The sequence below is a fragment of the Salvelinus namaycush genome, chromosome 6, assembly GCF_016432855.1.
Source record: "Salvelinus namaycush isolate Seneca chromosome 6, SaNama_1.0, whole genome shotgun sequence".
Taxonomy (NCBI): domain Eukaryota; kingdom Metazoa; phylum Chordata; class Actinopteri; order Salmoniformes; family Salmonidae; genus Salvelinus; species Salvelinus namaycush.
In genome coordinates, this window is record NC_052312.1 from 37,468,225 (window position 1) to 37,570,836 (window position 102,612).

The following is a 102,612-nucleotide window of genomic DNA, read 5'->3' on the forward strand; positions in this document are numbered from 1 at the left end:
TTGTCATTTCAAAGACACTGACTTAAATAATTTTCTTTCCTTCCCTGTAGGAGGAGTTCCATACACAGTATGGCTCCAAGTATGACGCAGCACTGCAGGCCCTTGTGGGAGGCTTGGTCCTCAGACTGGAACGACTGCTATCTGTGCCAGATCTCTCCCAGGTAATGAACTGTTACACAACAAGTCTATAACTAACAATTCGCCAATCATATCTAATGTTGACATTGTTAGACAACTGTATACATGCCAACACATGCCATAATGTTGTTTATCCTGCGCATTCTAAGAAACCCCCTGGTTGCTGATCTTAGCTTCTAACTCTTCTCAGATAGCGTCCATTATCAGTGCTGCCCCCTCTGACCTGGAGGAGTGTGGAAAGTCTGTGTCTGACCCTGAGCACCTGAAGATTCTCCTCCAGCACCAGAACCTGCTAAATAAGATTCAGTTTGGTAGGCTTACTTCAATCATATCTTCTCCTTCCTGTTAATGTTAAGTAGAATTATCAACAGATAAACAAAGAACAATGTAGTTTTCCCTTTTTGTCATGGATCACTTTGAACTAGCTGTATTTACAGGAATGTGAAATAGTTTTTCAATGTTATTAATGTCAACATGCTTATTCCTAGGCTTTCACATTCAACCAATCAGAATGTCATTTTTCTATATTTGTCCCTTTCTCTCAGTACCTGTCACTTCTTCTGTGGGTGACTGTGTGCTGTCCTCGCTGTCCTTCCGCCTCGCGTGTGGAATGCCATCAATGGAGCCAGATTTTGACGAGCCATCAGAATCATTAGATGCCGCTCTAAGTGTCATGAACCCTGCCTCCTTCAGTAACTTGGAGGATCTGGGAATGATGTCAGATGACTCTGACCATGCTGGAGAAGATAGTACTGTGGAGAGAGAAGACGATGTACTGCCAGAGAGCGCCGTGGTCTGCTCTAGTCCTCAAGGTGTTAGCGGGCTGGTGGGAGGTGCACCATCAAAAGGGGCACCAACAGTAAGGAGTATGTTGCAAACAATGAGACAGCAACAACTTGTATCACTGATGAGTACTTCCATCACTGAAGCCTCTCCTTCACAGATAGTCCTCCCTGCCACGGATAACCAGCCGGTCGAGCTAACGAGTGTCGACCAGTGGGTCTCCCATATTGCCAGTTACACTTTATCGCTCCATTCCTTGCCACCCCTTCCACAAAACGATCATTTGGACAAGGAGATGGAGTCGGCCGACACAGGTCTCGGAAGCAGTGTGGTGATCGGGGGTCAGGAAACAGAGGTCGATCTCTTTGAGAGTTCCATTATCCAAAGGAAGAGGGTGCAAAAGCCACTACGAGTAGCTTGCTCGAAAAAGAGAAACCCTGCAACCAACTCCTGCCAAGAGTGTGGGAAGCGTTTTCTGTCTCGGGGACGGCTGGAGGATCACCTCCGCATACACACCGGAGAGAAACCTTTCAAGTGCACCGATTGTAGCAGGTTCTTCAGGACGTTGGCACTCCTGACCAACCATATGAAAATTCACTCTGACGTGCGGCCCTTTAGCTGCGATGAGTGCGGCAAGTGCTTTCGGAGAAAGGTTGGCCTTCAGAATCACCATCGTGTCCACACGGATGCTAGACCATACAAATGCACCATATGTGGCAAGGGTTTCACGCAGGTACAGTACTGCAAACGACACATGGATTGTCATACAAGTGAGAATACCTATTTTTGCACTCATTGTCCGAAGAGTTTCCCAACCCAATTCCAGCTGTCTGCCCACCAGCGCTGGCACACCATGGACCGCCCGTACGCCTGTGAGCAGTGTGGGTTGCGTTTCTTTATGCCAAGCTTGTTAAAGAGACACATGGGCTACCACATTGGGAACCGCCAGTTCCTGTGTGCCCAGTGCGGAAGGACCTTTGTTTATGAGTTTGACCTAAAGAGACACCAAAAAGACCATGACCCCAGTCCCAAGCTCCCCTGCCCCGTCTGCCAGAAGATGTTTGGCAACAACAGCCTACTCCAGGCCCACATACGCAGGCACTCTTCAGAGAAACCTTACAGATGCGACATATGCGACAAGACCTTTAAAGACAGCGGGGGCCTCCGCATACACAAGCGGGGGCTGCACTCGAACGAACGCCCTTACAGCTGCGACGAGTGTGGGAAGACCTACAAACTACACACGCACCTGAGGGAGCACAAGTTTAAACACACAGGGGAGGGCCACAGCTGTGGCCAGTGTGGAAAGGCCTTCAGGTACCTGCGTCTCCTGAAGGCGCACGAGCGGTCGCACTCCGAGCCATCTGAGCTCACACGGCGAAACAGTCACACCAGCCGTCGCAGGAGACATTCCTCCAAAAGGAGTTGATTTTCTCACATTTTCACACCTTTCACTGTGGCTACAGTAATATACAACAGTATTCAACTTTGTCACAATTCCATGTCATTGGCTGTACGGTCGTTATGTAGGGCAGCCCAGGGTTCCTCTGTGTTGTCTTAAGAATGCTGCATTATCCCACCATTCTGTCATATCTCTGTGGTGCAGAGGGGCGACATGATGGGGGATGGTGAGATATTTGACTTGAACGGAGAAGAGGGTCTCTGCTGTTCAGGACTGCTGCTCACTGTGTTTAGCTTCCTCCCTCTATGATCCTCCCTTCCTCTGATCAGACATACGGGGACTATACAAACCCTTATTACATGATACACAGCATATCAAGTACAGGGTCTAAAGTCTTTTCAAATCATGGAATGTCATACATGGTCTATTTTGGGAGGTACCAGCATTGCAGTCCTAACAGCCATGCATACAAGCCGGTTGTGACTGAAGGCTCCCAGAAAATCTGTGGACCGGAAATTCATAAAGTGAATCTGTGGAACTATGTTCAGTGAGGTGTGTTAGGTAAACCAGTGAAACATCCTCCACTGTCAGGTACAGTATGCTCTCAAGAGAACATGGTTTTAATCTGTTGACTTGGATCAGGATTGGGGGTCAATTACTTTTTAATTCAGGATCTTTCTAATAGAAAATAATTTCAGTTACTCCAACCCTGATTTGGATAGTCTCATGGCTTCTCCCGCAGTATAATCACCAGAGTGATTCAGATTTAGTATTTAATAGTCACATGTACAGGGTTGCAGGTATAATTGCGGATACAGTGAAAATCTTAGGGTCCAAACTCCAACAGAGTGTAGTTCTTCAATTTGTGCTTCTTGTTCTATCGCAATGTTCTTGTTGAATTAAAAAGCTTATAGGCTACATTAATTTGTGTTGTTTATTTTGGACTTAAAACGGTCTCTGAAGAAGTATGTGCCACACATTTCCTGTTCTGCAACATTTATTTCCTGTAGCTGCCTTTTAAACCTTACATTTTTTCCCAGATGCAGCATTACCCTTCTTGGAGGCACATCAGAAATTTGTGAACATAGGTGTTATGGCTATGCTGGAGTTGTCATTGATATATTTTTTTAATGAATCATGGCATTTTATCAGGTGAATGTCAGTTTGCCTCATCAGTCTTTTGATATCAACAACATTTTGTGGTAAGCAATACACTAAGTTAATATTGTTTTAATAATAATAGCTAACAAGATTGCAACAGATGTCTAATTTTTCTGTGTGAAATGTTGGATCACTCCAAATGATGAACTACTGACATCTGTTTTTGAATGTATTTCACACATTTCTCTGGCAAACAAAAGTCAACAAAACTACACTTGCAGTCAACAAAACTAAGAACCTGTGCACACACAAATGTGTTATTCTGGAAACTGTAAGCATCTACCTGTGAGGGAAATCTAATAGGCTAGGTCATACATTCTTTAGTTGTGCATGGCGAAAAAGAGCTACAGTACCCTACTGTTCTGCAATGCAGGTCCGACTGAATTCCAGCCGTCTTTTGTGAAAATTTAACAGATTACATTTTGATCTTGTTGAATGTTGTTCTCCCAATCCCACACTCCATCTTTTTGTTTAATCTCATGTCATTCCTCATGCCTTGTGGTCCTAAGAGGAAGAGCAGTGAGTCTGATAGTCATTTATTTTGAAATCATAAAAAAGTATGAATTAGTAATAAATAACACTTACACATGACTTAAATGGTTATAACCACTATGAATGCAATCGCATTCATTCCTCATACGAACAAAAGGTCAGGATAGAAATTAAATCAACAGTAGGCTTAAGCCATGTTCGCCAACAAATGCACAGCCTTTCTTTGCTTTTGTTTAGGCTGTGTCAGAGTTGGAAGAGCTGTCATAGGTGAGCGGCTGCTCTTGTGGTCATTGTCAGTAAACCACACCTGCGCTTATCCCACCAATGTTAGACTTTCTCAACAAGAAAGTGAAGGCTATATAAAAAATAATGACACTCAAATTTAAAATCTATATTTTAAGTGATAGGGATTTATATCAACTTAATCAAGGTGTATATTGTGCCCAACATCACACATTCCAGTGATTAAGCCAAGTTTAGATCTGTAACCTATTGTAAACTAGTTTTTTTCTTCATTTGATTGTTTACTCTTACGGCTGACAAAACAGAAGTCCTCAAGACCAGGTTGAACTTCATTCCACAAAGGCACCTCAAACATGTACCAGACCATGTCCCAGTTCTAAAAATAAAAAACATCAGTCTTGAAAATACAGTATTGATTAAAAAGTAAATCAGAAACTGTATGTGAAAAATATGTTTGTCATGTTAACTGTGGTTCATATCGATCTCAGAGCTCCATTCTATAATAGTCTCAGAGTCTGGTGATCGACCACAGTTTGAACAGACAACTGTGTTTGATGGAGTCGTCATATCGCGCTGTGACAGTGTGACTAGGAAAGAAAAGCTCAGACAGAACTGGGTCAATCAGAGCCCACAATGGAGGGAGAGGACCCTCGATTGTTCAGAGCCACACAGAACATGAAGTGGTTCTCTGGCAGATACGTCATATGATCAGCAATAGTACAGTTGGTGAGTACTCTCTGTCTTTGTGTGGATGATCTTGTATGCAGTATTTACAATTATTGCATATTTAATATCAAAATGGGTTTAAGCATGAGGGTAGTCAGCAATTATATGCTCACTGAAAACAATTTTCGGTGATATTGTAAGATGATCAAAAATGGAAACGAACTTGATGAGCAACACTTTTTTTTGTTGCAAAATACAACCTTGTGTTCAAAGTGTATTCAGTTCATTCCTGAAATATCTGATATGCAGTTTAGTTACGTTTCATATTACATGTATGTTTGTTTTTAAGCATCTTTGAGATTATGTGTATAATTAAAGGCACTATATAAAATATGATTATTATACTCACAAAACAATGTTTACTGAGTGAAACAAAAATGTAACTGTTGTTCAGCAGTTATCAAGTTGTTTTTGGGATTTTCATATAACCTGAAATCCGGATTTGATTGAACAAGTCCAGTCAACTCATTCATTCTTACACCATCTTTTCTAGATGTTCTTCAGAGGCGGCGTGGCTGCACTTACATCACGAATGAATCTTCCACTGGGTTTGACCAATGGGGTCTCAATGGTGAGAACTTCCTGACCTTTGACCCTACCTCTCATACATGGATGTCAGAGTCTCCACAGGCAAACCCCATAGAACCGAGTTGGAACTCAAACAAAGTGAGGAGTCACATGTTTAAGGAGTTTCTCCAGCATGACTGTTGCGCTTCACTCACCAATATCATGAAGACGAGAGGGAGCTGGCGCAGTAGAACAGAAGACGGGTGAGATGAACAGATACAGTCGAGCGACTATGCAATAACAAAGACCTGCGAATGAATGTGCACAATAACAGGATTTGGGGTTGTGAAGTTAAGAGTGCATGTGAATCGATTTGCCTTCCCTGTTTGTTACATCAGTCAACATTGTTTTATTCTATGATTTTCATATTTGCCAAGCCCATACCTCACAAAGAGGATGTGTCCTTAAGATGTCATGGGACAAGCACTGACCTATCAGGACTTAAGGTCCACTTGACCCGAGATAGGGTTGTGATGACAGATCGGGTCAGAGTCATTGGGCCTCTACCCAATGTTGACGGATCAGTCCTGCTGAGACTGAGTGTTGAGATCCCCACTGGCCACACGAAAACATAGCGTTACCGCTGTAAAGTACAAACAAGCACAAGCAACACCGCTGCTTTGTGGAGTGAGACATTTTCAGATAGATAGCTAAATTAATTTATGCATGTGGTTTGGATGAAAAAAAGTATTCATACTCCTTGGAATTCGTCACATTTTATTCTGTGACAAAGTGGGATTAAAATGGATTTAATTGCAATTGTCAACAATCTACACAAAACACTGTAATGTCAACGTGGAAGAGTATTTTAATAAAAATATGAAATATTAAAGAAATTAAATAACTAAAATATAGTTGTTGCATAAGTATTCAGCTCCCTGAGTCAACACATGTCAGAATCACCGTTGGCAGCGATTACAGCTGCCAAAGGTCTTCTTGGGTAAGTCTATAAGAGCACCTGGATTGTCAAATAATTAGCCCATTATTCTTTTCATAATTCTTCAAGCTCTTTCAAGATGGTTGGGATGATGGCTATTTTCAAGACTTGCCATAGATTTTCAAGCAGATTTAAATCAAAACTGTGACTTGGCCACTAAGGAACATTTACTGTCTTTTTGGTAAGCAAATCCAGTGTAGATATCATCACCATGCTTGAAAATAAGGAGGCAGTTACTCAGCTTTGCATTTAGGCCAAAAAATGTATTCCTTTGCCATGTTTTTCTTTTGCAGTATTACTTTAGTGCCTTGTTGCATAAAATAGGCATGTTTTGGAATGTTTTTACTCTGTATTTTATTCTTCTTTTCACTCATCTGGGTCATTATTGTAGTCACTACAATGTTGTTAATCCATCCTCAGTTTCTCCCATCACAGCCATTAAACTCTGTATTATAATCACCAATGGCATCATGGGAACATCCCTGAGCACTTTCCTTTCTGTCCTGCAGCTCAGTTCAGAAGGATGACTGTACCTTTGATGTTTCTGGGTGGTTTAATACATAATCAACAGCATAATTATGAACCTGACCATGCTTAAAGAGATACTCAATGTCTGATTTGATATTGTTACCCATCTACCAATCACTGCCCTTCTTTATGAGGCTTTCAAAAAGCTCCCTAGTCTTTGAAGTTGAATTTGTGCTTGAAATCCAACGCCTGACTGAGGGACCTAGATATTGTATGCATGGGGGACAGACATTAAAAAAAACATGTCCATTTTTATTTTTTCGCACAGTGATTCCATTTAACTTATGTGATTTGTTAAGCCAAATTTTACTCCTGAACTAATTTAGGCTTGCCTGAACAAAGGGGCTTCATACATATGCAACGACTGTATTTTAGTTATCAAACTTGTATTGATCTTTAATGTTTAGAATGTGGCATTACAGAGTATTTTGAGTAGATTGTTGACAAAAAAATGACAATTAAATATATATTTTTTGTAACTTTGTAACAATAAAATGTGAAGAAATCCAAGGGGTATGAATACTTTTGGAAGGTATTGAAGATGTTTAACTGATTAAATTCTTGATTGCTGTTTCTCATGAGTAGCTCTTTTTACAGATGGCTTCACAGTTGATGGAAAGGACATACACTCATCAACAAATACATTGTGGCAGAACCCTTCAAAATATTCAACATTGATGATCCCTTTTGTTATTTTGGGGAGTTTAGTTAACATTCATTATAGTCATCAAATGTTATGGTAAGATTTTAAATACGTTTTTAACTCAATCAAAATGTCTCTAGAAAATTTTTTCTAGAGTATTTTGAGCATGCATGACTTTCTTTTTTAAAAATGTAAATCACCAGAGGTTTGAACTTACTCGAAAACAAATCAGAGCAAAGCAATCCTAGCTAAAATAAATCAGAGCTTAGATCAAAATGCTTTATTGTGGAGTTGTTACCATGCAAATAGCTATACCGTACCTATCTAAAAATGCAGACCTTACAGACCAGAAAAAGCCCAAACATGCAGTTGTGGATCCCAAAGTAAAATGCTGGTTTCTTCAAGTCATTAAGGAAACAATGCATCCTGTTTTGAGGATCGTTCTTTGAACCATGGCATTTGGTACAGACTTTCCAGAGGCCTACAGAAACATCCATGAGGAGTGGGTGGAGGCCGGGACAAGGACATTGGATGATGAGTATGACATGGAGTACTGTGTCCCATCTGGGAAATATGCAAAGTTAAAGATTGTAGTGTAGATAACACATACTATTGAGACATCATTTTTACTAACGTGGTTTAAAGGGATAATTCAAGATTTTGGCAACTAAACCCTTTTAAAAGTTAAAAGTTGAAGGTAGCGCGCTACCTGCTCCCTGTAGACTTTCAGTAATTGCGCTAACGCTAGTTAGCAATGGCTCCAGAAAATAATGGACTTTTAACTTCCTTCAAACTGCACACAGATGTAAAAATTGTATCCATGAGTTCCTCTGACTCTGGGTAAGTAGACAAAAGGGCTTAAATGCAACAATCCAAAACTATCCCTTTAAAAGTTATGCAAGTCTTTGAGCTACAATACAGACACGATCGGTTGCTCATGCCAGAACCAACAGGTGGACTGTCTTGATATCTAGGCCTTCTGCCTAGAAGGCCAGCATCCCGGAGTCGCCTCTTCACTGTTGACGTTGAGACTGGTGTTTTGCGGGTACTATTTAATGAAGCTGCCAGTTGAGGACTTGTGAGGCATCTGTTTCTCAAACTATGTACTTGTCCTCTTGTTCAGTTGTGCACCGGGGCCTCCCACTCCTCTTTCTATTCTGGTTAGAGCCAGTTTGCGCTGTTCTGTGAAGGGAGTAAAACACAGAGTTGTACGAGATCTTCAGTTTCTTGGCAATTTCATGCATGGAATAGCCTTCGTTTCTCAGAACAAGAATAGACTGACGAGTTTCAGAAGAAAGGTCTTTGTTTCTGGCCATTTTGAGCCTGTAATCGAACCCACAAATGCTGATGCTCCAGATACTCAACTAGTCTAAAGAAGGCCAGTTTTATTGCTTCTTTAATCAGAATCACAGTTTTCAGCTGTGCTAGCATAATTGCAAAATAGTTTTCTAATGATCAATTAGCCTTTTAAAATGATAAACTTGGATTAGCTAACACACCGTGCCTTTGGAACACAGGAGTAATGGTTGCTAATAATGGGCCTATGTTGATATTCCATAAAAAATCAGCCGTTTCCCACTACAATTGTCATTTACAACCTTAACAATGTCTACACTGTATTTCTGATCAATTTGATGTTATTTTAATGGACAAAAAAAATAGCTTTTCTTTCAAAAACAAGGACAATTCTAAGTGACCCCAAACTTTTGAACGGTAGTGTACGTTGCTGCTTTTAGGCTTAATCTCATTTGCCTTTCTCTTTCTCACAAAATGCCCTCTAAACTTTTCTATTCTATGGGATGCATTACATTTTCCAATTTGCAAAAATAAATTATTTTCAGGCAATTGCTGATTTGTCCATGTGCATGTTGAACTTCATTTATTTGTATTGGTCCAGTTACAGGAGGGCATGCAAGGTTTGTGGCAATTGAGTTTGCAATTTGGATTATGGAAGAGTGGTCATCACAGACAGAAAGTGTGTCTATGACTGGAATGTACTGCTGCGGTCTTCTATACGTACGCGTCAAGTTTCAACATTGTGCAGACATTGTATTAGCCTACTGTAATGTTTATTTTTTCAGTGTGTCTGTCCTTAGTTCCCCGTAACCCATTTGATGACAGTGCAAAGAGAGCAGTCCAATTCATTGTGGGAGAAATCAGGTCAGAACTCCACAGACACCAGGGGAAATTAGCTGCTTCCAAAAGTGAGTTGATGAAAGGCAGTCGTGCGTCCCAGACAGAGGCGTGTGAAGGGAGTCCTTATTATCCAATGTCCTGCATCAATGCTTCGTTGAGAAACATTATTATACATCTCCCTTTGCCTGGCCACTAGATTATGTCTTAAACACTTTTTAAATACTCTATTTTCATAGAATTAGGATGTAGCCCTTTACCAACTAGGTAGCCCCCCCCCCACACACACACACACACACACATACGTATAAACACACACTGCTGCATAGTAGCAGTGAGAAAAGCCCAGAAAGAAAACCTGAAGGAGTAATGTTGCATAAGGAAATGACTCTTAGTCATTGAACAGAGATGTTAATGTGTAATGAAAAACAGCCACAACATCTATTTATTTGGGTTGTTGACGCACATACCTTGTTGATCTGATACAGGGCATCCTGTCAAATCTGAGCAATACAGATGAGGCACACTAAACGTTGACGCACAAGTCAAAATAAACAAAGAGAAAGACAACTTGCTTGGGTTAGAACAGTGTAAATCTTTTTGAACCATGGTCGTATCAGTGTCTATTTTTCAAATGCACTGATAACGTCAAGTCTCAAACGATAAAATGATTCACCTCATCCACTGCTCTAAAGCTCTGCTCAACAGCATCCTCAGGTGGAATATAAAGGTAAAAACACAATTAAGCAGCGACGTCAACGTTCAGACTGACAATTGACAAAGATGAAAATGATCAACCAATTAGCATATTCAACCTTTGACATTCTAAAATCGTACTTTTATAATGAGAGAAAAACACATCTAAATCGCAAACTCAGTGCAGTTACACAAAGTGATGTGTTCCCAAGCAGCTGAATTTGGCCTGAAGGTCAGTGGCGTGTCTTTGGCATCATTAAAAGTGAAGACTGTTATTTTATCAAATCAATTCTCTGTAATTATTATTACGTGATTAAACTAATCATGTAAATGCAAATAACTAGGAAGTCGGGGCACCAAGGAAAATCTTCAGATTACAAAGTTATAATTTTCCAAATATAACTCTTCAGATATTTTAATATCTGATCAATTAGTCTTCTTATTAATGAATTATTTACCTCACGTCAGTCTCATTCCAAACATCGTAAATTGTTGGTTATCTACACGAACCCAGCCTTTACTATGACTCATCCATACACCAATTGGCTTAATCATTTATTTACCAATTAACTAAATAATCGAAGAAATGCAAGAACAAGCAAACAGTAGATATGGTTACATGGAAATGATAGTGGAGGTTCCCTAGTGGGCTAAGCCGATATGACGGCTTGATGGACAAAGGGAAGTGGGTGTGGACTGAGAACAGGCGGGAATTATAAAAGAGTCACTACACAGTTGATAATTATATTAATTGAAATTCTAATCCTTTGCACACGAACGCTCACTCATTCAGGAATAATTGCAATTAATAGATATTTACGCCCAGTGTGTCGTCAGGATCTCAGTTGGACTTGTCAGTCCGTCTGTTGGAGAGTTCACCCGAGTCTCTCTCTCTGCTTCCCTGAAGATCAAAGTCTTTCGTGGTTAGAATGTATACTTCAGAGTACCATTCAGAAATGTTCTCATAGAATAGATGTTTTGGTGGTGGTTGGTATTCACAATCCCAGGTTTACATAATTTATAGCTGCAGACTAGTAATTAGTATCTAGGGATCGATAGTCTCAGAGTTGAACCATTTCCAGCTGTGTAGCCAATGCTCCACGTGGTATGGTTAGGAATTCAATAACTATTCGTAATCCCAGCTCACACTGTGGGTTTGCTTAGTCTAAACTCAAACCTGTGCCCCCTCAGTCTCCAACGAGGTGTGCGTGGTCTGAAGAGGATTTCCTCAGGAGGGGTTTTTATTCGTAACAATAGAAAAGGTGGTTCTATGATGCCAGATTATGTCTGTGCTCACGGGGGCAGGCCAATGACTTAGTTAAACTTTAAAGGGAAACCTTACATCATTTCACAAATAGTTTAATCTTTACTCATTAATGTTATACAAGAATTATATGCAAACCTCATAATTGAGAAATGTACACATTCAGAGATATAGTTATGTGTTTCCTGTCCTCTCTGAGGTCACCAAATGAAACACACTCAACATAACTGTCCCTTAAGTGTCCATGGACCATTCCCACCTTCTCACAAGTGGACATTTTGTTTCAAATTCCCTTTTTGGTTATTTAGGAGTTTGTCATGTGAAATCCTTTGTTCTTTCTGTGTCTCTCTTTCTGCATGGCCAGGGGGAGAGAGTCTCTGCCAGGAATTTACGACCTGAGATAACAGAACCTGGGTGTAGGAGAGAGTGGGAAGCTATAGTCTAGTCTATACCCAGAAAGGGCCACGTCTTGACATCAGTGCTGACCACAGAGAGCCACATGACTCAGTGGTGCCGAGGAGCTTTGGGCCTGGGGTCTGATGGGAATGGGCCAGCTGTTCACATGGGATAGAGGAAGTGGGGAGCCTCTTTGAAATCAAGTGTCCGACCTTCCGACCTGCAGTGTATTGGTTGAGTCTGTGGTTGTTTGCTTTCCCATGATTTATCGTGGCATTGTAGTTGACAGAGCAGCATGTCAATGGAAATAAACAGTCAGAGTGGTTTTATAGGATTTGTTCATCTGTGTTCTCTGCTACTGACACCAGAAGCATTTATTGTGTGAAGACTCACAGCCTGCGTTTACACAGGCAGCCCAATAAATAAAAACAAACCCCAATAATTGATCTGTTGACTAATCACATCAGCTCTGAAAAAAATATCTGATATGATTGGTCAAATGACCAATTAGTGGAAAAAGATATCAGAAATGGGCTGCCCGTGTAAACGCAGTGACTTTGGGCCTGGGCACTTTGTTTACCACGCTGTTGTATGCATTAGAACAGAGCACATGACAAGGCAGAATGGAAGGTTACAATACACAGAGCAGTGGAACAGCCTATATGAATGACAACTCTGTCTGTCTGGAACTAGAGAGAAGAGAGGAAAGTAGAGTCTGCGTCTTGTCATACTCTTACCCTTAAAGGAGGGAAGCGGTCAGGCCATACCCGGGGCAGGGGAGGGCTGAAGATAAATAGCATCTTGGGAATCTGTATACAGTGGCATGAGTCATGCGAGCACCGTGGAGCGCCTATCTATGCCTGACATTTACAGCAGGGAGAGTGGTGTTTACAATGCCGGGCGCGGGTGAACAGGCACCTGGCTTCTTTTATTGTCAGGGAGAAGTCCCACTTCTCCGCTCCAATGACCCAGTGCAGTGTGGATGTGTAGTGATAGTAATGATGGTCTCTGATGTTCCCCTCACTTCTCCTAAACTAACCTCCACTTCGGGTCCTCTTCAACCTGGCTTTGGCTACCCTACTGAAAATTTTACACAAGATGAATAAATTATATTTGCCATTCCAATGTGTTAATATATTTGTAATATATGTGGTGAAAAACATACAAACTAAAAATGCATTTCAAACCATATTTGTTTGTGTTTGCTTACAATAAATACATTTTCAACACATTTCGATGGGTACATTTCCTGTAGGGTTGGCATAGCTGTGCCAGGCATGCCAGCTAATGCCCTCACCAGTTTCCAGTCTAATCATAGCACCACCCTCCCATTCAGGCACACAGGCCAAGGGGGCACATATGCAGACATTTTGAAATGGCGTTTTTTTTCTCCTCTGAGTTGGGATACGGTCCACTTTTAAATCCAGGGGCCTGCTATTCTCATGCAGTGTGTTGGAGTTGGATGAGAGGATTGAAAAGAGGCCCTCTGTGTTTTAGAGTGACAGTTAAAGGGAATGAGGACGTACAGTATGTGTTTGACTTCTGGGTTATTATGTGATGGACTCAGTTTCACAGTCAACACTGTATGTGGTGTGTGAGATGTCTTAAGCAGGTAGGTCTGATTCAGAACCCCGCTCACTGCGGCTCACTGTGCTCTTTCCATCAGGGCTGCAGCCATGGTTCATGCGTGACAAACCCATAGAGTAATCAGCCTACAGATAACTCAGAGGGATGTTCCTCCACCATGTAAGCGTGCCAATGTCTACACCCCAGTGTCAGACAGAGGAAATGCTGTGCGAGGAGAGGACCCAGGCTGGACATCAAGCAGGACAGAAAGACCTGTGTGGTCATGTTGAGGGTTGCTGGGGCCCCCCTCGCGGTCTGCATAGGAAACACGTTAGGGCCACAGAATCGTCCTCGATTTCCTGCTTCGCTCAGCGGCCCGCTAAAGCCCACAATCCCTTTGTGTTCACAACTGTCAAGTTCTCCTTACATTGTCCAGGCCACTCCGCGATCTCAAGTTAAACGCTCTCAGATTACTGCTTTGGGTATGGTATTTCAAGCACAGTATTTGTAGGGTACCGGGGGCCTGCACAATCACCTCAGCACTGCTTCATAACAGGTTAAAGAATGGCATTTTTCATACGTAAAGAGTGTTGGAGTTGGTTAACTAAAACCTGCATTGTTAAAAGAGTTAGCTGAGTCTCTACTGTACTGTCAGAACAGAAGTGCAGGACTCTGGGAGAGAAGAGTCTGTAGCCAGTCACCCAGTAAAGCCAGGGAACAGGCATTAAATAAAGACAATACCATATATGTGCATTCCCTCACCACGGCCTTATGGAAACACATCACCTGGAGGCACGACCCCGTGACCTTATCTTGTCACAGCACCCCGAGCATGAGACAATGGCTCGCAGATTTACAGCAAAGGAGCAGGCTTTTCGGGTCGATGTTATACTCTCATTTGACCATAATAGGTTGAGGCGAGGTAGAAAAAGTGTTGCTGGCAATTGAAGTTTCCCTGAGCAGAGGGAGAGAGGGCTGCCAAGCCCTGGGGGCGGGGGGTGAGGGGGCGAGAGGGATGCTTTGGAGTTTTGTGAGGAATACAGTAGTACGGTTGCCATGGAGACATGGAAGCACTCTTCAGGGCTTGCTTATGAAGAAGAAAAGCGACGTCGCAGCGAGGGCAGTGAATACAGCGCCTGCCTGCCTGCCTGCCTGCCTGCCTGTCTGCCTGCCTGCCTGCCTGTCTGCCAAGGGAAATAACGATTAGAGCCACAGGTCTTACCTTTCATATCTCTGTCTGTGGGTCCATGAATAGGCCCTGTCGTTCCCACTCTTCACCCTACATGCTGCTCTTTAAAGAAGTCACAGGCATCAACTTTCCCAGTTTCATCATAATGACTTGATCCACTGCGTAAGGGCAGGCCATCCAAGGTTAGGTTGTGGTTAGTCAGACAAAAGAGGATAATGACATTTGATGTATCAGCGACATGACCAGGCCACCCTCTGCTAGCTTTGGGCATGTTGGCTTGTTTAGTTGACGCACACAGCTATCCAAACCATATATATTCCCATAATGCCTAACCTTAAAACTTTACTCCAATGCCCTTAACCCCGTTAGGTCTAAGCCCTTAGAGCACAATACCTACTAAGCTAATATATGGAATTGTTTTACGGACCCCTGTAGGTATAAACAAAATATACCTCTATTTGATGAAACATTGAATTTGGCCTTTACTGCTATAGCCCATAGAAACGCATTGAATAACACATTTGTACTTGGCAAAATAGACAGTGTCTGTCCTATTTCTGAGAAATATAAGAACTTTGTGAGAGTCTCCCCTTTCTATATTGGTGACATATTATTTTGTAGCTCCAATGGTTCAGTCTGGACAATTGGTTCTGTGAGAAGATCTCTTCGAAAAGAGGATGTCCGCGACAGAGAGTTCAGATGTAAAGCTTGTGGATGTGTTATTTTTCGATGGTGGTGACATTCATTTGTAACTCAAACGGTTCGGGTTTTGCACATGATTTTGTGATGAGTTTCTTGTCTGAATTCTCTCATGCATAGATAAAGACCGCTTTCACAAACCCACGTTATAGAATAGGCTCAAACTCTATATCGGTGGAAAGAAGGGATTGAGCTGCAGCCACAACAAGAGTAAGTCTTTAGCATAAACACACGGGGAGCAATTCAATATTCAAAATGACATCACTGTGTGAAGCACAGGTGTGTCAATGTGACATAATAGTAGTTACTTATAGGCTACTGTATGCATCCACATTTTTTAAGTGGAATCATATTGCTACATAATCTAAACATTTTTCCTGCTTGTCCATATGTAACAGTACAGCTTCCGTCCCTCTCCTCGCCCCAACCTGGGCTCGAACCAGGGACCCTCTGCACACATCAACCACAGTCACTCACGAAGCATCGTTACCCATCGCGCCACAAAAGCCACGGCCCTTGCAGAGCAAGGGGAACAACTACTTCTAGGTCTCAGAGCGAGTGACGTCACCGAATGAAACACTATTAGCGCACACCACCGCTAACTAGCTAGCCATTTCACATCGGCCACACTCACCCCCCTTTTGACCGGCTCCGTTTCCGCAGCAACCAGTGATCTGGGTCAGTATAGCTTGACGTCACCGATTGAAACACTATTAGCGCGCACCACCGCTAACTAGCTAGCCATTTCACATCGGCCACACTCACCCCCCTTTTGACCGGCTCCGTTTCCGCAGCAACCAGTGATCTGGGTCAGTATAGCTTGACGTCACCGATTGAAACACTATTAGCGCGCACCACCGCTAACTAGCTAGCCATTTCACATCGGCCACACTCACCCGCCTTTTGACCTCCTCCTTTTCCGCAGCAACCAGTGATCCGGGTCAACAGCATCAATGTAACAGTATAGCTTCCGTCCCTCTCCTCGCTCCAAAATGGGCTCGAACCAGGGATCCTCTGCCCACATCAACAACTGCCTCCCACAAAGCATCGTTACCCATCGCTCCACAAAAGCCACGGCCCTTGCAGAGCAAGGGGAACAACTACTTCAAGGCCTCAGAGCGAGTGATGTCACCGATTGAAACACTATTAGCACGCACCACCGCTAACTAATTAGCCATTTCACATCGGTTACTCATAGAAACATTGCTCGAGCTTCTCAGTGTCAGTTGTGTACATGCTGATAGGCTATCACATGTTACACAACATCCCAGGGACTAACACATCTCTGAGTGACAGTTATTTACAGTATGTTTGGCAGCCTCCAGCCTCTTTCTTAGAAGCACCAGCCCCAGGGGTGCATAGCGGTGGGCCGTTGAAGGGGGGATTTCCTCAGCCTTTACCACAGCATAAAGGTACCCTGGAGGGCCACCAAAATGGCCACCACTCCATCTCCACCTCTTACCGTTGTGCCATGGCAGCGGTAAATATTGATGTCTGCTGCTGTGTGTGACAGCTCAGGCCGGTAAAATCTGTCCTGGTATTAAACCCTCATTTGGACTTGAGCCTCTTCCATTAATTTGGCTATTTTAGCAGGCATCGGCTGCATAGTGGCGGGCCTTGCAGACAGCTGTCCTCTGGCCCACTGGGGTGGGAGGCATTGTCCCCTGGCCTGTACACAGGACCTGATGCTCATCATTAGACACAGCACTAGGTTCCAGGAAGAGACAGAGACTCACACACACTGCTTTCACACACTGCTTTTTCAGCAGAGAGAGAGAGTGTGTATGTGTGTGTATGCGTGGTTAATGTCACCACTGTCGTTCACTGCCTGTGAATCGGATGGGCTTTTTAGCTTTCTAATTTCGGGAAATTGCATCCAAGACCAAAATCTTAAAGAGGATGTTATGGTTATTTAACAGAGTAATGTTTAACTGCCATTTGTCAACATCTAGATGTTTGAGAAAAGGCACGTAGGGGAGAGTGGGGTAAGTTGAGCCAAAGAGGTAAGTTGAGACACACTTGTTTCTAGGAAACCTTACACAAAATGAATAATTTGACCAAATAGTTAGGAAGTCATCATTCCATGGAGTCTGTGAAGGAAGAAACCACAAGGAAAAAGTGGCAAGCAAGTTATGTACAAAAAAAACGATTTTCACAAAGTCAAACAAATGTATTGTGTTAGAGGTTTCATGATGCTTGTATCTAAACCAAAGTAGATACTTTGAAGATTGTTCTATACATCAGTTGGGGTCTCAATAAACTTCAATAGGAGGTCCTAAACCTAGCATGAAAGTGCATCCTTGTAGCTCTGTGGGCTAATATAGTCAAAATGTTTGCCTTGGGGTAAGTTGAGACAATGGCCACCATACCCCATACAAATGTTTAATTTATTTTTAATTTCACCTTTATTTAACCAGGTAGGCTTGTTGAGAACAAGTTCTCATTTACAACTGCGACCTGGCCAAGATAAAGCAAAGCAGTGCGACACAAACAACAACACATGGAATAAACAAACATACAGTCAATAATACAGTAGAAAAAGTCTATATACAGTGTGTGCAAATGAGGTAGGATAAGGGAGGTAAGGTAATAAATAGGCCATAGTGGCGAAATAATTACAGTATCGCAATTAAACACTGGAGTGATAGATATGCAGAAGATGAGTGTGGAAGTAGAGATACTGGGGTGCAAAGGAGCAAAATAAATAAATAACAGTCTGGGGATGAGGTAGTTGGATGGGCTATTTACAGATGGGCTATGTACAGGTGCAGTGATCTGTGAGCTGCTCTGACAGCTGGTGCTTAAAGTTAGTGAGGGAGATATGAGTCTCCAGCTTCAGTGATTTTTGCAGTTATTATACCATTTTGTCAGTTTAATGCATAATATGCATAATATTTTGCAATGTGTCATGCATATGAACTCAAGATAGTACATTTTCATTGTTGAGCAAATTGAAACGTTTTCTTCCCAGGCGTAATATAAGGCATTATCACTGTAATATGAGATAACAACATGGTCTGTAATATTGAGTTAAAAGCTAGCGAGATGTAACGGCCATGACATTAAGGTGATATCCAATGTGTTCTGTTCACATAAACTAAATTTCTTTATCACACTTTCTCGTAAAGCGTCATTATGTATTTTAGAGTGGGTTATTGTCTATAGAGTGGCTGAATCATTCAAAGGTTCTGTCTAAAGCTATACTTGAAACATTGAGAACATTGAGTTGACCTGGCAATAGAGCAAAGCATGATGGGAAAGTAACTAAACTTACCAACGCAGTAGTCATTCCCTCACTGTCTCCCTCACATTCACACTCTTTCTCCTCCTCTCTCTCAGCCTTTCACTTTCTTTTTTCCATCTCTCTCTCTCTCTCTCTCTCTCTCTCTCTCTCTCTGTCAAATATTCACACATACACTTCTCCTCCCACACTCTCTCTCTCTCCCTCGCTCTCTCTCTCTCCCTCCCACTCCTTTGTCCTCCTTTTGTGGTTCTGGTATGGGTTCATGCAAGAGGCAGAGTGTGGAGGGTGAATGGGGGCCATGCAGGGTCTGGCTGACATCAGCAGCGCTCGGTTCATGGCAGGGAGGGCCACCACAGCACAGTCCCTCTCCAGTCCGTCTCTGTCTATCTGATGGGCTCTGGGACAGTGGCTGCAGCCTGGACAACATCTGCTGGGCCTGGGAGGAAATACAATGATGAATACTGCTGCCAGAACTATGGAGGTTCTTTCCCCCACCACCACCACACTCTGAACATGGCCTTGCTGATGAACACCAGTTTGCCAGACTCTGAATCACACAGTGATAGCGGTAGTGTTATTGCTCTACCTCAGTTACATAATGGACCACCATTATAAATCAATTATTGAATGAGGTGTGTTTTGATTGAATAGATGCATGGAAATACATTTTGGTCTATGTCTCATTTTTTGGGGTCTTTGAGTTTTTCTGTTAGTGTCTGTCTGTGTAGTATGGCTGCATGTATATGCACAGTGTGATTTACTTGTGTTTATAGTGAGGTGCATGTCTGCGTGTCTATAGGATAGGTGACTGATCCACGAGGCCTGCAATGTATGCCATTTTCTGTCCTCACCATAGCTAATCAATGACATCAATGACATCATCAACGATATAGTTCCCAAACCAAAAAGAACTCCAACAGGACTGAGGCCCTTTAGGACTGGGGTTGTACACCCCTGACATAAGCAGCCTGACGGAGTGCCTCTGTGTAACCATACAGCATGTCTTTGTATCGTCACTGTGTGTGTCTGTGTCTCAGTATAGTCAGTGGCTGTGCTCCTGGCTCCCCAGGAGAAGAGAGGACGGGGCTGGGAAGCTGTGTGCTGCTGCTGCTGGGAAAGTGGGCCAGCACAGCGCTCACAAGGCCTCCGCAGGAGCACTCCTTAAAAGGCCAGGATGAATGATGTCGTCGTGGACTCTCTTCTTTTCATTTTTTTCTTTCCTTCTTAAAGAGGAGAGAAGCCTAGCAGCAGGCTTTGTGGCTTTGTGAAACTCGTCGTGCACATCAGATACACACACAACATCGATGACTTCAGAGGCCTCGTCCATCAGATTCTGACTGGTGCACACAGAGGCCATGGGTTTATTGGACAGATTGCTGCAGCATGTGTAGTCGTTCAATGGGGCAATGATTATATTTGTCTCTATTAGATATTGGAAAAGTAGAATAAATTCCTGAACAGTATAAAACTGTTAGTTCCAGCAATGCAATCTAATTGTCTCCTCCTTTTCCTCACAGTCAAAGTTACGTGGTTCTCCATGATAGGGCTTGTTTAAAGGAGAGAGTGAAGAAGAGAGAGGAAGAGAGGGCTGTCCACTTTGATAGAATGTGACATGACCATGGTTGACAACACGATGCGCCGAGGCAGGGTTCTCTAGCGTTCCGGACCATTTACAGTCTGCTGAAGCCTCTGGAGAAGGGTGTCATTAATTGAACTGTCATCTGTGTGACACCCCTGTTAATGTGAGTGGTTCAGTCTTGAGGCCACTGAAGATGGAGAGAAAAACAAGATCATGGAGTGCGCCAATAAATATATGGGAACCATAGCTGGTTCCCCTTCTACGAAACTACCATTTATGTGTTCATCTAGGTCTACAATACAAATATCAGCAAGATGTATCAAGTGATAATTTCCATGCTATGAAATTCTCATGCAGTTACCAGGAAGGCTTTTTAGCTACATCTTGACCCTAACAACTAATTTAAAAACACAGAGCATGTTCAGTAGCGGATGCCTTCTTCAGACAACAGCTGTTGGCCTCTCAGTTTCAGGGAGTCCAACTTTTTCCACCAGGACCTCACTGATAGGGGTCAAGGACTTCTTCATGTACACAATGCTACAGCATGGCCGAACCCAGGGTCCCTCTTAAACCCCTGTTTGCCTCCACACAGGACAATTTGGGAGCCCCGTCTCCACTCTTCGCTTTCTCCGCGGTGAACCGCCGCACCAAAGGGCCTGCGATGCCTTGTTTGAAGCGTGTGTGGGCTGTTCGTCCTCTCACCGCGACGCCCAAATCTGTGAGCCATCTGCTGTTATCTGAAGAATGTGCTGCACACTTTATGGACATATATGTACCAGCGCTTTGACGTCTTCCCTATTTTTAGACACCGGCCCTGCTGCTGGAGGTTGTTATTATGATGTCACACAGGCTCTGAAAATTAATCAGTTTGTTTGTCTTAGGTTGCACCTCCCGCCTGCTTTCCATGTCAAGTCTGTTTGTATTTACATGTCCGTTAAACTGCATTTTTTGATGGCTACCATGCAGGCTGGTCACAGTTCCAAGGACATTTCCTTGAACGATTTCCAAATGCGGAGTTGATCGGAGGATAATGTGGTGTGTGGATTGGAACCATTTTCAGAGCTGAGAACCTGAAAATGGTTCCTTTTGCTGTGTCTTTTCCAATGAAAATGTGGAAGTCTAGCTCAAGGATTGCGTAGATCTCGATTGGAGTCAGCTGATATTCAGTTCCCTGGAGGTGATGCATGAAATTCATATGTAAAACTGTAACCAGAAAATATGCCAAGCATTAATGGGCTGGATGATTTCCATGTCATATGAATTGGATGATAATTACTTCCCTGCTTTAGTTTAATTGTCACTTTCTCCATCGGTAGATATGTCATATTATTGTACCCCTATTTTGAATAGATAACAAGTCCATTATGTAATGATCACATCCTGAAAACAGCATGCCATGAGAGATGTATATGCTCTCCTGTGAGTGAGTGTGAGATTACATGCACACGTGCGTGTGCGTGTGCGCGCGCGCGTGTGTGTGTGTGTGTGTGTGTGTGTGTGTGTGTGTGTGTGTGTGTGTGTGTGTGTGTGTGTGTGTGTGTGTGTGTGTGTGTGTGTGTGTGTGTGTGTGTGTGTGTGTGTGTGTGTGTGTGTGTGTGTGGAGAGGCATCGAACCTTGCAGGGTGAGTTGATCTGGGGTGACAGGTAAATGTGTTTGACTAAGTCTGATTTAGGGAAGCTCTGACATGAGGAACCCCCAGGGGTGTCTGGGAGGTACACAGACTGGCTACACAAGCTGCATGTCACCCCTCCCTCTCCCTCTCTGACACATACACACAAACATACCTTATATCCTCCACCCTCCATCCTCCACCACACCCTTAGTAAGGGTGGAGAGGAAGAAGTGAAGCGAGAGATTTTACTCTGCCCAAAATCTGTCCACGAAAATAATCCCACAACGTGAGGAATTTTAGCATGGAGGTCAATGAGAGACTGTCGAATAGCTTATTTGCTATGTGAGGTTTATTTGATTGAATAGAAGTTTTGTAATAGTTAGGTTGTTACGAATGCACTGATGTAAGTGAATGCACGTGGTACTTCGGCAACTTTATATCGAAGCTGTGCCTGTTGTCATAGAGATAGATAAAGGACTCATCATGGATTTAACCCGTTTTAGCATGGACATTGCCATTGAGAGCTTCCACCATCTTAAAGTAGTCAACTGGGTGGGATTCCTATGAGTTAGGAGATATCAGCCAATGAAGAAAAAGAAAATGGACTATGTTAAAATGGAGATAGCCTCAAAGGCGTTGCCCATGCTGTCACAGATGCTATAATGGCACAGATACAAAGATGAGTCATCTTTCTATCTCTATCACCTGTCTTCCACCTAAGTATCTGCCCTCTTATGGGCTAGAATGGTCTAACATAATCTCGCCTCCTCCCGCCTGCCTTTCATCTTTGAGGACATGTATTACCATTGTTAGAGCGGTCACTTGACTATCTTGTCAATATATTAGACAGTCTTTGGTACATGTAATGCATGAGCACGGATCAGGACTTGTCACGGGGCTGTTGTCAATTTCCACGTGATGAACAGCGTCAGTCGTTGGCTTGTCTTCTCTGACACTGCACACCTCGCCGTCCGGCCCAATAGCTCAGATATAACACTGACATTACCTTATCATCAGGTGAGAATACCCATTCAGACTGGCTTGTTTTATTCTACACTATACAACTCAACACTTTGTAATGTATACCTGCAAAATACGCTATACCTTTTCCATTTTACCTCAACAGATTGTATATTGGCAGCCATTTCGTTTTTATCTCGATCTATCTATCTCTGGGCCTAGGATGGAGATGGTGGGCTGCAGTGGGACCAGGGATGGAGGCTGTTATTGTGACTTTGGACATTCAGTCGACCTTGACCTAATTTGTTACTCTAAATTTAAAGCGCATCCCAGAAAGCTGTAGTGGTAGCTCGCCGCTCGGTGACATAACCACCATAGTCTAGTTCCATGGTCAAAATCATTGGCCATTAGCAGCTATGCTGAAACGGTTACTGTGGGGTGTAGATTGGCCTTGGAGTCTGTCAGAGGGCAGACGTACGACACAGTTGTCTGGTCATGAAGGGCAAGGCGAGAGAGGGACTCTGGCTGTGTTTGGAATAGGATTACAACGAGCTTGATGAGCTATTTCACTTGTTTAATGAGAGAATGTCTGTCTGTGATAAGTCAACACAGCTGAGTCATTCTACTCCTGCTAGAAATGCAGGTCTCAGCAAAGCTTCCCTGGATGCTGAATATTCATATTCACACCTGTGACACCACGCCCTCATCTCACTGAAGCAGAATCACGCTCATTGAATTATTATTGCATTTGATGATAATACTGTAATGCATTAATCCTGCTATGTTAATGCCAATGCCATCTCCTTCTACCTGTGTATATTGTATACTTCAGGTCACCTCTGTTAACTGATAAACCAACTGTATTGTGTGCTAAAATAATAATTTTGATTCAGCTCAGGAGCATGATTCTTATCTCCTCCACTGGTCTTCTGATTCGGGTGAGAGGAGAGCTACAACATAAACGCTAATAATGAGTGTCTCCAGTGTAAAGAGAGGGGGAAGAGCTGAATCTAAGTAAGCAGAAGAACATAGCTCTATTTATAACTCTGGTTGGAAGGTCTGATCTGTTTGCTTCATCTTGCAGACACTCACCACTGCTGCTCCAGGGCTTCCTGTGTAAAATGGAGGGTCTCTCACTGTACATGTGCAAACTCTCCACAGTGGCAACGATGGTGGACTAGGTTTAAGGAAGATTATGTGTGCCTCATTTTTGGACAGGGCTCTTATTCACTCTGTAGTTTGTCAACTAACACTGGCTACAATGTTGTGGATGGATAATACTAATTTCCTGTAACTAGTTGTTTTGCTCTGGAACTCTGGGGTCATGGGAGATATGAGGCTGATGGGAAACAAGATATATGACACCTGTTAATTGAAACGTGAACCTGTCTGCATGCGGATTTGACTGCCTTGAAGTTCTGTCCATGACAAATGGGCTGGTCTGGTGAACTTTGAACCCTGAGAGAGAGAGATGTCTCCACTGGGCTCCCATCCACTGATCATCAAAAGGTTGGGGTTCAGTTCCAACTGAGGGTTGAAGACCCGACAGTCCTCAGGTTGAGTGATCGATCACGTGGCTGCCCTTTTTATCACATGGCTGTCATGAAGGTAGGCTAAATGGAAACAGTCTGGTTAGGAAATATAACCAATAGTAACTCTAAAGGGGAAAGCCCCAGTGGCTTTGTCCCAGAGATATATTTAACTCTTTGAAGTCAAGAGGTTTTCTGATATATTCTCCATTATCAGCCACTCATTAATGTTAACCACTGATATGTCTACTGTCATGGAGAAATGGAGGAAATTAGAGACAGACAGACAGACAGACAGACAGACAGACAGACAGACAGACAGACAGACAGACAGACAGACAGACAGACAGACAGACAGACAGACAGACAGACAGACAGACAGACAGACAGACAGACAGACAGACAGACAGACAGACAGACAGACAGACAGACAGACAGACAGACAGACAGACAGACAGACAGACAGACAATGAGGAAGTGACAAGAAAAATAAGGAACAGCAAATCCTCCCGTTGCCGATAAGCCAATAGACACAAATGGAGAGTAGACAGCTGAGAGTGCCTCTCATCCACTGGGCTCTTGATGAAGCTGCCAGTGCCAACATTGCCATGGTAATAATTAGGAGCCCATAGGAGTGGACAGGTCAGCTGTTTGGTAGAGAGACGAAACACACTCCATCACCTTAATGCACTGCCTCACCAATGGCATGTATGTTGTTAACCTTTTATGACAATAAACGATGGATAGGCAGGCGTCTTTTTCCATGGTTTGCTCTGTCGGAGTGACTCATTTGAGCTTTTAGCTCTAACCCATTACCGGTCGCTGCACAGCTCCAGATTCATACTATTATTAGACTCTTGATATGAAACAAGGTCAGTCCAATAGCCTTGTCTTATTAGGCTGTCACTACTAATTTTGCCTTAAAGAGACATGTATCCCTGCACCGGTAGAGTAATGTGCATAGTATACATCCATTCATTACAGTAAACCATAGCCATACCATAGGAAGTATAACCCCACACTGAGGGGTATCTTAATAGTTGAACGTTCCTTTGATGGACTACAGTATCTGTGAATGTGAAGCCTTTAGACTCATAGAGAGAATGGAGTGACGCTACAGTAGTAAGAGCTGCTAAGTGAGGGACCTGCCCTGTATCTGGCTGAGGCAGGAGCTCAGCTGTTGTCCATGACAAGATCAGCTCATAATCACTCCTCCTCGGGGGTGGATTTTGGCGAGGGACGCTATCGCTGAGATATATCACATGTTGAACACAGGGGCGCACCAGCAAGATTTGCCAGGTGGCATGCATTTGACAGACTGGCTGGTATTCTCAAAGAACTGCCTGCCCGCTTACAATGGAGCAATACTGCTCCTTAAGTCGAAGAAGCCACATGCTCAGTGGTGTAAATATCCTAAGAGTGTGAATTCAAAGTGACAAGCTCCCCGAGACTACAGAGAAAAGCTTTTCCAGACACCCCCCATAAGGAGGCTCAGAGCAGCACAGTGAAAAAGGGGGCCCTGGGACAGCTGCGAGGAGGGGGGGGGGGGGGGGGGAGCAGCTCCATCACAGATCTGTCTAACCTCTGACCCCTGGCTGCAAGAGTCAAATCCCTGAATCTCTCTACCTCAGTGTCTCTGCTATGCTGCTGTTTGCTGGGCGCCACAATTATACCGTGCACTGAGAGTTTAGCCACAGCTTGTTCTTTCCTCTATTGCATTTCTGCTATCTATTTAGAGAAGATGTGTTACCATAGTTAGGTTGTTGATTGTTTTGGGTCTTCTGTGAACCTCAAATTGATTGGACTCATCAACATCTGACATGGGCAATGAACTTCACTTCAACACTTGAGAAGCTTTTCTCACAGAAGCATGAAGTGTGTCACCCGCAATGACAAACCTAAAACCACAGTCTTACATACCATTCCTGCCAACAAGACGTGACAGGCTGTGTGAGCATACAGACATTTTATTAATTTACTTGAGGAAACTGCTCAACTGATTTCTATAGAAATTATACAAACATGTGTACAGATATGCACACACCCACCCACACACCCACGCCCACACACACACACACACATACACACATACACACATACACACAACAACATCAACAGACTTCACAGCATGTGACTGGCTGCTGCGGAGATCAGCTTGCTACTATTACTCTACTCAATGAGGAGGGTCTGACAGAATCTAACCACTCTGCCTCAGCCAACTCAGCTCAACTCATGGTGGTTCAAAGTTCCACACGTATCATACTTTGAATATATAGAGGCGTAGACCTATTTGTCAATGACAGGCGTGGATGAGCACAGATGTATAGGAAGGGTTGCATTGGCCCTGCTGCCCATTTAAGCGTCATGCTGTGCATATGTGATGATATGTATTTTGCCCATTGCAAAACAGCAGGCCCGAGAGCGACACTGTCTGCAGACCTGCTAACTCTCACCTAATACCAGGGGCTGGAGTAGAGCTTTAAAATCTGACAGTGACTAATTGAAGAGGCTAAGGTCTGAGCCGGCACTATCTATGCATTTCTTGCCATCGCCTTTTGCATCGCAGATAACATCAAAGCAGGACTATTTCTATCAGTGTGATGATAGCACTGCAGTCTGGGGTTTCTGCTCTGGGAGGAGTTGAGTGTATGTCACAGGCGCCAACGTCGCCGCGGCAGCAGGCAGTGGGCGACAGGAAGTGGGCGTCTGGCTTCACTCAGATGGTGCTCACTCGTCAACACTCACGAGTCACCCAGCTCTGAGTGGCTGCTGCCTCAGTTACCTTCAGGGACATGTTACTGTAGTTAGTGAATATGTCTGAAGAGACCGTTTTACTGTCAATGGTAGTCAGTTATTTATTGGAAGGATTCTAACTAAACTGTATTTCATCTTCAGTGCAATATCTGATCATTTAACCCTGTCCAATATATTAACAGTTTCACTCCCACTCACAACCACAGGCAATAGCAATCATCCCACTCACAACAGTCCACAATATTGTATAGTCCTCCACCCTGGGCCTTAGTCAGCTGTCTCTTCTGCATGATCTTAGACTGCACACCTCATCTGGTTTTATAAACCACATCAGGGAACAGTTGCTTCAGAAAACACTAAATTACAATAGTAAACACCAGCTTCCCCTGAGGAATCAGTCTTAGGTGTAACCGTTCTGACACGAGATCACACAGCAGCACACACACACGACAAGCCCCTGGGATAAGTCTTTATGACTTGTTTTTAATAAGCCTCAGTCACTAACATGTCAATGGACAATGCCAAAAAGAGATTGTTGGTGGTTTGTGGTATTGATACACTTAATTTGTCTTCCTCCCAAACTTTTGTTTGATCTCTGCGAGGAACAGGAACAACAGCAAACAGTCCTCTGGCATCAAAGTGAAAGGTAATGAGGGACAGAGTTCGTCTGGATTACCTTCCCTCCCGGTGACACATGATGACTGGACTGGCCTGCATGCAGATGAGGCAGCCACTAATGGCCCACGTGAGCATTGTGGTAAACACAACTGTTTAATGTGTAAGGAAAAGACACCTAAACATTTACTATACCTTCAAGAGGTAGGTTAGTCCACATGGGAAAAGCCAAACAGAGCGCACACAGTCATATGACTGATGTGGTTGGATGATGGATCACATGGTTGCCTCAGGGAGCGAATGACCACTGTTAGACAAGCAGAGGGGTTGTGGTGGTTGTGGCGACTGACTACAGACAGGACTTGGCAGGTTGGGAAGTATAGGCCAGAAGGAGGGGCGGTGGCGAGTGGATTTTAATTCACCTTGGGGGCCGTTTGATCTACTGTTTCTCTGCTGAGGCGTCCAATCAGAAGCCTGTAACAAATTAGCACCCTGATGTCTCAGAAGGCCTTGGCTGTAAGATAGACAGAGCTTGGCACTGCATTTCATCCACAGATGGTTTCTTGGTGGTACTCCTGCCTCGTGGAGAGACAATTCACTGCCATGCTTGGCTCTGCCTGTATCACAGATTTTGTCTTCTATATTCCGCTCAAGCTACCAATGATCCCTGCAAAACAAGCAAATGGATTTACAAAACAAGCAAAAAAAACAAGCAAATGGATTTACTGTGTTTGATGTGACATCATCCTTACATAATGAATGGTTGGTTCTTTATAATCTAACCCGTGGGAAAGGTGTAGCTGTTCAGTCTCACATACAGTATGGTGCTGTATGTTATGTATAGTAAGCATAAACTGATGACGGTAAGGTGTTTAGGTAGGAGAGGGGCCCTGCTTTAAGGTTAATATACAGTTTCTCTACTATTGGCTTGACAATCTACGTTTGAAAGCAGAAGCAGGAACTTTTGAAGGTGATTTTAACACACATTTGACACATTTTCTTGTGTGTGTTTATTCGGTAGGATGATTTCATTGAGTTGAGCACCACCACGAACACATTGAGAAGAACAATACGCAGACGCTGACAGATTGTCAGTGTTCCAATACAAACACTACAGATATCAACGCCGTCCAACACACGTACCTTGAGCTCACTCACACTGTCTATCACATCACTGGGAGGCCTGTTCCTTGCCCTGCCCAGCAGCAGCTTACACATCACTTTCCACTACTAGCTCTCCTGATATCAGCACATAAAACTATTTTAGCCATCATCCTGACACCACAGACATTTGGCGTGCTCCACCTCCCATGTGACTAAACACAAAAGACCTCCCTCCAGGATCTCCTGACGGCCGTTCGCACCGTAGACTTTGGTTCGAGGGGTGGCCAGTAAATCAAGATGAACTGGGCCTGATCCTTCTCTGTATATCTTGGCCTCCCACCGGTTCTCCTGGCCTGGAGATCCTCCACGCCTCAGCGTCGGTCCTGCCAGGAGGCTGATTCATGTGCCGAGTCTGCAGAAATCAATTACTGTTAAGTCTGTCCTCATTATTATTAAAAAAGACAGATGGCAAATATAAATATCTAATCTATCTAATAAACTGGAGGCCTCTTACACTTCAATAGCAGCTGCCTCAGAGAGTTTTGAATTGTCAAGAGGAGTAAAACAAGGTTGTCCGCTGTCACCATATCTATTCGTTATGGCCATTGAAATGCTAGCTTTTAAAATCCGATTAAATAACAATGTTAGAGGATTTGAAATCCAAGGCTTAAAAACAAAGGTATCCATGTATGCCGATAACTTACGTTTTATATCAAGTCCGCAAGCTAGATCCCTGCATTGTCTCATTGAAGATCTAGATAACTTTTCTGGACTCTCTGGACTTAAACCTAATTATATGTACAATATTTGTAACGGCTTTCTTCCTGGGATGAAGGAGTGGACCAAAATGCAGCGCAGTTAGTGTTCAACATGTTTAATATAACGAACTGTGAACACTTACAACAATACAAAACAACAAACGTGAAAACCGAGACAGTCCTATCTGGTGCAGAACACAAACACAGAGACAGGAAACAACCACCCACAATCCCCAACACAAAACAAGCCACCTATATATGATTCTCAATCAGGGACAACGATTGACAGCTGCCTCTGATTGAGAACCATATTAGGCTGAACACAGAAACAGACAAACTAGACACACAACATAGAATGCCCACCCCAACTCACGCCCTGACCATACTAAACAAATACAAAAACAAGGGAAAACAGGTCAGGAACGTGACAATATTACGTATTTACATTACCCTGCAGTTTACCTATAAAATGGGCTGACAGTGAAGTAGACATACTTGATATTCACATCACAAAATATATAAATTATCTTTCCACAATGAATTTTCGATAGAAAACTAGTAAAAATAGACAAGATCCTGCAACCATGGAGACGTAAATACTTGTCTATTTATGGGAAAATTGCACTGATTAATAACTCCTTAGTCATATCTCAATTTACTCACTTACTTATGGCGCTGCTTTCTCCTGATGATTCATTTTTAAATCATATGAGCAAGAAATATTTTGCTAAACCAGACAAGATAAAGCGTGCCTATCTATATAATGAATATGAACTGGGTGGATTGAGATTATTAAATATAAAAGCACTAAACCTCTCTCTAAAAGCTTCACTTATACAAAAGTTTTACTTGAACCCTAAATGGTTCTCCAGTAGATTACTAAGAAAAGCTTTTCCATTGTTTAAAAATGGCCTTTTTGCCTTTGTGCAGATTGCCATGTCTCATTTTCAATTCATTGAAAATTAAACCTTTTTCAGAGTATCTCTCTTTTTCAAACAAGCATGGAATTATTGTTCTTTTTTTCCCGTCGCGGGGCGGGGGGACTGTGTGGGGGGGGGTCTCGGGTGGTTGAGGGGCAGCTCTCGGGGAACTGTGTGTGTGTGTGTGTGTGTGGGGGGGGTTCTTGGCAGGCTGGTGGCCTGGTGGTTGGGAGCTTGGGCCGGTGGCTGATTTGGGTCTCCATTTTTAACTTTGTGGGAGATCAGTCGATGTGCCCTTGAGCAGGGCATTGACCCTGATTGCTTCTGTGGGTCGCTCTGGATGGAGTCTGTTAGATGATTGAATGCAATGTAATTGTTGAGCGGCTTCACTGCAAGTAGATTGTATGTTTTAATATTCAATTTAAAAAACGAACAAAAATGTAATTTAATTAAAAAGTCTGTCCTCGACAGTGTACTTAAGTAAAAATACTTTAAAGTACTACTTAAGTAGTTTTTGGGGGGTATCTTTACTTTACTATTTATATTTTTGACAACTTTTACTTTTATTTCACTACATTCCTAAAGAAAATTTTGTATTTTTTACTCCATACATTTTCACAGACAACCCAAAGTACTAATTACATTTTGAATGCTTAGCAGGACAGGAAAATTGGGAAAATCACCGACTTATCAAGAGAAGACGTGGTCATCCCTACTGCCTATGGTCTGGCGAACTCACTAAACACAAATGTATCTTTTGTAAATAATGTCTGAGTGTTGGAGTGTCCCCCTGGCTATCTATACATTTTAAAAACAAGAAAATTGTGCTGTCGGCTTAATAAATTATAAGGAATTTGAAATTATTTATACTTTTACTTCTATTTTTGATGCTAGTATATTTTAGTAATTACATTTACTTTTGATACGTAAGTATATTTAAAACCAAAAACTTTTATACTTTTACTCAAGTAGTATTTTATTGTGTGACTTTCACTTTTACTTGAGTAACTTTCTATTAAGGTATCTATACTTTTACTCATTAAGGTATCTATACTTTTACTCATTAAGGTATCTATACTTTTACTCATTAAGGTATCTATACTTTTACTGACAATTGTGTACTTTTTCCACCACTGGTCCTCGCTGGACGTCCACTGGGTCTGATGGAAGGACCAGGGTAGGGAAAAGAAGTGGCAGCCGATTGGATCTACAGAGGAGATCTCTCTCTCTCTCTCTTGTCACCCCCTCTGTCCTCACAGTGGTCGGTCTGTCTTGAGGTTTAACTCATGTGGGTGGAGCTGTGTAAATGTTTTGGATAATTTCTTTGCTTGGATGGCTTTTTGGCTCAGGTTGTCAGATTTTGTCACATTGTCCAAAGTCAGGCGGTTAATCGCACAACAACATTTCTGGTGCTGCTGACAGATACTAGAGGGTTCCATTCACAAATGAAGCCGTGTCAAGCAACGTTACAGAAGATTAACTAAAGCAGCCTATAATGGGCAACCAACTTAAGAAACATGTATCTGTATCACTATTATCCCCACTTGTTTTATACACAGGGATGTTCTCGATTTCATGTAGGAAATAAACTATTTTGAGATCCAGGAGCCGTTCCCACCAGAATTAGCAGGACAATTAGACCAACAATTATTGTACTCAAACCCATAAACACTATCATTATGAACATGACAGTAAACGGCACTTCCATTTAAATAGTGTTGTGGCATGCTCCATGACGACTGCCTAGGAGCTGGCCTCTAGAAACAACTCCACAACCAGCATACAAGGAAGCAAAACCACACCCCTGCGGCGTACACATGGGCGTCTGCCAATAATAACGCTCGGTGGTGCCAAAATAAAAACCACTCTTCGCCGGTCCACCTTGCATTCAGTCAGGGCTAAGTCTGGACCACCCCAGAGGCTGAGTCCACTAGACATTCCTTTCACTTCAAGTGCTCCCATCAAATCATTGCAGGTACTGGTTTGTGGTAAAGGTGCTTTATATTGCTCTTTGGTGTGCATTGTGTCTGTTATGAAAAGGAACACAAATGGGACACAAATACACAGACTATGTCTACCACAGGTGGCTGGTGGCATCTTAACTGGGGAGGATGGGCTCATAGTAATGGCTGGAAAGGAATGAATGGAATGGTATCAAACACATGTGTTTGATACCATTCCATTCACTCCATTCCAGCCATTGTTATGAGCTGTCTTCCCTTCAACAGCCTCCTGTTATGTCTACAGTAATTAGCCACGTATGTCCTTATGGGTGACATGTTGGAGGGGCAAAAAAACAGGCAAAAAAATGCAGATTGAATATTTGTGTTTGAGTCCTGCCACAAAGCTTATCCATAGCCACTTGAGACAGTTATGTTTGTCTTATCAGAGCCACATTTGCTATGCAAGGTGCTTCGAGGGCCCTAAACATACTTTGCTTCAGCAATATTGTGGCAATGGTGAGAATCACCATCTGTTTATACCACAGGAGGTTCGTGACACCTTAATTGGGGAGGACATGCTCGTGGTAATGGCTAGAGTGCAATCAGTGAAATGGTATTAGATACATCAAATGCCATTCCATTTACCCCTCAGAAGCCTCCACTGGTTTATACCTGATATAACCATCCAACACAAAAAATTAAGTGGATTTCTCTTGTAAAGGTATTTTTCCCCGACAAAACACACACACAAACACTACTGAGAGACAAAGCAGTCCATACCATGGCTTACACCCTTGGGTTTCCAATCCAATTTGAGGCCAAGGAGGAAGTCAATAGTTTCCTCTAGATAAGTTGTTGTTGCACACTGGTCACTAAACGTTTTCCTATTGACCCAAAGTGCTTCAAAGCACCTATGGAAAAATAATTATACTTGTCTCTCTCATATCTAATGTAATTATCTCCATGGACCAGCCAGCTAATGTTTCATGGACAATAGTCTCCCTTTCCATAATGGCTCCTCTGAAGGAGTGGCACAGCTGACACAGATGGGCACAAACAAAGTAAACATACTAATATCCTGCTACTACAGTGATATTTAAGTAGAAAATAGAGACATATTTGTTCAACTAGTGGTAGTTTTGTAAACAAGCTATTGAAAATTGAAAGTCTGATGAAGTGACCACGGTCACATTTCATTTAAAGGCCCAGTTGAAAATGATTTGGGATGTCATTTGATCTGGCATTTTAATCAATGGTGATATGATTTTGAGTTTTTTTAGGGCCTCACGAATAACTCTAAATATAAAAACAATGTAATAGCACCTCATCCTTGATGAATAAAAGGCTCCAAAAATCATTCCGATGAGACATGCATTTAACTGGTCTGTGTTGTACAGTATGTGGCCTGCCTGTCGGCTGATATTGGCTCTGCAACATCGATTTCAAGTTCAAGCTTTTGGGGATTGTGTACTTTTACACCATTTTACCACTGTTGGTAAAAGATAAACTCCCTTGCTATTTCTATTGCCAATGTTCTTTAATTTTTATTGTCTTCCTCTGGTAATTTCATATGGATAGGGATGATGTTCTTTGAATATTATTAATAAACAGCTGAAAAAAAAGAATGAAAGAGCTATGTTTATCAATTGCCTATCTCTGGTCTAAGAAATAAAATACATATTTTCTCAAATGTTTTGACTTAGTTTGACCAGTCATCATAAAAACCGAATGAATAAAATCGACATTGAATATAATCGACATTATGCTGGTCTCAGTGTTCTTATTTATCATAATAAATGATAACACTCTTAACTCTGTCAAGGAATGTACAACCTCCTCCTTTTCCTTTCATCTGCTGATGATGACGTTATACTGCAGATCCTGAGGTGACGTTGCTTTGTCTCGCGAGCTTATGGAAAACAATCCAGACGCTCTCTCAGGCCCCCCTTCCCACGCCCAGTGCGCTGTGGGATAGTGGCACTATAAAGTATATCCTCTCTCGGAGAAAGATAAGAAGCCCGAGACGGGAGGGGATGAAGATGGCGGACGCCAAGCAAAAAAGGAACGAACAGTTGAAACGGTGGTTAGGGTCGGAGACAGACATCGAGCCTCCTATTCTGAAAAAGAAGAAGACGAAGGTGAAGTTCGACGATGGCGCCGTGTTTTTGGCTGCCTGCTCAAGCGGCGATACTGAGGAGGTGCTCCGAATGATTGACCGGGGTGCTGACATCAACTACGCCAATGTAGACGGTCTGACTGCCCTCCACCAGGTTTGTCATTTACAGCTATAAGCCTAGACACTGCTCATACAATAGCACGACAACCATATGTCTTGCCAAAGATCGTAGCTAACGTTACCTCCTGCCACAGTAATGGAGAATGGAGTAATTCCTGCTGAAGCTCAGTCTGTTTACCTAGCACGCCCGTCTTTTTTAGACGAGACAGGGCCATTTCATTTGTTGGGCTGTTGATTGAATTGGATCAGAAGCGAAGGGGTGGATAAACTCAAAATACCTGATTGGTAGCTATCCTGTTTGAGCTAGCTAGGTATGTTAAATGTATTCGTAGGTTAGTTAATGTTGAACATATGGATAGTTAGTTATTTGGTCTTTGTTTATCAGCAACTGATTCAAACATCCAATAGTCAGGAAGAATGCCGTTGACTGGCTTGCTAACATCTAACCAGCCACTTGGGTGGTGCAGTTAGCATAGCTAGTTAACGTCAGCCAGTTACTGTAGCTAGCTAGGCAAACCATTATTGGAACTGATATGTCGTCCTGCTCTGGCTAACCTGTGTAAGCTATGAAATATAGTTTAACTCAATATTGTTGGTTTGTTGTTTAACATACTCAATTATTACAGTCGTTGGCGAAGTTAACTGCTGCCGATTGTGTTTTATATCGAAGTTAATAGGAAGTACAGAAAATGTACTTGTTTGTTGATGGCAAGCTAGTTTGCTACAAGTGGCTAGCTAACGTTAGCTAACCTGTGCAAATGGTGGAAAGAACGTTTAGCTATCCAGTGGCACTGTTCGTTACCAAGCATAAGCTTGACTGCAGTCGGACGGCAGTAAAACTCCAAATTAAATGAATCAGATGTCAGCTTGGATCACGTCGAAGCTATAACATGCAACAATATTTTACAATATGTTCAGTCTCTAGGCTGAAGGGCAGGACGACTGTACTGAAACTAGCTACAGTCATGACACTTATATTTTCAAGAAATATTATCTGTGGTTAACAGCATATGTAACTATCTTAGGCTAGCTAAATGATCATACAACAGCACACTAACGTGTTACTAGCAAACGTTAGCCTCAGGAGCAACGTCTTTTGACATTCTGTAGCAAACATCACTCCTATAATTTCGATTATACTATTGTAGCAGATAACGATACAATTTATATCCACATTTTGTAATTGCAATTTGAGGCTTCCTTGAATTCAAATCAGTTTTTTGTAGTGTAATCTGTAGTGTAATATATATCACATCACACATTACATGTATCACAATGCATTTGGCCTTTTTCTGTTGCTGCTCTGGTAAGGTGGACACAGCCCAGTTATTTTGATATAATCACAGGATATAACTATGCATAGATCTGTGCAATTGTATTATAAGCTATCTGCATGGATTGGCAAACATCAAAGCTTGTGGTGTTTCAAAGTAGTTATGATAGCTAGGCTATTTGAAAAGTATACTAACTAACATTCTTAGCATAACACTAAGTAAATGCTCAGAATTAGAATCATACGCTCATTTTTATAAAGGTTGTTACACTTTGGAATTGGCTATTGGCTCTAAATTAGGCTAGCTTGCCTATATCCTGCCGGTGTGTTCGGATTGCAATGTTGCATTACTGACGTGTTTTGCTGCACAGTAGACTGTTCTGCAATCGGATAACAGCTGACACATTCTCTCTGGGAGGTGTGAGGTTTACATGTCAATACCTGTCGCTTTCAGCTGTGTGAAAGAAGCCAATCCTAGGTTTCTGGGCTGTTAATGTTATTAGTCAACACTTTAGCTTACGTTATGGCAGGTGGAGCACCAGCCTGTTACCTTGAATACTGACAACCAAAACAGAGTGCCCGTGGAAGCCACAACTTCTCTAATTCAGTTGAAAGTTTTGTTCTTCAAACGGATACTGCACATAAACATTTTAAGTCATGCTATTGTTTTGTCATTGTAGCCATAGAATAACATGTTAACTGTTCATCAAAGGTTTTCACACAGGTGTAAATGCAAAATTGAGAAAGTGTGGGCCTGTCTCCTCAAATGCATTTTTAGTAAAGTCAGAATGAAACATTGTTTATTGAAGTCTTGCATGTTCAAACTGTCTTGCACCTTACATCTACAATGATCTCATCACTCAGATGTCCTGTTTGCTAAGTGATGCATCACCCACTCTTTCTCTTAAGTAGTGTGATGTCTGCACCTTTCATAAACTGTTATTGCCGGGCAAGGCTATATCCCCGAAGGCCGATCTCAGGGTGTAGAAGTGGTGCCTTGTCTCTAGAATAGATGCTGCTGTATCTCTAGTTGATTTTGGGGGGGGGGGGGGTGAGGAATTCACACAAATTACTTTGTCTTATCTGACATTAGATATGCACTACTAGTCAGGGACTGTTTCTTAATCAGCCTTTCTTTAGGGTTACTGAGTTTGTCTTCCTTTCAACTGGAATTAGTCAGCCTCCTGCACTGCGCAGGCTCACTGGGTGAAAATATAGCTTTTTTGGGGGACCGGAGTCCACTCCAGGGACAAGCAGAGGTGAGGAAAGCATTTGCGACGCAGTGCTTGAGACCTAACCATGTCTGGAGAGACTTGGAGCAGCTTTGTTTGTGTTCCAGCATGTGATCCCTGGCTTCAGGGTCTTGGAAAAGAGTTGAAGGTGATATAGGGATTGGCGTTTAGCTTGCTAATCCTAGGATTTCAGGAAGGTCTGGCTGATGTTGGTTTGCTCAAACCAACAGAGATTTTGTTTAGGGATGTGCACGGTTATTTGAATATCTGAACGGACGTTAGTATTCAAATTCTTTTGAGTATTAATTTTAGCATCCAGGCATTTTCTAAATTTAAAATATCCATGTTACATGCAAGAATATACCATGACATTTCAAATTATACATTTAATAAAAACGAACCTTTCATTGTAGTTTTTATGACGTTCTCCCCATAAAAAAGACTGGTAGCGTTGGCCAATCAACGTGGCTCAATGGATAGTGAGCACAAAATGTGGCCTCAATTAGCCTAGCTAGCTATAGTTGGCTAGCTTAGCTTCTCTGGGCTACTCCAGTCAAGATTGGCACTGTTATATGGGATGATAAATAACGTTGTGGCTTCTACAAGCTAGGTAGTCTTGGCTGTAGACGAGTAGCGTCACTATCTGCCTTAGTCTGCTCATTCCAATCTCACCGGCCCCTCCACAGCTCCCTCGTGCAGCAGTGCTCAAGTTAAAAACGTATCCGGATATCTGACAATTCAAATTGTATTGGACACATGCACCGGCTACAACTTTCTCAACAACGCAGAAAAAAAAGTAGAAACATATTTGCTATTAAAAATATCTTGATACTATTTTAAGTGACCTTTTTGCTAACCCCCATCAAATGTGGCTCAGTCTGGGTTGCCACGTTAATTGTCCCTGATGGCTTTGCTAATCATTATCCATGTTGGGAATCTCTGCCTTCAAGGAGTAGGGCCAGTTGGCTTAGAGAATCAAAGTTGTCAGAATGAATGGTTAATGACTCTCCCAAAGTGGGATGGACTCCCCTCCTATTAGCAGGAGGCCAGTAGTGGTAATGCACCCTAGTCCTGGTCTTGAATGGAACTAAACCAAACAGTCTAGTAAGGATTAGTTGTTGTCTGCCTGCGTTTGACTAGCCTTTTTATTTGAGTCAAACATGGTGCCACGATTCACCACTACTGTAATAATTGGCTTAGTAGTGAGACTACGGTGGCTTTAACATGACTCTAATGCTGCTACCACGCAGGTACCTGAGTGACCACTGACCAGCCAGGCAGTGTAGGCTTATTGACATGGTACAGTGGCAAGTCTCCTTTCAGTTGCAGCTGTAGATCTGTTATTTTATCTGCGACAATTGTTTATGGGGGTTGTCGTGTGCTGATGACATGCCCTGAACCATTTCCCTTCCTGGTGACAAGGCAGTGACCTCTCGCTTTGGTTGTAACAATGCTCTGTTTTTACACGGAGGGTCACTCACTCCTCCCTGGGTGCAGTGACTGCACTGCACTCCTGCCACTTCTGAGTGCCATGTTATAAATACCACCTGCACCAGTTCTTCTCAGTATAGCTTGGTTTGAGGAGATTATTCTAAGTTTGGGTATGAGTCATTGCCACACTCTGGACTGCTTAGCTTTGTACTGGAGGCCTGGCATGCATTGGAGGTTGTGGACAGTCTGGCTTGAAAGGGTTTGTCTATGTGAAACAGAGATCACCTACGAGTCACTGAACAATGGCCTCTGATGTTCACCTTTGTTGTGAATGACCACCACTGTTCTTAACTATGGACCTGGAGGACATTTGTCCCAGCCTTTCACAAAAAACTAGGCCTATTTGACTGATTTGAGACGTTATTAATCTGAATCGGGAGTGTTAAGGCTTCTGCGTGCTTCCAGTTCGGAAGAGTTTGCATGTATTATCCCAACATTTTGTGATGTTTTGGACTTCAGTGAGGTTTTTTTGGGCTGGTTGGGCACACTTTTATTTTTTTCTGGATGCAAGTTGAAGCCGAAGTCTACGCCTTTTCGTCGCTGATTGGTCAACAGTAGGGATTCTTCAATAAATTCTTTGTCATTCAATGGGAGACGACTTGTTTTTTTAATGCACATTTTTTCCCCCTTGAGAAATACTGAATCAAACATCTTAGAAGTAAAATTGTGCGACTAAGATCACCTTGGCAAAAACAGCAATTTTATGACCGATTTCTTGAGTTTTCTTAGAATAATTCTGACTGACTATGGCGTCTTCCTGGACAAACGGTAATATTGCATAAAAAAAAAAAACTCTTTAAGGGAGTATGCGAGCACACTCGTTCAGCTACCTGAGTTTGACGAGGCACCAACCGAACTGAAGCATGCTGACATCTTTACTGCTGGGGCACAAGCCTTCACACCCTGCAGCCCTCTAGGACCACTGAGGAAATGTGGGAAGGAAAGACCTATAATGGTGCTACTGTAAACCAGAATTGTAAAGCTTTCCACACAGTTGTGTGGTGAGGGGTGAAGAGGAGGTACAGGGAGTTGTGAATGAGGGAGCAGGACTGGAGAGAGATGTTTGTAGATATGTGCTGGATGGGTAGCATTCCGTCCCTGTCCTCCTGGCCCGTGCATTCCTCACATGACAGTCGGTGGAAACCATGGCAAAGGGAGAGCAGAGCAAGCATTCCTCAGCTGTCACCTAACCCCCCCACCCCCCACACACAGTCTTACCCTCTTTCTGGCCTGCCAGCCTCTCCCCAGGCAATGCCAGGACCCAGCTGACTGCCACCTACTGTGCCGTATCAAGGCAGGGCCTGCACAGTGAAACAACAGGCGTATTCACCCATATCTGGCCTTTCTCTTGAGTCATTCATATTGTCTATCATTGGTAATGTACTTATATATATATACTGGCTCGTCAAAGTAGCTTTTTGTAAGTTGTGGTTTTAACGTCATGGTGAAGGTTTTACGACATCATTGGGATAGGCTCGATAAAATGCCAACTGTTCACTTTTTTTTTTTTTTTTTTACCTTAGCAACAGTTTACGTTCCACACCCTCACTATCAGTGTGTGAATGTCAAGTTGCTAGTGGCTTGTCTGCCGATTTGTGTACATACAGAGTTACATAACCACTGACTGAGCAGAGTAGCCAGCAGCAGTTTAGAATCACATGGACTGCATGAATCTTGAAATGGAACCTATGCAGACAGCAGTGCATGGGTCCCTCACTGCAGTTCCATCCAAAACAGCACCAGTTACATTAATATATTACATAATTGCTCCAACCCTGAGATTCTCAGCTGTGACAGAGGCTCCCAGTTGGCCAATGATAGCCTTGGGGGGGCTGTCTCATGGTAGGAAGCACAGATTCTGACTTTCAGTAGAGGTGTTGAGATTTTTGTTGTTGCTTGAATTAAACCTCTTGATTCAATTTGTAAAATGTACTTGTTGACCTGATATTTTGAAGGTCTGGCCTTGTAAAGTGTTGTCTTCACACAGATCCTATTGCTGAACTATTATGTTCTGGAACATTGCTTCCACCAGTCATGCGGCGTTCTGATTAAAATTTTTTTGTTCTTAAGGCTGTAAACTCACTTACCCTGGAGGGAAGCAGAGAGCGTTTTGGGTTACCACGGATCACCTGATCCGTAGTGAGAGTTGGTGTGTGTCAGGACCTGAAAGCTCTGCCCAATTAGGGCTAGATTAAGTTGATTTGGGTTGAATCGAGCTGTGTGACTTTTGATGACGGGAGCACCATGTTCCTCTCATTACTAGGGACATTTGTCATTGCTCACCATGGAAGATAATCAAAGGAACACAAAACAAGACTGAATACTATGTCAGTTCTTTTCCCCATACCAAGGCCCAGAAGATAAAGAAACTGCATTTGTATTTTTCTTTTAGACATCATTCTCTACCTGATACCTTTTCCTGTAGATGTCACTCAAACAATGTCACTCTGAGCCGGTTTGCTCATTGAGGGTGTCTATTCCTAGCCCTTAATCAAAGTTGGAGGTGGCCTGTTTGGCAGTGGACTGGGTATGGAGGTGCAGTGTGAACATGGCACTGTTTGGTTTGTGGAGGGGACTCTTATAGTGACATGCCCCACTTCCTTTGAAACCATTCTGCGGAATGGTCTGAAACGGAATATTTGGTCGTTTTTGGATGGCTTTTTAAGATCCACATTTCATTGGTGGTTGAGGGGACTTTAGCCGTTACTATGTAAAGCTCTTGCAGTACCTCTCGTAGAAAGGCATTATAGAAATCTATTAGAAAAATATTTGAACCACCCCTTTTGTTGTAGCTTAAATTTAGCTTTTCTAATTTACCTGCCCAAAGGCAGCGATTCATGCGTTTTAATAATGCACATAGCAGCATGACAATTGAGAATACATTAAAATGTTCCGCAGATATTTATAGTATGGAATTAAGGCAATCTGAATCGTGTTACTCTTTGTCTATGCGTTCAGTCTGTCTTGTAGAAAGGTTAATGGCTAATATAGTTGGATGTTTTCATAACCGTAGCAGTCGATTGCTTGTCAGTTTTTATGGACACGAGTGCATTAATAACATATTATTATAATTCAAGCGTTACGGGTCACCCAACCCAATGTTGATTCAACGTTGCCTCTGAATCATCAGCGTAACCATCACGGGCCTCTAGCCTGTGACAACTGTAATATTAGAAAAGCTCACGGAACTTGCACATTCTACCTGTTTATAATTGGTAGGTCTTGCTCTGTCAGGCGGGCCCCGTCTAAGGTTTCATTGAAGTGTTTCCACAACCTATAATCAAGTGCAGGAAGTCCTTGTGTCGTTGCTCTCGACTGCTTCACAACATGTCAGGTAGTCTGCTGATCATGACACGTCGGCATGGCTTCCTTACGCAATGTGTCGCACACACCTTCCATGCCTGTTCAACACCAGATTTTCTTGGGTAGTTTTTTCCAATGTTACCTCAAATAAAACATATATATTTAAAAAAATAAATGCATAAACACTCACATTTTCTTGAGACTTATTGATACCCAATTTCTTGACGCTTTAATTATGAAAGGGCTCGAGTGGTAGGAACTGCCTGAAGTATTTAAGACAAGCGTCACCGCAGGTTGAAACTGGTTCACCTGGGGTTGTAGGTAGAATTCCTCAGCAGGGGTGTAAACTCGACCTTCTTTTGCCACGTATGTGCTCAGACAGACATGACAGCCAAGCAGGCTGTGGATGGACTTGACCTGTCACACACTAGCAACCGATAGGCTAGGTGCTCCGCGGATATCGGCCATGATCAAAACGAGACAATAAAGCTGGTGACTCGGCTATCAATTTCATTTTTGAAACCACAAGCTGCCATTCATCCACACCTGTGTACCACCTTCTCCCACAAGTACATTTGATGTCACTGTGCTTTCCTGTACATGCAAACTATTTCTCACCCGAGCGAGAAGCTATAGATCTCTCACTATGTCGCCAGGGCTCCTCGGCTCGCTGAGAAATAGTCCCGGCACATAGACCTGTTGACAACATCTGTGTAAGGTAAACTGGGATGAGAAGCTGCCAAGAGCTCTCTTTCTCTCCTCGCCCGCCGCCCCACATCTCCGGCCACACTTGGGCTTTAGCATAGTATTGAGCTGCTGCAAAATTAGAGTGGGATGACTTCAGCAGCGTGTCTGTTTTTATTCACCCTGTGACAGTCTCCTCTGCTCTAGATTGGTCTTTAAACCATCCCAGGGTTCTTTGCGTTCCAGCAGTCATATGCCTCACTGAGTGTGGGCTTATAAGGTGTTTTTGAACCGAAAACACCTGGAAGCTGTATGCAGCGAGGAGGACAATTAAGCCCAGTCTATTTTGTTGTTGTCCTGGGAGGGAGAAGTTACATTCTTTCAATTCATCTCAAAATGGCCTCATCTTTCCAGCCAGTGAAATTGGTGCACCAGAAACTGTACTGACAGGTACAGGTGTCACATTAAAACAGAATTCTGCGTTTTTCATGCAAAAAAGAACGTATATGAAATACATTGCTGCATTTTGTAAACCCATATCTAAAATGCTTATTATTGTAATTTCAGCCTGGATTCAGACTAATTTAGTGCTTCAGTTGCACTTCTCCACTCAAATGCCTGTTTCTGAGTTCTCATCAATCAGCAGACAGCACTCTGTGTAGATACTTTTCTCTGGAAAAATGCAAGATTAAATTCCAGAAAATCATTAGGAAATGTAACTGGCTACGTTCTTTCTATGATAAACATTAGAAATATGATGTTTTTTTTATATTGTAAGCAACATAAAACGCAAGTGTAATTGTTTCAAATCAGATTCTTTGATGGTCTGTATTTGGAAAATGCAAACATCTGAACTCGAACGTGATCCCTGAGGTAAAGCCCTAATTACAGCCTAGGTGAAGGACCATAAGATGTAGGCCTAGACCACCCTAGAGTATGAGTGAAGGACCTACAGCCTACTAGACATGACGGGCATCACACCCTTATGTGGTTACGAAGTGGGCTACTTGCCTTGCCTTTAGTCAACCCAGTACACAACAAAGTCTTTAGCAACCTTTGTACAGGCTAACCAGTCTGCCTCTTCCCCTCAGCCTGTGATGGATCTAGTTTTGTACTGAGCCACCACCAGCCTTGTGACTGTGCCAGTGAAACTACTGCGTGCTGTTGTGCAGACAGGGGCTTTTTAATTATAGTCTGTGGTGTGTGTGTGTTGTGCATGTGTATTTGACTGCAGAGTAGAAGCAGTGTCAGTGAATCGAGCTGGGTGTCAGTGTGTTTGGCTTGTGAGTTTTGATGGCTGTAGGAATTGGACATCATTCAATACCACTGATTTATTTAGTATCTCCAGGTACAGTAATTTAGTGGTGCCATTAACACCACTGAACAGACCAGAGTAGGACACTATTCAGAGCAGGAATATACTAGAAGGTAAATGTACTTTTATTTTCACCCTTGTGCCTTTAAAAAAATAAAAATAGGATTGGACATTTTGCGTCTATCGTCGTTTGCATATTTTTCACTGTTCGTTTCCTAATAGTGTAGACTTGATTGACATTTTGTAGATCGTGAATATTGTCTGGTCGTTAAGTCTAATTGAGCTCCTATCCCAGATGTTGTTAGCCTGCCAAATGAATAATTAACTGAACCAAAAATAAGCAGAATGCCCTACCTGTACATGTTCCTGTCTGGGGGAAAGAGGCTACAGTTGGAAGCACAGCAACGTCAATCAAGAAGTACAACCTTTTCAACCCAAATAAGTGAACTCTTTCTTTCACGAGCAATGAGCCGTTTAGCATACATTTACAAAATAAATAAAGCTTTTGGGGTACCAGTAATTTTGGTCCAATTTAGTCTCCTCGGACCACACTGGAGATTCATGTGAGCCTTCCAATGTAGTTGACATTTTCTGAGGCTCAGGGAGATTAGGTGTGCCTTTGGAAATCCCAACGCCCTAGTCTCTACCAGAGCTTTTGTCTCTGCTCAGGACTCCTCATGTGGATTTTCATTGGCTAATTAAAGGTGTGCCCTGCTGTCGTTGTCTGTTTTGAGAGGGCAGGAGGACTGACAGGAATGTTTATCCTCTTCCTAAATGAGGGGAATAGGATGTAGTGGGGGATGGGGGTGTTGGGGAGATTTTCAGGCAGAGGAACAGGAAGTATTTGTTTATTTTTCTCATTTCCTCGTTGAGGCTCCACAAGTGAGCACGGCTTCATCTACCAACTCCTACTTCATCTAACCCCCCCCCCCCCTATTACCCAGCAATCGCCCCACCATCACAGAACACAAAGCCCAGTCTGCCCTATATGCCCCTCTTACATTGGCGAGCCAAGACAACCCTCCTAATTGTGTAAACTGTTTCCTCATCGAGTACTGTGTGGCTTAGCTCTTGAAGGAAATCACACTCTGATGCTTATCTGTGTCTTGACTTGTTTCTTCCCAAGAGTAGCCTTTTGGTAATATCATGAACGAAAGAGATCATGTCTTGTGAGCTAGGCCTAAGAAAGACAATATAATGTGCACGGTCCTATGTGAGACATTGAGTTCAGATCACGTGTGGAGGTGTTGACGGTGGCACAGGGCAGGGGACAACGGCTGGAGCCTTTACTCCAACGGCTATGGAGGTAATCCATATTTTTCAACCGTAATGGCTATGGATTGTTTGAATGCCTAGTGGGGCAGACACAAGCATACACGCTGTCCCTTTAACCTCTGGAGTCCAGGCAGTGCTTGCCTGGAGAATGACATGAACAACAGGCTTCATCAGCATTTTCTGCTCATGGATGTAGGTTAACCCACATAATGCACGGTATTAAGGGAGATTGTGCTACACACACACTCGTGTTACCTTGGCTGTCTGACCTCGTTGTCCCCTCATGCCCCTCTCCTTGGACCACTGACACTAACAGCTCATGGAAACAATCTTGGCTCTCAAGCAGGGCTATTGTTTTGGCTGCAGAGCGTAAACCGGAATGTATAGTTACAATCTCCCTGGACTTTTTCCCCTTCTGCTTCAATCCTGGCCTTTTTCCATGGGAATCCCAGAGCCATATATGGTCGTCCTCAGCAGCAGTGGAGGCAGAGTTCTCTGTGCAGACGGGTTACGGCTCCCAACAGGGCTCATCTAGTGGAGGAACCCAGCTGGCCGCCCCGCAGCGCTTTCCCCCCCTGGCCTCTGCAGTAGCTTTGTGCTTTTAAACCACACACATTCGCTCACTTGCTCCCTCTTCATCTCTCTCTCTCTCTCCCTCACACACACACACACACACACACACACACACACACACACACACAGGCGGTAAGAAGGAATTCCTTTTGTGGAAGTGGCTGCGTGCCTCTGAGCCGGTGACATAGCCCAGTAGGTGTGGCCAGAGCGTCACTCCTTGAAGCCCTGAGCCCCGGAGTATTACTTATCTGGGAGGTTCTCCACTGCTATGCTAGACTGTGGCTTGGCTGCAGCTATGCTAGGTGGCTGCAGAAAGGAAGCAAGGTTGTGAGGGAGAGAAAGGGGCCAGTGTTGGTCTCCAGGAGAAGCTGCTTTGTCTCCATACTGTTGCTTTATAAGGGAGTAAATGGGTCTTTTCCAAAAAGAAAACAAGAGCTCCACAGTGGAGCTCTATCTCCTGTTAATCCATTTAGTTGCTGACTCAAAAAGCCAGCAGGCATATTTAGTTTGTACATGTGATATTTTAAAGCCAGGCCCTTGGATGTTTTGCTTTTTCTGACAGCTACTCAAATGTTGCACTGCCTTCCTCTCTCTCGGCTCTGAAATTAGATTACCAGTTTTGTTTTCTCAAAAGGCCAGTGAGGCTTATCTGAAACACATGAGCAGACGGTTGACAAAATTATAGAATGGTGATAGTTGCTACAGAAAAAATACAACTAATACTTTTTTATGGTGTTGATATTGTGACCAATAATGCTGTCATTTAGATTTTATGAATTCATGTTTTCAAAGAGCTCCAAGTTCTTGGTGGCTGTGCTGGTGCTTTGATCCCACTGGAGAGTGACTCAGGCATCTCTCAGTTGTTATTGGTTTAAACAGCTGCTCCGTGACCACACTGTTCTCCACTCATGGCACACAGTGTTTTTGTTTATGATTGTCATCTGTTCAGAGCTGGTTCCTGTGCTAAAACAAAAGTTTCTAAAGCCAGCACTGGCTGTGCCATATTTGAACACCATTACCTAGGGCCCTGGATGTTTCCTGATCAGGAGCCCACAATATAACCTACAGCTAGGGCCCAGATATGATCCTGGTAATGTTACATTTGCTTTGTAGTCATTTAGCAGATGCTCTTATCCATAGTGACTTAAAGTAGTGAGTGCATACATTTTTGTACTGGTGAACCCACAACCTTATCGTTGCAAGTGCAATGCTCTACCAACTGACCCACACTGGTTCAAATCATGTTGGGAATTACCCAGGGTCCTAGCCATGGCTACTAGTGGTTGGAATGACCTGTTGGAGACCCGTCTGCTTGGTGGGTTTGAGACCAGGGTTTCCGTTAGCTGGGAATAGCCGGCCATTGTCCGATTTTTATTGAAATAAACTTGAAAAGCCGACGTTAAATACAATTTTTGCCGGCCAATTGTCTGTGCGAAGGAGTCCCACTGCAAAATAATCACTTTTAGCCTATTCATTGATGGAAATACCAGTCTATGTAAATACATTTTGACTGGTCATGCTTACCGGTCTGTAGGTTAATTTAGCATTATTTAGTGGAATTATCACATGCGTTCAGCATACAAAGCCTTTGAGTGGAAAATCTGTCAGACCAGCAGCATCTTTTGGGCTTTCAAGACAACTGGGAACTCTGGAAAAATGAGGTCAAATCATGTCAGTGATCTTCAGGTGGGAGAGTCGGAGCGCTACAAAGAGGCCTGAGATTCCGAGTTGGATATCTGATCAAAAATATTTCTCCCAGTCGCAGCTATCCCCCCCCCCCCCCCCCCCCCCCAGTTGTCTTGAACGCACTGAAGTCAGATTTCATAGTTCCCAGTTGTTTTGAACGCTTCATCAGAACATCACACACCACTTTGCAGTGAGCTGGTGGCCATATGCATTTTGAAAACCTATACTAAATTGTTTTAAAACTGAATGTTTTAATATATATGAGGCAACTTGCTTCAAAGTAACCAATTTAGATCTCCTCTTTCTAAATATCTTTACAGATATTTTCATCTGTCACATGAATCCGCTCGCATGCGCAGTGCCCTTTTGACAAGTTTTCCAACTAATTGCAATATGGAATGAACATTCGCACGTAGCCTACTGAATTGTGTACATTGCTGCGTCTATAATGTAAAGAAATAAGTTCATCAACATTTTGAATCTAAACGTTCAGATCTGTTGCATCAGACTCGTTGCTTTAACTTTATTTTATTTTTTATCTAGTCTAGGCCTACTGGTTGTGTTAATTTGGGATTTGTCTTACAACTGTTCCAGAGTAGGTTTGGAACAGGCTATTTCTTTTAGTTGCCCATCGGAGGGCCCTGCCAGAGGAAGTGGTGGGAGGGGTCCTCAAGTGTCTTCTCCTTGATGTGGAGTGCTGCTAAAGTTAGCATGGAGCGCTCTGCACAATGACCCCCAACTGTAGCAGTAGGAAGTACAGTGCCTTTTAAAGTATGGAAAAAGCCCTCTGTCCTTTTTCTGAACTGTACTGTGGGTGGGAGATAGGGTTTGGAAGCTGTCACAGGTTCATTATGTTGCATGAAACGGTTTTGTATTGTGACTTCATTGTAATAGATAGGAGAACCTGTATACACGGGCTAGGATACTTTGTGTACAGGCATGATCTTTTTGGGTAAATACTCTTGGTTGGCGCATAATGGCTAATCACATTTTAATCAGGTGGAAGTCTTTTGATGTTCCCTTTGACTTGACAGTAAAAGCCTATCTAAAATGGATTGTGGTCATACAGCAAAGTCTTCTGACTAATGCAACGTCTGCCTCAAGTCTGGCTATATGGAAGACACACGCCATTAGCAAGAAGTTGTATTTTGAGGGGGGGTGGTTTGTGTGTTTTTCCACAAATGGCTACAAGGATAGCCACCCTGAAGTTTGGGTTCTCTTAATGTAGGCTGTCACCATTCTATTTGTTGTATCCATTTAAGCTAACCTATTATGGTTAATGGTGACCTATGCTTTCAACCTGTCCAATAATATACTCTGCGTTTCTGGAGATGAGCACTGGTACCTTGCTGAGAGGTCTAGCAACAGAGAACGGTGTTTCTATCCTTTGACCATAACCGGTCATGAGAACAGCGGTGGGGTGACCAAAAACTTGGAACGTCCAAAAAGAGAAAGAACCCTTCTCTCCCCCTGTTCTCAAGATTAGCTTTTGATCTTGTACTTGCGAGGTTTGCTCCGTGCGCTGCCTTGGGGGCTCTCTGAGCAACCCCAGTGTGCTTTAAATTAACTATTTTCTCTCTTTATTTATGTTTCTTACAAAGGCCCGACAAGACTGAACTCTCGTCCTCTTTTGGCTTGGTTGCCATGGCAATGGCCCGGGCTCTCTTGGGGCGGTTAGGACGTCATTGGTGCATTTTTGGTTGTGCTCTGAGAACGGCTTTGCCCGTCTCCGCCCGCTAGCCAGGGCTCTTGAAAGCCTCTGTATTATTTTAGCATTAGGCTGGCGCGTATGGACACTGTATTCTTTCTGCTCATAATGTTTCCATATTTATCCCTGCTGCTCGTGGTGGGTTGATTTAAGTTAATCTATAGATAGTGCCCTGTAATCAGCCCCATATGGGTGCCCTAAATTGAAGAGAATGTGTGAGGCGCAAAGGGCACTGCTTCATTGCCTTGCGGTTGGAGAAAGTCTCGACTGCTGGGGGACAGTCGCTCCTTGTAGCCTGAGCTTGTGAACACAGTCAGCATGGAGGCTACTTCCAAGCGTCTCTTCCAGCAGACGAGGTTGGTTCTGTCATGTGTATCAAACATTCTACTGGTTGGTTCCCTCTTCACTTCCAACTGTCTTCTCCATTAAACCACGATTGACAAGGCCAGGACAGATGCCCGCTGATTTGATTTCCTGCAGTCAGCACATGGACGGCTAGCTAGCAGGACCATGATGTGGAGGCATTTGGCTGTGCTAACATTGTGGTTTACAGTGTGAACCCAGTGTGTTTTCTATGGGTCAGGTTTCACTGGGGTGCTTGGCTCTGCTCTCAGACTACAGGAGACAGACTCTACCTCCCACCCTCGGTGCTCTTTTGTGAAGTGTGCACTCATAGCCACAGTCACTTCCTGGCACATGCCGGCTGACGCTCCACTGATGGGAATGGATAATCGCATGTGTACACACACACACACACACACACACCCAATAAACACGCGCAGGTTTGATTTAGGAGTACTTTTCAGTGTTTGTAAAGAGCATCAGTTACAACAGTCCAGTGTTGTAGTGTTAGCATCTTATTTTCACTGGAGGGAACTTTAAACACTAAGTGTTCTGTCACTTAGCAGCACTGCGATTGAGGTTTAACTAGCCTCCACTGAGGTAAATTCCCAGAGTTTCTCTAATCACAAGCAGGCCTGGTAAGTGTTGATCCACTATTATAAACTATTCCAGTAGCTGCCTTAACTTTTTATTCAAATGTAGAGATTCATAAGAACGTTAAAGCTGTGTATCTTATAGAAATGCAAAAAATATTGCAACTGGTAAGGATGACTACATCTTGATTTACTTAATTAAACAAACCGCGAGGATCACTTGCTAGTTGTTCAGTAATGCAGAAAGAGCATCATTACCTGACCGAGTGCTTCAAGCAGACCACCATTGTCCCTGTGCCCAAGAACACAAAGGCAACCTGCCTAAATGACTACAGACCCGTAGCACTCACGTCCGTAGCCAAGAAGTGCTTTGAATTTGCATACCACACCAACAGATCCACAGATGATGCAATCTCTATTGTACTCCACAATGCCCTTTCCCACCTGGACAAAAGGAACACCTATGTGAGAATGCTGTTAATTGACTACAGCTCAGCGTTCAACACCATAGTACCCTCAAAGCTCATCACCAAGCTAAGGAACCTGGGACTAAACACCTCCTTCTGCAACTGGATCCTGGACTTCCTGACGGGCCGCCCCCAGGTGGTGAGGGTAGGTAGCAACACATCTGCCACGCTGATCCTCAACACTGGAGCTCCCCAGGGGTGCGTGCTCAGTCCCCTCCTGTACTCCCTGTTCACCCACGACTGCATGGCTAGGCACGACTCCAATACCATCAAGTTTGCTGACGACACAACCGTGATCACCGACAACGACGAGACAGCCTATAGGGAGGTCAGAGACCTGGCCGGGTGGTGCCAGAATAACAACCTATCCCTCAACGTAACCAAGACAAAGGAGATTGTGGACTACAGGAAAAGGAGCACCGAGCACGTCCCCACGTTCTCATCGACTGGGCTGTAGTGGAGCAGGTTGAGAGCTTCAAATTCCTTGGTGTCCACATAAACAACAAACTAGATTGGTCCAAACACACCAAGACAGTTGTGAAAAGGGCACGACAAAGCCTATTCCCCCTCAGGAAACTGAAAAGATTTGGCGTGGGTCCTGAGATCCTCAAAAGGTTCTACAGCTGCAACATCGAGAGCATCCTGACCGGTTGCATCACTGCCTGGTACGGCAATTGCTCTGCCTCCGACCGCAAGGACCTCTACACCAGGCGGTGTCAGAGGAAGGCCCTAAAAATTGTCCAAGACCCCAGCCACGCCAGTCATAGACTGTTCTCTCTACTACCGCATGGCAAGCGGTACCGGAGTGCCAAGTCTAGGACAAAAAGGCTTCTCAACAGTTTTTACCCCCAAGCCATAAGACTCCTGAACAGGTAACCAAATGGTTACCCGGACTATTCACTTTAACTATACATTCATGTACATACTACCTAAATTGGCCCGACCAACCAGTGCTCCCGCACATTGGCTAACCGGGCTATCTGCATTGTGTCCCACCACCCGCCAACCCCTCTTTCTGCTTCTGATACTCTCTGTTCATCATATATGCATAGTCACTTTAACGATACCTACATGTACATACTACCTCAATAAGCCTGACTAACAGGTGTCTGTATATAGCCTTGCTACTCTTTTTTTCAGATGTCTTTTTACTGTTTTATTTCTTTACTTACCTAACACACACACACACACACACACCTTTTTTCCCCCGCACCATTGGTTAGAGCCTGTAAGTAAGCATTTCACTGTCTGCACCTGTTGTATTCGGCGCACGTGACAAATAAACTTTGATTTGAGTGGTGGTTGTCTTGAGATGACAACTACTTTGCTATTCTCCATGGTTGAACCATTTTAATGGATAAACAGGTTGTTTTCAGAGGGAAAGGCACGTACATTTAAAGCTGCGATATGTAACCTTTGGGCAAACTGACCAAATTCACAGAAATGTGGGTTATAGATCTGTCATTCTCATTTGAATGCAAGTCAAAGAAGCAGTAGATCTATTTTGTGCTATTTCTATGCTTCAAACAGCTGGAAATAAAATATTTTGGGGGGGTTATGGAAAATATATTTCACAGCGGTTTAGATTAGAGGTTGACCGATTATGATTTTTCAACGCCGATACCGATTATTGAAGGACCAAAAAAGCCGATTTCAATTTGGTTTAAATAATGCAAAAACAAAGTGTTGGAGAAGAAAGTAAAAGTGCAATATGTGTCATGTAAGAGAGCCAACGTTTAAGTTCCTTGCTCAGAACATGAACATATGAAAGCTTGTGGTTCCTTTTTAACATGTTTGAATGAATGCTTACGAGCCTGCTGGTGCCTACCATCGCTCAGTCAGACTGCTCTATCAAATCATAGACTTAATTATAACATAATAACACACAGAAATACGACCCTTAGGTCATTAATATGGTCGAATCCGGAAACTATCATTTCGAAAAAAACAAAACGTTTATTCTTTCAGTGAAATACGGAACCGTTACGTATTTTATCTAAAGGGTGGCATCCATAAGTCTAAATATTGCTGTTACATTGCACAACCTTCAATGTTATGTCATAATTACGTAACATTCTGGCAAATTAGTTCGCAATGAGCCAGGCGGCACAAACTGTTGCATATACCCTGACTCTGCGTGCAATGAACGCAAGAGTGCAATGAACGCAAGTGACTCAATTTCACCTTGTTAATATTGCCTGCTAACCTGGATTTCTTTTAGCTAAATATGCAGGTTTAAAAATATATACTTCTGTGTATCGATTTTAAGAAAGGCATTGATGTTTATGGTTAGGTACACGTTGGAGCAACGACAGTCCTTTTTCGCGAATGCGCACTGCATCGATTTATATGCAACGCAGGACACGCTAGATAAACTAGTAATATCATCAACCATGTGTAATTTATAACTAGTGATTATGATTGATTAAGTTTAATGCTAGCTAGCAACTTACCGTGGCTTCTTACTGCATTCGCGTAACAGGCGGGCTCCTGGTGAGGCAGGTGGTTAGAGCATTGCACTAGTTAACCGTAAGGTTGCAAGATTGAATCCCTGAGCTGACAAGGTAAAAATCTGTTCTGCCCCTGAACAAGGCAGTTAACCCACCGTTCCGAGGCCGTCATTGAAAATAAGAATGTGTTTTTAACTGACTTGCCTAGTTAAATAAAGGTGTAAAAGAAATCGGCGTCCAAAATTACCGATTTCCGATTGATTAGGGCCGATTTCAAGTTTTCATAACAATCTGCCATTCCGATTAATCGGTCGACCTCTAGTTTAGATGGTTCAAAGAGCATCTTTAACTCTATTGACCAATGAAGTGGGGAATCCTGTCCTACTGTGATTCATTTACTAAAGCTCTGTCAGTGTTTACTTCCCAGAACCCATCTCTTTCTCCATTAGAGAAGGGCATTCCCAGAAAGGCCACCTTGCCTGCAGGCTAAAGCACCTGCTATGGTGGGGGGGCAGCTGCGGCTGTGTACCCCACTCTTCTCTCTCGTGTGTGTGTGGGAGACATTTCACCTGGGCCGGAGGGGGATGTGCCAAGGTGCAGTTTGCCGAGATGGGATGCCATTTTACCCGGCGCGTGCTGCTTGCCAGGCCTTGCCCTGACTTTGGAGTTCTCATCTGCAGTGATGGCTGGGGGAGGGAGACAGCCCTGGTTTCAGGCCTAGGGGTGATCCATCACTTATAGTTAGCCTCACAATGTAAAACAATTTGACACAACCGGTGCGTTCATCAGTTTTATTGACATGTAAAAAAAAAAAAGAAAAGGAAAGGAAAATAAAGTTGCCACAGCAAATCCGAGAAATTAATTTTATATGAATGCTGTAAGTACAGAAATTGTTTGCTCAGTAGGAAATGAATGTCCAACTATGTGAGCTAAAGACACTGTCCTGGGATTTCCTATGATCTATGTAGAAGAACCCCTTACCTTCAATAGCTTGTGAGCGTCATGGAGCAGAACATGTTACGTGCGTGTTTGATATAGTTTGTAGCGCAAACCATTCAGACGCTTCAGACTTAAAGACCTGGTCCCCAGGCCCTTTGGGGATCGGCTCTTGTCTCATAAACATCGTTAATCACACAGACTAATGGTTGGTGTCTTCGGATTCAGAATAAATAGATGAATCCGATGGTACAGCCCAGGAATATTTTAAAAGGGGTTTGAAGTCCAAAACGCGCCGGCCTTAGTGGGACTCATTGGTTTAATAACATCTTGGAAGGGAAATGGAGAAGTAGCCTCCGCTGATATACTCCGCTGCTGTCTTCATGTTATGTCTGTGTTAATAATACTGAAGAGGGTTGTGCTATCGACGACATCGCTCTGTGTGGTTGAGGAACACTGGACTTGAACTGCGAGTCATGATGGCTTTCGGTCAAACATTACGATGATGCTACATTTATTGTGTGATTTCGAGACACAGCATTGCCCTCTCCTTCCTGCCTCTCCCCCCTCTCTCTCCCTGTCTGCTGTGTTATGCAGACTGCTACATGTGACAAGGCCTACCGGTACTCTCTAGCTAGAACACTGGTCAAACAGGTTTGCATGGCGACATGTATGTTTCCTATGGAGTGTCAGTATACATGTCTGCAGTGTTTCCCCTATATTCTACTCTTGACATCACTGCTGAAAAGGTTTCCCCTAGTATTGTCTTTGTGAGTGCAGAACAGGCCTGTCTGTCGGGTCAGCTGGGTGTGAGGTGGGCTTTACTCACAACGTCTCCTGTTATTACCTACATTAATAGTCAGATTAGCTCCCTCTCTCTCCCCATAGTGTGTTTAGCCATCAAATAGAGGAGGCTTTGTCTGCCTTGTTCGCTTTAACCACCGAATCGCTGCTGAAATCCCCATCAGTAAAAAGCTGGTTCAACCCATTCCCGGTATTGCTCCCGTTGCATTTCTCAGCGGCTCCTCTATTGGTCAAGGAATGCCCCCCACACACACTTCAAACAGTGGTAGTGTCCCTCCTGCGTCAGTGGGTGTCTCTCGCAGGCCACTGAGCGATGCCTGGCTGCCCCACTCTGTCTCTGAGCGGTGACAGTGGGGCAGACCAGGTATGCCAGTTTCCCCACAGCTCTGCCAAAGGATGACACTCACCATCTTTTTTTCTTCTGTGTTCTTCCTCGTCCTGTCCCCCTGGCTGTCCTCGTCCTGTCCCCCTGGCTGCCATGCTGCTGCCATGCTACTCGTCCCTGCTATGTTGGCAGTAACTCTGGCACCTGTCAGCTACAAACAATTACAGCCATTAAGGGATTACATTGTTGGGCTCCTGCAGCCGGTGGGCTGGACCTCCTGTAGGGGATGAAGCGGAGGAGAGGGGAGCAGCAGGAACCGGCAGTGAGTTCTCCTTAAGGGGTATGGGAGCAGTCAGACACGACAGAGGGGGAAATGGTGGAGAGTTGTACACAAATCAACTGACCTAAATCGTTACTACCTTAGATGCCTATATTATCAGTCACCTGCAGGTATGAATCTTCAGACAGTGCAGAATACCGGTCTAGCTGTTTGTATACCATCTACATTTAGCTACATTATTTTGTTTTCAGCATTTAGCAGTCACTCTCTTATCAAGAATGACTACAATGTGTGTGTATCTAAGGGATGTTGACAGAGGGGTGACTGAACTCTTGACAGACGGACATAACGTCATCTTGTCACTCAGCCAGAGTGTGGTTGTGAGCAGCTGTGTGGATTGCGCTCAGTGGAGCGCCGTCTGTCTCTCTGTCCGCCCTGCAGCCAAGTTAGATGAGCCCAGCCAGCCAGTGAGTGAAAGGTGGATACGCACCTGGATACACTCTTCTTAGCAGCTGCCTGAACAGCTTCTATCCTACGGCCACGTCTTACACACACGTGGGAAACGTCCCCATGAGGGAGACTTGAGGATTTCAGGTACCCATGAGGATAGTAATACACACACGCCCACTCAGACTCTTCTCCAGCTCTGGCCATGTACGATGCTGTAAACGGCCCAAATTTGGACAAGGATTCCAGCCAGATAGCTGTGACCCAAACGTGAGTCCGGTGTGTTAAAAAAAAACACGTTTTTTCTTTCTTTTTTTTTCTTTTTCTTCCCTCACCGCTTTTGCCGTCATAGCAGCCTGAGAGAGTGCGAAACATTACAGGCAGCTTTTAGGAAGGGGGAAGCCTCAAGGTCTGAAAGTTATCAAGAGATCAAGGTTATTGAATGCAAAGCAGGGATTTCAACTCCAAGTACTGGGTCCGAAAAGGGATCCCAGAGTAACGTTTAGCAGTAGTACTCTCATTCAGTCTAAATGAGAGTAGGGGGGCCTTTCGGGCATTCCTGATTTGTGAAATCCACTTACTGATATCTGAAACTGTTGCTGTCAGAAGTGAAATGTTATTTAACTCATTTTGTCCAGTATTAATCCTGTCATTCCTGTGTACAATGTTTTGCCCAGTCTGGCTTTGTTTCTTTGACAGTCACCTTGTTATCTGGCTGGCTTTGAAGCGAGTGACATTTTAACCCCTAGGTCGTCACTCTGGAGCTGGACCAGCAGCCCCTAGTCCTCTGAACAGTCTGAGCTCCCTACAGTGCTCTCACTCTACTTTCTCTCTGTCTCTCTACTACAGATAGCTGGCCTTTGTCATCCCTTTTGCCTCTAGGCAGGGAACGCCCCAGCTAGTATATGCACACAGTTGCTGGCTCACTCCCACATGTCATTTATTGTGCTGTTATGGTTTGTCTTTGGATGCAACCTAAAATTAGCAGATTAGTCTTTACAGCCATTTTGTAGTGTCGTCGCTTAGGTCTAATGTTTTTCCCTTCCTCAGGTTTGTGCTCCTTGCCTCTATCAAGTCCTGGCATGTGTATTTGAAGGAAAAGAAAGCTCCTTTTGAATTTCTGACTTACCGGTTTCTTGTTCCTAGAATGCAACGGATTAGCCTATTCCCGAGGACTAAATACTACTGAGTCGAGGGTATAATGGCGAGTGTGTTTTGGGTAACTCAATGGTCTTTTCTGTCTAACCACATTTGACTGGAGTGAAATATCGGTCATGCTCGGTCATGCAAAAGAGGGAGTGAAAATTCAACGAATTTGCATATGAGCTGTCAGAGAACACCTGATTTTCCCCCATCCCAACAGCAATAGTACGCACTGAGGTATTCCAAACACCTCGGCTATGTCCTGGCATTTTGGCCATGTTACCCTCGCCAACATTCCCCAACAATTTTCTGGAGAAATGATGCGCCTCTTTTTTTAAAACGGGACGTGAGCCAGCTCCTACTGACACCACCCACTACTTGTCGGCGGGGTCAACTGGGTGTACACACACACACACAGGTGCTGGTTCCTGAGAATCTGAGGAAGGTATCACACACGAACATAAGCCTACCTGCATGTCTCTGAAAGCTCGTGATTTATCTCCTTTCGGGGGTCGTCGCACTGAAGTTTCTTAGTGTTAAATGTTGTACTTTTCTAACGTACTTACTATTTCTCTCTCCCTCCCTCCTTCAGGCGTGCATAGATGACAACGTGGACATGGTGACGTTCCTGGTGGAGCATGGGGCTGCCATCAACCAGCCCGACAATGAGGGCTGGATCCCCCTCCACGCCGCAGCCTCCTGTGGATACATGGACATAGCAGAGTAAGTACAGCTGCTGGGCCAGAGAGCTGTCATGGTTGATGTGGCGAGGGTCCAGCTGGAGGCTGTTATGGACCTCTAGGGCAATGGCTGGTCTCTAGCCCCCCTCACCCACACACACACATTACTGCATTGGGATAACCCCATTATGTACCAGCCCTTTCACAATGCCTGACGACTCACCCTGAATTAAATTCTGCTGCTCTGATCGCTACATACATGATCGTATACATTCATTGTGGAGAAGAAACATCAGTTTGGCCGCAGCGACGTTGAGCCAACCCGTTTTTTGCAATGGATGCAATGACTCACAGGCACATCAAGAATCAATGGTCAGTTTTTGTTTTTTATTTAACAAGTGTTTATTTTGCATCGCCAAGTGTTACCAGGCTATTCCCTGAGGTTTATGGCTGGCTGAACACGTAATTGTGCGAATGTCTTTACGTTTGGAGAACATCCATTACCCCTGTATAGATCATTTTGGTTATCAATTAACCCTTTCTGTTCAGTTATCTTAGACTGAAATGCAATGCTAATCAATTCATTCCTAATAGCTACTTTTTATGGAGCAGACCAGCCTAAACTTGTCAGGGGTCACAGTTTTTTCAATGGTCTGTTTCTCCAAGGTGCATGATTACATGTTGATGGGGGCAACCGCCTGTCAGATGGCCCCCCCCAACAACCTCGCACAAGTTCCTTGTGATGTAATCAATATAGAGAAATCGGGGGGTAACCACCGGCATCGGTCATTACTCCAGTTGCTTCCAGTCTTTCCTTTTCATTGTCCTTTTGAGTTAAGGAGGCTGTTTAAAGGGACAGAAACCGGGCCGGCAAGGGGGGAAATATTATCAGTAGACATTTTAGGCTGAGAGCTGAAGGAGCTCACTTGCACTCATTGTGCTGTGACCGGTTTTACTTCTCTGTATTATGTTACAGGAGCCTGGCATGAGCGTTATCACACCCTGTGCAGTCCTGCTGCCCAAGTTAGAGTAGAAGTATCCTACTATACTACCAAGGTTATTCATTGACAGAAATGTTGCCTTTTATGGTGTTTCATCAGCTGCAATTGGTTATTGTAATTCAAAGAGCTGCCTTGTAGATGTCCTTTAGACTTCCCTCTCACCCCTATGACAAATTAGTTATTAAAAATAAGTTAAAGCGTTCAAATTAAGTTTAATCATTTTCATACAGTGGGGAGTAACTTATTGTCCCTCTCCTGATCCCGTAGAGGTTAAAGTAATGGACTGTCGTTTCATTTTGATCATTTGAACTGTTTTTGCCATAATATGGAGTTGGTATTTTACCAAATAGGGCTATTTTCTGTATACCACCCCGACCTTGTCACAACACAACTGGTTGGAAATTCCACAAATTAACTTAACAAGGCACACCTGTTAATTGAAATGCATTCCAGGTGACTACCTCATGAATCTTGTTGAGAGAATGCCAAGAGTGTGCAAAGCTGTCATCAAGGCAAAAGGTGGCTACTTTGAAGAATCTAAAAAAATATGTTTTAGATTTTGTTTGGCTACTACTGTACATGATTCCATATGTTATTTCATAGTTTTGATGTCGCTATTCTACAATGTAAAAATAAATAACCTCTGGAAATGAGTAGGTGTCTCAACTTTTGACTGGTACTTTACTGATATGCTATTTTGACCATATCTCTGACCTAATAAGCTGTGCAGCCACCACCATCTTGGGACTTTTAATTGTATTATTCTGTTACATCATTCAACCCCCATAATGTATAGTGCATTTAATGGCAAAATAATCTTTCAAAGTCAAAAACCGTGATTTATTTTTGTCAAACCCAACTGACCTAAAAAGCACATCGCCCGGCACTAGATGGCAAGGTGAACTCCTAACCACAAGGCCAAACCACAACTTGTAAAACCCAGCTAAAATGGGTCGAAAGTGAATTCAAAGACAATGTGGAACTCTAAAATGTATCGGCGGTCGCTGAATCTCCATTACGAGGGAAGTTACCGGAATGTGTGTTCTAATGAGGGGTCTGCGTTTTTCCACGGCTGTAATTGGTAGCAGCAGGAGTCAAGATCTCCTGCTGTTCCAAGAGCCTCTTGAATCAGCCAGCGTAGGGTGCAAAATGGGTGAGGAAAGATAATTGGAGAATGATTAATCAAAAAAGGGTGAATCACTAGGCTAATTATGCAGTGAATGTGTGAACTAGTTGTCTGATTAGCGGCAGGGTACTAGAATGACAGCATGAACCCTCTCGGGTGGTTAGGTCAGTGGAGGGGTACACCAGGAAATCCCTCAGGTGAATATGGTGTAATGGCAGACTGCAATTCATAGTGTTTCTTGATATGGGTGTTCTGATATCAGCAAACTCCAATTGATACCTGCCATTGGTCAGTTCCGGTGTTATGAGACTGATGGTTTCTCGATACAGATTTGTTTACCCAGCAGGTTAGGATAACTAACATGGCAGGTTAGGTGAGTTAGCGTGGCAGGTTAGGAAAAGGGTTAGGCTTAGCTACAATGCTACAGTTGTTAACCAATCAATTTTTTTTGTCACATGCGCTGAATAAAACAGGTGTAGACTTTACTGTGAAATACTGACTTACAAGCCCTTAACCAACAGTGCCGTTCAAGAAACAGAGTTAAGAAAATATTTACTAAATAACTAAAGTAAAATAAAACAATGACTTGGCTATATACAGGTGTTACCAAGTTAGTGTGGTGGTACAGGTTAGTTGAGGTAATTTGTACATGTATGTAGGGGTAAAGTGACTATGCATAGAGGGGGGGGAGCAGCAATGTAAATAGTCCAGGTGGCCGTTTGATTAATTGTTCAGCAGTCTTATGCCTTGGCGGTTGGGTAGAAGCTTTAAAGGAGCCTTTTGGACCTAGACTTGGTGCTCTGGTACCGCTTGCCGTTTGGTAGCAGAGAGAACAGTCTATGACTTGGTTGACTGGAGTCTTTGACACTTTTTTGGGGCCTTCCTCTGACACCGCCTAATGTATATGTCCTGGATGGCAGGAAGCGTGGCCCCAGTAATGTACTGGGCCGTACGCACTACCCTCTGTAACGCCTTACGGTCGGATGCCGAGCAGTTGCCATACCAGGCAGTGATGCAACTGGTCAGGATGATCTGGGGACCCATGCCAAACCTTTTCAGTCTCCTGATTGGAAAAGGTCTTGTCGTGCCCTCTTCACGAATGTCTTGGTGTGTTTGGACCGTGGTAGTTTGTTGGTAATGTGGACACCAAGGAACTTGACACTCCCGACCAGCTCCACTACAGCCCCGTCAATGTGAACCACTTGTCCTGAACGAGGAAAAACGGCCACGCATCAATGGGGGTAACTTGATATCAAGAAATGCCTATATCAGAAAACACCCTTAATTGCGCTCTAGAATTTCACCTTTCTCCCTTAGGTGGAAAGGTCAGCGGAGGGATGCAGCATGAAACCCATAGAGTGGATCAGTACAGCATTAAACTCAGGTGGTTAGGTTAGTGGAGGGATATGTACCTAGCCTTCCCCAAGGTCTGGGATTTCTGCTACCAGTGGGTTGTGACCAGGGTTTCCATTGGTCGATAATAGCTGGCTTTCGGACAATTTTTAAATGCAAGTAATTAAATGAATAAGCCGATGAATAAAATTGCGAAATAATGCTTTTTTGCCTTCATTGATGGAAAATCTGTCTGGCAGCGCAAGATCAGCTGCTACAGCATCTCAAACAGCAAATGCATAGGCAACAGAGGCAAGCTTCATCAGCATGTCACACCACTTTGCAACGATCTGGAGGCAGTATGCATTTTGAGAACATATACTTAATTGTTTGAAACCTGAACATTTTACTTCAAAGTAGCCTAGCCAAACTCAGACCATATCCGTGGAGGCAGTTATTTAATGAACTTTCTTTTGTCAAGTAGCCAAAGGAACAGTCCTAGTCATATTAGCAACCCATGCTAGTTGTTGCATATTAACTCTCCCCTCTTTCTAAATGTTTAACTGATATTTTCATCTCACATTTAGGGCTGACTCCATTTAGTCTGCTGGTCGATAGGCTGTTGGTCGACAGATTTTAGTCGAGCAGTAGCTAATAATAAATAAATAATGGTGTACAAGACACCTGTCTGATTTGCACCTGTCTGAGTTGACTGATCCATTGTGGAAGCCTTGGATGGCGCAGTCCATCAGACTGATGTGCTACTGAAATTGTATATGGTTACAGCACAATACACACTGATGTTCTGTGGTGGTCGTTGCAGCAGGGACGACGAGCCAGGCTCGGCACGATCAAATCAATTGCGGTCCGACTCCCTCTAGTCATTGGTCCTCGACTTGTATGTTCTGTTAATATGAATTTCCATCATCTACATGGGATTTCTGTCATTTTGAGCACCGTCCGGTAAATTTAAACTCTGCTGGTCAAATGTCCGACACCACATTTTCCTAATGGAATCCCTGGTTATGACGTACAGGTTTTCATAATACAGTATATTCACTTGACTGTTTCCCTGCAATCCTCATAAATGTGACTTGCTAGAATTTGGCCCATTTTTTTGTTTTCAAACTTTTTATAGGCCTACAGCAGTAGCTTATATAGGCCTAATACATTGGAATACATAGAATGAGATGGACATGATTTCCTAGGCATTTTGATTGAACCTGTATTCACCTGGGTTAAATAAGAGACTTGATCCATACATATTGATTCAGTGAAAAATTTAATTTACTACTACTGAATGTTACTAATACTACTTGGACTACTACTTACCTGTCCTAAGTACGTGTGTGTGTTTGTGCAGGTATCTGATTGGCCAGGGAGCCAGTGTGGGGGTGGTGAACAGTGAGGGGGAGACACCACTGGACATCGCTGAGGAGGAGGCCATGGAGGAGCTCCTGAAGAATGAGATCAACCGACAAGGTACAGATAGACCGCAGCACTGACTCACTGTCTGCCCCACACTGACCTGCTAGTCAACAACAACTTTCACTTCTGCTTTCAGTTGGACCATTGCCAGTCAAACATTGTTCACCAAGCATATCATTAATGGGGCTTTTTACATCGATATGTAATTGGAAGTGCCTAAAACGACATAATGGGAATGTTTTTCATTAAGTTTTCAAAATGGATGACTTAAAAAAAAATATATATATAAAATTTTTATCCCCCTTTCTCCCCAATTTTCGTGGTATCCAATCGCTAGTAATTACTATCTTGTCTCATCGCTACAACTCCCGTACGGGCTCGGGAGAGACGAAGGTCGAAAGCCATGCGTCCTCCGAAGCACAACCCAACCAAGCCGCACTGCTTCTTAACACAGCGCGCCTCCAACCCGGAAGCCAGCCGCACCAATGTGTCGGCGGAAACACCGTGCACCTGGCCCCCTTGGTTAGCGCGCACTGCGCCCGGCCCGCCACAGGAGTCGCTGGAGCGCGATGAGACAAAAATATCCCTACCGGCCAAACCCTCCCTAACCCGGACGACGCTAGGCCAATTGTGCGTCGCCCCACGGACCTCCCGGTCGCGGCCGGCTGCGACAGAGCCTGGGCGCGAACAGTGCGATGCAGTGCCCTAGACCACTGCGCCACCCGGGAGGCCCCCCTAGATGACTTTTTAATGACAAATGAGTGCTGCTACTTTGATAGCATCATTGTGTTTGCTATAGACTAGGCAGTTATGCACTGCCTCTCCAAATAGACAGTTAAGGGAGGAGAGTTGGTGTGTGTGCAATGGATCGTGGCACATGCATCTAGGCAGCTGTGGCCTCCGGTCATATCAGGCAGGTCTTGGCAGGCCTCCAGTGGCGTGCACTCAGCTTGGTTCAATAGCACTGCAGCCTCCACGGCCAACAAGCTCACTGTTCTGGTCTAACTCCCCCTTCACTACTTCACCCAGTACCATGTTTACGTACATGATGTCCAGGTATAACATGCGTGTACTGTGTCAAGGAATTTATGAAATAAAGTGAGACCCAGTCCTGGCAGCTGCGACGCTTTGTCTCGGAGAAGTTGCATAATGGAGATTAATGCGATCCACTTAAACTCTGGGTTTCTCTTTGTGATGGTTCTAAACGGGATGGAAGGGGTTTTCTATTTTTGACCCTGGGTGTTCTTGATATGATGACGTGTACCCGTCCCCTCTTGTGGGAGGCCTTGTTCAGACATGCTAATGGCCCCGGGGACGAACCGCTCTTCTGCTCATGATGCCGCTACGTTGTCGGCAGATTGTGGCGCTCTCCTTCACCTAGTAGCCATTCCAAATGCAGCTCTCATCAAATCCACTAAGTGTGGCTGGACACCTTTGCACTGTTTACATTGTTAGCCACCAGCCATAATTAGAAGTTAGGTAGCAGCTTAGCTTGTCAGACACCCCCTCTTAGGTTGCTCCCTACACGTCTGATGTGTAGACGAGTAGAACTAGGGCTGGGCGATATGCCAAAATATCACATCACTGTCATTTTTTTATGTTGACGTTATGTTTTTGAATTAAAGTTCTACATTTGCTTTATGGGTAGTGTGTGACCCTACAGTGGCAACACATACATTCTAAGTGATTTCAATGGGTCTTTCTCCATTCTGTTTTATACTGTTCTTCAACCTAAAATAAATCCTACACTTTCACCAATTTCTGCATTTCCTGCTCTCATTTGAGAATTTCCCCACTGCCACGTAAGGGCTGCATGATATGGGCAAAAAAACTAGGCCTTATTTTTGTAATCAAATGTTGCAACTGCGATTTGACTTGCGATTTAGATCAAAACACTTCGGTAAACTGTTGGAATCCTGGAAATATAATAATTATTCTAATTCTATAGTTAGAATATAAATAATATTGGGCATTTTGAAGTGTGTTTGACATGACAATGAATGGCGTTGACAGGGTAGGAACCAAAGTGATGGTCAGTGTTTCCTAGGGGACCCTATAATCTTTGGCTACATTAAATGTTCATGTAACCAACATTCATGCCTCGCCTATACCTCTGATTTAGAAGATACTGTTGCACAAACAACATGCTGATTTAGGCCTACACCAGCACTGATATCCGGCTGTATTAACTAGCTATGTTTGCTCTGACCCAGTACATTTTATTAGCAAGCTAGCTAGCTAGTGATTAGCATTAGCGGTAAACATGCTTTAGCTAAAATGTGAAAAGACAAACTAGCTGTTTGCAAATGTAAGAAACACAAACTAATTATTTAACGCTTGTGGATTTATATTAAAAAGCGAAGTAGAAACATCGTTGTCGTCAACATTGTTGCATGTGCTGCATTGACCATGCAGACTTAACTTTAAGGGTGTGTTTGTAAATTCACTCGAGTGCTCAGTGCGCTCTGGGCGTTCGTAAATTCCCAGCGTTGTCAGGTTTGTCCATTTCGTAAATTCAGAGCGTTTCGAGCGCACACTGGATGCTCTGGCGGAGGAGTAGGGTTGATCTGAGCGTTCTGACCTCACAACGGCAGTCAAGCACCTAAGCTAACTGGCTAACGTTAGCTAGCTTGCAAGTTAATTCCAGACATGAGAGAACACCTCACTCATCCATTTTACATGCCCTAGTAGAGCTGGTTAAGCTGTTTTCATGTTATCCAGAGTGTTGGTGACTAACAATTTAATTACGCTTTTTCCCAATGTTTACTGACGCCGGACATATTCAACGGGTATTGAGCGTTCGTAAATTAATCAGTTATTCTGAACTTTGGCACATCGGAGTAGATGGGGCGCGTTCGTAAATTCACTCTGGCTATGTGTCTCATGGTCAAGCAACAACAAAGTGCTCGAGTGACAGTGGGCTGGGCTAGGTCTGTGTGGAAAGTGGCATGGAGAGAGAGGAGGGGGATGACTCAAGTAGCGTATAAACTATAAAAATGTCAGTTACACACAGCATATCACATTTTAACAAACCAAACATTCAAATACCCTTATAGTAGGTAAAGGACAAACCCAAACCGGTCCATTCTGCAATAATGGCATATAGTAAAATATGCTATACAGCCCCGCCTTAAGTAGAACCAGACTAGCCCCAGTAACATGATCCAGGTCTGGGTATGAGGTGAAGGCAGCAGTGGAGGGACCTGGAGCAGGGCTTGGCTGAGGTGGTCAGAGCCCTATCCTTTTAACACTCCAGTCCTAAGGGCTGAATGTGCAGAATTCATTCAGCAGTTATGACCTCTCCTGCTGTTGGTTAGCATCCTACGCTACTTAAGAGTATTATATAACGGAGGCGGCGGCTTATCCCGCGGGAGCCCCGCGCGTCACGGCCAACTGCAGCTTTCAGCCTTCGTTTTCCGGGCTTGATGGATACGCAGTCTGCGGCTTTGAAGCGGGGCGTCAGTACGCCAGCTCCCAAGATCCCTTACTGACAGACACACAAACCCCTGCCTGCAGAACCACAATGTTGCACACCACTGCATTTACCATCAGTCATATGACAGACATCAGACCACCGGGCCTTTTTTAATATGCAAAGCGTTTCTCCCTCCTTGCTGTATCTGATCAGTGATGCCACATTTTTTGGGTCGATGGGCAGTTACACTGGCAATTAGTTTGCAGCGGAGTTGCAGCATGAGTGGAATGCTCAGGCTGTTAGATGTAACCCCACGTAGGGAATGAATTCATGCGCATTGTTCTTGACCTTACCACAATAATGGCTAGAGCAGCTCTCCGTTCTCCGTGTTCACTAAGGTACAGTTATGTAACCGTGTTGTGCAGCTCCCTCTGTATGTTTAATGTGATTTTTCTCCTCCTGTCTCATGGTCTCCTCTCTCTAAAGAGATACCTTAGTCATGGGGTTAAACTCGTTAAGGAGCCACCACCATTCCCCCGCAGCTGGCTCCACCTTCAGATCCCCTCTCTGCCTCCCAGACATTAGGTGACTGGGCCCCCACCCACTACCTCTATAACTGCCCATAAGGGCTGTCTCTGATGCCGCCCCCCCCACACACACAGTTTCCCTGCTCAATTTCTTGGGGTAATTTAGTTTTGGCTAGTCAGCAGGTTTTCCCTCGGCTGAATTTAGTCCTGTGTTATCTCATCCTCAGAGGTCCAGGCGACTTTCCTCAGAGGATTCTCATGTTTGCGCCAGGTCAGATTCTTTGGGATATTTTCAATTTTGGCTTTACCAGACCATATGTAGGCCTAGCTTTGAGAGAGGGGGAGGGAGAGTGATTCCGTCCTCATCCAGTCAGTTTTCTGGTCTACTGTCTTTTCTCTATTTATTTTCTCAGCGTCCCGGTCGAAGGTGCAATTTTCTCTTGAAAAAGCAGCTTTGAATGTGTCCAGTTCCTCCACCAGGCTGCTGTTTTGTAGTCCTACTTAGGATCTATTAGTCTCCCTGACTTTTTATAGAACCAGTACAGGCTACTCCTTAAATTCCCTGCTCTCTAGTAAGCGATGGGCCCTATTGTAACAGATGCAATAAACATTTATACAGGCCAATTACTGCAGGGCTAGTAATGTTGATAATGCCTTGACTAATAGAGTTCCCCTGCCTTGCTGGTGCATTTGTAAAACATGCAGCTGTGAGGTTGTGGACATCTCACCTTTTGTACCACAGTCCACCCGTTCCACAGGCTGTATGCGCGGCAGCCCAGCAGAATAAAGGACTAATTGAGATCCATTATGACAGCAGTGCATTGTGTATTACACTGTAATGGAATCACATGGACTGGACTAAAGGGCAAAGCATTACTGAACACTGCAGCCATGGTGCCATCTGCCCCCAAGACCAGCCTGAACCCATTGATTCACTTCTGTATTGGAAAAATCTGTTTCCTTGGCCCATTCATTTGTGCAGTGAGTGAGGAATTTGACTCGTGGAGCCACACCCATCCTCCTTTCAAATGGAGCTTGTTTATTCCATGCAGCCAGACGTCATTGTGACCCAAGGTATCGTTGATGAAAGGGATGGGGAAACTCAATGCAAAGGCTTATAGTTTAGCTATAAGTATTTTTGTCATAACCATTAACTCTTACTGCACAATGTGAAAGTAAAACCAAACTAGATGGACTGTGCAGCAGGATTGGTTCTTGGGCAGCCAGGAGTCAGTTTCAGACCTTCTCTGAGTCGTCTTAATTTCTTCCCACGATTGAAACGCAGCATGCAGACAAGCGGCGCTCTGTCAGTGAATTTGTGCAGGAATTTTTGCCAAGGTCCCCTAGCTGACAGATCTACGTCCCTTGTTCTCCTCCGCTGGCGCCAGGCCAGAACTTCTGGCTGGAGTAAACTGCTCCCTGTCCATCCAGCCTAACACACTGTCAGACAGTTGGAATCTTCTTTTGTCCTTTTAATTAGTCACGCTTCAACTCGGTAATCTCATCAACAATGACAGGTAGTGTTAACAAGGCACTTAACCAGCGCTGATTTAACTAATGTCGATCTGTTTCTGAATAAAATCAACTATTCCTAGACCTTCTATTCGATCTTAGTCAATCTTTGTTTTTTAATGCTGCTTGACTTTCCTTGGCCTTCTCATGAATGGAAAAATAAAGTAATTTCATGAATGGATTGAAAAAGAAAGTCCAGCCGTTTTTGCAGGAGCTGAGGGATGATGGTGCATCATACGAGAAACCCGAAACCTATAGGATCAGCTGAAGTGTTGTTGGCTTCCACCTCAGAGCACTTAGTGCTCAACTACATAAACAATGAGCATATCAACTCACAGCTGAGTAGTCAGACACGCCTTCACCAGTCGCTCCAAATTTCAGCCGTCTCGTGTTCCAGTCGAGTGTCAGCAAGATAGTACACGCCTGTTCCTGCAACAGCCTGTATCCTGTATAATGCCGGCCTATACCTTAGACATACTGACCCACATGGAAAACGTACTCTGTTTGCTCTCAGTCCCAGAGCAGTGATAACATGGACAAAATATTGAAATAAGCAATTTGTCATAGGCCTCTAGTCTATGGAAAAGAGTGCTAGCTTTGCTCCCACTCACTTTGCACAACCACAAGTGGATTATTTGCTTAAACTACATGCCTACATGGCTTGGATTTTGACACCTCGCCATACAAACTATGTCAAATGTCCATAGCTCGCTTACAACACTGTGTAAACCATAGGGACATTTAGCCTGTTGTGTAATATTCCAGGTCAGATTTCTGCTGTGTAAAGGGTATCAGACTCATTGACTTTTCATCCATTGTTAGTTTCAAATGAAACTCTGGACTGTAGTTCCCCATTTGAGTGTGAGCCTTCAACTCATTCACTTAAGGCCATGTGTGGCAAGCATGTGTATGTGGTGTGTCCATTTTCAGCTAATTTCAGGGTTCCATTTTTGTCTTTGAATCACTTCTGTAATATTGTGATGTTAGTTCCCTGGGGTTGAATGGCAGACAGGCAGCATTTATTTCCTGACAGTTTCTGCCTTCTACTGCTCTTTTGTAGCCTAGATAATCTCCAGTGTTTATAGGGACGTGCCTCTTAAGTAGCAGTTAATCCACTGAGGCCAGACTAACAGTGGTCACCGTTACACTCCGCCCTCACCAGGCGTGGACATCGAGGCGGCCAGGAAGGAGGAGGAGCGGATCATGCTGAGGGATGCCCGGCAGTGGCTCAACAGCGGAACCATAAACGACGTCCGACACGCCAAGTCCGGGGGGACTGCCCTCCACGTCGCTGCCGCCAAGGGATACGCTGAGGTTTTAAAGTAAGTCCAGACTCCTTACTTCACCTTTTACCTCTAACAAACTGTAGCCCATCTTTGGATTCCTTTTTATTATAGACTTATCGCCTTTATTAATGCTGATTTTAAAAGAGATTTCCACTTACATGTTATCGTTAGGTATTTGTTGTTAGGTGGATTCTGCTTATAGCTATGTCCCTTGTGGGATTTTACTTCATTACTGTGTCAGTGGTTATCAAGAGCCAATCTCTGGCCTGTCAGTACAGACACTGCCTAAGGGAGGGACTGCAGCACCCTGTCCATCTGCTCCTGGGAATGCAGCCAACGAAGTCTCCCACACACTCCACTGCCATAGTTGGCTAACACTAACATCTACCATGTTGAGTACCAGATACTCAGAGGTCAACATTTTTCCTGTCCTGCAAGACGTTTATTGACTGATATAGGGTTCTTAAACATTTGCACGAATGTATTTGCACTTATGCAAATAGTTGATGGAATACTTTTTGGTTTATTTGTGTCTTTGGGTTCTGTTTTTGCCTAACTAATACGAAATTCAGCCATAATGCTGGCACAGTAACAAAAGCCTGGACACTGGCAATGACTGATAAGATTAGGTTGCAGCACCAAATCCAAAAGAACAAGATTAGCTAAATCTCATAAACACTATTTTTGTTCCCCCCCCCCCCCTGCGCCCCCCAGGCTTTTAATCCAAGCAGGGTATGATGTAAATATTAAAGACTTTGACGGCTGGACCCCGCTCCACGCTGCTTCACATTGGGGCAAAGAGGAGGCCTGCAAGATACTGGTGGAGAACCTGTGTGACATGGACCTTATCAATAAAGTGGTGAGTAGTACTTCAATGGCATCTCCATCCTCTATCCATACCCTCTAAGGTTCAGTTGAATATGGAGCATGTAATGTTACGTACTGTACTGCACATATGTGCTCTTCTCATAACACTAGTTCTGAGAATTGTGTGTTTCCTCCTCAGGGTCAGACGGCTTTTGATGTTGCAGATGAAGATGTCCTTGGCTACTTAGAGGAATTACAGAAAAAGCAGAATCTGGTAAGCCAGTGTGGCTAATGCTTACATAAGAGCTTTCATTTGAGCCTGGATGAACTGCATAACCTGCTATTGAAGCTTTCAAAAGTGAAACAGAGTCACTGGTATATGCCTTGCAGGTGTAAGCGTAGCAGAGGCCCTTGATCATAGACTTTTTTTTCCTTTTCTTTTTTTTAAGACTGAAAGTTAGGGTGCCAACTGCCTTCAATCATTTAATGTTTTTCTCCCGTTGCAGCTCAATAGTGAAAAGAAGGATGTTAAGAAGTCTCCCTTGATAGAAACGACGACCACTGGGGACAACAATCAAAATCTAATATCCATTAAGAGGTAAATGTCCTGGTTGGGGGGGAAATGGGGTGACATTAGGTAGTCACTCAGTGAAATACAGTCATGTAATGGATTGTCTGTCTTTTATGCATTAACCCCAGGGTAGGTCGCCCACCCCCTCTTTTACACTGCTGGTACACTCTGTTATCTATGCATAGTCACTTTAATAACTCTACCTACATGTACATATTACCTCGACTACCCGGTGCCCACTGCACATCGACTCTGTACCGGTTAAGTATTCAGTACATTGAAAGTATCTCTAAGTCATTGAGGCACCCTGATAATATGGAGGTTTATGGGTGTTGCTCTGAAATGGTGCACACGTGTCTTTGTAGTCTAATAATAATGAATCCATGCAGACTGAAAGTACCAAACATTGTGTGTTCCAGCAAAGAGACCCTCTTGGAGCCCGAGAAGCCCGCCCCGCGCATCGAGACCCTGGAACCGGAGAAGGTGGACGAGGAAGAGGAGGGCAAGAAGGACCAGGAGTCCAGCTGCTCCAGCGAGGAGGAAGAGGAGGAAGACTCGGAGTCTGAGACTGAAGCTGGTACGTTCAACCTACTGTAATGGTACAATGGCAGGCAGGGTGTTTCTAAACCTTGACCTGATTTCTGAAGAAGACCTTAGACCCTGTCTACATTAGTTGAACTGATTTGTAAATGTTGTAGTGTGTCGTAGATGTACTCTTTTGAACACTGTCTGTACATACTTGTTGCAACGACATTATAAACACTGTTGTCTGTGACATCACCTATGGTCGTGCATCTTTATGAAAAAGTATAAACACAAAAATGACAGTCTGCATGACAACAAAATATAAAAAGCATACCTGCTCTATTTTAACACCAACAAACCCATCCATTAAAAAATTATTTTAGTACTAAAAAGACATGTCTAAAGGGGGGTTTGGTGCTAGCACTTTAGCTAGCTAGCTAATCAGACCATATCTTACAAACAAGTTGCATTGACGGTCTGCAGATAGTCTACCTGAGTATCGTTTTTATTTTATTTTTGCCAAGAAACGCTTGATGCATTTTAATGGTCTACAGACATGTGGTTAGATGAAGTATAAACCAGTTTTTATGCATCAGTAACTCATACTAGCCCCTCTCTTCCTCCCCTCCAGACAAGAGCAAGACGCCTGTCCCTGTGAGCAACAGTAACGGCACTACTGTGGTGCCAACGCCGACCAGCGTTACGGTGTCCACCTCCCCAACCAGCCCCACTAACCAGGTGACTCTCACCTCGCCTGTCAAGAAGGTACGGCCTGGTGGATAGGTCCACTGAAGTCCTCCACTAGTCCTCGTCAGCCTCTTCTGCAGAGAGTTTATCACGCCTTTACAGCTCCCACTACTGAAGAACTCTTTCTGGAGTCACATGACTGACCAAGTGGTTCCGTGTCCCATAAGTTTGTTAGTTATAGAACCTAAAAGGAAGGTTTAACCTCTGATGCGTTAGGAAGTAACCTGTAAACCGGGATACATAGTGACACCTGAGCTCAGTTTATGAATGCAGCTTTCACGCGAGGCCCTGAAGTGAGCCATCTCAACGCCTCACCGGTATACAGATCAATATAATTCAATGTCTGTTTAGTTAAAGCTTTAACACAAACCCGTGCTTCACGCTTGGCTCAAGTTACACGGGGTTTATATAAAGGGGGTTACCTGGGATTTGTTGCCGGTCACATGAATAGTACAACACTTGGGTAGGTGTTGTCGCCGCCTGCGGTACACTGTGAACAGAAACAAATGTCAGAGGCCCAGGGAGCGTGAGTTACGATTAGTTGAAGAACAGGAGCCCTGGTCTTCAAATCAAACTTTATTTGCCACATGCGCCGAATACGACAAGTGTAGACTTTACCGCGACACGTGTAGACTTTACCGCGACACGTGTAGACTTTACCGCGACACGTGTAGACTTTACCGCGACACGTGTAGACTTTACCGCGACACGTGTAGACTTTACCGCGACACGTGTAGACTTTACCGCGACACGTGTAGACTTTACCGCGACACGTGTAGACTTTACCGCGACACGTGTAGACTTTACCGCGACACGTGTAGACTTTACCGCGACACGTGTAGACTTTACCGCGACACGTGTAGACTTTACCGCGACACGTGTAGACTTTACCGCGACACGTGTAGACTTTACCGCGACAAGTGTAGACTTTACCGCGACAAGTGTAGACTTTACCGAGGGGGTGGCGATTTTTATGAATTGTTCAGCAGTCTAATGGCTTGAGGGTAGAAGCTGTTGAGGAGCCTTTTGGTACCAGACTTTGCGCTCCGGTACCGCTTGCCGTGCGGTAGAGAAAACAGTTTATAACTTGGGTGACTGGAGTCTCTGACAATTTTATGGGCTTTCCTCTGGCACCGCTTATTATAAAGGTTCTGGATGGCAGGAAGCTTGGCCCCAGTGATGTACAGGGCTGTTTGCACTACCCTCTGTAGCGCCTTATGGTCAGATGCTGAGCAGTTTCCATACCAGGCAGGATGCTCTCCATGGTGCAGCTGTAGAACCTTTTGAGGATCTGAGGACCCATGCCAAATCTTTTCAGTCTCCTGAGGGGAAAAGGTTTTGTCGTGCCCTCTTCATGACTGTGTTGGTATGTTTGGACCATGATAGTTTGTTGGTGATGTGGACACCAAGGAACTTGAAACTCTCGACCCGCTCCACTACAGCCCCGTCGATGTTAATGGGGGCTTGTTTGGCCCACCTCTTCCTGTGGTCCACGATCAGCTCCTTTGTCTTGCTCACATTGACTGAGAGGTTGTTGTCCTGGCACCACACTGCCAGTTCTCTGACCTCTCTGACCTATAGGCCGTCTCATCGTTGTCGGTGATCAGGCCTACCACTTGTGTCGTCAGCAAACTTAATGAAAGTGTTGGAGTTGTTTGGCCATGGAGTCGTGGGTGAACAGAGAATACAGGAGGGTACTAAGTACCCCTGAGGGGCCCCAGTGTTAAGGATCAGTGTGGCAGACGTGTTGTTGCCTACTCCTACCACCTGGGGGTGGCCCGTCAGGAAGTCCAGGATCCAGTTGCAGAGGGAGGTGTTTAGTCCCAGGGTCCTTAGCTTAGTGATGAGCTTCGTGGGCACTATGGTGTTGAATGCTGAGCTGTAGTCGATGAACAGCATTCTCACATAGGTGTTCCTTTTTTCTAGGTGAGGAAGGGTGGTGTGGAGTGCGATTTGAGTTTGCGTCATCTGTGGATCTGTTGGGGCGGTATGCGAATTGGAGTGGGTCTAGGGTGTCTGGGAGGATGCTGTTGATGTGAGCCATGACCAACCTTTCAAAGCACTTCATGGCTACCAACGTGAGTGCCACGGGGCGATTATCATTTAGGCAGGTTACCTTCGCTTCCTTGGGCACAGGGACTATGGTGGTCTGCTTGAAACGTGTACACGTCCGGGTAATCTGTCTGGCCCAGCGGCTTTGTGAATGTTGACCTGTTTTTGTTCACATCGGCTACCGAGAGCGTTATCACAGTCATCCAGAACAGCTGGTACTCTCGGGCATGCTTCAGTGTTGCTTGCCTCGACGCGAGCAGAAAAGGCATTTAGGTCTTCTGGTATGCTCACGTCACTGGGCAGCTCACATCTGGGTTTCCCTTTGTAGTCTGTAATAGTTTTCAAGCCCTGCCACATCCGATGAGCATCAGAGCCGGTGTAGTAGGATTCAATCTTAATCCTGTATTAACACTTTGCTTGTTTGATGGGTTGTCTGAGGGCATAGCAGTGGTTGTACATGGGGGTGGGTAGCCTTGCTCGACATTGTAATGGTACACTGTTGACCCCTGGAAGGATACAGGTAAGGTCATCAGTCAAATATTTTAGCAGTGTTGATTATTACAAGACACCATGAGGATGGGAATTTATCGTTCAAAAATGGCCCCCAGTTTCCCTTTGTCTGCTGCCCTCTGCAGTGCAGATGTGGCGTTGCAGCTGACAATGTACTCAGTGACCTCCATCCATATACTGTCTCTCAGTGCAGGCCTGTTACTCTTTAGAGGGCACTTCTGCTTTATTCCCTCATAAGAACTGAGGCAATGGACTTACGCAACATTATCCTAATGATACTACAAATTACTATTACTTTAAATGTATTGTCTTTCCTTCAACACTACTGGTTCAGTATCATTAAACTAGAAACATTCCTGCTACAAACAATACCCGGTCTATACTACTTCTGTTTTTACGTTTCGTTGAAGTACAATATTTTGAAACGGTCACGTTTTCCCTTTAAGTTGATGTTAGGTGCCCAAGGAAATTTCTCCCGTTGGATGTATCCTCCCATCTGATTGCATTTTCTTTGTGGAGGACTCTGCATTCAAGCTGAAGTCCAGACTATGAAATATACCCATCACTATCCCAGTTATCCATATTTCCTCTTATCTCTGTTGTAGAAATGCTCTTATTCCCCTCCTACTTTAATGCCTAGCACACACACAACACAATGTCTTCTGTCTAACAAGAGTGACCAAAACAATTAACAATGTCCGCTTTGAGACTAGCATTGTCTTGTCTTTTCAAAATGCCTCTCGTGTCCTGCGAGAGCTGTCACTCACTCAACCAATAGAAACGATTGACCCCCTTGTCAGACATTGTTTGGTGTGATCAGGCCTTAAAATATATCTTTGTCTCTCTGTGCTAGGAACTGTATCTTTGCTGCTTCTCTCTCTACTCTGTTTCTCTCTCTCCCACTCCATTTGTCTCTTTCTCTCTGTCCGCCCCTCTCTCATCATGGCTCTTGTCTTGGTTGGCTTTAGTCTGATTATATTACTGCCCTCATGCCTGTGGCGGAGCCAAGCTGTCCTGCATTGTGGCGTCAAGGCTTGCGCAAAACTGGCATTTCTCTTGTGCCCAAAAAACCCATGGTGAGGCATTGGTGTGTTCCAGAGTTATTAGTTACCCTGCCCTTGTTACCGCCGCACCAAACGACAACTTGCCTAATCACCTGACTTCAATAGCCCATCCAGTCAACACTCTTGCTAACCTAGTGACAGCCCCCCCCCCCCCAAAACATTTATTTTCTGCATGGGTCTTCAAACACACTGTCCTATAATGCTTTCTCTGTGTGTCTGTGGCTCATGTGCGCCAACTATTGTGGTCTATTTGATGTTTCTGTAGCCATTATGTGTGCAGTGTAACCGTGTGCCCAAGGCTTGTGTGAGGATTTTATCACTAACTGGAGTTTCAGTGAACAGTGTTTGTTCTCTTTAGTGTCTGATTGTAGGCCTGCCACTGCTGCTAAGAGTAAGGAGTTGGTACTCTGTTGCTCAGTCAAAAGTCTAGTACCAGAGTTTATTTATTAATTTTACATTTATTTTAGCAGTGAGTCCCATTGAGACCAAAGTCTCTTTTTCAAGGGAGCCGTCGACCTAGATGTGGTTATATTATTTATAGGGGTGCAAGTCACTTGTTGTGTCTCGAGCATGTCTAAAGAACTCCGGTTCCCCTCCCAACATGCGCCCCTACTCAAACATCCCCCTTAAATTTGTTGTCAATCCATGACACGTTATCAAGCGCTGCCAGAGATCAGACAGTAGCCTCTGCAGATTCATTCCACACAAACTCCTTTGCTTTTTGACCTCTTGATTAACCTCTGTGGACTGCTCTGTGTTCTTCACCCAAGGAAAACTAAACCCCGGACTGCTGCCTTCGTCTGCTCTCTGTATAAACCCCCTTTATTAACGTGTCTTTGCTAACGGCTAACCACTAACCCCTCTCCTCTCTCTCTCCCCCAGGTCTCCCAGCAGGTGTCCTCTGCCGGTAAGGTCTCCCCTAAAGAGGTCTCCCCTAAAGAGGTCTCCCCTAAAGAGGTCTCCCCTAAAGAGGTCTCCCCTAAAGATAAACAGGAGGATGACAAGACTAAGAAATCGGACGAGTCCCCGGCGTCATGGCGCCTGGGCCTGAGGAAGACGGGCAGCTACGGGGCGCTGGCGGAGATCACTGCCACTAAGGAGGCTCAGAAGGAGAAGGACACGGCCGGGGTGATGCGCTCGGCCTCCAGCCCCCGCCTTTCCTCCTCCCTGGACAACAAGGACAAAGAGAAGGTCAGTAGCTAACTAACACCACGCTGTCTGACCCAGGCATCAGTGCCATCATAATGTGTTCCGATCTAAGCTTGTCATTAGTGCTGACCCAATACCATATACTTACTGTATGCCCCTATAGGACCCCACTCAGTGCCCCTACAATAACAATGTGTCCCTGTCTAGCCTAGTCAATAGTGCTGATATTTGATGACATCTGTTTCAAATCATGTTATATGTCCAGCTGCTTTGAACACATTGAAGTGTGTGTGTATATTAAGATGAAGTTGATGGTTCACCGTTCCAGACTGTCTTGAAAAGTTGCGTTGCTGGATTGAAGTTGAAATCCACTGTCGACGGAGACGGGTTTGTTGGCTGGGGGACAATGTATGAAGAATGTTAGTAGATGTAGCATGTGTTTGTGTTTTGAGCCATTTGCTTGAGATCCTAATGTTTCATGTGCAGGAAAAAGACAAAGGAGCCAGACTTGCCTACGTTGCCCCCACCATCCCCAGGAGACTGGCCAGTACATCAGACATTGACGAGAAGGAGAACAGGTGAAGCGCCAGCGTGGTCCCTCTGAAGGGAAAAGTGCATTGACAGGAGCACCACCTGCTGTTCACTGCTGTGTGTTACAGGCCCAAAAGCAGCACTGCATGTTGTCTTTATGTAGCTGTTCTGCTGCCTCTGAGTACTTCAGTTTACAATGAAAAATCTATAGATTTAAAAAGTGGCCTCATACATATTTCTATGACGTGTAGGAATTAGGTACTGGAAAATAATATTCTCACTGTTCACATTTGACCAGCATCAATCAGATTGACAATATCTCAAATATGTTACAAATATCGGTCATTGATACTTTGTTAGTCATTACTGATTTTACATTTAGACACATTTTAGGATTTATCCAGTATTGACCTGTTGTAGCACAAGGCTGCTGGTCCTTGTCTGTATATTGTGGAGCCCTGGGTGATATTGTAGTGTGTGTGGTTCCAATCCCAGGGACTCTGCTGCTAGTCTGGTACGTAGTGGCTCCTACACCAGGAGACGCTGGGACGATGAGCTGAAGAACAGTGAAGGAAGCGCTTCCACCAACCGAACAACACCCAGCTATCAGCGCAGGTTTGCCACGCTTCACTATATGCTACCCCTCAGTCCTCACCCTGACCGACTCACTACACCAGATCAGCGCATCCATTCATTCAGTTCTAGTTATGGACTTACTAATAATGTCGTGGACATATCCAGTTACACTTTTTAGTTGACTCATTGCTAATGTCGATTATGATTTCGGAGTCCCATTTGAAAGCAGTGCATGTACATACAAACATCTACTGAGAAAAGCTGTGCAAGTCAGTCCGACGCCTCTGTCACAAACGCCACAGTCTCCTGCATGACCGTACTAGTCCAGTCAGGTTTCTGTGCCTTTAGTTTCTCTATACTACACATCAGGTTATACATTACAATCTGCCATTGTCACGCTCTTACAGCCTGCAAGGTTCCAAAACTACATTATCCAGAATCCATCACTATGGCTCAAGAAACCAAGACATGGACCAAGTGTATCAGAGCTTAGTTTTTATACGTTATGTGTGTGTATGTTATATAAATGTGTGTGGTGTGCCCCCTTGCTAACATGCCTATATTCGCTCCCCCCACCTCCACACACTGCCAGCACGTCCCACACGCTAACGCTAGGGCGGAGCGGCAGCACGCGGGACGTGCCAGCCAAGTCCTCGTCTGCCTCCAGCTTGGACCCTATCACCTGTAACACTAAACCCTGGCAGTCACCCACCTCCCACTACCAGTCTTGCAGCATTTACCGCAGGTATACCACCAGCCCCCACTGAACAACAGCCTCTATCCACCTCCACTGTCTGTCTGTCACCTGTCTGTCCGTCTGTTTGTCTCCGCTACATAAGTGTTGTGTAGTTCCATATGACTATGGTGTTCTCGTGACCCTCCCATTAACTAAAGAGATCAACCCCATTTTGGAATACTGGGTAACTGCTAATGGGAGAGGAATTCATCTTCAAAGGCCACAGTGTTAACTGTTTTGGATCGCCTAGTTTTCATAGCGTGTCATTCCTGGTATGGGTAATGGGTCCTCTCCTTTCCAGCCTATCTTTCACTCTCCTTCCCTCTTTCCTGTTCTCTCGTTCCTTCTGACTGTTGTTCCACTGATATCCACAGTGGTTCCTTTGGCAGGAGGCACGAGGACCTGGGTTCGACCACCTCTTCCTCCACTAGCACTACCACCACCACCTCGTCTGTTACCTCGCCCACCGGCCACCGTGACCGCAGCCTGATCTCCAGCCTGGGCTCCTCCACCCGCACCGGATCCTCCAGCCTCACCAGCAGGTACGCGCACACGTAACACATGCATGTGACACACAGGGATCTCCCCCAAATAATGTAAGAGGAGCACTGCACCACTATGTAAAATAAGTACATTTTATTTTATTTGTTATCATATAAGGCTTTTTTTAATCTAGATTGCCGGGAATGGCAGTTACAGGTGTTAAAAAAATCCTGGGAGGACCCTACACACATGAATGTAAAAAATGTTTGTCCTATTTTGAAGTCCTGTGTGTACAATTGTGTGGATCAGGTACTGGGCAGAGGAGAGTGCGGAGAGGGAAAAGGAGCGGGAGAAGGAGTCTGCGGCAGTCATCCCTACGATTAACACTGGTTCTACCACCACCACCACGTCCACTACTGGCACTATCATTGGCTCTGACGGCAGGGAGAGACGCAGGTCCGACACGCGCACGTACGCGCACCCCCTGTCTACACACACACACACACACACACTCTGAAATGGAAAAACAAGGATGTCACTGATGCACACCTTGTCTATTATTTTACACACAGCTCATGTTTCTTCACTTCTTTATGCAACTACAAACAATGTAATAACTGCCGTCTCAAGTGGAATGTCTTGTAGCTAGCAGGATCCTGTGCTGTTTGAGATTGCATTGCCTCTATTTGAGAATTGGGTGTGATCTCCTACAGTGTGTACACACTGGAGGAGGAGCGGGAGTCTGTTAAAATGAATGGGGTTAAGAGCACGTCTTCCTGTGAAGTCACTGCTGCTGAAAGAAGCCACCTGTTCTGGGAGGGGTCTAGAACTCCGACTGCTTCCGAAAGTTCTCCTTATAAGGATGAAGGGTTTCTCAAGGCCTAGCCAAGGCTCACAAGTGATTGAGTTCATATTTTTGAATGTGGTGAAGGAACACATTCCCTCTTCAAAGAAAGCATTACAATTACCTGTCTTGTTGTTCCCTCAGTATTTGCAATATTTTGAGACTAACGCTAAATTAAAGGTGAAGGGAGATAGTACAATACAAATATGGAGGTGAGCAGAAAAAACACTGTTAGATTTGCCATTTTAGATTAGGCTATTTACCTGAACAGTTGTCAGTCTCATAACTAACATGTCTATCATCCTCATCCTGACATGGCTTTAGCTTGTTTTTGTTCAAGGTCGTACCTCATGCCTGTCCCTGTTTGTGTTGCAGATCGTACCTCACGCCTGTCCGGGATGAAGAGTCGGAGTCCCAGAGGAAAGCCCGCTCCAGACATGCTAGACAGTCCAGACGGTCTACCCAGGTTAGTGAAGACGTCTGTCCTAACTCTGCTTCTGAACTGGCCATAAATGGCCAACCAAATACTTGTCGATAAATGCAGTGTCAACTGAGTCACTACTTATTGGACTTTGTAATGGTTGGTTAGTCCATTTCTCTACTATAAAAGTCATAAGAAAAAGTAATATACATGTTATCAAGTATTCTGCCATAATGTGGCTTGGGGTAATATAGCTGAACTGATTGTTGTTAAAAAAAAATAAAAAGAATGTATTGCCAGTTATTATTGCGGAAACATAAACATTGTGTAAAGTGGCACATATTTCTAAGCATGGCGAGTTTTAATGATATTGTTTACAAGCTGTAGGAAACTGGGCTGGTCCTTCTCCACGCTGTCACTAATACTATCTGAAATAACTGCATATGGTTCAGCTTAAAATGCCAGAGTAAATTGTCTACTTTCTATAACCACAATAATGTTCACAGTGCAGTAAGTGAATGCCTGAAATTAGTTGTACAGTTTCATCTTCCAAAATGCAGATTACTGCCATCTTGTAGTTTTTCCCTCCATGAGGAAATCAAAATAGCCAAATAACAAACATTTGCTCCTGTAACCCTTTTCGGCAGAGAATCACTAAATTCTCTCCATTTCCTCTCAGGGTGTGACTCTGACTGACCTCCAAGAGGCAGAGAAGACAATCGGCAGGAGCCGCCCCACACGGACCTGGGAGGAGGAGAAGGAAGAGAAGGAGAAACAAGACAAGGAGAAGCAAGAGGAGAAGGAGACTGGTGAGACCAAGGAGGACGACTACCGGTCGAGGTACCGCAGCTTCGAAGAGGTATGTGATGGCTTCTCCAAGAGTTATTTACAATGCTCTAGTATCCATCTGGAAATACAACATGAGTTTACTGTTGATGTGTAAACTGACAATCACTTTTGAGGTTTCAAAATAAATTGGATACATTTTTTGGCAGTTTTCCTCAAGCCCTGGTTGTTTGATCTGATGACGGTAACCATTCCAGACTTCCAATTTTTTCTCCTCTCCAGACTTACCAGCGCTTCCGTCCCTCCACCACCTCGACCACCTCCACCCTGAGCACGGCCTCCACCCCGTCCTCCACCACCTCCAGCTCCCTCAACAGGCCCAACAGCCTGAGCGGCATCACTTCCTCCTCCAGCTCCCTCAACAGGCCCAACAGCCTGACGGGCATCACCTCTTCCTACAGCCGCTCCTCCAGGGACACTGAGAAAGGTCAGCCATGAGTGCAGAGCTACGGGTTCAGATCTCTAAATGCTATGCATTGTAATTGTATTAAACCTCATATGTTGCTGCCATTCGGTGTATCAGTATGATAAATCTATGTACTCTCATAACAAACTGTGAGCATTCTGGACACTGTCAGCAGTGCGTTGATTGTGACTGAGTAGACGCACATGCACGCACAAATATTATACTGAGATACTCCTGCTTTCAACAGCAGACCTATCCGTTGAAAAAAAGAAGCTTCAGTTCTACTGATGTAGAATATATTCCCATATTGAGGTATGGCTGGAGTATGTAACATAATTAGATATACAGTGCCTTCAGAAAGTATTAATTCTTGACTTCTACATTTTGTTGTTACAGCCTGAATTCAAAATGGGTTAAATAGATTTTCTCACCCATCTACACACAATATCCCATAATTAGTGAAAACATGTTTCAGAGATTTTTGCAATTTATTGAAGATGAAATACAGATCATTTATACTGAACAAAAATATGAACACAACATGCAACAATTACAATGATTTTACTGAGTTACAGTTCATATAAGGAAATCAGTCAATTGAAAAATTCATTAGGCCCTAATCTATGGATTTCACATGACTGTGCAGTGACGCAGCCACGTGTGGGCCTGGCTTCCAAGTGGGTGGGCCTATGCCCTCCCAGGCCCACACGTGGCTGCGTGTGGGCCTGGGAGGGCATAGCCAATCAGAGTGAGTTTTTCCCACAAAAGGGCTTTATTATTGACAGAAATACTCCTCAGTTTAATCAGCTATCTGGGAGGCTGGTCTCAGATGATCTCGCAGGCGAAGAAGCCGGATGTGGAAGTTTTGGGCTGGTGTGGTTGTGGTCTGCGCTTGTGAGACCGGTTGGACGTACTGCCAAATTCTCTAAAATTACGTTGGAGGTGGCTTATTGTAGAGAAATTAAAATGTATTTCTCTGGGCAACCGCTCTGGTGGTTATTCCTGCAGTCAGCATGCCAATTGCAAGCTCTATCAAAACTTTAGAAATCTGTGGCGTTGTGTGACAACACAATTTAGTATTTTTATTGTCCGCAGCACAAGGTGCACCTGTGTAATGGCCATGCTGTTTAATCAGCTTCTTGATATGCCACACCTGTCAGGTAGATGGATTATCTTTGCAAAGGAATGCTCACTAACAGGGATGGTAACAAATTTGTGCACCAACATTTTATAGAAATAAGCTTTTTGTGGGTATGGACATTTCTGGGATCTTTTATTTCCGCTTATGAAACGTGGGACCAACACTTTACATGTTCCGTTTTATATTTTCTGTTCAGTGTGTATATAAGTATTCACATCCCTTTGCTATGACACTCCAAATAGTGCTCAGTTGCATGTAATTTCCTTTGATAATCCTTGATGTTACTACAGCTTGATTGGAGTCCACCTGTGTTCAATTGTTTGGACATTATTTTTTTAGAAAGAAACATGTCTATATAAGGTCCCACAGTGCATGTGGGCTGTCATTGTAAATAAGTTCATAACTGACTTGCCTAGTTAAATGAAGGTTAAGTCAAATAAATGTCAGAGCAGAAACTATACCATGAAGTCCAAGGAACTGTCGGTAGTGCTCCAAGATAATTATGATGAGGCATGTATCTGGGGAAGGGTTTAAAACAATTTCTATTGTTTTGAATGTTTCCAAGCGCACAGTGGTCTTCATTGGGAAATAAATCAATAAAATAATATGGAACTCTGCCTAGAGCTGGCCAGCCGACCAAACTGAGCAACCGGGCAAGAAGGACCTTGGTCAGGGAGGTGACCAAGAAGCGAATGACCACTGACAGAACTACGTAGTTCCTTGGCTGAGATGGGAGAACCTGCCAGAAGGACAATAGCCTGGCCACTCTCCCACAAAGCCCAGATTGGTAAAGTGCTGTAGAGCCTGAGGCCACTCCTGAGAAAAATGCACATGACAGCATGCCTGGAGTTTGCAAAAAAGGCACGTGAAAAACATAAAAGCATAAGGCAAAAGATTGTGGTCTGATGAGACAAAAATGTAAGTCTTTGGCCTGAATACAAAGGGCTATGTCTGGAGAGAACCAGGCACAGCTCATCACCCGTATAACACCATTCCTACCGTGAAGCGTGGTGGCAGCAGCATGCTATGGGGATGCTTTTCAGCAGCAGGGACTGGGAGACTGGTAAGGATAGAGGGACCAATGAATGGAGACATGCAGGCAATTTCTTGACGAGAACCTGCTTCAGAGCGCAAAGGACCTTAGACTGAGGGCGAAGATTTACATTCCAACAGCAGAATGACCCCAAGCATACAGCCAAAGCAATGCTGAAATGGCTTCAGAAAAAGAATGTAAAAGTACTTAATCTGTGGAAAGACTTGAAGATTGCTGTTCACTGCCACTCCCCATTTTAATTTAAGAGCTTGAGAAAATCTGCAAGCAAGAATGGGAGAAAATCCTAAAATCCAGAGGTTTAAAGCTGTATTGCTGCCAAGGTGCTTCTGCAAAGAATTGACTCAGGGGAATACTTATGTAAATTAGATTTCTTTATTACATTTTCAATAAATCTAAAAACATGTTTTCACTGTCATTATGGGATAATTTGTGTAGATGGTTTAACAAATTATCAATTTAATCCATTTTGAATTCAGGCTGTAACAGAACAAAATGTAGAACAAGTCAAGGTGTATGAATACTTTTTGAAGGCACTGTATCTAATAGCCATGTGAGCATAGACTGGTTAACCTGAATTCCACCCAGGCAGGGAGAGGATTGGGTTGCCTTAAATGAAATGCCTTAAATGAAACATGACCCTGCCAAGCCACACTGCTTCTTGACTCACTGCTTGCTTAACCCGGAAGGCAGCCGCACCAATGTGTCGGAGGAAACACCGTCCAACTGACGACCGAAGTCAGCTTGCAGTCGGCTGGCCCGCCACAAGTAGTCGCTAGAGCACGATGAGACAAGGAAATCCCAGCCGGCCAAACCCTCCCCTATCCCGGATGACGCTGGGCCAATTGTGCCCCGCCCCATGGTTCTCCCGGTCACGTCCGGCTGTGACACAGCCTGGGATCGAACCCAAGGCTGTAGTAGTGCCTCAGCACTGCGATGCTGTGCCTTAGACCTCTGCGCCACTTGGGAGGCGCAAACTAAAGATTTAACTTAAGGTTTACCGAACTACGCTTTGATGGAATAAAACTTTGATGTCGGCACACTGACTATAATGAACACTATTGATGAAGGACATGCTCATTTATTGGGTGACTAATAGTTTGTCACCAGTTAGGCTCCTCAGTAAAGTCAAATGCATTTCCAAAATTAGATTTTGATTTGACAATGTAAACCTGAAGAATTTGAATTGACCCCAAATGTACTAGGTCCAGTGCATGTGGCTCACTCAATCTCTCTGTAATTGACAGAATCCGACAAGAAGCAGCAGGAGGAGGAAAAGGAGGGAGAGGATAAGTCCCAGCCCCGCTCCATACGTGATCGCCGGCGGCCCCGTGAGAAGAGACGCTCCACCGGGGTGTCTTTCTGGACCCAAGATGGGGTTTGTGACATACACACTGACACTTTAATGTGGATATGCCTCAAGTGTAATGATCAGAGCCCACTTGACCCACCCTTAACCTCTCTGGGATATGTTGGACGGTAGCGTCCAAACTGGCCAACATCCAGTGAAAATGCAGAGCGCCAAATTCAAATAAATTACTATAAAAATTAAACTTTCATAAAATCACACATTCAATATACCAAATTAAAGCTACACTTGTTGTGAATCCAGCCAACTAGTCAGATTTCAAATATGCTTTACGGCGAAAGCAAACAATGCTATTATCTGAGGATAGCACCCCAGCTAACAATCAGACTATCATATTTCAACCCTCACTGCGTGACACAAAACGCAGAAATAAAGATATAATTCATGCCTTACCTTTGACAAGCTTCTTCTGTTGGCACTCCAATATGTCCCATAAACATCACAAATGGTCCTTTTGTTCGATTACTTCCGTCGATATATATCCAAAATGTCAATTTATTTGGCGAGTTTGATCCAGAAAAACACTGGTTCCAACTTGCACAACGTGACTACAAAATATCTCAAAAGTTACCTGTAAGCTTTGTCCAAACTTTTCAAACTACTTTTGTAATACAACTTTAGGTATTTTAATGTAAATAATCGATATAATTGAAGACTGGATGATCTGTGTTCAATCCCGGAGGAAAACAATGTGTAGCATGCTTTCTGGTCACACGCCTCTAACAAACAGTACACTTCACTGGAGCCTCATTCTGAACATGGCTACCTCTTCATTTCTCAAAGGAAAAACCTCAACTAATTTCTAAAGACTGTTGACATCCAGTGGAAGCGATAGGAACTGCAGGAAGGTCCCTTAGAAATCTGGATTCCCAATGAAAACACATTGAAAAGAGTGACCTAAAAGAAATCTGAATGGTTTGTCCTCGGGGTTTTGCCTGCCAAATAAGTTCTGTTATAGTCACAGACATGATTCAAACAGTTTTAGAAACTTCAGAGTGTTTTCTATCCAATAATAATATGCATATATTAACATCTGGGACTGAGTAGGAGGCAGTTTACTCTGGGCACGCTTTTCATCCAAACGCGAAAATGCTGCCCCCTATCCACAAGAAGTGAAGGTAATAAGGATACATGTCAGTTTGAGGTAAAAAGCCATTTTATAGATTTAGCAGTACAACTACTCTCGAGGTACAACACTGAAGTGCACTTCATGAAACATCTGGATGTAGCTGATTGGGGTTTTTCAGCCAGACTTTGGGTTTATTCTGAGAATAACTGTCCCGGGGCTGTTCCTGACCTCCTGTCCCTCCTTGCATTCCAGAGTGATGACAATGACCCAGACCAATCGGCGGACTCGGAGGAAGGCAGCATCAAGGGTGAACCTCAGGTAACCTCAGTCCACACAACCATGCAGAAATAAACCCGCAATAGATGCAGTAAAGAGGTCATTGGAACGCAGGATGCTGTGACGCCCTCATTTGCGCAAATTCAACAAATCTGATCGAACTAAGTGGATATTTGTGAAATCCGTAATGATTTTTGTATTAATTTGAAACGTGTTCAAGGTGGTTACTAAAGTCCGATTTGGGTATTTTGGGCTGTTTTCACTGCATAATGTTTTAAAGTTGTCCACTTTTCACGCTTTGAAGAAGTGACTGCTAAATGCTAACTCAAGTTTGTATGAGATGGTAGCATAGCTAGCATACAGAGATTGGTTATGGAAGGCAGTCGTTTTTAACTGAAAGGCATGTCCACATTCAAGTTTCAGTGTGTGTGTCACGAACCCCATTGATTGGTGACTATGACATGAACATGTAAATTGACATGTATTGGGGTTGACATCCATACAAGCGTTATGCTCAGATTTATACCTCAACATATTGTGAAATATCCGTAATGAACAATAGCCTATAGGCTGTTTTTGCTAGGGGGCATTGAGGAAATGAGGGGGCACTCGTTTCCATGGCATTTCCATTGTTTTGATTGAGTTCCATTGACCTCTTTACCGCAACTGTCTGTGGTCCAACCTCCAGCCTGAGACCCAAACTAAAGGATAGACTGTTTTGATTAAACACTTAGTGGCCATTTTTTTGGTGAAGTTCAACCACCCCAATCAACTTTTTTTGCTCTTTTGTCTATAGTCACGGCCAAGCAAGTGCCTCTGCTTTTCCTTTATTTGGCCTATTTTGGCCAGCTTTGGTACTGTAAAGACTCCCTCTTCTGCTTACTTTGGATTTCATGGTTCCTCCTTTCCTGTGATTGTCCTGTCGCTAAGGTGACCTCAAACGCAAAGCACTCTCCACCATAGTTCAGTAAGTTCCAAAACAAGCCACCACACAAAGAAAATGTTCTTGTCCATGTCGAAGGTTGAACGTACAGGCAGTTTTCACTATTAGGAAAATGTAAATGGAAGGAATTAAAACATTCTGGGCTAGTTACTTTTTTGGACTAGATATTGACAATTACTTTTTTAAAGATTTTTATTTTTTCACATGCAGTCAAAAATGTCCAGCATTCTGCAATCCGAGAGGACTTATTTTTAGTGGACACGACATACACCCTGTAATCATAGCTAAAGAACCCCCAACGGAGTTCCTTTTGTACCTTTGGGAGGGAGATGAGAAGGTCGGTATGACTAACAAAAAATGGGTCGGGCCTCAGGATGTAAAGAGAGAGCAGAATTTTGTTTATCTACAAAGGACTCATGAAGAAACTTCCTATCTCTATTGTATCATTAATTCAATTTAGAGTTACAAATGACCAAACCCAGTCTCAGGCTTGGATACTACTGGAGGCCCCTTTGGTCTCCACAGTTGGGTTGGGATATTTTTTTTTTTGCGACCTTCATGTGGAACAACTTCCAGAGCTCTCTGAAATTAGATCTTCTCATCCTCTTTGGTCAGTTCAGAGTAATGATCAGTGACCTCTCTTGATATATCTGTTAATACTTTTTGTTATGTTGTATATTATATCTGTTTGTATTTATGCAGAGCTCATCTGTAAGAGACCCTAGTCTTGTTATGACTTCCCTGTCAAATAAAGGTTAAATAAGATGGAGTCTCCCTGGCTAAGTCTTCCTGTTTTGGAAGGGGTGTGTCCTATGCAGTGCTGCGGAGCGGACAGTGATGTGGCCAGGCGCTTGGCTGCAGATCAGACGCACACAGTGGGAGGAGGAGGGCTGGTGGACGGCGCAACCAGCCAGAAAGCCAGCATATCTCTTTGTTGTTGAAGGCTGCACGTTGGGGTGGGGCCTTAACGGAACACCAAATAGGAAATGGTCTATTATGTCTGCATGGATAGGAAAGCATTCAGGAAGAGCTGCTCCCTCCTGCCAGAGTTGATTTGGGTTTCTCCCTGAGCTTGGAATTGCCAGGGACCTCACGATACAATGTTAGGATACTTAGGGGCCGATACAAGATGTGTATTGCGATTTGATGTTTCAAACTATTGATCACTACATGTCTGCTACAGAGAGACGAGAGCGCATGAGAAAATGACTTTTGATCAGTCATGGAAATAAAAGGGCTGAAAACAACATGTTGGCTCACTATTTAAGAAGATGGAGAACAAGCTATATGATGAACAATACAGGAGTTTTGTTGCAGGTACAGTCAACTAACGTTACCTGGTAATTAGGGTTGAATAGTTTCCTGGTATTTTACAAATGTTCCAACCTGAAAATAAGTCACTTTTCTCCCGTGTAACCCGGTACTTCCCATCAAAACCGGAAGTGTTATTCAAAAGCATTATAAAGCATATAAATAGGCCTATGTCTGTATCTGATTAGAGCTTTGTTTGAAAATTCAAGCCTGATGCAACCTGAGCCTGATTAAATACATATTATGAGCCCTACATTAATGACAATGCGTCGAAGGCCAAATGATTGGGACGTTATCCAATACATAGGCTATATGATATATAAGCTACTGCACATTATGCACGGCAGAAAAACATAAAAGCGCATAGCTACATCTATGGGTAAGTAAATGAAACAAGTGGCAGTAGTCTTTTTTCAGTGTGAACTGCATTATATGGACTGGAATTACACACCTTGTTCAGACCATGATAAAGCAGGTGCAGCACATGCGGCCTGCAAAGTTACAAGTATAGGCTAGCAAATTTGATGGACATTTTTCGAGATATTTCCTGTTATTAGCCTACCTCCTTTCTCTCTCTAGTGTTGCTCCATTCCTTCCTCGCTTTCAACAGTTAAATGAAATAAGTTGTTTGTCCATCATTCTAATGACATGCTTGAATAATGTAAGACTAGAATGAGATGTGGAAGGTGTTCACTTCTCCATGACGATTGAATGGTTAATGGGTCTGAATAAATGACTACTATAGTCTAGCGCATTCGCTCTTTCACACTACCTGTGAGTTCTATTGGCTGTTGCGTTTAACATTCGGACGCACAACTCTTGTTTGCTCTCTTCAAATAGTCTATTGGTATAAGAAATGCAAAGAAAATGTCCAGCAAGGTTTTCTAGTCTAGCTTTTCCTGCATGGGACTCCAAGAGCTAAGGAGCCTTTTTTAGAGGCCAGCCACCGGAGCACAGGTGTGCGTATTGTGCAAGAGACGGAGGCAATAAATTAGAAGCTTATTATGCATAATCTCTCTCTTCAATCTTGAACAGGATTGTCTATTTTGGATGCAAATGGAATTGATGGCAAGCGAGAGTGATCGCCCGTGCATTGATTTAAAGCAATGATATAGGATTTTTAAAACGCTGCAATTAAAAAATAAATAAAATCATCTGTACAATTGGAGAAAAACATAAGGTGACCCCCGAAAGCCAGCTGGAGATGTGTAAATTTGACTGCAAGTATCAATTTGTACTGAATGCAGGTCTAAGTATCAATATAGTATTGTGATATGTAACTAGTTTCACCCCTCCAGTTCTGCCCACTTGATTTTAGGTGGTAAACATAGCTGGCCTTTGGTGGTGAAAGTCAAGGATAACTGGAGTTAATGAAGAATGTCCCTGCATTTATCAATTACTTGCAGTGTGAAGTGAAGCATGTTTTTTTTCTTGACTTGAGGGAGATTTGAATTTGTCAAGATCTTCAAAATATATCACAACCTGAGCGAAGTAGGTTAAAACATGCTTTGGTGTTTTTGTTAAGCAGTATATTTTTCTGACACCTGTAGTACAACTGGTTGTACATGTCAGTTTTCTTCCCCCTCACCACTAATCTCTGTAACTAAGGTCTTAAAGATATGCTGACACAAGTGCTTTTCCTGGCGATCGGGCTCCTTCAGCTTCAGGAAGCCAACAGCAATTTGAACACTGCTGTAGGCTTGGCCCTCTGACCCACATCCCGCCTGCTCTGAGGCACTCTGCTGGAGCAGCGGGAGCTAGGAGAGACTGGGATCAGGGGCAGGCCTTTAAGGCACTGGCAGGCTTGGCAGCCATTCAGGAATGTGTGTGTGGGGGGGGCTGTTGCAGTGCAGAGGGGTCAGGTGCTATGAGAAGGGAGAGAGGCTCAGAGCTGAGAGGGGCTGGACACTAATTTGTCCAACATCTAGCTTTGTCAACTCTTTGCAAGTCAATGAGGCAGACCTTTTGAAGCCAAGGAAATGAATAACCTAGCAGTATATCTAATTCCGTATTTACAAAAAGATGTGCTAGGAGAATAGAATGCACCTTAAAGATCCTGTGTTCATTGTGATGCTCCAAACATTCCCCAGCAGAACAATAAAACCCTCAAATGCACTCTAATTGATCATCTACATTCCTGACACTGCGCTCGTCTAGACAACAGGAAAACTGCTTTGAATCGGTCATGTGGATTTGCTTGTATTAACATCGGGTAAAGACATTAAATCACTGCTGTTTTTCTTTTCACAGAGCGACCGACTGTCCAGGTACGTGCCAAATTCAGTATATTCTTCAGGTCTGTCCAAATGGCACATTATTCCCTATATAGTGCACAACTTTTGACCAGGGCCCATAGGGCACCCATAGTGCACTACTTTTGACCAGAGCCCTATGTAGAGAATAGGGTGCCATTTGGGAATGCTTCCTTCCTGTCTTTTTACCCTTCACTTGGAGGGTTTGTGCCACTTTGGACCAAATAAACCATTGACAACCTGGTATATGGCTGTGTTAATATTAGACATGGTCAATAAGATACTGTAGAGCTAAGTGTCCATGTTTTTATTCTCCTCTTCAGGAATGAGAGCAGCACTTCCTCTTCCGACCGCTATGACCATCTGGGTGTCTACGGCGAGGGTCGCAGGTCATTCTCAAGCAGGCTGGACCGAGACGATAGCACTGACTACAAGAAGGTACAGGAGCTCCCAGACACTCACCTTCTACCTTAGTTAAAATCACACCAGACTCAATAACAACACCATAGAAATAGTAATTCTTCCCTGTGAAGTTACTTTTTCCTGACTGTTGTTTCTCCTCTCTCAGCTTTATGAGCAGATCCTAGCTGAGAATGAGAAGCTGAAGTCCCAGTTACGTGACACAGACCTGCAGCTGAATGACTTGAAGCTACAGCTGGAGAAGGCCACACAGGTGAGGCACTGGGGCCAGGCTGCACTGTACAGTTGGGAAATTAGTATGTAGCATTAGGATCACTCATTGTGAATAAATAGGACTTCCTCGCTAACTGTGGGTTATCGACGTTGCTTGTATTACAGAGGCAGGAGCGCTTTGCTGACCGGTCGCAGCTTGAGATGGAGAAAAGGGTAATGATTTTTTTTTGTGTTTTAATGTTTTTAACTTAATCATTTTACCCAACAAATGAATGAACTTACAAAAATGAGATGTATGAATGAAAGCCACTTACAAATACAATTATTATTATTATTGGTTTGAACTGAATTGGTAATGGTATTGGTTAACAGCGTGGTAATCAATGCCAACTGGTTTATGTCTGAAGGTTACAAGCAGGCCCCAATTTCAGCTGGGTGGTATGGTCTTATAAACCTGACTACTTTCTCCAGTCTACTGCCTCTCCTGCTGGCTGGCTCACCATGCCCGTATAGTTGGCTGGGGGGCGTGCAACCCTACCCAAGCACGAGCTACCTACCTTCTCTCACGTGTTTTTGTACATTTTTAGCCAGTGTGTGGTCACTTTTTCTCCAGGGTTGTTCTTTTTGCCTAGTGTGTGATAGCGAGTATACGTGATGGATTGTTTCAATGTAAATGTGTTATCTTACGCATGTGCTTTTTGCCATTCTTTTTGGAAAGTGTTCACTCATCACCTTCACAACTGACACATGTATGGGGTCAATTTCAAGCCATATGTATTGAATTAAAATAAATCATGAACATGAAAAATAAAGTTAAATGTAAACAGATTTGAGGACGGGTGAAATAATGGATGTTGAAATCAAAAACCAAACAATTGAAGGCAAAATATATATATATAGATATAGTCGTGGGCAAAAGTTTTGAGAATGACACATATGAATTTCCTCAGTTTGCTGCTTCAGTGTCTTTAGATAATTTTGTCAGATGTTACTATGAAATACTGAAGTATAATTACAAGCGTTTCATAAGTGTCAAAGGCTTTTATTGACAATTACATGAAGTTGATGCAAAGAGTCAATATTTGCAGTGTTGACCCTTCTTTTTCAAGACCTTTGCAATCTATGATGGCAATTAACTTCTGGGCCACATCCTGACTGATGGCAGCCCATTCTTGCATAATCAATGCTTGGAGTTTGTCAGAATTTGTGGGTTTTTGTTTGTCCACCTGCCTCTTGAGGATTGACGACAAGTTCTCAATGGGATTAAGGTCTGGGGAGTTTCCTGGCCATGGACCCAAAATATTGATGTTTTGTTCCCCGAGCCACTTAGTTATCACTTTTGCCTTATCATGCTGGAAAAGGCATTGTTCATCACCAAACTGTTCCTGGATGGTTGGGAGAAGTTGCTCTCGGAGGGTGTGTTAGTACCATTCTTTATTCATGGCTGTGTTCTTAGGCAAAATTGTGAGTGAGCCCACTCCCTTGGCTGAGAAGCAACCCCACGGATGGTAGCACTCACATTGTCTTCTCCGGACAAGCTTTTTTTCCGGATGCCCCAAACAATCGGAAAGGGGATTCATCAGAGAAAATGACTTTACCCCAGTCCCCAGCAGTCCAATCCCTGTACCTTCTGCAGAATATCAGTCTGTCCCTGATGTTTTTCCTGGAGAGAAGTGGCTTCTTTGCTGCCCTTCTTGACACCAGGCCATCCTCAAAGTCTTTGCCTCACTGTGCGTGCAGATGCACTCACACCTGCCTGCTGCCATTCCTGAGCAAGCTCTGTACTGGTGGTGCCCCGATCCCGCAGCTGAATCAACTTTAGGAGACGGTCCTGGCGCTTGCTGGACTTTCTTGGGCGCCCTGAAGCCTTCTTCACAACAATTGAACCGCTCTCCTTGAAGTTCTTGATGATCCGATAAATGGTTGATTTAGGTGCAATCTTACTGGCAGCAATATCCTTGCCTGTGAAACCCTTTTTGTGCAAAGCAATGATGACAGCACGTGTTTCCTTGCAGGTAACCATGATTGACAGAGGAAGAACAATGATTCCTAGCACCACCCTCCTTTTGAAGCTTCAAGTCTGTTATTCGAACTCAATCAGCATGACAAAGTGATCTCCAGCCTTGTCCTCGTCAACACTCACACGTGTTAACGAGAGAATCACTGACATGATGTCAGCTGGTCCTTTTTTTTGGCAGGGCTGCAATGCAGTGGAAATGTCTTGGGGGATTCAGTTCATTTGCATGGCAAATAGGGACTTTGCTATTCATCTGAACACTCTTCATAACATTCTGGAGTATATGCAAATTGCCATCATAGAAACTGAGGCAGCAGACTTTGTGAAAATTAATATTTGTGTCATTCTCAACTTTTGGCCACGACTGTAGAATTGTAAACAAAAATAATACATCAAAAGCAAAAACCCCAAAACTTGTAAGAAAATAATTTTTTAAAGCGAGAGCATAAAATATTTTATCTCACTACTTAGGTAAACATACGAATTACCTGTTGCACAATGTTCGGCGCAGGTGTATGGCGAACCATTTGCCAACACCTGCACTGAACTTTGTGTGACAGATGGTTTGCCATTAAATGTATTAGATAGACATGCTTCTAATATCCGTACATTATTGACCCGTGACTGACAGTTTGAAGTACGTTGGCTAAAACCCTAAAACGAGGACATCAGACTGTACTTAAGTAGGCAATAGGAAAAAAAGCCTGTATCATGTTCATTGATTGGGTTAAGACGAACCGTCACTCCAAAACTAGCGGACCAATGGAGACTTCTCTACGCCTCCCTCTAAACCCCGCCTTTCACGGAAAAATCATGCGTGACTCGCATTCGAAAAGACTGGCAGTGAAAGCAAAGAAACAGACATTGAAAGCAAAGATACGAGTAGCGTAACCAAAGGGGTTGTACATGCAGGCAAGACCATAGGCAAAATCTATTCAATACGATTGGTTGCTGGGAAAGTTTAACCGAAAACGATTTTTGCATTCGTTTGCAAATATTTTTTTTAATCATTTGTCAAAAAGTTTTGCTCTCGCTTTTAAATGATTTGCTTACAAGTTTTTGGGTTTTGCTTTTGATGTTTCTTTTTGTTTACAATTTTATTTATTTATTGTTTGGTTTTTGATTTCAACATCCATTATTTCACCCGTCCTCAAACATGTTTACATTCTCAACTATTTTTCATGTTCATGATTTATTTGATTTTGAATTCAATACATATGGTGTGAAATTGACCCCATAGAAACATCACCTTAACGACTGACACAAACATCACCTTAACGACAACAGGCACATGTAGTTCGCATGGTGGCCAAGAAAAAAAGTTTCTCCTGAACTCCAAATATCTTCCATGAATGATTTACTCATACCCTATTCTATTGCTTTAGTCTGCATATTAAAGTCCACGTTGTCACCGGATTATAGATGAACTTCCCTTGATCTCCTTCCCCTAGCGTTCCCTAAAGTCTGCATACCTCCAAACCTTCACAGCTTGGGTGTGCCTTTGTAAACGAAGCCAACTGCTTCTTTTATTTTAGCTGCATTGGCCCTGCCAGTATGGCTGACATTACCCATGAGTCATTTCATTAACTTGTCATGTTAACCACATCAGGAGAAGATGGGACATGCAGCACTTAACATGTTAGGTCTTTTTAGATAAGTCTCCATGGTTCTGGCTTTGACATGCTTCACAGTCATGCGTGTGTACCTCACCCACTCTCCTCTCGCCTCTGTCTCTCTTCATGAAGCTCCTCAACCTGCATCTGTTATCTGACGTTCACACCTCATCTCCACAGTCACTTTATTGGGTATAACTGCAGCTAGGTTTTACTATCGGTATCAATTTAGATTTAGTCTTTGTTTTAGTCATAACATACCTTTTTAGGCTTAGTCACATTTTAGCCACATAATTCGGTGCATTTTCTTCAATTAAATAATGAATATGTAGGCTACCTCTAACATTAAATGTGGCAGATTGAAACTAATGCCAGGCATAATTAACCATATAGGCTATAAAGCCTTTGCTACAGGTTAAACAATTTACGAGTCTGATTTTCTCCCTATCATAACTGTAAAGGGGGGTAAATAAGTGGTTTCTTGAAAAGGGGAGAATTTAAGCTTTCCAGAAATGTCAGAAGTATTACCATACTCCTAATATTCAACAAATAGCATTGGTTTTTCCCATAGGAAAAAAGCAACCACTTGCATTTGCGCATCGCTGCGCGCGGCAACACCGATGAATAATAGTGCAAAGGGGAAAATAGAGGTTCTGATGTGATCAAAGCAAAAATAGCCAACATGAAAGTGAGTAAACATGACTTGTAACTAAGCTCAACTAGAACAGTAAAGTGTCCTGGCACCTGGCTTCACATCAGTTCAAAAGATTGACTTGTGATTGAAGTGACCTGAGTATCTGTGTGGGAGGAGAGCTGGGTAGATCAGCTCAATCAAACCGTGCAATTGAAAGATGTCCAATCCTAAACATGTATGCTTGCAGAATATTTAATGCAGTCCTCTCATTGGCAGAATTTGCATCCTTCATGTTCCGTGGTCTGCAGCTGATTTGAGCTGATCTGCCCAGCTCTCCCACACAGCGCCAGGCGGTCACTTCAGTCACTCGTCAATCTTTTGAACTGATGCGAAGCCAGGTGACACTTGACTGCCGAATGTTGCAGATTTAGCGCCGTGGTCCGCATGTCAAGCCAAATTAAATGTCCATTAATGTCACATTTTCGTTGGCTAAAATGAAAGTAATTGGTGATAGTTATCATCTCCCCCCCCCCCCCCCCCCCCCCCATGGAATCTCGTCTCGTGATGAAATGAACACTGCTATCAGAGCCAGGGTCACTCAAGGCTGTAACAGCTGAGCTGCGGAGCCCAGGTATGGCCTTCGTTTTGGCCACGAGGTGTGAGGTAACATAACTGAAGCAGTTTGTGGGAGCCTTGTGGTTGTCTTGTGTGGTGTTTTCTATGCTCGTCTCCCTCTTCTTTAAACCCGGGGTTAACATCTGTTTGTCCCCCTCCCCGCAGGAAAGAAGAGCTCTAGAAAGGAAGATCTCTGAGATGGAGGAGGAACTCAAGGTACTATCTTATGTGACTGGGCCCTCGATGTATGTTGTTGGGTGTAAGGCCCTATTTGTGTGTAGGGCACCAGAAGGTTTTGAGTGACATAATAGCATATTGCCCCTTTTAAGATCAGGAACAGCAGTCAATATTCCAATGTTAAACATACTGTATACTTTAGCTGGACCACTAGTGTACTATATTAGTATGCCCTGTTGAAATGAATTGCTGAGCAAAGTTACTTTACGGGATAGCATTTTTGCACAGACTGCTATTTTTCTCTCTGCCACAGGACCAATGTGAGGAGGGCCGGAGTCAATTCAATATCCCATTTGATAAACTCTCTGGTGCTGTGAATTATAGCATTGTAGATGTAAAACGTAACAATCCTAACTGACAGTCAGCATAGTGCTGTTGTCACTGTACACTCCCCAGTGTTTGATTTGAGCCCCCAGTGTATCCTATCTGTGGTGTGTATTCTGTGTGTGCGCGCGTGTTCAGTATTGCCACATTTTGGGATGCTCTATATAATCTATGTTGACTTAACGCGTAAACCCTTCTAACTAAGGAGATTGGATGTTCTTAGAAACGGGGCAACAAAATAAGCAAGTGTTTTCCTTCTTCCCAGCACTGCCATAATGTAGTGATTATTTCTAGGTCATAGGCAGCCCAGCGACCATATCTGTCTTCCTCTCTCTCTCTATTCTACTCTGCTACTGTAGATTGCCATCTCTACTACATGCCAGCCTGCTTGGAAAGCACTTGTCATTCCTCCAGTTCCAAACTCTGTTCCATTTTCCTAACAATCTCCTTTTTCTGTTTTTGTCTTCTTTGCCCCCTCTTCTTATCCTCTCTATGATTTGTATTGGCCCCCCTTGTCTTCCATTCTTTCTCTCCTTTCTGGTACACTCTCCCATCTCCCCCTTTGCTCTGCCCTCTGTTGGTTTGACTCTCGCTCTCCCTCCTCTCTCGCTCTCCCTCCTCTCTCGCTCTCCCCCTCTCTCTCCCTGTGTTGTGGTTTTCCTGCAGAACCTCCCAGAGGTAAAGCAGGTTCAGGCCCTGCGTCAGGTCAAGGAGCGGCTGCAGGCAGAGAACAGGGCCCTGGCCCGCGTGGTGGTTAAGCTCTCCCAGTCAGCCTGCAGCCAGCTGCCCCCCTCCGTGGACCTGTAGCCCTGCCCAACCGCTCCTCCTCACCCCCTCACCCTCCCTTCTCATGCTCCATTCGTGCTCCGACCTCACCCATAGACAGGCAGGTCCCCAGCCGCCCAACTACAAGGTTATCTCCTCCCCCCCCGAGACTGACTCCCCTACCTCCCCTGTCCTCTCTGGTTTTCATATTGGGGAGTGTGTTTTGACTGGGCACTTTCCATTTACAGTACCTATAGTTCGCAGTATAATTAAATGTTATTTTCAGTCAGGTAAGTATCAATTCAGGTGTTCATTTTCATATAAGCAAATGTACTACTTTAGTGTTAGTGCAGCACCTGAAGTATAAATATTGGACTACATGATTAGGTCTTTATTCAATTGATTTTACTAGATAATTTGATATACTGTAAAGGAGAGTGCCCCATTTTGTTATTTTCCTCCCCAGTGTGCAGTCTTGAAGTCTTTATCAGGGAGTGCCGTTGTTTCGTTCGGCTTGTTTCTGGCTTTGCATGACGTGGCTTCCTTTTAGTGTCAAATGGCGGACATATTTTTTTATGGAGGACGGACACATTTCCTTTCCCCTCAGTGTCTTTCTCCAGTCCTACCCCCGTTTCAATTGAGTCTTTATAGATGACATCAACCCAGCTTTGAGACCGGGTCACCCCAATACTGCAGGTTTAGACTTGGTCTTATTTAATTTCCCTGTGACCTAGACAGACATAGTAATTTGGCTCTTGCTCATGATTTCAATTTCCATTACATACCATAAGAAGCTCAGGTTGGTTGATTGTCATCTGTAATAAAATGCCTTATAGTTTTGCGGTGGACAATTACGTTTTGCTCTTGATCTCCCTGGATGTTCAGTTGTTCCCTATCTGAGTGCTGGAGTGTTTCAAGAAGGACTGGGCAATCCGCCATGGTTGCTCTGCCCCAGGCAATGCTGGACTGCATGGCTTCATGAATCTGCTTAGCCCAGTATGGTTTTAGTTGATATTGAGGGAATTATATTTGGGAATGAAAATCTGTGACTCATTGTGATTTAGTTATATTTTCATTTGTCAAACAAACTGGGTAGTATTTCGTAGTTCTCTCGTAATATTACCCACTTAATCCACAACACTTTGGCACCACACTGATGACTAGTTAAAGGTTCTATTTCAGACTAAACTCACAAACTGTGACCAAGATGACAGGCAGTGGTGTAGTTATGTTAGTGAATAACGTAACTACTGTCATTGTATTAAGGCAGAGATGTAGTAATGCCATTTTTCATATAGCAGTTAGTTTGGAAATTTGGTTCAGGGCAGAAATGGGTATTGGGTGGGTACTGACTGCGAGATGGCGTTAGCTTTACACGTGATAAGTCTACCTCACAAAGACAAATAGAAAAACTGAACGATTGCAGAGGCATTATTTGATGCTGCAACAGTTTGAGTTGTCGCTCATGCATTTTTTAGCCCTGTATGCTTCAAACAAAGGAGCACTGTTTGTGCTGCCAGGATTTGTGCTGTGTAATTGAAGAGTGTGTTGTATTCCTGGCTGCCAGTGGAGCCGCCTCTCCTGTTCTGCATGGCTATTTAGCAGAGACTTTGGACCGGGGTGTGCTTGCTCCATTCTCAACGAAGAAAATAAAGACAAGGGGGAAAAAATGGTTGAGACTGGCTTGTCAAAGATGCTGATGACACACTGCAATTAACAGTTTCTAGAACTGGGCTGACTGGTAAACTTCAACGTGTCTCTATGGTGACATGTCTCTAAACCCATTTCCCTCTCTCTTTTTTGTTCTCTTCCAGACGCTACCAGACTTGAAAGCAGACAACCAGAGACTAAAGGACGAGAACGGCGCTCTTATTCGAGTCATTAGCAAGCTTTCCAAGTAGAACAGCCCCCCCCCCCCCGCCCTCCTGCGCCCGCCCACTCCTCCATGGCAGTGACTAATGGAATTGCAACTTTTAGGTATTAATTGCAAGAGACATCCGCAACAAGACTCCTTCTCAGCTCTTCTATCCCTCTCTCCTCTCCCACCACCACAGCGTCCTCCATGTCCTCCCTCTCTCCATTAGGTTATTCTCCACTTCAACCTGTGGCTGCTCTCCAGATAGAACCACTGAGTTTACATTAGCAGAGGATAGGGTTGTGAACGGCATGTAAAAGCGTTTGCGGGCGGGGAAGCCTCAACTATTTAACCAATAAGCCTTAGTTGTACATAAAACACTTGTATCGATCTCTCGGCTGTCACAGAAGGACAGTTATTTCACATCTGATTTTATTTGTGCCACAAACTCTTATTTGGTCTTTTTGTTTTCATTTCCTGTTTGTTCCTTGACCTACATACAAGGGTTGTGCGATGTGTAGTTGTCCTATTCTTTCTGACCCCCTCTCCCCCCAGAAGAAGTCCTCCCCGTTTTTGGAGGCTCTGCCTCACAGCAGAAGACTTCTCAGTCGTACCCCGTCTTAGTGCACGCAACCCCCCCCCACCCCGAAACACACACCACACAAGCACACGCACACACCTCTATCCACGCCACTCACCCCCTTTCCATTTCTGTACCTTTGTGTGTCTCCCTCAGAGGTAAATGGAATTATCGCTTTACAGAACAGGTGGACTTGGTGGAATTTAAGCTTTCACTGTATGTGCAATATGCATTTATTTCTAATAAAAATGCTTTAATGATCAGTCCATCACTAGTAGGATTTTCACTCCTCTTCCATCTTTCCATCGCTCACCCCTTTCACCGACCCCCCCCCCCCCCCCCCCCTCTTTTCTTTAAGGTTGTAGTGTAGTTTCTACTCTGTATTTCTCACTTCGTTTTAGCAGGTACTGAGTGATGCTGTATATACCTGTATGTATCGTTTGAGACCAGCACATGGCATGCATTTATGGTTCCCGTCTGTTACTATTAAAAATATACAAACTCCAGAGGACAAAAAAAGTGTGTTTTTAACTATTTTCTTCATTTATAGTCTAAAGACATTGGATTACAATAGGGCCTCTCTCTTAAAGGGAATGGCTGGCAGTGTTCAGTGCTTTTTCTTTCCAGTTTTAAGTGTTCACGGTAATTGTGAGATACAAATAATATAATTGCTTCACTACATTTCACACATTGTATTCAGTATCTTTGGATGAGTGCTGTTCATTTTCTTTTCAGTTGTTTTTTAAGCCGTAGTATTAGCCAAGGTGTTGTCACTAAAAGATCCTAGGTATTGCTAACCCAGTCCTTTTTACAATGTCTACATGCACTGTCAATGCCATGTGAGGAGTATTTGATGTCAGCCACCATCAAATAAAGTCCATGCATCAAACACATTTTATGCATTTCAGTGGCCTTTTTAAGGATACTGTAGTAAAGAAACCGTTTCTGTAGTTGGACTGTTGGCCATCTCCTCTTTTGGTTTACATTTTTGCTGTTTTTCCTTTTTAAATTTTCCATCTTGTAAAATAGGCGTGTGGCTTCATACATGCGAGCTGTGCTGTGACTACCAACCACTGAAGAGTTCATTAAAAATAAACTTGTACATTGTAAAGCCCTTGTGTTGGCTATTTTATTCTTGTCATTCATTAAATTGTACACTTGAAGGTGACTTTATAGCCCTTGAGGGATGCTAACCTGTCACTTCTCTGAATAGTTTGTCTTGACCTCTTTCTGCAGTGATACCGCCATAGAACAGCAGAAACATGTTACGAGAATGGTTTCTTGGGTTGTCTCTGCTGTGTTATGGACGTCCCCAACTCCAACAACTGGCTAAAGCTGTGGAGGACCTTCAAAGATGTTGTCTGTCAACTACCTGTATTTTATTTAGGACAAACGAGTGTACATGTTTTTAGAAATGACAAGGTCTACTTATTCATGTTTCCCAATAAGATGTTCAAGTTTATTTTAACCCACATAGAATGGAAACACCAAGCTCAGCTGGGGAGAGTCCATCAACCATGCTCCTCTAGGCCTACATCCAGCACCACCTCAGGTCAGTTTGTTTCAACTGCAATAATAGGGATGTGATTTAGACCCATGACAACCATGGATTAGTTTCTCCTGGCCCATAGATTACTTTCAGGGTGAGGAACCATCTAACCTCGTCCCCAGGGCTATTGCGCATATAATCCTGGGATATCAACGATTCAAAGTTGGACTTGGTGAGCGTGACTATACTGAGTGAAGTATTTCATTGAATGTTTGCGAATTACACGATTGTGAGGTTAGTGGTATGATTTGTCGCCACAGCAGATTAGGATATTAACACAGCAGTTTAGGTGAATTAACATAGCAGGTTAGGAGAAGGGTTAGGGTTAAGCTAATGCTATAGTTGTCAACTGTTGTCCCCGACGCGACCGCTAGATGGAGCTGTAAGTCTACTTCAACTCCCTCTAAGCCTCAACAGTAGAAACGTAAACAAACCATATGTGGCCACAAAACATGTCTGCTTTAGGATACTCCATTATTGCAATAGACCCGCTCACACAGAGTAATTGCTAATTTTGTCGAATCACCGTATATTGTATGCTACCTTCTATAAGACAATTACAATTTTTATGTCCGGGTGCTTTAGACCAATTGTAGAGGAGCGGGAATACCTTGAAGAAAATGATCCCAGTAATCTTGAGCTTGGTGTTACCTTGTCA

The 102,612-nt window shown here is 43.7% G+C and overlaps 2 protein-coding genes across 6 annotated transcripts in view; both read left to right on the forward strand.

Annotated features, from left to right (window-relative positions):
* LOC120049961 (zinc finger protein 17-like) overlaps positions 1–3,243 on the forward strand; it is a 4,573-nt gene extending 1,330 nt beyond the window's left edge. The window contains exons 5-7 of the mRNA XM_038996492.1: positions 51–161; positions 329–449; positions 684–3,243. Of these exons, the coding sequence (XP_038852420.1) occupies positions 51–161; positions 329–449; positions 684–2,350 (1,899 nt within the window). The 3' untranslated portion in view covers positions 2,351–3,243. The remainder of the gene's footprint in view (positions 1–50; positions 162–328; positions 450–683) is intronic.
* Positions 3,244–34,511: 31,268 nt separating this feature from the next.
* Positions 34,512–101,519, forward strand: LOC120049962 (protein phosphatase 1 regulatory subunit 12A-like). 5 transcript variants are annotated; one of them, XM_038996493.1, is made up of 26 exons: positions 34,512–34,852; positions 57,738–57,868; positions 62,648–62,766; positions 69,329–69,488; positions 70,167–70,311; positions 70,459–70,533; positions 70,766–70,857; positions 71,250–71,407; positions 71,987–72,120; positions 76,611–76,919; positions 77,364–77,455; positions 77,904–78,023; positions 78,577–78,729; positions 79,095–79,262; positions 79,513–79,659; positions 80,423–80,513; positions 81,148–81,327; positions 81,537–81,741; positions 85,160–85,290; positions 86,603–86,668; positions 91,131–91,147; positions 91,456–91,570; positions 91,701–91,805; positions 91,931–91,978; positions 96,810–96,860; positions 99,785–101,519. In XM_038996493.1, exons 1-26 carry the CDS (start codon positions 34,616–34,618, stop codon positions 99,869–99,871), a joined length of 3,336 nt encoding a protein of 1,111 aa, XP_038852421.1. In that variant the 5' UTR covers positions 34,512–34,615; the 3' UTR covers positions 99,872–101,519. The 5 variants fall into 5 exon arrangements, with proteins under 5 accessions (XP_038852421.1, XP_038852423.1, XP_038852424.1 ...); XM_038996495.1 differs by having other exon boundaries at positions 79,110–79,262; XM_038996496.1 differs by having other exon boundaries at positions 71,987–72,093.
* The last annotated feature ends 1,093 nt before the right edge of the window (positions 101,520–102,612 follow it).

Coding starts and splice junctions, on each gene's coding strand:
- LOC120049962 (XM_038996493.1), top strand. CDS start 34,616: ATGAAGATGGCGGACGCCAAGCAAAAAAGGAACGAACAGTTGAAACGG. Junction 70,858..71,249: donor AATCTAATATCCATTAAGAG/GTAAATGTCCTG, acceptor TGTGTGTTCCAG/CAAAGAGACCCTCTTGGAGC. Junction 76,920..77,363: donor ACAACAAGGACAAAGAGAAG/GTCAGTAGCTAA, acceptor TTTCATGTGCAG/GAAAAAGACAAAGGAGCCAG.